The sequence below is a fragment of the Lactuca saligna genome, chromosome 3 (assembly GCF_052625555.1).
Source record: "Lactuca saligna cultivar CGN05327 chromosome 3, ASM5262555v1, whole genome shotgun sequence".
Classification (NCBI taxonomy): Eukaryota; Viridiplantae; Streptophyta; class Magnoliopsida; order Asterales; family Asteraceae; genus Lactuca; species Lactuca saligna.
The window spans coordinates 155,550,840-155,695,018 of record NC_136419.1 but is presented as its reverse complement, the minus strand read 5'-3'; positions in this window follow the sequence as shown (position 1 = coordinate 155,695,018).

The window sequence follows — 144,179 nt, the reverse complement described above, 5'->3', positions numbered from 1 at the left end:
ACAAAAATGCAACCTTTATACCTTAGAAGGCTTGAAAATGAAGAATAAGCTCTAGATCCAAGGTTCCTCACTCCTCCAAGATGAGCTTGGCTTCCTTCCTTCTTCTTCTAAGCACACACACACACATACTTTTGAGGCTTGAAATGGCTTCGCAAGGTGGTTCTAGGGTTACAACACGAATGAGAGGGTGGAGGCTGATAAGATGCATGAGAATGAGGCCATAAGGATGCTTAAATACCAGACAAACCCTAAAAAATTAGGGTTTCCTCATTTATCAAGTATGCCTAGCATAAACTGATGCACGCTCAATGTACTAGAGTGCGCCCTAGTACGCTCAACATACACTACGTATGCATGGCAAACTCCGAAGTTCCTCAAATTACAATAATGCCCTTAAGACCCTTCTTGCACACTTTTCTTGAACTTTAGGTCCAAATGCAATATAAATAAATTAAAGGATTTAAATTTAGAAGTACCTCATATTGGGATGTTAAAATTATCCTCTACTTCATCTAGACATCGTCCTTGAAGTCTACCTCGGAGAATAACTCAGGATAATGCTCATGTATCTCAGTCACCGGCTCCTAGGTCCACTCACAACATCTTCAATGCTGCCACCGTACCTTTACCAAAGTTATCTCCTTACTGTGCAGGACCTTCAGGTTTCTTTCCAAAAGTAGCCACTGACCTCTCAACATACTTTAGATGCTCATCAACCTGAATATCATCCAAGGAAACAACTGCAACATCATCCAATACACGCAGTCGCAACTGGGAAATATGGAAAGAGCTCTGAATCTGATTGAGCTCCTCAGGTAGATCCAGCTTGTATGTAACCTTGCCAACCCTGGAAATCACCCAAAAATGGCCCGATATACCAAGGACCCAACTTCTCCCTCTTCCTGAAGCGTATCACAGCTTTCCAAGGTGAGACCTTCAGTAAAACCATATCGCCGACATGGAACTCCAACTCGGATCGGTGTCGGTCGGCATTGCATTTCTATCGAATCTAAGCTATCTGCAATCTCTGCCTGATCTGCTGGATAAGCTCTATGGTCTGAAGGACTACTTCGGTCCTTCCCATAACCCTAACAAACCGAGACACGACATCTCTACCCATACAAGACCTCAAAAGGCGGAGCACCAATGCTGGAGTGATAAATATTGTTGTAGGAGAACTCCGCAAGAGGTAAGTAGAAATCCCACCTCCCACCAAAATATATAACACAGACCCACAACATATCCTCAAGGGTATGTATCGCCCACTCAGTCTGGTCGTCGGTATGGGGATGATAAGCAGTGCTGAAATGCAATCTCATGTCCAGTTCCTCGTAGAAATTCTACCATAAATGGGAAGTGAGCCAAACATCACGGTCTAAAACAATGGAGACCGAGACTCCATGGCAAGCTACAATCTCTCGGATATATACATCAGCCAGCTTCTCGCTAAAGAACTCTCCTGAATCGCCAAGAAGTGGGCACTCTTGGTCAATAGATCCACGATGACCCATATAGCATCAAAACCTCTGTCATCTCCGGTAACTTAGTGATAAAATCCATAGAAATATGCTCCCATTTCCACATGGGATCCTCCAGAGGCTGCAACTTATCATGCGGCCTCTAATGCCCAACCATGACCATCCTGCAGGTCAAGCATCTCTCAACATACCAGGCTATCCCCCTCTTCATAGACGGCCACTAATATCTAAGTCTCAGATCCTGCTACATCTTGGTGGCCCCTGGATAAATATAAAAACGAGAATTATGAGCCTCCTCCAACAAAATCTGTCTGACCACACCAGAAACTTGAACCTAGACCCGACCACACCGGATCAATAACTCTTGACTATCCATGACAAATATGTCAATCTTACCTCTGAACGCTTCTTTCTTCCGGTTCTCCTTCCAAACTACCTCAACCTGAGCCTCCCTGATCAAACCTAAAAGTAGAGAATCACCCGATATCCTCATACATGCATCCCCGTCTAAAGACCCATCTATCTTACGACTCAAATCATCCGCCACCACATTTGCTTTATCTAGAAGGTAAAGGATCTCGCAGTCATAATCCTTCACCACATCTAGCCACCTACGCTGCCTCATATTCAACTTCGGCTGGTCTATCAGATATCTCAAACTTTAGTGATCCGTGTAGACTGTATAACAGACCTACACACACACACACACATATATATATATATATATATATAGTGCCTCTATAGGGCGGACATCACTGCCCCCAACTCTTGATAGTGAATGGGATATCACAAATTATGCGACTTCAGCTGCCACGAAGCATAAACAATCACCTGTCCTCTCTGCATGATAACCGCACCTAAAATGATGATGAATGCATCACAGAATACGACAAAATCCTCAACTCCCTCCGGGAGGCTCAATACCAGGGACTCACATAACCTCTTTTGAAGATTCTCAAATGCCTAGTGTTGCTCAGGGCCCCATCGGAAATCCACCCCCTTCTTTGTCAAATGAGTGAGGGGTACCACAATCTTGGAGAAATCTTGAATGAATCTCTTATAGTACCTTGCCAATCCCAAGAAATTCCTAATCTCTAAGGGGGATTTTGGAACCTTCCACTGCATCACAACCTCGATCTTGGCTGGATCGACCAAAATCTCATCCCGGTTAACGAGGTACCCATGAAATGGACCTCTCATAACCAAAACTCGTACTTCAAGAACTTGGCAGATGCTCCTCATATTGCTCTCTGGTCTTCGAATACACAAAAATATCATCAATAAAGACAATGACGGATCGATCGAGCATTGGCCTGCATACCCGATTTATCAAATCCATAAACACAGAAGGCGTGTCGGTGAGCCCAAATGGCATCACCATGAACTCATAAAGCCCATAACGAGTCCGGAATACGGTCTTCTCCACGTCTTCCTCTTTCACTCTCACCTGATTATACCCAAACCTCAAATCTATCTTGGAGAACCAAGATGCATCTTGCAACTGATCAAAGTAGTCATCAATCCGCGAAAGGGGATAACATTTCTTCACCGTTAACTTTTTCAACTCCCGGTAATCAATGCACATCCGGTGTGACCCATACTTCTTCTTGACGAACATAATCGGTGCTCCCCACGGAGAACTGCTTGGACTGATAAACTTCTTGCCTAACAGCTCCTGCAGCTAAGATGACAACTCCTACATCTCAGGCGATATGGCACCTTGGTGATCAGGACTGCACCAAGCACAAGGCCAATCCTGAACTCGACCTGCCTCTCAGGAGGCACACCGGGTAACTCCTTCGGGAATACATCAGCAAACTCCCTGACTACTAGAACGTCTGGAACTGAAATCTGATCCCCAAATCGAGTGTCAACCACATAAGCCAAATAACTACACACCCATGTTGAATATACTGATGAGCCCTGGCTTCTGAACAAAACCCTAAACTGACCCATGTGCTCTGTCCAAAAATAAACAATTCTCTCCCACTTGGGTTTCAAACTACCATTCGATGGCCCTCACAATCAATCATGGCACCAAACCTTCTTGGCTAGTCCATACCCACTATCACACACACATTCCCCATGGGAATAGAGATTAGATCAATCGGATAAGGCACCACGAAGAAATCCAATACACAACCTTGATAAATTGAAGACGTAGAAGCCACGTGTTCATTAGAAACATGCAATGGACAGTCTAACTACCCAATAGTCATATCAAACTGCCTACTGAAAGATTGAGATACAAAAGACCGACTCGCATCCGAGTCAAACAACAGAAGATCAGGCAAAGAGTTCATTAGGAATGTACCTACCAGAGGCATACACACACACACACACACACACACATATATATATATATATATATATATATATATATATATATATATATAAAAGATAAAACAAAATCAGCAGAATACTGAGTAGATACATACCGGTCACAACATTTGGAGCTTTTATGGCCTCCTTGGCAGTGAGATGTAAATTGTGACATTGATCCCTATGGGGCTATACCATGCCCTGACTCCTATTTGGGATCCTCAGAGTAGCCGGCGTTGCAGCCTGTGTCGACCTGGATGAAATAAATGTATACTCGGCCTTTATATGGATCACCTAATCACAATGATAACAAAGTCTAATGCCAAAAGATAGATTCTGGTGCCGATAGTCCCTCATAATGTGACCATGGTTGCCACATTTGTGGCATCCTAAAACAGATCAATAAGATCCATTATGATCCTTTCCGCACTTCCGATAAGTGCGGCCCCTCTAACACCCCGACATAGAATCAACAGCCCTAAACCGCTTCGGCGTAGGCTGTGACTACGACTGCACCGGGTTCGGTGTCTGCTCTCTCATTTGGAGTTCTACCTCAATCTCACGCTGCCTAGCAGCCTCCTGCAACTCCAACAAAGAGGCATAGAACTGAGTGGATACAAACTACCTGATATCAGTCTTGAGAGTGCCTAAGTATCGGGTCATCTGATACTACTCAGAAGTAGCAAACTCAGGATAAAACGTGGCCCTCTCTATGAACATATTGGTGATCTCCATCACTGACTCTGACCCCTACCTTAGATCCAAATACTCTTGGGCTAACGAATCACACTCCACCAACGATACATATCTAGAATAGAACATATCCTATAACTACTCTCACGACACAGAATCTCTATGTATAGTAGAATACAAGCCAGTAACAAGCCTCCACCAATTCGTCACTCTGGAACTCAAAAGGTTTAGAGCACACTAGACCTTCTAGTTAGTTGGGCAAGAGCAAGCGAAGAAACACCCCTTAATGTCAGAAAACCACCTCATAGCTATGATCGGATCCTAAAATCCATCAAATGTTGGGGGCTTCATACTATAGAATTCCTAATACTGGAAGACTCTCCTAACAATAACCCTAGCAGCAACAACGGCTGTAGTGGCTGCAACAACAGCAACCTCCGACAAATCAACACAACGCTTATGAAAATACTCCACCATCGTGGTCTTAATAAACCCAAACATCTCTGGAAATTGTGCTCGAAAGTGAGCAACAACCTCCTCCTGAAGAATCTCTCTAATCTTGTCCTCGGACACAGCTGGCCCACCCTGAATTTCAACTCCCGATCTCGATTCGGATCCAACCTCAAATCATCTGTAACGCCCGCAGATCCGGGCTAGTCAATTTAGAGTCAATAGGGATCGAAAACGACTTTTCTACAAAAGATTATTTAGAATAAATAATCATAACCAAGTTGTGGAATATGTCACAAGGTTTTCGTACATATAAAGAACTCCGAAATCCGAGTTATAACGAACAAGTTATGACTCGTCGAAGTTTCGCGACAGAACCAGTATGGCACCAGAAAGCGTAAATAGTGATTTACGACGGAGGACTTTTTAGCCTAAGTGATCTAAAATAAAGTCATAGAATATGTTAAACCAAGAAAATCCATAAAAAGAACACCCAAATCCGACTTCGTATGAAGAAGTTATGATTTTTCTAAGATTCGGTTTAGTAGTGCACAGCCCGAAACTCGAATTTTAGTTCGAGCGGTTTTTGGCTTACACGACCTAAATGAGAGTTGAAGATCTCGTTAATAGGAACTTAACAGTAAAAATAAAGATGAAAACGGAGTCCGTATGAAGGAGTTACGAATTGTTCGCTGTCATTTAACAATCTAAATGCCTCCTACTGTTAAATTTGAGATCGTTCAAGAATTAGCCAATGGAGTCTAAATGAAAGTTGTAGATCCTGTTTTTACCTACGCGTAGATATAAAGAACATCGTAAACGGAGTTCGTACGCAAAAGTTATGAATTTTTGAAAATCGGCTGATTTCTACCCTGTGTGTGATGCCACGTGTCAGCACCAGGCTGCGCCTGGCTGTAGCTACCATGGCTCACAATGTGAATATTAAAAATTTATGACGTGAATCTTCCTATAGCCCCTATAAATAAGTGGTGAGGCCTCCATTCATTCCTCACACCTCCCATAACTTCCCCCTCTCTCTAGCCCCCGAAACCCTCCGAAAAGCCTAGGGAACCTCCCTAGCACGAGGCGGAAGCCCCGAAGCGCCCGACGGATCCGAGAAGAAGAGCCTTTCGTCTCGGGAACGCTGCTCCAGTGGAGCCCAGTTTTCTTTAAGACCCGCTGTAAGTGAGCTATGCCTACCCTATCTTTAGTATAGCTTGTGTTTTAATATAGTAACGTTATTAGGAACTTATAATGAGTATTTGGGCTATTATTATTTATATAAGAGTGTTTCTTAATGCTTATATAATAGTAATAATATATAGAGTATTAATTAGTCGCGGTTATTGTTAGACTAAACTCTGGTGGTAATGATACTAGGTTTTGTCCGAGGGAAATTGTTTTAACAATAACGAAGTGTTGTCCGAGTACCGAGTCATCACCTTATCAGGTGAGTGCATAGTTACTTTCAGCTTACACATATATATGAAGTATTTTATATAAATTATGTGCTATGTGTGCATATTACCTGAATACTTTCTATCTATGCTGGGTGAACGATTTTATACACGTTTTAAATGAATTAAACTGTATATGTATTTTATATCTACGAAAATGTTGGGGTAAGACATGGGTAGATATAATAGATGGAATATGAGTTGAGAGGTGTTATAGACCACAAGGTGAGGGTGAGAGGTGGACGATGTGAGAAGACTTTTTCCCAAATGATGGCCCGATCATTCAGCAGTGTATGGATGACAACCACGAACTATTCTAGACAGTCCAGTGGAACACTAGCAGGCTCGCAACCTGTAGGTGTTGTGAACGACGTGTTCATCCGGTGTACTCTAAACCTATGTGACCATGCAGACTTGGTGCCTAAACCTTGGCGATCATGCAAATTTGATGCCTAAACCCTGGTGACTATGCAGACTTAGTGCCCGTTGTGTAAACCCTGGCAACGATGGATTTCTTGCCCATTCCTTAGTATAATCCTTAGGAATGAATGAATGAGAAATAGCTGATTCTTAGGGTAGATCCTTAAGAATAAAGAAGATAATGGGGATGGGTAATTGGGTTAACTGTTTGATGATTCAACATAAAAATTGTGTCATTGTGGGTTGAAAACCCTATGTACTCACCAGGTTTCCCAACCTGACCCACTCATTTTATTTATATCACAGGTGTCGATATGAAGTGACATTACACATAGAGATTAAAGAGATGTAGATCACTAGTGTAGATAAATGTAAGTCCGTTTATGCTTACTTTCATATATTGACGATGACATCTCAAACGTTTTAAAATGAATAAAATACGTTTCTTCAAAAATGTTTTGATAACGTATTTATCTTATTTTTCTGGGAACAAATTCCGCATCAATTTTATTAAAAGAAGTACTTTGATTTTTATAAAGCATAAACAAAATCGGTCTTTTCTGGCCGTGAAAATGGGGATGTCACAGTTGATATCAAAGCATTAGTTTAAGCGAACTAGGAATTTGTAGCAAATTTCTAGACTTAAACTTAGAATGCTAAGCAATGATTGTGAGGTGTGAGCACTAGCTTATTTTAGGAACTGTGCCTAAAATGCTTTTATGTGCTAACTGCTTTGTGCCTGGCATGCTATTGTTTATTCGGATCTATGCTCTGTTGCCATCCGGATCTGGAAACCTTATGTGTTTAGGATTCAAAACGTACGAATACGATATTAGAACTAGCATATAAACGTTTCAGAGTGATAACGATGATTTGAACGTCGATCCTAAATAAAGATCTAGATTCACCTTATTCGGTGTATAGATCAAGATGGGAAGGACCTGTAGCGGAAACGTGAATGCAAATGGGAACCAAAACCAACCCCCAGTGATTGAGCAAATACCGGTTGTGGTAGCCGCTGCTGAGCCAATAACAATGGCCAGAGTGCAAGTGATGATCCAGGCGATGTTGGATCGTCAAATGGAGGAAACCAGACGTTTGCTCCAGCAAAATCGAGAGGAAGCGACCATACAAATCGAACACCCCTAGTTGAACGAAGGGTAGACTGAGGAGGGTAACGATAGTAGGACTTTTGGTCAAGCCAACCCACCGATAGTTAGGCAAAACCACCAGGACAGAGGAAATGACGGACGTGGATGCAAATACAAGGATTTCATGGCGTCCAAACCACCAAGTCTATCTAGAAGCCCGATGCCGGTGGAAGTCATGAACTTGATCTTCGAGATGGAGACGATGTTTGAGAGTTGCGAGTGTAGCAACAGGAAAAAGACCGCTCGAGCGGTTCCTCTGTTGAAATTTGGAGTACTAAGCTGGTGGAAGCTACTAGCTGATTCGATGCCCAAAGGAGAAGCGAGCAAGATGTCGTGGGGAGATTTTCTGGTGCAGTTAAAGATGCAGTACTGCTCTGAGCAGGATCTTCTGGATATCAACAATGAGTTCCAAAATCTAAAGAAGGGAAGGATGAGTGTCATCGAGTATGCTGCAAGTTTTATGGAGAAAATGAAGCTTGTTACTTACCTCGTCCCAACTGAACTATCCAAGGTTAACAAATTTTCCCTTGGATTACCAGCGGACTTCGGTCCAATGGTCAAGCAAACTAGCACTCTGAAAGCCGCCATCTGGGCTGCTAAGAATGTGGAGACCCAGATACGAGAGAAGGGTCTAGAGAGAGCTGAAGTTGGCGACAAAAGGAAGCATGAAGGATCTTCAAAATCCAACAAAGAAATGAAATTCTCAAAGACTGAAGAAGGAGGAGGAGGTGAAGCCAAGTGGTGCGAAAAGTGTAAAAAGAAGCACTTCGGGAAGTGTAGCGAAGAGGTGACTTGCTACAAATGTGGAAAGACAGGGCATTACGCCAGCAATTGTGCGTCCAACACGAAGGTGTGCTATGGATGTAACAAAGAAGGGAATATTTCTAAAGATTGCCCAAATAAAAACGAGGCAGCAATACCAAACACACCACCAAGGCCAAGAGCATTCCACATGATCCTCGATGAAGCAGAAAACCATGCGAGGAATCAAGGATAAGGACTTCATATCCGAAGATCAAGTTAAGTAGTAGCCATAGTATCATATGATGTAGCCTATTATAGGCATAGTCTAGGGTGAACTTGAACACCTATGTAATAGTTTCGAGAAATAATAAAGCCCTCGTTTTGTTATCTAATGTGTTAAACTATTATGTGATTTTTCCTGTATGGTGACTTGGAAAACTGCAAGACAGTACTTGGGACGAGTATGAGTAGGTGTGAAAGGTAGTAGATGCATATACTACTGGAAGCACAAGACTTACACTTGGATCAGGGAAAGTCACAAGGTTACCAAGAAGCTAGTAAATGATTTCGTTTTATTCTAGCATGTTGTTACCATCGTTTCGGTAATGACTAAGAAGATTGTTGTTCTTCCGACCCTAGTGGTCATATCAAATTGAGTCCGACTACGATGAGTATGATACGTGGTTCACAGAACCAAGTTCAATGTAGCATCTAACTTAAACCAAAAGATTGAAATGAAAGCTAACCCAGGGCGATCAGTAAAAGTATCGCGATGATTGTTAAAGAAGCTGGTAGATAGAAATGCTACATATTGAAATGTGATTGTATCATATTAGAACATGAAGGAGGGTATACTATGTTTTGGAATTTGACTCTAAGAGACCTAAGTCTAAATCGTTGCAACAAACGACGATAGGTCATTAGAATATGACATACAGATCCATAGTAGTAATAAAAGAACTTATCTCAAGTTCGTATCCAGTGAGGATCGAGATTGTGACTTGAAGGTCATAATTTGGAGTCTAGCATGAGGTAGAGAGCAGGTGCACGATCAAGTACTGCTTACAATCAATGAATCTAAGAGATAAACTTGAAAGAATATAGAAGTTATAATTATTACCTAGGATGAAGATATGACGTATGGAGTTATTATATGATCCATGTTTCGTTGATGATTCCTGGACGTAATCATCCTAAGGGGGAGATAATTGTATCGCCCGCATATCCAGGCTAGTCAATTTAGAGGTAATAGGGGTCGAAAACGACTTTTCGACAAAAGATTATTTAGAATAAATAATCTTAATCAAATTGTGGAATACGTCACAAGGTTTCCGTACATAAAAAGAACGCCGAAATCCGAGTTATAACGAAGAAGTTATGACCCGACGAAGTTTCGCGACGGAACCGGCTCGACACCGGGAAGCGTAAATAGTGATTTACAATGGAGGACTTTTTAGCCTCAATGATCTAAACAAAATTCGTATAATATGTTAAACTGAGAAAATCCATAAAAAGAACGCCCAAATCCGACTTCGTATGAAGAAGTTATGATTTTTTCTAAGATTCGGCTTAGTAGTGCACGACCCAAAACTCGAATTTTAGTTTGAGCGGTTTTTGGCTTACGCGACCTAAATGAGAGTTAAAGATCTCATTAATAGGAGCATAACAGTAAAAAGACAGACGAAAACGGAGTCCGTGTGAAGGAGTTACAAATTCGTCGCGGTCATTTAACAATCTAAACGTCTCCTACTATTAAATTTGAGATCGGCCAAGAATTAGCTGACGGAGTCTAAATGAAAGTTGTAGATCTTGTTTTTACCTATGCATGGATATAAATAATGTCTAAAATGGAGTTCGTGTGCAAAAGTTATGAATTTCTTAAAATTGGCTGAATTCCACTCTATGTGCGATGCCACGTGTCAGCACCAGGTTGCGCCTGGCTGTAGCCAGCCTGACTCACGACGTGAATATTAAAAATTCACGATGTGAGTCTTCCAACAGCCCCAATAAGTAAGTGGTGAGGCCTCCATTCATTCCTCACACCTCCCATAACTTCCCTCTCTCTCTCTAGAACTTCTGTCTAGCCCCCGAAAACCCCCGAAAAGCCTAGGGAACCTCCCTAGCACGAGGCGGAAGCCCCGGAGCACCCGAAGGCTCCAAGAAGTAGAGCCTTTTAGCTCAGGAATGCTGCTCCAGCAGAGCCCGGTTTTCTTTAACACCCGCTGTAAGTGAGCTATGCCTACCCTATCTTTACTATAGCTTATATTTTAATATAGTAACGTTATAAGGAACTTATAATGAGTATTTGGGCTATTATTATGAGTTATACAAGAGTGTTTCTTAACGCTTATATAATATTAATAATATATAGAGTATTAATTAGTCGCGGTTATTGTTAGACTAAACTCTAGTGGTAATGATAATAGGTTTTGTCCGAGGGAAATTGTTTTAACAATAACGAAGTGCTGTCCGAGTACCGAGTCATCACCTTATCAGGTGAGTGCATAGTTACTTTCAGCTTACACATAGATATGAATTATTTTATATAAATTATGTGCTATGTGTGCATATTACCTGAAAACTTGCTATCTATGCTGGGTGAACGATTTTATACACATTTTAAATGAATTAAAATGTATATGTATTTTATATCTACGAAAATGTTGGGGTAAGACATGGGTAGATATAATAGATGGAATATGAGTTGAATGATGAGTTGAGATGTGTTATAGACCACGAGGTGAGGGTGAGAGGTGGATGATGTGAGAAGCTTTTTTCCCAAATGGTGGCCCCGTCATTCAGCAGAGTATGGATGACAACCACAGACTATTCTAGACAGTCCAGTGGAACACTAGCAAGCTCGCAACCTGTAGGTGTTGTGAATGACTTGTTCACCCAGTGTACTCTAAACATTGGTGACCATGCAGACTTGGTGCCTAAACCTTGGTGATCATGCAGACTTGATGCCTAAACCTTGGTGACTATGCAGACTTAGTGCCCGTTGTGTAAACCCTGGCAACGATGGATTTCTTGCCCATTCCTTAGTATAATCCTTAGGAATGAATGAATGAGAAATAGCTGATTCTTAGGGTAGATCCTTAAGAATAAAGAAGATAATGGGGATGGGTAATTGGGTTAACTGTTTGATGATTAAACATAAAAATTGTATCATTAAGGGTTGAAAACCCTATGTACTCACCAGGTTTCACAACCTGACCCACTCAGTTTATTTATATCATAGGTGTTGATATGAAGTGACATTACATTGAGAGATTAAAGAGATGTAGATCACTAGTGTAAATAAATGTAAGTCCGTTTATGCTTATGTTCCTATATTGACGATGACATCCCAAACGTTTTAAAATGAATAAAATATGTTTCTTCGAAAATGTTTTGATAACGTGTTTATCTTTTTTTTTTTCTGGGAACAAATTCCGCATCAATTTTATGAAAAGAAGTACTCTGATTTTTATAAAGCATAAACAAAAGCGGTCTTTTCTGGCCGTGAAAATGGGGATGTCACATCATCCCATCATAACCATATTGAAATAAACTAGGCATATATCAGATAACATGCATATCATATCAGGGGAACTAACCCCCAATCAAAGCCTTAGGGGTTATGACTTCCCTATTACACGTACGGGTCCTGTGCTTTCGATTGTACGGGCCCATACTCCTTTCCACACCTACCCATATTTTTCTCATAGGATCATCATAACAACCCTAACAATAGATAGTAGCATAAGCGTACACTCAACTCACTCCCTAAGTAAGGCTAAACATCACTAAACTGGTCGGCTGACCCCACACAACTCATCCTTTAAGCTTCCACCAACCCTGAAGCACTCGTGTATACTAATCATACATAACACTAGACCTTAAATCAAATATATGATGCTCTTGTAGGCCCTTCATCAAAAAAGAACAAGAAACAAGGCCAAACCAAACATTCTCAGGCTATGGAATCTTAGTTATGTATAATCACGATGCATACACTAAGAAACTACGATAATGATATCAATTTAATATAATGAAGAACCCTAGGCTATTATGCATCATATAATCAAGCAATTCTATCATTCAATTCCTTAAGATCCGTCGCCTATCAACAACATGTTGTTTTAACATATCACAAAATCAAATAACAATGTGGTAATTTGGGGTCTACTTAGTGGCTCTGGGTAATCGTACACATTACATCCTCTTTGGTTAATTTGAAAATCATTTTTAAAAGATTTTCCTTAGTTTAAGACTGGATCCACACGAGTGTTCCTCCAATTCACTCAAACCAAGTCTCAGATACCAACTTTTAACACTCATGAAAATCATGATAAATTTTATCCTTTTCAAAACCAACTAAATTCATAAATTATATACAAAAGTATTTTCAAAAGTATTTCAATATCCGAGTTCCTAAAATCATAAATCGAAAACATGAGGATGTGTACGGTCAAGCCTTCACCTTCGTGTAGTCATCTGAAGTACTTGAAACATAACCCAAAATTATAAGCCCAAAGGTTAGTGAGTTTTCCCCCAAAATACCAACACATAACCAAATAACATACATACAAAACAGGATGTCGAGTCCAATCAACCATCGGTTGGAATGCCAATACACTATGGGTCCAGTCAACCATCAGTTTGGAATACCCCAGGCCCCTCAACCATCAGGTTGGAATGCCAATATATAATAGGTCCTGTCATCCTCGGGATGGTATACCCTTGGGCCTACTAAACCATCGGGTTGGAATGCCCCCGGTCTGTTGGCTAATACATAAAGCTGATAAGGTCCCAACTCCGAATCTCAACTCTCTAACAAACACCTATTTACACCAAATGACCAATTTCCATCAAAATTCCATAATACCGAAATAACCTCAAGGTAAAACTTGGTCAAACCATGTCAAAGTCAACTGGTCAAACCCATTAAGTTAACCGAGTCAACGCAACCGAGTCAAGTCAATTGAATCAACTCATCTAAGCTGACCTAGTGCGAGTATGCAGGGCGTACTCCAAAGGTACGCTGGGCGTACACTAGGCCTCGCATGTTGACCACCACTGGGGTGGTTGACCGAGTACGTGAGGCGTACTCCAAGTACGCGGGGTGTACCCTTGCATCCTTCAAAACTCAATTAGTACTTAATTGCTTAAGCACTTACGTCCATATATCAAATCCAAGGCTCAAATACACTCTAGACTCATAAAGTTTTCAAATTTATGACTTTACATGCCCATTAAGTGCTTAACTCAAGGTCTTAATCGATTAAGACCTTATACAAGATGCATGGAGTTAAACTAAACATTGGGACTTCATTTTTATGACTTAGGACCCTTCCTTGGGTCTGAAAGGACAACTCAAATTTTCAAGAACATGCCATGCTCAAGATAAGACATTTGGGACCAAAAAGTAACAATAAAAGACCTATTTCTAGATCTACATGATTGAAAGACAAAGATGCAAGCTTAATACCTTAGAAGGATTTCAAATAAAGAATAAGTTCCAGATCCAATGTGCTTCACTCCTCCAAGATGAGCTTGGCTTCCTTGCTTCCTTCTTCTAATCACCTAAACAAACACTTTAAGGATTGAAATGGCTTCATAAGGTGGTTCTAGGGTTAAAAAAACGAATGAAAGGGTGGTGGCTGATAAGATTAAGGAGAATAAGGCCATATGGATGCTTAAATACCAGCCAAACCTTAAAAATTAAGGTTTCCTCATTTAGCAAGTATGCCCGACATATACTGATGTACACCTAGCATACTACGACACGCTCTAGTATGCTTAGCATACACCTTGTCCGCATGGCATACTCCAAAGTTCCTCAAATTACAATAATGACCTTTAGGCCCTTCTTGCATACATTTCTTGAACTTTGGGACCAAACGCAATATAAATAAATTAAAGGCTTTAAATTTATAAGTACCACATATCGAGATGTTACATGTGAGCACTATTTCCAATAGTCTCCCACTTGAATAAGTCACTCAACATTGTTTGTTCCAATATTCATTAGTTGCAGATATAAGCTACTGCAGTTGCTGTAACTTGTCAACAAAACAACCCTTAGACTAGTGATAACATATTCCTTTTCTCTTTAACATATCTATATGAACCCAAGTCATGGATAACATTTCAATCTCACTGTTAAATATTATGTTTCCTGATTGAGATTTGAGATGAGCTTCTTAGATTAATGGTTGATTGGATTAACCCAGCCTTAGCCTGACCAACCATTTGATTTCCAATCACAAAATTATCAAGGCCCCTATATATTTTAAATTCCATGTTAAGGTAGACAAACCAAATAAACTTTGACCACATAGACTTACCCTATTTCTAATGCCATATCTGGGGAATCCTTGTTTCTTGCTAGTTATGAACAATGTCGGGGAAAGACCAAGGCATAAAAGATTGTAGGACAAGATCTCATGCATCTTTGTTTGAGGAATATGACATATTGTCATATTAGAACTATTCATGAAATGATACATATAGTAATATCTAAGTGTGGATCACTCCAACAAATATCCACTTTTTCATGTACTCATGAGTATTGGTTGCAATCTCTATGCTATGTTCATCTCCATGAATAATATAAAATTGCTCCATGACAATCTCAAATCATCACTTATTTACAGAAGTTGGACCGATTATGGATTTTAAATAAATTAATATTATGAAGTCCTTCAAAAGCATGAAAAAAGGAACACATAAACATATACATATAAATTTTATCAATCCAACTTACTATTAAGTCTCCATAAAATATGACCATCATGCTTGACCTGTGACAATGTTTGGTGAATGGATCAACAATGATTTATTTCGATGATACAAGACTAACTACGATGTCTCTTTTGCCCACAAGCATCCTGATGTAGTGGTAATTTATGAGTATGTCTTGTGCACTTGTGTTGTAGGCGTTCTTTCATCAGAGAGTCTGCACCCTTATTTTTGTAAGAGTTCTTAATAGGATAACCTATTTTGGGAAAAACACCTAGATTGCTAATGAACTTCTTCTACCACATAGCCTTCTTTGCAGCTTCATTAACTGTTATATTCTTACTCAGTCATCAAATCGGCTACTGTGTATTACTTGGAAATCCTCTAAGCTACTGCTCCTCCATTCATCAATAACGCAAATCCCGAATATGATCGAGAATCGTCTATATCTATTTGGAAACATGCAAATGTGTAACCCTTTACACTTTGCTCTTCCTTACCACCACAGACCAAGAACATGTATTTAGTCCTTCGAAAATACATAAGAATGTTCTTGATCGCAATCCAATGATTTTTACCTGGATTGGCCTGATAACGACTCATCATCCTTAAAGCACATGATACATCAAACCTAGTACATATCATGACATACATAATCATTCATATAGGAGTAGCATATATGACTCGACTTTTCCTATCTAATTGTTAGGTTTTCTGTGCACCTATATCTAGAACAAGGCAACATAAGCATTCAAAATTCATCCTAAGTGTACATGCACACTAGGCTCTAAGTTTTACTATTATAGTAACACACTTTTAAAACTAACCTAACAAGCTAAAAGAAGGAAGGACTGAAATACTAACCTTTGACAAATTGATTCTTCCTTGAAGCTTGATATCTTGTTGCTTATTTGCAACAGTAGTACCTTAAGTAAAGTACCTATAATGGTTCACACCAAAAAGTCAAGAGCCTTAGAAAATTATATAGAGAGATATGAGATAGAGGCGGAATTGGATTTTGAAGCCTTTTTTGAGGATTTTATATTCCAAAAATATGAGGAACCTTAGCATCCTATATATTGTTGTTGTGGTAACATGATAACCCTCATTTGGATTAATTAAATCTTAAGATTTAAGCTATATTCAAATCTTTTCTTTATCTGTTACTTGGATTGATTCTACAAGCCTCCATAATTTCATTATCATGAAATGTTGTTATGGTATCCTAATAGAAGAGATCATCACTATTGGTGGAAGTGTTTCCTCATAGTCAATTCCTTGAGTTTGAGTGTAACCCTTCAAAACCATTCAAGCTTTGAACATTCCCATTGATTCTAATCTTCTTCTTGAAGACCCATTTAAACCGAGTAGTTTAATGCCAGGTGTTGGATTAACCAAATTCCAAAATTGGTTGGTGTACATGGATTGAACCACGCTCTTTATTGTATCTTTCCATAAAGTAGCTTATGGGGCTGCCATGGCTTCGTGATAGCTTATTGGATCATCATCTCCAAGTAGCATGTCATCCTCATGTTGGATTAAGGTGTCTAAGGTCTTAACTAAATTGGTATAATCTTAGCGAATAAATAAATTCCTTTTTAGGTTGCCCTCATAACCAAAGATAGATGGAATTGATATTAGGATAGAGATAAAATGATTTTTTAATATATTATATGATTAATATATCAATTAGAAATATTTAATAATTAATTTGGAGTTAATTAGAACGTATTGAAATTGATTAGTTATTAATCAGAATTAATCTGGAATTAATTGGAATTTAGTAAAGGTGAAAGGTTTGAATTGTAATTATTCAATAGTTAAGCAAAATAAGCAATTCTAGAAACCTGTATGAGCATGGACGTGTTTGGAGGAGTTTCTAGGGTTTCTGGAAGCCTCCTAGTAGCTAACAAGGAATATATTTGAACTAGGGAATTGATCTAATACATAATTTTTCTAATCTGGATTTATTTAAGGAAGTTATGATTTTTCTAAGTTTCATTATAGCAGTAGACAACTAAAAACTCGAAATAAAGATCGAGTGATCTTTAGCCAACACAACCTAAACGCGAATCGAAAGTCTCGTTAATATTAGTACAATGGTAAAAAGACAGACATAAACGGATGTCGAATGAAGAAGTTATGAATTTTTAACGGACTTATCATGTCCCGGTCTGTTAAAAATATAATAATAAAAATAATGTCAAAATTAGCCGACAGAGTCTAAAAAAAAGTTATATAGTCTATTCTCACCTACGCATGCATATAAAGAACGTTAAAAACGAATTTCGTGTGCAAAATATATGAATTTTACAAGTTTTTGGCACAATCCTCGAAAATGGTCCGAAGGGATACGCCCCGTGTAAAAACGTACCCCTAGTGTTTGCATGTAAGGGCTCAGATCAGCCACATCTCCGATCTTCGGATGACTTCCACCTAACGGACACGTCCGAGCTACGTGCATTTCCTTCGGAGCAGCGGACACGTAGCCTCGTACGTCTCGCGTAGTGAGTTACTTCGGACCCCTATAAAAGGGATGTGAGGCTGTCGTATTTATGTTACAAATTTCTCATTTCCTTTCACTCTAAAACCCCTTTCTACCAACTTTTAACCCCCCGAAGCTCTGGTATCATTCCCGATACCCAAAGCAAGTCCCAACGCCCCAAAGTTCCCGAGAAAATTATATTTTCAAGTCGAAACTTTGCCCGCGTAAGGCCGGTTTTCAACTAAAATCCCCGATTTTGTCACTGAAAGTCATATTCAGAGCCGAAGTGTTGCCTAAATTAATATCTTAACTCCCGGTTATTTCAAGGTGAGTTCAATATATAGGAGCAATTGTATGTTATGTGTTATATGTGCTATGTGCTTTTATGTGTTATCATCTCGTGTTATTATTTCTGTTATTTTGATAGCAAAGTTGTACCTTTGCCCAAGAAGTGTATGACATAAGCATCACTTGGGTAAAGGTATGTAGCATCTAGCCGTGTAGAGCATGTCTCGCAAGAGAATGACTTCTACCCCTATGGCATTGGCAGAAGGTTAGATAGGGTTGAAAGCCTGAAATCTACCAAAATGTTTAAATCAGAAAGTGTATGTCTTCTGTTCCATTTGGGCCGAAATGTTATTGATATATATCAAGCATGAAAATTGTTATGTCTCATTGATTGTATATCAGTGAATCAAATAATTGATTGATATAGAAAGATTGTCGCATGATTCACATATGCCTTTGTTGTTCCTTGTTCCTCTTTGCTTCTGCCATACTGAAGTATATATATGGCATAACGTTATATTGTATCTATTGTTGAACTCACTAAGCATCACCGCTTACCCTCTTAATGTTTAACAATTGCAGGAAATAAGGAATCAATATAGTTATATACTGATAGGTGTAACAACCTGAAATTTCCGCTTCATTTTAATGTAACTTTTTTATAAATCAACTCGCGCAACCGATCGTCGTTCCGATTTCCGATTTCCGATTTCTCCGTTTAATTAAGTCATTAATTAGTACACATTTAAAATGACTTAATGGGTGTCTTAATACATTTAGAAATCATTTTAACACTCAACTTTAGTGATCGGAATAATTCTAAAATTTACCGTATCGGGTTACGGTAACTCAATCGGGTACGACCAAAAACCCCGTCTAACGCCGGTATCGGGTAGAATTCCACCGTGTCCAAAACCTAAACACTATATAAACGTGTTTAGGACTTCATTTGAAGCCTTTGGCCACATTATCACTAAACATTACCCACCTCTCTCCTAATCCAAGTTTAAGGGATCAAAACTCAAAATTAAGGCTTCTAATCTCTAAGGTACCTTCCTAGCCTTAATCTCTAACATATTTGGCATCCAAATTCGAGTTCAAATCATGAATTAGGCCAAAATTCATGAGTTTACGGCCATGGAACATTCATGGGCCGTAAACTCATATTTCAAGGGTTTTTAAGCCCTAAAACCCTTCCTTTGCATAGTTGGACACTAGATATGACTTAAGGGCTTAAAGGGAAGAACTTATAACATGTAGAACATGGATTTAGAGGGAAAAAAGTGAGTTTACGGCCAAGGAACATTCTTGGGCCGTAAACTCATATACAAGGGGTATTTAAGCCAATTAACCCTTCCAAAACCTAGTTGGGACTTAGACATGAACCATGGACTTGCTAATCTAGACTTGGAACACTTTAAACTTGATTTTTGAGTAATAAAGAAGAGTTTACGACCAAGACATACTCTTGGGCCGTAAACTCCTCTAAAAGGGTGATTTAAGGCCTTTAAACATGTTCAAATGCTTCCAAACTCAATCTATGGCTTTGTGGTAAAATCTAGATGCATCTAAAAATGTTTTAAAGGATTGAAACACAACAAAAGTATGATTTATGAGAGTTTACAGCCTAGGAACATACCCTTGGCCGTAAACTCATAAAACAATGTTTAAGATGCATCAAACACACCCAAATGGCTTGTACAAATTTCTAGAATCACATGTGATTGTTTTAAACAGCAAAAACTATCTTTTTCAATGATAAAAGAGAGTTTAAGGCCTTAGAACATACCTCTAGGCCGTAAACTCCAACAAATGTCTTAATTGATGTTCTAAATTCATAACAATGCTTAGAAAATTAGTTTGAATCACATGTGATTGCCCTAAGTAGCTTAAATCAATTATTCTTAGCCATTGTGAGTTTACGGCCGTAAACTCTATGAGTGTGGCCGTAAACTCATGTTTTAAATGTTTTAAATCCATTTCAAGTGTTCCAAGGTGTTTAGATAATCATTTCTAGCAATCCCTAAATCCATTTGAGCCCTTAAAACACCAAAACCTCACCCACATGAGTTTACGGCCGTAAACTCATGTATGTGGGTGTTCCAATGTTGTAAACTCTTTAAAATGTTTACTTATGGGGAGTAAACTCAAGTCCCAAGTCCCTTGTGTCATTACAAATCCAAAGATGTCACCCGGGTCACTCCAAACGCTCGTTTTGAGGTGTTTAACCTCATTGGAGTGTAATGTTCCATATGATTAGTGAATGTATCTCTAATTGTATATATATGGACATTATATCATTTTACATAGGGTCATCGCGAGTAATCAAACCCCGAACCGACATCTAGCATTCAAAACCGACACGTTTCCGAGTCCGGTGAGTTCATACCCCTACCCTTTTTCACTGTTTTCACTGTTTTCAGGGGGGAACACAAGCAAAGTACAAGGGAATTCTTGTACTCATAACATGTTTTCAAATGTGTGTTTCATATTCTTATGCTTTTATAACTGATAACTACAACTGATAACAGATCGAACATACAGATCACGTAACATATATTTGTGAAATAAGTCTTTAAACTAGTATGTTTTACATGTATTTCACAAATGGTTTTCCACATTTTATCAGTTAAAAGCATGACATTAAAATATTTGAATATAAAACCTGTACACTGTTTTGTCCTCGGTAAGACTCCCCACACTTATACGAGTGGAGGACTTTCATATTATTACTAGTAAATTTGTTATTCCGGTACGATTGGAGACACGTCCTCGGAGAACACTCCACCTGGATTACGCGAGTGGAGGACTACACCCATAACCAGAATCTCTGGTATTTAGAGAGCGTGACTTGAGTGTATAGATCTATACGGGGCTGACTACCCCACACCTGGCTGCTAGCTACAGCCGAACCGAAATGGTTCAAGGGTGACGAAAGTCATAAATATGTGGACGACTTATTGCCACATGTGGACTACTTATTGCCACAGGTTTCAGTCTATTGTATGGTTATGGAACTCGCAATTAGGATAACAGAGATTTACTTACAGTAATAATGGATTACTTTATACATCGTTTACATCTTTTACATCTTTTACATCTTTCACGTACTATAGTTAACATTCAGGAAAGGACGGGACTTTCCTGGGGAAAACATGGAACCTAACCACGATTACATCTTTTACATTTTTAATATTGTTTACATAGAAACTTACATACAGGAAAGCATGGGGCTTTCCTGCGTAATACATACATAACTAGAAAGAGTAACAAACTGGATAACATTACATCTTTTACAATGTGAAACATACAATAAGGAAAGTATGGGACTTTCCTGGTAACACATGATAAGTAACATGTTTTCAGTATACAAACTTACTATACTTTACATTTGTGAAACAATAATCAACTATTAAGAAAATACGGGATTTTCTTGGTGTACATAACATTTCAGAAACAGAAAGGAAACCGAAACATTTTCACAAATAAAAACCGCTTATGAACTCACCAGCTTTATGCTGATTTTCAAACCGCTTGTGTTCTCAGGTCAGCGTTAGAATAGGTACCCGAAGATCCTTTTGCTTGAAGACGGTGTACATGAAGACCCGTTACATTTTGTCTATATATACTATGTATCACTACTGAACAAACTTTACTTTTGAAACAACTGTAAAACTGTTACTATGTAATGTAATGCTTGTTTTACTTTACTTACTATGTACATTGGATTTGATACTCAACATGGTAGTCAACCCCGGAAATGTATTCCGCCTTTGGTTTTCGGGGTGTGACAATAGGAGATTTTGAATAGTTTGAAACTATTGTGTTTTGTACTCATGTATTTCTAAAAATATAGTATCCTGGGTAGTTATGTAATATTTTAAAACTTTGAGATAGTCGGTTTGTATCCAGTCGTTTGTAAACATGAAATTATCAGTGTGAAATATTATTTATGAATATGCATGTAGCATGTTTTGGAGTAACAATATTGTGAAGTATAAAAGTTTGGGTCTTTCCAAAATATGATGTATGTTTAGAAAGAATGGAGTATCTTTCAATCATGGTATCAGATCAATAGTTTAAGTGAACTAAATACCATGGATTGGTATTTAGACTTAAACCGTTGGAAGTTCAATATATTAACAGATTCATTGTAAGTTTATGGATACAAACCATTGGAATGATTTAAGTGGTGTATTAGGTAGTGATAAACCCAAGTATTCTAAAATATTATGTTACTTTAAATTTTTTATAGAATTAGCTTAAATGAACTATGAATTTTTAGAATTTCTAGACTTCAACATGGATTGCTAAGGGATGATGATACGACATGTATCTAGTATATTTTAGGTTGAATACCTAAATGGACACAAGCACTAGAATATAAGAGGAGATATGCCTTATATTCTTATATGTGCTAAATGATAAATAAATATAGCATGCCTTAGGTTGCTTATCTATATTCCTATTACTTGAGAAAATTTAAGGTCTGTTGCCTACCTTGGCATAAAAGAGAAAATTTTATGTTCAGAATTCTAAGAATTTCCATATTAGAATCGATACAAAACTTTCGAAGTGATCAAAATATTTACGATAGTTAACATTGATAATTTTATAGGTAAGCGATCGAGGGATATCATAAAATAATATTTACCAAGTGAAATCCTAAATAGTGTATTAATACCTATAGAGTGGTATTGTACATTTAAAGTATGTTTGATGAAATAACAACACCTTTAGAAGAATAATGTGCGTTTGAAACACATTTGGGCGAGATAAATGTGTTGATGTAATCCATGAAGTTGTTCCACAGCTGTCCAGATGGAGGCATTGATTGTTTATTGTCACACCCCAAAACTGAGAACGGCGGAAACGTTTTGGGGCGGAGGATGTCATGTAATGTATCACAACAATGTAAAGTAGTAAACAAGCAACAACATCATCCATTGCATTAATAGTATAATTTTAATTACAAGTATGTTCTTTCATAGTATAAAACAACATAATGAATATTCAAAATAAAAGACGAGTCTTGACTGCTCTGTCTTCACAAAATCTGGTTGTCGTACCTGACTATTTGTGACCTGAGAATACAAGTTATTTTGAAGGCGAGTATTAGCAATGAAGTTGGTGAATTCATAAGTATTTATGTGTCTTTGATTTGTAAAACTGTAAAATGTAAAGACTTATAAATGTTTGGAGAAAAGTTTGTATAAGTATGAGAATGTTTGTAAGAAATTGTAAACGTTTGAAAAACCCTAGAAAATCCCATATTTCCTACTAGTATAAAAAGTAGTCTTCTACCAAGACTCCACTGTTTTGAAAGTAGCCTTTCACTACGACCCAACAGTTCTACCAAGACCCAACAGTTTTAAAAGTAGCCTTCTACCAAGACCCGACTGTTTTGAAGGTAGCCTTCTACCAAGACCCGACTGTTTTGTATACTTGTTTCTTGTAAAAATGTGTAATTTTCCCAAGTGTAACTATCATTATCAAAATATAGATTGCACATTAATGTTTAAGTGAAGTAATCACCAAATAAATGTAAAGGGGTAAATTAATGTAGTACTGTAGTATTGTATTAAGTGACTACTATTGTACTAATTACCTTAATTGAGTATTAAGGTATAATGTGATGGCTAGATCCCATACTAAACGCTCTTGTGTCAAGAGATTCTGTGAACCAAACGCAACCCTTTCAATGATTGCAAGCCGTTAACATCCACATTACGATCATATGATCATGTATACCCAATATAACTACCACCTTTTGTTTAAAACAATGCGTTAGTGATTCACTGGTATAGTTAGATCTTGTACTTGTTCCATGCTATAGTACCTTATTATGTTTGTTCCGTTATCGTATATTGTATCTTCCTCCCTATTTCTCTTTATTGTGTGTTCTCTTATGTTATCGTGTATTGTAATTGTATAGACTCGTGAATGAACTGACTCTTGTGTGATTCTTTGTACTTGGAATAGTAAGCAGTATCTCCGAACTATACCTATTATAGTTACTAGTAATGTACGTGTATAACCAAAGTATGCCTTTGCTACCCAAAGGTACCGAACTAACTGATGGAACTTTTATGTCTATATATGTATACATGATATATAACTAATATTTAGACGACATTCGGACGAATAACCAATGCCCTAAGGCCACATCCCAACGAGGAAAAAAAATAAAGCAAGTTAGCCATCCTAAGTCCTTTAAACATTACTTATATAACTATACATATATAGGCATGCATTTGACAATATAAAAGTATAAAAGAAGTTTTGTAAAACCTTTGAAAGTTTAATAACTAAGAAATGATGACTTGATGTTAGTTTATAAAACGATTTGAAAGTAGTTTGTTTGATAAGTCAGTTTTAAGTAGAAGGAAAACCTTTTTTTGAAACACAATTGTAACAAAGTTTGAAAGGAAACATACAGTATGTAAGACAGTTTGATAAAGAGTTTTAACATGTAAAAATGTTTGAGAAAGTCATTTGAAGTAATATGTTTGGTAAAATAGCTAAAAGTGCAGTAAATCCATTTGTATGCCAGTTATTAATCACATGTGATTGATATAATAACTAACATGATTCAACTTGTACTCCCCCCCCAATAAAAGCATTTAAAAACATTTAAAAGGTAATTTAAGGGTTATGAACTCACCTGCAGTGAGTGGATCGTATGGAAGTGTCGGACAAGTGCTTGGTGTTAAGTGAAGACTTAGACGCACACAATGATCTTAATAACATATAAAGACATATGTATATATACAATAAGTGATTATAACACTAATTAGACAAGTATAAACACCCTAATATGTGGAAAACACTTTGGTCAAAGTGTCAGGAGGCCATTGGGTTGCAACAAAGAAGTATAAGGCTTTGTAATTGAGTTTATGGTCCATGAACCATACTTAATGGAGTTTATGGCCCATGGGAGTTTACTCCTAGCCGTAAACTCTCTAATGGGTCTCCATTTGTGGCTTAAAGGTAAGATGTCTTAAGTGGTTAACTATTCCAAGGCTTAAACTAGAGGCTAGGTGAGTTTAAGGTCCAAGAATGACCTTATCTTGAGTTTACGGCCTGGGGACCACTTCTCCATGCATTTATGGCCGTAAACTCATGGTGGGCAGTACCCTTTCGATGTTTGAAGTCCCTAGTTCAATGGTGGTTGGTTCTGGGCTAAGTTCTGGCATTTGGAAGGACAAGAAGGCATCAATGCACCCTTATAGGGAGTTTACGGCCTTGGGAGATCCTTGGCCGTAAACTCTCATTCAACCCTCTAATTTTGTTGATTCTAATCTCTAAACATGTTAAACCTAGTGTACAACGATTTAGAACAAGAGTACTTACGATCTAGGAGCTTGAATGGTCGGTTTTGGACAAGAACACTAGTGTGTGTTCTTGGTGAAACCTGAAGATCTACAAAAATGGAATGATTTCATGGATGAAATCATGTAAGATCACTAGCTCATGTATGATATCAACTAGTTAGGACAAGAAACTTACGAGATTTGAAGATCGGGATGATACTTGAGAGGATTTCAGCTAAGGGAAGAAAAGAAGTGAACTAATGGCCAACAACTCATCATATAAGATGGAGTTTACGGCCCACATGGAGTTTACGACCATAAACTCCATTGTGGTGGCCGTGAAATCCTTGTCAAGTTGTTTTAGGCTTGATCTTTGAGCTATAACTTCAGCAAATAAACACTAACACTTATCCCTTAAGTATACAAGGCTCAGTATGCTCAAATAAACTCCTAATTGTGCTAAAAGGTAGCCAGATTGAGTTTGACTTTCAATGAAGTATTTGACTGAACAGGATAGAAAATTTAAGGTTGTCACATTTATAGAGTCGGAAGAACCGAAGACGGTGATCAACACTTCGATAGTATCGACATATATGTTATGTAAGATTAAGAAGAATTCAATGAAGATCAAAGGAAAGGCTAATGAAGTTTTCAGACTCAATAGGCAAGACTTTGCCAAAACATTTTGATGTAGTATGTAGTTGAAGTAGTAACTTTATACATGATGTTCAGACTTAGTATTTAATAATACTAAGTGACGATTGACTTCTATCACATCCTTATGGAAGTTCCATTGTGTGTTAAGCTGACTTTAACATACATGATTAGGATGGTGAATTAAGTCATTTAGTGGTAAAAGGCTAAGTAACTTACTTGTCTAAGTAACGTAGAATTCTTATTTGAAGAAGGAATACACCCATAGTATTGTATGAGAAGAGATATTGTAGTTAGAAGTGACAGAGAACCAAGTTGAAGCTAGTAGAGCTTGCTGAGATGTAGCTATAATGTGAACTTCCTAGGATAGACTCCTATGAAGTAGACTTAAAAGATACAGGAATGATGATGTCATGGAAGAATAACGAAATGAACAAATATGCATGATGACTTGCATGAGTTAGAAGATGATACAAGTAGTTTGAAACCGTTTGTCTACACACTGCTGGAATAAATTTTGGTGTAGTATGTCTTGTAGAGTAGACACTACCCGAGAAAGAATTTATATGAAGAATTAGAAGTAAAATTTCTATTGATAGATGAAAAAGTATTAGAATATGCTAGATCGAGCATATGCGTGAGAAGAATCCTAAAAGGCGAGTATAGGAAATCCAAGATATGTTTGATAGAAATGTTAAATACCTAGTTGAGTGTAGGAGAAATTATCGTATCTACTTGTTTGAACACATTCATGTGTGATAAGTCGCTTAGTGATAAATTTTGAATAGTAACTTGGAAAACTGTGAGATAATACTTGGGACGAGTATGAGTATGTGTGAATAGTAGTAGAGGCCTATACTACTGGAAGCCTTGGAATCACACTTGGATCAGGGAAAGTCACAAGGTTACCAAGAAGCTAGAAATTGATTCCGTTTTTGTTCGAGTATGTCATTACCTTTGTTTCGGTGATTACTAAGAAAATGATTTTCGTTCAGACCTTAGTCGTTGTAAAGAATTGAGTCCAATTAATATAAATCTACGAAGTGAATTTATTGGTTCAGAGAACCATGTCTTGTGTAGCGATGAAACTTCAGTCAGAAGATTGAAGAAGAAGATGGTCGAGGAAGTCGATAAAAGTATAACAACCTTCATTAAAGGATTAAGTAACCATTTACTAGAAGTTTTACTAGTTATGAAGATATTATATCACATTAGAACATGAAGGAAGATTTCTCTATGATAGTGTTTGACTAAATGAACCAAGAGTATGGCTCATTGTCTGTCTTCTGCGTTACAAAATCAGAGGTCATTAGAATATGACCATTCGAGTTTTTGTTGTAGAAAAAGTTAAGACCTTATTTTGAGTTGAGTCTATAAATGAAACTTAAGAAGGAGAAAGAGTCTTCAATGAGAATTGAGTTTTTACCTCGGAGATTAGGACCGAAGGCCCATGGAGAATGCAGAGCGGGTGCAGGTATGAACACATCTATCAATTAAGAAGTCTGAATAGTTTGAGAATGGTTTGGCAAACCAAAAGCTAAAGGTCATACAAATCAGATTAACATATAGCAGGCATGCAAGGACACGAATGTTGTGACTAGTTCATTTCTCGTTAACTCTAGATTCTGATGTCTCAGATTCTTTTGTGTCTCATGAATTTGCCCATTCTTTTCAAATTGCTTGCTATGCACTCGCGCAACCATTTCATATAAATACCATGGAAAGTGTGTCATTACTTGTTGGTAAAGTCTATAGAGATTTTGTCATAGAAACTGAAGGTTATAGTTTTCTTGATAACCTAATTCCTATCTTCTTGCCTAGCGTTGATATTATTCTCGACATAAATTAGTTGTTAAAGAACCACGCAGAACTCCTGTGTTACGAAAAAATGGTACGCATCCCTATAGAAGGAAAGGATCCTATTTGTGTCTACAATGAACAAAGATCTAAAAATCTTAAAGAAAATCATTTTTTCCTAAAATTCATAAATTTAAATCGAAGGGGAAGAAAATTGTAAATGATGTTCCTGTTGATAGTAAATATCCTGATATTTCCCCGATGATTTGCCTGGACTACCCCTGATAGGCAAATAGAATTTTGAAATGACTTTATGTCTAGTGGTGCTCCAATTGCGAAAGACTGCTATACATAATGATAGCATTTGGGTAATAGTAGACTGATTGACCAAGAGTGCACATTTTGTCGCCATTCATGAAACAGATCCAATGAAGAAATACACACAAGTATACTGGGATGAAACTGTTGCGAGACATGGTGTGCGATTAAAGATTATTTCTAATTGTTATAATCACTTCACATCTCTCTTTTAGGCGAGTATGTAATGTGAATTGAGATCTCGTGTTGATCTCAACACAGCTTATTAGCCTCAGACAGTTGGTCAGACAGAGATAACAATCCAAACAGTAGAAAATATATACTGAAGGTATATGAAGCACTGTATGGGCATAAATGTCATACTCCATTATGTCGGCATTATGTAGAACAAAAACTCCTTGGTCATCCTGAAATGATTCAAGACACCATTAACAAGATTCAGATTATACGAGAAAGAATGAAAGCGACCCAGGATCGATAAAAGTCCTATGCTGTAAAGAGAAGACAAACTAGAGAATTCCAGGTGAGTAAATTCGAAATGCTAAAGATATCCCCATTGAAAGACCTTATGCAATTTAGGAAGAAAGGAAAGTTGAGTCCCAGATTTGTTCGGCCTTTCAAAATCATCCAGAGAATTGGTAAGCAAGCATATACTTGGAATTACCCAAAGATTTGGCGAATATTCATGATGTATTTCATGTGAGTTATCTATGTAAATGTTTAAGTATATATGATGAAACGGTTCCGTTATTCGAGGTGAAATTGGATAATAAGTTCACATATGTAGAAGAGCCTGAAGAGATCGTAAATGAAAAACGACTAATCTACGTAATAAAGAAATGGAGTTGGTGCTTGTCAAGTGGAAACACCATCGAGGCCCAAATTATAATTAGGAAAATAAGAATGAGATAAAAGCAAAATATACCCATTTGTTTTAATCGATGTAATTTCAGGGACAAAATCCTCAAAAGCAGGAGGTATTTGTAACTTACACATTCAGTTATCGTGTTATGTAATTTTAAAAAGTGAATACTATAATAAAATATTATATGGTTTTGAGTATTGAGTTCTAACAGATAGTTTTTATTAGAAATAAAGTAAAATTATGTTTATAATCACTCGAAAAATATTGGAAATCTTATGAGATTCCAATCTAATATTGAAATTTAATGAAAATATAAAATTTGAGATAAGTAAAATTTTATTATTGAAAGTTGTAAAGAATCTCGTTAGAAATATTTAGGAGAAAATCTCATTGAAATCCGAGTTATAACGAAGAAGTTATGACTATTTGAAGTTTTGCGATAGAACAGGCACGACGTTGAATGACGTAAAAAGTGAGTTTTTGATAAACTATTTTTTAGCCTATAAATCTATATGAAAGTTTTAGTTTACATTAAACCGAGAATTTTCATAAAAGGAACGTCCAAATCTGACTTCGTATGAGGAAGTTATGATTTTCTAAGTGTCGGTATAGCAGCAGACATCTAAGAACTCGAAATAAAGATCGAATGATTTTTATCCAACACAACCTAAACGAGAATCGAAGGTACCATTAATATTAGTACAATGGTAAACAGACAGACACAAATGGATGTCGGATGAAGAAGTTATGAATTTTTACCGGACTTATCATGTCCCGGCCTGTTAAAAATATAATAATAATAAGAAATTCAAAATTAGCCGACGGAGTCTAAATGAAAGTTATAGAGTATATTCTCACCTACGTGTGCATATAAATAAAGTTAAAAACAGAGTTTGTATGAAAAAGATATGAATTTTACAAGTTTTTGGCACAAACCTCGAAAATGGTTTGAAGGGGTACGCCACGCGTAGAAGCGTATGCCAAACGTTCGCATGAAGGGTTGGATCAGCCATGTCTCCAATCTTTGCATGACTTCCACCTAATGGACACGTTCGAGCTACGTTCCTTTCATTCAGAGAAGCGGACACATCGCCTCGTACGCCCCGCGTACAGCGAGACTACGCCCCGCGTAGTGAGCTGCTTCGAACCCCTATAAAAGGGATGCGAGGCTGTCATATTTATGTTACAGATTTCTCATTTCCTTTCACTCTAAATCCCCTTTTTACCCAATTTTAACACCACCGAAGCTCCGGTATCATTCCTGACACCCAACGCCCCGAAGTTCCCGAGAAAATTATATTTTCAAGTCGAAACTTTGCCCGCGTAAGGCCGGTTTTCAACTAAAACACCCGGTTTCATCACAGAAAATCATATTCAGAGTCGATGTGCTGCCTAAATTAATATCTTAACCCTCAGTTATTTCAACGTGAGTTTAATATATAGGAACAATTGTATGTTATGTGTTATATGTGTTATGTGCTTTTATGTGTTATCATCTCGCATTATTATTTCTGCTATTTTGATATCATATTTGTACCTTTAGCCATGAAGTTTATGACATAAGCATCGCTTGGGTAAAGGTATGTAGCCTCTAGCTGTGTAGATCATGTCTCGCAAGAGAATGACTTCTACCCCTATGGCATTGTCAGAAGCTTAGATATGGTTGAAATCCTGAAATCTACCAAAATGTTTAAATCAAAAAGTGCATGTCTTCTATGTCATTTGGGCCGAAATGTTATTGATGTATATCAAGCATGAAAATTGTTATGTCTCATTGATTGTATATCATTGAATCAAATCATTGGTTGATATGGAAAGCTTGTCTCATGATTCACATATGCCTTTGTTGTTCCTTGTTCTTCTTTGCTTCTGCCATTTTGAAGTATATATATGGCATAAAGTTATATTTTATCGATTGTTGAACTTACTAGGCGTCACCACTTACCCTCTCAATGTTTAACAATTCCAGGAAATAAGCAATCAGTATAGTTATATACTGATAGAAGATTTTGAATAGTTTGAAACTATTGTATTTTGTTCTCATGTATTTATAAAAATATAGTATCCTGGGTAGTTATGTAATATTTTAAAACATTGAGATAGTCGGTTTGTATCCAGTCGTTTGTATACATGAAATTATCAATGTAAAATAATATTTATGAATATGCAGGTAACATGTTTTGGAGTAATAATATTGTGAAGTATGAAAGTTTGGGTCTTTCAGAAATATGTTGTAGTGTTAGAAAGAATGGAGTATCTTTCACTTAGATCTGATGCGAACATTCTCATGTGTCCCTTTATCCCTTGCACACCCTCCACGACCACTCCGGTCTCTTACGTCAGCTATGGCAGCATCCAGCTACTCCACTAGTTGAGCCTGACAAGGAGTTTGCTTCCTTTTTCCTAACTACACATCTAACCCAATCTATTGCTCCCGAGTTACTCTCATCAACCGTTTGATTAGTAGCTATCTGTAACAACCCGAAGTTGTTCATCGCCAAAACCCGTTCTACCCGAAAAATTCGCCGTTATCAAATTCGTTCCGTGTTCACTTTGGGTTAAATTATTTAAACTTATATGTTTATTATAATTTAATGAGTGTCTAAACCACTTAGGAACTCATGTAATTAGCCCAAAATATTTATTTCATAAGTTTTAGAAACATCCCCGCCGGGTGATGGAAACTTAATCGGGTACCACCTAAAGCCTCGTTTAATGTCGGTATCGGGTAGAATTCCACCGTGTCCAAGTTTTAGGACCTATATAAACGTGTTTAGGCACCCATTTGAAGCTTTTTCTTCCTCTCTCTACTCTCTCTCTAACCTCTCTCCTAAATCCAAAGATTAAGGGTCCAAAACTTAATTTTAAGGCCTCAAATCCCTAAGGTACCTTCCTAACCTTAATGTATAGCATCTTTGACCTTCAAATTCAAGATTTAATCATGATTTAAGACCTTGTATATGAGTTTACGGCCCTGGAAGGAGCTTAGGCCGTAAACTCATAATAAGTGGGTTTTTATGCCTTTAAACCCCTCCTAAACAATTTTAGGACTTAGATATGGCTTAATGACTTCATGGAATGGACTTATAACATTTAAAACATGGATTTTGAGACATTTGAAGGAGTTTACGGCCAAGGCACATGCTTGGGCCATAAACTTATATATATGGGGTTTTTATGACCTTAAACCCTTCTAAAACACTAATAAGGCTTAGATATGAATTTTAGAATATTGGTTTTAGCCTTGGAAACACTTTAAACATGATTTTTGGGGGACTTATATGAGTTTACGGCCAAGGCTTGTGCTTGGGCTATAAACTCCATGAAACATGGTGCAAATTCATTTCTAAGGTGTTAGAAAGCCATCCAACACCACCAAAAGCCTTGGAACAAAATCATAGGACCAACCAAAAATAGTTTAAGGGCCTTAAACACATCAAAACCCTTCATTTGAAGAGTTTACGGCCATAGAAGGTGCCCCATGGCCGTAAACTCCAAAAACCTCTTCAAAACTTTAAGCAAATGCATGTAAGGCTTGGGAATAAATTTAGCAATCACATGTGATTAGTTTGGAATCCAAAAACACAACTTTTCATGGGTTTATAGGAGTTTACGGCCATGAGACCATGCTAGGCCGTAAACTCCCTAAAATGTGTCATTTTGGTGTTTAAAATTTATTCCAAACCCTTAAACCAAACCTAGAAATTGTCCCCTATGTGTTTGAAGTGAAAATTGCACCATAAACCACCCACCATGAGTTTACGGTCGTAAACTCATGGGGAATGGGTGTTTAGGCCGTAAACGCTATTTAGAAGTTTACTCTTGGGGAGTAAACTCATTTCCTAAGTCCCTCGCATCATTACATGTCCTTAAACGCCACCCGGGTCCCTCCAAACACTTGTATCGGAGTGTTTTCGCGACTAGAAGCAATTGTCCCTATCAAATAATCAATCTAAGTCCTAACTAGATACAAATGTGTATTTTTACATTATACTTAGGAACCTTGTGTATTTACAAGCCCCGGATCAACTCTTAGCATCCAAATCGTCACATTTCTCGTTCGGTGAGTTCATACCCCTACGCCCTTTTCCGTGTTTTTCAATGTTTTCAGGGGGAAATACAAGCAAATTATAACTATTTTCAAATCATAATATTGATATGTTTCAAATATATCTGACAAACGTATAAACTCTTTTACTCCTTATGTATTATGCTGAGCATAAGGAATGATTTATCAATTACAACTAAATGTATTTTAGTTAAGAAAATAACCAAACTAATCAAATTATTATGGGAATAATTTGGGGTTCTTTACTATTCGTTTATTCACGTATTGGTATCTATATAAAGTTATTAGATAAACTATGTCTGGTTTAGTTTATCTCCGTATCATTTGAATGTATTGTCAGATAGTTTCATTGTATGTATCTATATTCACTATATTACGTTTCATAATCTTTTGTATGTTGATATCGTATGAGAACCCTGTGAATAGTTTAGTACTAGTTTGTGAGATAGTCACTACCCTTTATGGATGATCAGTAAATCCTCCCCGGAAGTGTAACCAGAGTCTCCTGGAAGGAGAGCGTGAAATTTGTGAATAGATCTATTCGGGACTGACAATCCCACACCTTAACTGCTAGCTACAGTTAGGCGGGCACGCATGGGGTGACAAATTTCTAGATATCGTTTCGACGTCTGACAAATGTCAAGGAGGTCTCGTTGTCGTATTAGCATGGTTACCCGACTCACAACATGTATTAATATAAGTTTATTCACAGTATCGTTTTGACTTTGTTTCGATTCCGTATCTACTTTTTATATGGTATCTATAACTTGTACGAGATGTTTGCCCCATGATTTTTAACTATGTTTTATACGGGATAGTAATCCCATGGTTTTGAATCTATAACTATTACGGGATAGTAATCCCATGGTTTACACTTATATCTTGTCCGGGATAGTGATCCCATGGTTTTTAATCTATATCTATTACGGGATAGAAATCCCATGATTTCAATCTCTATTAAGTACGGGATGATAATCCGATTGTCTAAATCTATATTTTGTCCGGGATAGTAATCCCATGGATCCCAATCTATATTTTCATATATATTAAATTATCTAGTGTCTAGTCCGCGATGGTAGTCCCATGATCTTTAATCTGTATTTTCATATGTGTCAAACTATCTTATATCTCTTTCGGGATAGTGATCCCAAGATTTTAAATATATAGTTTTGTGTATTAAGCTATACTGTGTGATATACAACTGGTCTTACAATTAGGAAAATATGGGATTTTCCTGGGGTAAAATACAACACGTAATTGAATTGGCAACAAATGATAACTAAACTAACTTTACATAAGAAAATATGGGATTTTCTTGGATAACAAACCTTTTCGGAAAACTAAAGGAAACCGATACATTTTCATAAAACAAAACCGCTTATGAACTCACCAGCTTTATGCTGATTTTTAAACCGCTTGTATTCTCAGGTCCAAGTTAGACAGGTACCCGGTGATATCTTTTAGTGAAGACGGAGTGCTCAGAAGACTCGTCTCAACTTTTGTTAATATGATGTATATGTATATCTTGTATAACTTTACTTTTGAAACAAATGTAAACCTTCATATATATATATATATATATATATATATATATATATATATATATGTAATGTAATGGTTGTTTACTGTGATTACTATGTACATTGGATTTGATACACAACGTGGAGTCCACCCCGGAAATGTTTCTGCCTTTGATTTTCGGGGTGTGACAGATTGGTATCAGAGCCCTTGTTTTTAGTGAACGGAGTATACCAAACCTTACATGGTATAAAACTATAAGCACTAAAGAGCCTCAGTGCTCTGAATTAAAAGTATCTTCAAAACTATAAGTATTTTCAAAAGTATACAAGTATACCTAACCGTTGAAATCTGTAACTACAAGTAGAACAAAACATAAGTAAATGGGTGTTGTACACTGCGGTTAAACCTGGGCAGTTATGTAGTCGTGTCTAGGATCAATATAGCCTGGCCAACTATATTCATTCGACACACGGCCAACATGTGCTTGGGAGTGACTGTGGTACACAGCACGCCTAAAACTTACCCAATATCTCAAACAACGAATCGTCGTTGCAGCGAACCATGGAATACTATGGGAGTATTTCTCGAGCCAATCCTTCGTAGAAAATCCTCGTATACACGATGTTACTTGACCATTACTCTAGCGATAAAATGTTCTGTCTTGATAACTCTTTCCCGCTTTACCGCTTAGTATAATGCTATATCTGTCTTGATGAGATATCCCCTGTTCCATATCTCTTGATTCAATTCAGAGGACCTAAGATCCTCTCTTTCCTAATCTTTTTAGATCAAGATGCCTCCAAGAAAGAGACCCAGCTCGAAGAACAACAACAATCCTCCTCCGCCACCACCTCCTCCTCAATTTGATCTCGCATCACTTAAGACAGTTTTGACTGCCGCAATGGTGGCAGCCATGTCACAAATGAATCCCGGTGGCTCCGGAGGTGGTCCCCAACCCCAAAACCCAGAAGACAGTCAGGATCACTGAAGAGGGGGTTCCTATAAAGACTTCATGTACACGAAACCCACATCCTTTGATGGCACTGGGGGTGTCATTTCCCTAACTCGATGGTTCAAGAAAATCGAATCAATCTTCGAAATATGTGCCAGTTCGGAGTCTGAAAAAGTAAAGTTCGCCGCCTGCACCTTCCTTGATAAAGCCCTGACTTGGTGGAACGGCCGAGTCAAATCTTTAACTTTACCTGTAGCAAATTCCATGGGTTGGGAAGCTATGAAGGAGAGTCTGCTTGCAGAGTATTGCCCTCGGGGTGAAATACAGAAGCTAGATAACGAACTCTAGAACCTTAAGATGAAGGGTTCCAACATAGCCGCTTATACCTCAAGATTGGATGACCTGGCATTACTCTGTCCGGGAATGGTTACCCCGAAGAGTAAAGAGACCGAGAGATTCATCTGGGGATTGACCTAGCCAACAAAAGGGAATGTCTTGGCTGCGAAGCCAGACACCTACGACAGCGCTAAATGTATTGTGAAAATCTTGATTGATCACGAAGACAACTCTGATGAGGAAGCTACTACCTCCGAGCCAGTCACCAGTGGAGATGGAAGCAAAAAAGAAATCTTGGAACAAGCGGAAGGCCCCGAGTACGCAAGGGTCTTCTAATAAACAGCAAACGGTAGCAGTCCATGCTGCTACTGCCCCTGTTGCTGTTTCAGCTGTCGGTTCCACAGCCCAAACTCCCGCCAGTGGATACACTGGTACCCTCCCTTGGTGTAGTAAGTGCAACTACCATCACCGTATTCTTGGTCCATGTCGCGAAAGGATCTGTGACAATTGTGGCAAAAAGGACCATCTTGCTCGAACCTGCAGGAAACCAGTCAACTCAACAAACCAATCATCTGGAACGGGAATCAGTCCGGCCTGCTACAATTGTGGCGAAGCAGGGCACTTCAAAAGGGATTTCCCCAAAGCAGCTACAACCACTGATCCCTCTGTTGCCGCAGGTATACTTCTCTTTGATAATTCTTATGCTTGTAACTCTTTCGATTCCAGTACAAAGAAGGAAACCTGTTATCTATCTATTCGAACATTTTCTAAACTCAATCCTTCGTATGTGATCGAAATGTGTATCATCGTGATGGCTAACCAGTGAGATAGAGAATACTAACTTCGTACCTATAGATTAAATCCTCAGTCCAGAGGACTATTCCGTTCCATTCGATTAAATGGGAAACTTTTCACGAATTGCTTTGATGCTATGTTTAACATGGAATGACCGAGCCTCATTCATGTTGTTATCTTGGTTTCGAAAGGGTCGCCTGTCTAGATCTTTTCCTCGACCCGACTCTCATGATCGTCGGCATCAAACCTTCATATCATTCCATGCTTTAAAATTCAAAAGCTTTTCCTGATATGAGTTATCACACATCTCTCGTTTCTGTGATCATTGAGAAACGGGAAGTTAGCAGCTCTTTCTTCTAAATGTCTGTCCCGAAGGATTCCCAGGAATTTCATTCGAACGTCTAAAGTTTAGTCCCACATCAGACCTTTCGGGATCTTCGTAGAAATCAATTCTACAACCTTCAGATTTCGGATGCCCTTAGAGCTTGGTAACATCTATCCAGTACATCATGTCTCGAATCCTTAGAAGCATCTACCCAACGAAACCCAAGTGATTCCTTGAGGAAACCAAAGTCATCCAGAGTTGTAACCTCCATGAGAGAATCAATTAAGATCATATATTGAGAGAGAGTCAACGTACGAAACAAAGACACGTCCCGATAGTGAGAATTCACTAGAACGCCCAGTAGAGACCTGATTCCACCTGAGAAAGTGAAGATCCAAGGTAACAAATCCATTCGTGTTCCATTCCAAATTCATGATCTATACCTTATACTTTGAATTTCGGGACGAAATTCCCTCTAACGGGGGGATAATGTAACAACCCGAAGTTGCTCATCACCAAAACCCGTTCTACCCGAAAAATTCGCCGTTATCAAATTCGTTCCGTGTTCACTTTGGGTTAAATTATTTAAACTTATATGTTTATTATAATTTAATGAGTGTCTAAACCACTTAGGAACTCATGTAATTAGCCCAAAATATTTATTTCATAAGTTTTAGAAACATCCCCGCCGGGTGACGGAAACTTAATCGGGTACGACCTAAAGCCTCGTTTAATATCGGTATCGGGTAGAATTCCACCGTGTCCAAGTTTTAGGACCTATATAAACGTGTTTAGGCACCCATTTGAAGATTTTTCTTCCTCTCTCTCTAACCTCCTAAATCCAAAGATTAAGGGTCCAAAACTCAATTTTAAGGCCTCAAATCACTAAGGTACCTTCCTAACCTTAATGTATAGCATCTTTGACCTTCAAATTCAAGATTTAATCATGATTTAAGACCTTGTATATGATTTTACGGCCCTGGAAGGAGCTTAGGCTGTAAACTCATAATAAGTGGGGTTTTATGCCTTTAAACCCCTCCTAAACAATTTTGGGACATAGATATGGCTTAATGACTTCATGGAATGGACTTATAACATTTAAAACATGGATTTTGAGACATTTGAAGGAGTTTATGGCCAAGGCACATGCTTGGGCCGTAAACTCATATATATGGGGTTTTTATGACCTTAAACCCTTCCAAAACACTAATAAGGCTTAGATATGGATTTTAGAATATTGGTTTTAGCCTTGGAAACACTTTAAACATGATTTTTGGGGGACTTATATGAGTTTATGGCCAAGGCTTGTGCTTGGGCCGTAAACTCCATGAAACATGGTGCAAATTCATTTCTAAGGTGTTAGAAAGCCATCCAACACCACCAAAAGTCTTGGAATAAATCATAGGACCAACCAAAAATAGTGTAAGGGCCTTAAACACATCGAAACCCTTCATTTTAAGAGTTTACGGCCATAGAAGGTGCCCCATGGCCGTAAACTCCAAAAACCCCTTCAAAACTTTAAGCAAATGCATGTAACGCTTGGGAATAAATTTAGCAATCACATGTGATTAGTTTGGAATCCAAAAACACAACTTTTCATGGGTTTATAGGAGTTTACAGCCATGAGACCATGCTAGGCCGTAAACTCCCTAAAATGTGTCATTCTGGTGTATAAAATTTATTCCAAACCCTTAAACCAAACCTAGAAATTGTCCCCTAAGTGTTTGAAGTCCAAATTGCACCATAAACCACCCACCATGAGTTTACGGCCGTAAACTCATGGGGAATGGGTGTTTAGGCTATAAACACCATTTAGAAGTTTACTCTTGGGGAGTAAACTCATTTCCTAAGTCCCTCGCATCATTACATGTCCTTAAACGCCACACGGGTCCCTCCAAACACTTGTATCGGAGTGTTTTCGCGACTAGAAGCAATTGTCCCTATCAAATAATCAATCTAAGTCCTAACTAGATACAAATGTGTATCTTTACATTATACTTAGGAACCTTGTTCGGTGAGTTCGGTGAGTTCATACCCCTACGCCCTTTTCCGTGTTTTTCAATGTTTTCAGGGGGAAATTCAAGCAAATTATGACTGTTTTCAAATCATAATATTGATATGTTTCAAATATATCTGACAAACTTATAAACTCTTTTACTCCTTATGTATTATGCTGAGCATAAGGAATGATTTATCAATTACAACTAAATGTATTTTAGTTAAGAAAATAACCAAACTAATTAAATTATTATGGGAATAATTTGGGGTTCTTTACTGTTCGTTTATTCACGTACTGGTATCTATATAAAGCTATTAGATAAACTATGTCTAATTCAGTTTATCTCCGTATCATTTGAATGTATTGTCAGATAGTTTCATTGTATGTATCTATATTAGTTGTATTACGTTTCATAATCTTCTGTATGTTGATATCGTATGAGAACCCTGTGAATAGTTTAGTACTAGTTTGTGAGATAGTCACTACCCTTTATGGATGATCAGTAAATCCTCCCCAGAAGTGTAACCAGAGTCTCCTGGAGGGAGAGCGTGGAATTTGTGAATAGATCTATTCGGGACTAACAATCCCACACCTGAACTGCTAGCTACAGTTAGGCGGGCACGCCTGGGGTGACAAATTTCTGGATATCGTTTCGACGTCTGACAAACGTCAAGGAGGTATCGTTGTCGTATTAGCATGGTTACCCGACTCACAACATGTATTAATATAAGTTTATTCACAGTATCGTTTTGACTTTGTTTCGATTCCGTATCTATTTTTCATATGGTATCTATAACTTGTACGAGATGTTTGCCCCATGATTTTTAACTATGTTTTATACGGGATAGTAATCCCATGGTTTTGAACCTATAACTATTACGGGATAGTAATCCCATGGTTTACACTTATATCTTGTCCAGGATAGTGATCCCATGGTTTTTAATCTATATCTATTACGGGATAGAAATCCCATGATTTCAATCTATATCAAGTACGGGATGATAATCCCATGGTCTAAATATATATTTTGTCCGGGATAGTAATCCCATGTTCCCAATCTATATTTTCATATATATCAAATTATCTTGTGTCTAGTCCGGGATGGTAGTCCCATGATCTTTAATCTGTATTTTCATATGTGTCAAACTATCTTATATCTCTTTCGGGATAGTGATCCCAAGATTTTCAATATATAGTTTTGTGTATTAAGCTATGCTTTGTGATATACAACTCGTCCTACAATTAGGAAAATATGGGATTTTCCTGGGGTAAAATACAACACGTAATTGAATTGGCAACAAATGATAACTAAACTAACTTTACATAAGAAAATATGGGATATTCTTGGATAACAAACCTTTTCGGAAAACTAAAGGAAGCCGATACATTTTCAGAAAACAAAACCGCTTATGAACTCACCAGCTTTATGCTGATTTTCAAACCGCTTGTATTCTCAGGTCCAAGTTAGACAGATACCTGGCGATATCTTTTGGTGAAGACAGAGTGCTCAGAAGACTCGTCTCAACTTTTGTTAATATGATGCATATGTATATCTTGTATAACCTTACTTTTGAAACAAATGTAAACTTTCATATATATGTAATGTAATGGTTGTTTACTGTGATTACTATGTACATTGGATTTGATACACAACGTGGAGTCCACCCCGGAAATGTTTCCGCCTTTGATTTTCGGGGTGTGACACTGTCTGACCCTGAAACCTAGCAGTTACCCTATTAGTAACACTCTCAATAATGTCGGGTAACTCCTCACATACATCTCGCGAAACATCCAAAACGATCCAATCATGTAGTGAACCCTCCTGGAGACAAGGTGCGTAACCTACCTCCGATTCCTGGTGACAAGAGCTAATAATGGGACCCTCCCTACTGAGGGATCCCAGATATCTACAAACACTGGGCCCCAGAGGAGCCCCTAACTTCCCCGCAGCAATCTCAGCCCGGAAGGCCTCGAGGCGGCTATCCAAAATCTCCAAAATCCCCTCCTAGGCTGTACCGAAGATCAAAGGAGTCTGATCCAGTATACTTCATGTAATCTCTACAGAAATAAACTCTCTCATCTGGTCCCCGAGCTGCACGACTCCTGATCCCGAGGCTGATCCCTCACTGTCACCTGAACTGCCCACTGGCCTACCCCATAGCGTCACCATACTGTATGAGTCATAACATAACTATTATCAAAATACTCATCACTACTGAGGGATCACACACTCACTACAATTTCCCTGGTTTTATCTTATCCCTTCTCGACTCGAGTACAGATCCTCTGCTTTCAGTAGTACGAGCCCATACTACCTTCCACATCTATCTATATTTTCCTCGAGAATTGCCTCGACTTCACCAAGTCCCTTTCATTACTACTATTGCTCCCAGCACTGCTCACATCCCAGGCTTGCCCTAGGGTAACCTACAACCTGCACCCAGTCCTCAGCTACTGAAGGTATTTCCAATTAGCCACTACCTAAATACCGTCACATGTGATGAGGCTTGGATAATCCTTCGAGTAAATGACTCATCCCTACAATGGTTAGACTCAAACGAGAGTTGCGCAATAGGGACAAATCCAGCACTTTGAGATTATTCAACCCATATCATATAAGACTTGACGTATTCATCTAATGGCTAACTCTCATCAGTCAGAGTCCCACAAAGCACAAAGCAAGTAGCATTCAGACAAAAGGGAAAGTTTAACCACATATCCAATCATATTGCTCTATCCCTACTCATGAATCTGTACTAGCATACAACACATGAAGCTCATACACATATAACAGGTACATATGTCATCCTCCTAGATCATTAGTCCTTATCTAGCATGCAGTTTTCATAAGCATATCATATCTAAACAAACATGTATGGGTAATTTGGGAGAACTTACTTGAGCTCAACTGATTGCTTGCACCAAATCTTTTTTCTCTTTTCGAAATTCCTTTCTATTTTCCAAATTCTTTTTGTAAAAATAATTTTCTTTTGAAAACTTTATACCACTTCCTTAGTTTGAGTTCAGGCACATTCGAAAGTATGCCCGAATCCCTCAAACCAAGGCTCTGATACCAACTTGAAACATCCCCAAAATATGACCCAAAAATTTTGTTTTCAAATCATAATTAAAATCATAAACCATCCAAAATCATAAGTAAAATCATAAATCATGTATCATAAAACGTCATAGTATCTGTCTCAAATCAAAATCTCATAACAAAACATTAGAGTAAATTCCCATGTTGTGACTGTGGTGTGTGCCATGCAATCATCTCGAGCCCTTCCCTTTGCAATGGAAGTACTTGAAAGTAAAACTGAAAATTGTAAGCACAAAGCTTAGTGAGCTCCCCCAAACTACCACATACCATACAAAGCATATATAACAACTATTGGGCCCCGCCCACTGCATCGGGCCCCGCCTGACATCGAACTTAGTCCAGAATAACTTGGGCCCCACCCATTGCATCGGGCCCCACCCAGCATTGGATTGAAGTCCGGAATAAACTAAATCATGAGATAAACTCAAACAAATAACATACTCACATAAACTGCATCGGGCTTGCTCGGCATCGAACCAGAGTCTGGAACGCATAACACATAACATACACATGCATGAATCACAAAGACAATAATCATACTAACTACTTCTCGGGACCACCCCGGCATCAGACCAAAGTCCGGAATAAACTGAACACATAAATTGCACATATAAATTGCATCGGGCTAACCCTAGCATACTATGACTACATAAATGGGCCGGACTTGGTGACTTATACCCGTTCCTACTGAAGGAAAACTCACGTCACAAGCTGACTATAGAATCCAACAAATAACCCCTCGCCGCTAGCCGGTAGATCCTCGAACTGGTGATCACTCAACTCCCCGAGCTATCAATTACCAAAATGACACTTCGACCAAAATACCCTTCAAAAGTCAAACCAAAACAACCCTGGTCAAAGTCAAAGTCAACGTTCAAAGTCAACGCTCCAAGTTAACCCAACTTGCCGAGTACAATAAGTCAAAATCCTGAGATCACGATCCAATTCGACGAGTCAACCCCTGACTCGCCGAGTTCACTGGCTACTCAAGGTCACGATTTATCGAGTCAACTCATCAAGTCAGCCCTCAGACTCACCGACTCCCAGCATAACCAAAAATGGGACAATACACTTAGACTCGTCGAGTCCCTCCTTGGACTCGCTGAGTCCCCCAGTCTGATTGACCATCTTAACAGATTAAGGCCTCACACTTTAGATCCAAACCCCAAACTTCGACTTCATGCTGAAGATGACCTCATGAGGGTAAAGTTGTTGGGTTTTGAGCAATCTAACACTTCCTAAGTGTGCATGCAACTCTGATAAACCTTGGATCTATGTTTTCTTTTAAAATACATGCAAATAATAATTTCCAAGGTTTGTTCCTAACTAGCATAGCATAAGGATTATGAATCATAAAACTACTAGTAGAAATACATACCTTTTGATGATGGTTGATTGTTTGGAGTTTGAGAGCCAAGCACCAATAGTGTGAATGCCTAAAATGGAATCACAAATCACCATAAACGTTTGGAAAACTTTGAGAGAGTAGTATGCTTTCTTGTGGAATCGGCCACCACCAAGTCTCACACAACTAGAGTCTACCATTAGAGCCATATTTCTTGCATCATATGCTTCTTTATATAGTGTGCATGGTTAGGGTGAAACCCTAATAACCCATGTCTTTTCCTTTCCAAGGATCCATGGGTTAAAAGCTCCATGGATCATCCATGGACTTCCAAATTAGCTTAGCCCATTAACAAATGAGTATTAGCCCACACTATATAAAATATAATAGCCCATAATTTAATCAGTCTTCTTTTTAATCTCTAAATTAATTCATAATTAATTTAAGACTAAAACTAATTAAATAACATGACTTCATATTAATATATTATAACTTATAATATATTAATAAATCGTAAGTATACAATTCTCATAAAATTATCCATAAATCTTTTGGATGAAATGCAACCCAAATGGACCATGCCGGGTCGGGTCAAGTATGTACCAAATAAGTTATGGACTTAGACACCTTATCCAACAGACTCCCACTTGGATAAGTCTAATAACTATATTTGCGTATGTTACTTCAGGAACCAACCAGCAATCGTAGCTCTCGAAAACTCTGTTGAACTATGAAGCGCCATTTTAGATAAGTGATCATATAATCCTCTGTTCTCATGATATCAGTCGGACAAATACATGGAACAACGTTGTACTTATTGTCCAGCAGTTTGTTTCCCGATTTTCGATTTGTTTGACAAAGAACTTAATCGAACACATCAGTTTAGTTCTGACCGGCCGGTACATAGGTCACAACAAAATCATCGAGGGGCCCAGATATCGCTTCTATTTCTAGAAGGAACAAATAAACTTCGACTCATATGCTTGTTCTACTACTTGTTGAATTGTACACAAAGGCACGTTTTATAACATCAAGTTACTGATGCGTTTACGTGCAATCAATGCACAACCAACTCATAGGTAACAACTCATATCTCTAGGTTTGAAGATTTATATGATATTACCATCTCACGATCACTCGAGATAAATTCCATGAAGTGATACAAGTGAGCATGGGTTTATTCCAATACTCATAACTTATGAGCACTCATAAATGTTGTAGCAACCATTGGTATGACTAAACCCATTTAGCCATCTACAAACTCGATTCATGACAGTCTTGATTCATATCTTCTTCCAACATATGAACGACTGTGGAGTGTTTAAATAACTTAGTCATTCGGAAAGAATAACCTAGCTATTTTGGAAGTCAAAACATGCAAAGTGAAACACAATAATAATCGAATCCAATATGGTCTTAGAACCCTTTTGAATATAAATAGAACCACCTTTTATTTATCACCATATTGATTACACATTATTCATTGTATAATGTTTCAAACAATCAACTTAAGACTTGAATTAAAACAACAATCGTCCCATGCTCCTAGCATGTACACTTTGTTTTTCTAAACAATAGTTATGCCATACTCCAAGTATGCACACTATGTTTGTCTATAATCCTTACATTGTGATGTAGATCAATTGAACATGATTCCAATGATACTCATTTCACAATTCCAAATCCTTATTGTAAATGTGAGAATCCCCGATTCCTATCATTTACCAAAAAAAAAAAAAAACTATTACATTTTAAACTTTTATGCAATGTTCCTCTTGTAATGATTATTCACAAAGTCACCAAAACCTTGTAACCAGTCATTACAGAGTATTCCAAAGAAGGTCAACTTCTATGGAACGGAAGTCTCATATTCAAAGTACATTGCTTTGAACATCCTTCTTGCATTAAGGTTTTCTAATCTTACATAGATTGAATAACTTCCACCTATGGAGACATTTCCATAGTCCCATTTTGACTATCACTTCTGAACAAGAGTTACTTCTTTTCAGAACATGTCAATACGTTCTTTTCCGATAACTTACATCATACTTCCAACTTTCCCTGAGCAACCAATCTTTGGCGAACCTCAGATTGTCCTCGACAATTCCTTAATCACTTTAGTCATATCCAGCTCTAGACTTTTCCCTTCTCAATGCCTTAAGCATTTGGAAAATTTAGAAAAGATGAATATTATAGCACATGCAATCGATCCTATATCCGAAGCATATGGTACACGATTAATGATGTTTGACATAAGGACATGATACTAGACCAGTCTTTTGCTACAATATTTTTATTTGCCATGTTTTCAAAATTTAACTATGAAGAAGGATGCCGTAATTGAGTTTTGAGAACGCAATATATATAGAATTTGCTTAAGTCGAACCATTCAGACATAAAATTCTTATATATGTCCTTGACTAAAGATTATTAAAATCTCAATCTAAGCTTCTAGAATTGAAATGAAGTATAATTTCCTCTCCCTTAATTATAGCAAAACAATTTTTCAACCACTACAACTTCACGAATTGAAACTTTTGTTTTTCTATAATTAACATTGCTGACATGCAACACTAAATGTAATAATCATGCTCCCACTAACATGATGATTATCAGCATAACATTTATGCTCCCACTAGCTTTGACATGTATTCAAAAATCGGTTGGACTTCTAAAATTTAGATTCATACACCTTTCCGTAGATAGCTCACTTGTGTGTCTAAGCAATTTCAAGAACTATGAAAAGGGATGCCGTAATCATAGTGTCAATTTCTTAGACCTTTGCCATTTCTCACAAGTCCATGTTAGTGTGTCGGTTAACCGCACACGCTCCACTGATGACTTTTGAAAATGCAAATAACACAATTGATATCTATGTAAAATCTACTTAGTGAAAGCGTTTCCTCACCACCATTTTCATGAATCGGAGAGAAACCTTATGACACTTAGATTTTATGGTGTATGAGTTCCTATCCATGTTAATTTGTCAAAACCATAATCACAAGACAAGGTTAGTGACAAATTCAAACTCATATGGATTGAACTTGTTCAATCTTAATTTCTTGTCACCTTGGTAGCACAAGGCCCACCAATGCTTCCAAGTTGAACTCTGATAACTCACATGCAAATTCAACTTATTTGAAGTAGGTACATAAATAAGAATTATGTCAACACGATAGGTTGCAAACCTTAAGTCGTGTGCTAGTGATAAATTACAGGTTTTACTCTTGATTAAATCTTGAAAGTCTTTCAGGATCTTTAAGGCTCCCACTGTCCCCTTGACATATAAGTTTCCCCAGTCAAGAACCATTCCTTGATAAAACAAATATTCAAGGGATAGTGCAGATTCTTATCAAGACTAACACTTCAAACAATTGGTCTTAGTTGGTCTTTGTCTCATCCAAGACATCACAACTTACCAATCTCAAATGTACAAGGGTAGAAACATTTTACACTACATTTGATAAGTGTTTTAAACCTTACATTATGTCACTCAATGTTACAATCTTGGAGTATGACTCTAAGAATTGTTTTGGAACGAAGTATGACTCATCTTCTTGATTTTAACCAATGCAACAATTCATGACCTCTCTTCTTAGCCATAAAAATGCACTAAGACGTCCTTAGAGTATGAATTTGTGATATAGTTTCATAATCATTAAGATGATCACGAAATATGATACTAAAGTACTCTCCCATCCTTTCATAATTGAGAAACTTTTATCTTTCTGCCTAAGTTGATTCTTCTCATTTGTTTTTTCATACATTGTATCCTTTCCAATGTTACAGAATTATACTTAACCTTATAAGTATAATCATATTTACTAATCTTTAGTAAATCATGACAACTCAATCTTTGTGGTGGACCTTGACCAGCGCACACCCAGTGTACCTAATTCCTTAGTCCTTCAATTGACTCACATATACATGTGATCAAAGAATTAGTCTTAATTTTCAAAGATGAAAAATTCTCATTCATCATATAATACAACATGTATGATTCCAAGTTTCTGTCCAATTGAAACTTGGGTGATGAAAAACTTTTCTTCATTTGGTAAATTCAGACACTACCACAAATGAAAGAATCAAATCCACTTTCCAATATTGCTATTACTGGAAACATATAAGCAACAATTTTCCACAGATGCCATTGTAAGGATATTTTTAAAATAAATAAAATGAAAACCCTTTTTTCTTTTATTTTAAAACCTTACGGAAAAATTTATCCATACAATCCACATGAAAACCTTGTTGTTATCTATTCATAAGCAATATATTATAATTCTTAAGCAACAGCTCAAAATTCTGATTACCGAACCATGCGATTGAAACCCACCTTTGCAATCAGAATCAACATTTACTTACTTTAAGCTTCCTATCTTTTCTTTGATTCTTAAAGAACATCAACATGTGACCCATTCACATTATGTAATATGAATCTCCAAATAGAAACTTAATAGAGTTAGCCAGTGGACTTTAACTGAAGTAGAGTCAAACTTTTTGACTTGATCAACCTTATGACCTTTCAGGTGAATAGGGCAGCTTCGCAATCAGTGTCCCTTCCTTTGGCAATAAAACATATAGACCCTTTCGTAATGGCACATGAGACTATCTCAAACTTAGCCTTTCTCTTTACCATTTGGTCAACCGAGTTGACTATGGCCGATCCCTTTTCCATTGGGAAGAGAAATGCTTTTCTAGATATCCAATGCTACTATTTCCAATGTCCATTTAAGGTTTGGGAAGTTGATCTTCTAATAAAATTTTCTTTACTAGTGTTTTGAATCATTGCTAAATCTGCAGCACTGAGCAAATAGATAAGAGCATTAAGGCTCGTGTCATAGTCTGTCTCATAGTAGTCCAAAAGAGACTCACTATGTTACTAAGAAAGTGATTGAACATCCAACTTTCACAAGACTTTGACACCCAACTCTCTCGGCTTGTCAATATATGACTTTATCTCCAAGATGTGAGCACACATAGACTATGCTTGCCAATAGGGATTGAGTGACTTTAAACTTTTCAAGAACTTGTGGGTGAGGGAGAATAATTGGAGGAGGTGGAGCAAGTGAAGCATAATGTTGAGGGACCCCATCTTCAATACATTTGGGAAGATCATAGTTGTCTGAACCAGACATCTATAATGGGAGAAAATCAAGTTAGTTGATTCAAAATCCTTAATATAACACCCAATATGAAATATTAAGGCTAGGACTCAACACAATATTTTATAATTTGGAAGAGGGATGCCGTAATCCATGCTATAAAATATTTGAAGGTAGGCGAATGACGTTTCACCAATTTCCACCTTGAAAAACGAAATAATTTATTAGGTTTTAATTGGATTTGAAATTCCTAGATATTTTGAGATTCATTGAACTTTTCAATGGCATGTTTCAATCTCGAGTGTGCCCTCTCAAATTTTGTGACTGGGATGCCGAGGATCACAAAACAAGGTGTGAATAACCATACCAATTCACTTGGTACCCTTAATATTATCACCTAATCAATGTGCCGGTTCACCACACACGCTCCATTGATCTATGACAAACATTAAGTCACCCTTCGTGATCCTTACTAGTCCAAGTTAGTGTGTCGGTTAACCACACACGCTCCACCAACGACTTGGTAAGGTACAAAGTGTGAATTCCATGGGCTAGCACCAAATTCACATTTTTCCTAAAGTAACTAAGATTGGAAATTAAATAAAACATTTACTTACTTTATAATATTCATCATACTTTTAATGAGAATTTAAAGTCATTGTCCTACCCGTTCGGCTAACGACCCTCCACCGATCAAGCAAGCGGTGGGTGAGAGTGGACACCCATTAAGTTGCCATTTTATAGGCAACAACCTTATACCCACCTTATAGACCGGCTTCGTGAATGAGCCCTACTAACGGTAAAACGACTTGCTCTTATACATATATATAATAATTAACCATTAATCTTATAATAGCATAAGGGTAGAATTTTAACTTTTAAAACTTCTAGGGCATGGAATTAAATTTTGTGTGAGACTTTACAAATTCCAAAACTTGAGGGCAAGTTTTGAACAATTCATAAACTTTTGGATATTCATAACTTATGAGTTTTAATTAAGTGTTTAATACTTTTAGTGAAGAATCTCTTGGAAATCCATAACTTGAGGACAAGTTATGAAGTCCATGAAAGCATTTATTAGAAAAACTCTTCAAAAGTGTAACTTATGAATTCTTAAAAAACCATTTAAAAGAAAAAACTTTTGGAATTCCATAACTTGAGGACAAATTATGAATTCCATTAAAACACATTAAGATGAAGAATTAACTAACAAACAATTAGCAAATAATTCCTATGATCTAATATGAACATGAACATCCACATCAACAATTTCAAGAATCATATGAACACATATAAACTTGAAATTCTGATTATAATTTTGAAATTAGTCCACCATCATCATTACCACATCAAAAACAGGTTTTATAAGATCAAAATAGTTTAAGGTAATGATTCTAGACCAATTCCAACACCAAAATTCGAAAATCTGCAATCAGGCCTGCCAACTCGTCGAGTGCATGAACTGACTCGGCGAGTTGGTTGAATATACACATGGACTCGGCGAGTACCATGAATGGACTCGGCGAGTCTGCTGTGCAGGATGCAGTTTTTCGACATTTTTCAGCAATTTGCATCAAGTATTCAAGAAAACAAACCTGGCTCTGATACCACTGTTGGGTTTTGAGCAATCTAACACTTCCTAAGTGTGCATGCAACCCTAATAAACCTTGGATCTATGTTTTCTTCTAAAATACATGCAAATAATAATTTCCAAGGTTTGTTCCTAACTAGCATAGCATAAGGATTATGAATCATAAAACTACTAGTAGAAATACATACCTTTTGATGATGGTTGATTGTTTGGAGTTTGAGAGCCAAGCACCAATAGTGTGAATGCCTCAAATGGAATCACAAATCACCACAGACGTTTGGAAAACTTTGAGAGAGTAGTATACTTTCTTGTGGAATTGGCCACTACCAAGTCTCACACAACTAGAGTCTACCCTTAGAGCCATATTTCTTGCATCATATGATTCTTTATATAGTGTGCATGGTTAGGGTGAAACCCTAATAACCCATGTCTTTTCCTTTCCAAGGATCCATGGGTTAAAAGCTCCATGGATCATCCATGGACTTCCATATTAGCTTAGCCCATTAACAAATGAGTATTAGCCCACACTTTATAAAATATAATAGCCAATAATTTAATCAGTCTTCTTTTTAATCTCTAAATTAATTCATAATTAATTTAAGACTAAAACTAATTAATTAACATGACTTCATATTAATATATTATAACTTATAATATATTAATAAATCGTAAGTATACAATTCTCATAAAATTGTCCATAAATCGTTTGGATGAAATGCAACCCAAATGAACCATGCCGGGTCGGGTCAAGTATGTACCAAATAAGTTATGGACTTAGACACCTTATCCAACAAAAGTTTCCAACTTTACCCACTCCTAATCCTTCTTAATGGGTTTAGCCAAACCCTAGCTCCTTAAGACATAACTCTAGGTCCCAAAAACTCTTATTACTCCAATCCAAGGAATAACAACATAGATATAGGCCTTATACACCAGAAGGACACATAAAGTCTCTGCCTTTTCTTCCCAGCATGGCCTTTTAAGGCTTAAAAGGCCATAACAACTCCTTAAAGCTTGCATGAGGGTTCCAATAGTATAAAGCTTGCCCTTTATGCCTTAACCACTCCTAGGGACTCCAAATCTGAAAGGATCCTTGCTTGGGACATCCTTGTCCAATAGATCAGGCTCCATGGACTAAAACTCCCATAAAGTGGACTTAAAGAGATCTATAAAGCTATAAGTCAAGATGAAGACTTGATTACCATAAAATGATGGAAATGAGATGGTGTTGTTGGATCTACAAGTTCCTCCTTGAACCTTTAATCTCCATCTCCTTCTTCTAGCCTCTAAGAATACCAAAACACTCAAGAATGGCTCACACACTCACCAATTGATCTAGAGTTTCGAGGGTTAAGTTCTGGACAATATGGGATGGGAATGGAACCAAGAGGAGGAGCATAAGATGCTTAAATTGGGTGCCAAGTCCTGAATTTAGGGTTTCCCAAACCCTGACCAACTCTTCGAGTCGGTCCTCTGGCTCGTCGAGTAGGTCACTTAACCCGTGACCCGGAATGCGTTCCTACTCGTCGAGTCACCCCACCTACTCGACAAGTCACCTTCTGATTTTGAGATTTTCCTTTTCTTTTCTAGGTCTTCTAAATTTGGGGTATTACAAGATGGATAAAAGAAAAAATATATCTACAAGCAATATGCCATTCTTGACACATTCTATGAATTCTAGACATGATCTATGTATTCTAGATTATGCAAAATCAAATAAAACTTAAATGCACGTACTTAAATCAGTAGAGATAACCTGGTTTGATGAATCTATGATATCAAATGAGAAAAAACTTTGACCTTTTAGTTGTCAAATATTCGGGTTGAGCACAGTCTAGAATGATATATCTGGTATGTGGATGTGTGGGCCTGTATTTATATTATTGGGTTATATATCGGGTTTGACCCATTTGTACCTCCTCTGGAATTCCCATTCCAGAGGAAATGGTTAGTTTTCAAAAAAGACAAATTGACTATTATACATAAAACTCCTTCCACTTTTGGTTAGATTAGTTAATTTACAATCCTTTTAGTATGAATACAAATTGTACCAAAAAAACTCATTAAACAAACTTTCAATACTAATAACACTAACAACGTACTATGTTCAATTAATTTGAAATGTCTCATTTTCGTTTAATTAATTAGAAAAAAAGAGTTTAATAAATAATATTAATAATTATATAACTAGAGATAAACTTTTAAGTTTTCACAAATGATTTAGTTAACCAAAGGCATTATATAGATTTAAAAAGATGAATTAGTAATTAAAAATAAAGTATTTTAAGGAAATTAAATTAAATAGAAGGACTATATTAATAATAATAATAATAATAATAATAATAATAATAATAATAATATTATTATTATTATTATTATTATTATTATTATTATTATTATTATTATTATTACTTGATTTTATAAATTAAATAAAGAAGAACATTTTAAATAGACGTAGCGGGTAAACGAGCAACAAGTTGTGGCGCAACCCCTTTTTGGATGTCAAAACTAATTCTTTTAAAAACATCTATAGATCTTTGGGTCATAACATTACTATTTATGACCTGTTGGACTCTATTGAGTAGCTCCATAGCTTCTGGCGCAAGGAAACCGAAATTATCAAATGAAAAAGGTATAAACTTGTGTTGATTTTTCATTCACGCTTTCTCAAGTTTTGCCACTTTGCCTGATGCAGCTTTTAAAGCAGCTTGGCATTTAGTGAAAACCCCACTCCCCAAGCCAACAAAATGAGAAAACCCTGTTAGATCCACGCATGCATACTTCCCTCTAGTCCATTCAAATACTAAAACATCAACTAGTCTAAGTGTTGATCTTCTTTCCAATGGGTCAGTTAGAGAGTTCACAGGTGCCTCTTCCTTGTCAAAAACCCCATCGTGCCTAAATATGTAAAAAAAAAAAAAGCATCCCTAACCAGATCGTGTCGGTACTTGAAACTTGGGAGCTCTTTACAATGAACTACATGCTCCCCAAACGAGTCCAAGCATGCCTTGCGAAAAACAGGGCAAGTCTCATCAGTCGGAAATAAGTGGATCATAAGTGATACTTGAGGATAACACAATACACCACTGGCGACATATGCTAGCCAATCCCGTCAATAGGAATATCCATAAGAAAAGCATGAGCATGTGGGACCCTTAGACACTCAAAAAAATTTTTTTGTCTAATCGTCATGTCGAAGTGAACATCCATGTCTTGGACAATTTTACTAAAAATGCCACTCGCCAATGAATGTTGGGCTTTTGGAGGGGTGGTGTCCATATTAGTGAAATCTATGAAGTCAAAGCCCGGAATCGTATCACAAAAATAGGCCAAAGCATAAACAAAATCTGAATCCATACTGCATATGTCGCTATCTCATAAGATGTGGCCTTGTAACACCCACGATTGAGCTCATAAAGCCACAAAAGCATAGGAGGAAGCCTTTATTGCTGAGTACAACCCCAAACTACCAAACCTAATTGGTAGAAAAAATCAAGTTTAGGGTTACAAGACCATAAAGAATATTTGTGCCAACCTGTGAATTTTGTAGAAGGAAATCGATTTTAGGGTTAAATATGTCAAAGGACAAAACCTCAAAGACAATTTATGCCAACCTGCAAAATTTGGGCATCTTGTCTCCCATAACACAAAACAACGTGTTTGGGAGAGCATTCCTTATATTCTCTTGCTGCCAATCGATGTTGTCCTACTCTCCATAAATAAAACCCTTATAATAAAACCAAATGCCCTATGAACATTACTAACATTAGATATTACTTTTGCACAACTGTAGGTAATTGAAAGTTTTCATTGATTGCTTATTCTTTCTTTTTCCCTTTTTTTCTAGGAATAGTGGATCTTGGTGACCCTCGACGTATCCGAGGTGGACTCGGAAAACACTGTGCCACCACTCGGGAAGCAATGCTTGGTGACGATATTCAGCATATTTCTACCGATTTGAATGTTTCCTCTTCACCCAATCATCTAATGGGATGAATTTAAAAAAACTATTATCTATAAATACAACCCTACATTCATTTACATACCACTTCAAAACCTTCTTCTCCAATCTCTCTAAAAATGTCATCTTCATCTTCTTCATTATCGTTTTTTATACGCTATTAGAAACGACCATGAGGTTATTCAAGAGGCTGAATAGACGATAGAAGAATTACTTCAATAAAATGTTGAAAATGCTCGCCGGAGAAAAATAGGTACATACAAAGAAGTCATGAAGATGTTCACCAACTCCTCATGCAATATTATTTTGACGAACACATGAATTTTCAAGGATATTATTTTCATTGGTAGTTCCATATGCACAGGCATTTGTTTCAGCGTATCTAATCAACGGCGTTAGGGAAGCATGTCTATATTTCCAAAAACATACATATGATAGACGTACAGTTGGCTTTACTCCCTTACAAATATACACCGTCATACTTCATCAACCAGTATATGTCGCCCCCCCCCCCCCCTCCCCGATACACTAGATGAGAATCTTAGGATGTTCGGACGTACTGCATGACAAAGCGTTCATAAAATTTGTAAGTATGTAATGAAATTATATGGTCCGTGATATTTGCACAAACCTACTTGTAGTGACATCCAACAATTATATGTTGATCATTCAAATGGGCATGGCTTACCTGGAATGTTAGGAAGCCTAGATTGCCTCTACTTGGAATGAGGCAATTGCTTGAATGCATATCAAGGCCAATACACCCGAGGTGATCATGGTTATCGAACAATCATACATGAAGTGGTGGCCTCACATGATTTTTAGATATTTCATGAATTCTTTGGTTCTACTATTTTATTTAATGACATAATTGTTCTTAACATGTATCTGTTATTCAATGACATGTATAATGATACTACATCAGATTCTACGCTTATTATGCGTGGAATGCCATATATATACATTTATTATATTGCAGATTGGATATATCTAGAGCGTTTTTTTTAAAGTCAATTTCTTGTCAAAAAAATCGAATAAGTTTGATGTTTAAGAGAGCTCAAGAGAAGGAGGGAAAGGATGTTGAAAGAGCGTTTGGCAAACTCAAAACATTGGCATATATTTTGAAATACCCCATAGTTTTTGTTGAAGATAAGAAAATGAGTGAGGTGATGTATACATGTATCATATTGCATAATATGATTCGCGAATATGAATTAAATGTAACATGTGAGTATAATAAAAGCGAGATCGTTCCACTGACAAAACAATTAAGGCTGGAAGCGAAGGGTACTTAGCAAGAATAAGAATAATTCATGATGTTGAGATTCATCAAGATCTTCGTAGAGACTTGGCGGAACATATTTGGATCGTTGACCATATCAATCTTAACATTGAACCATTCAATGTTGTAACATCCGGATTCCCAGGTATATTATTCTAATATTTTTTTATTTTTGGAATTTGTGAAGGAACTCGGCGAGTTGATGCTTAGTCTCGCCAAGTAGGGTCGCGGATTATCATCTGGGTTCGCGACTGGACTCGGCGAGTCCATTAGTGGACTCGACGAGTCCACGCCGTTTAATGAAACCCTAATCCCCTGGGATTGGAGCCTATTTAAGGGCACTCATAGTCCCCCATTGCGGCTACCAGTCCCTTGAGAGAACCCTAAGTGAGCCAAATCGTTTGGGAGGAAGGAGAAGCTATATTTGATCTTTATATCTTTGGTTTAGCAAGAAGAAGGTGATCAAGAGCAAGAGGAGACTGAAGGAGGTGTGATTCTAGTGGTTTCAGAGTCCATAGACTTCAACTTGAGGTATTTATTCGGACCTTCTTCAGTTTTGGTATTGATTCTTAGAGTTAGGGTTTTCTAACCTCTTTTAAGGATGGTTATGTGGAGCAATTGGTCTCTTCTCGAGTTTATGCTTTGGATCTGGACTCAAAGAGGTCCAGAGATCTTAACCCTTGGAGCTTTATGAGTCATCTTGGGAGTCATGAGCTTAGAATGTCATTTTTGGGGCTAAATCACCAAAATGAGACCATCTAGAGGATATATGAGGGTCAAGGTCTGGACTTTACATGATTATTATGCTTGGGAAGGCCAGATCTAAGGATTAAAGGAACAGATCTGACCTCAGGAGGTCAATGGAGTTTGTGCATGGCATGTACTCGCCGAGTTGTTCTTGAGACTCGGCGAGTTGAGTCGGGGTGGCCTCGCAATTCATATCTGGGGACTCGTCGAGTAAAGGAAGGGACTTGCTGCGTTAAACGGGACTAAAGAGTTAGTGGACACATGTGGACTCGCCGAGTTGCCCAAGTTCACTCGACGAGTCGGGTCAAAGTTTGACCGTTGACTTTTAGGGTTTGGTCAACAATGAGGGCCTTTAAGCCAAAGGAGGGGTAAAATGGTCTTTTACCCTTTAGAGGGTGCCTAGAGAGGGTTGAGTCTAGTTCTGAGAGTTATATTTATGAGATTATTACTTTATGTGTTGAGGCGGAGGCTAGATCGTATTTCTACCGAGTCAGTGATTTACCGGCACATCTGAGGTGAGTCTTCTCACTATACTTTATCTTGACTGGTAATTAGAGTTATGTGACAGAGTTATCGTATACTATTATGTGATGTGTTGTACTGCATTATTTCAATGTGGTTTATGTAATATGTATATCAGAGTATATCAGAGTTAGAACCGGAAGGTTCACAGAGTTAGGACCAGAGGGTCCATAGAGTTAGGGCCCACGGGCCCACAGAGTTATGGCCTCGAGTGGCTAGTATGTGTTATGTATGTTATTTTGGGGAACTCACTAAGCTTTATGCTTATAGTGTTATGTGTTATGTGTTTCAGGTACCAGTGATGATCGCGGGAAGGCGCCGACATGATTCGTACACACGCATGGGTTTTTATGTATTTTGATCTTGGGAAATATTTGTGAAACAAAGTATGATACGATGGGGTTTTATCAATAAATGTGTTGTAAAAGTGTGTTTAAAATGTGAAAATTTTGTTTTAAATTTTACAGTGTTACAATTTGGTATCAGAGCCTTGGATTGAGGGATTCGGATGCATCTTCGGGCGTATCTGAACTCAAACTGAGGATTTGAGGAAAAATTTGATAATAAAGAAAATTCTTTTTTTAAAGGAGTAAAAAGAGTTTTGAAACAAACAGAGCAGAGCCGTGTGTACAATCAGCCAGCGCCCGAATGGTGATTTCCCAAAATACCCTTACAATAAGTTGTAAAAGAAATGTTATGCTATGCTATATAATGAATTATATTATGCATGCTAGAGTAAGACTAGGTATTCTTATTAGGACTAGAGTGGCCTTATATATGATGCTTTAGTCTAGGGATTTTGCTATTAGGACTCCTTGAGTGAGTTGAGATAGCAGCAAGGAACTTATGAGAGATTTGCTAGTGAGTGGCACATGATTAGAGAGAATAGCGTACTTGGGATTTGGGGCGTCGGGAGGAGGACTTGGTGTGAATGTTGAGTTGGAGTGGTCGGTAGTATTGGGCTCGTACTATCGAAGGCATCGGGTCAGTGTGCAACCCAAGTAAGAATCCTTAAGGTACCAGAGATCAAGTAGGGTTGGGATATCGAGTGTGTGTACGCTGAGCAAATTACTGATATCTTGTGTTGTATTTCAGAGAGGCATCATGGTAGGGACACATCACAGACTAGGGACCAGTGGAGGGGGTGTGAGCGACGAGGAGCTCCGCCAGATGATTCATGATGAGGTGGCTGCTGCCATTCGCGACGTGATTCCAAAGGTGTTTGGATCTATTAAGACCACCCTGATAGAGACATTCGATAATAGATATGCTGCTCTTTCTGAGGTTGTTGTTGCTGCGGCCACTGCAGCTGTAGCTGCGGATAGACCGCAGGGTGGCGATGCGTTGTTGTTCCGGGAGTTCAGCAACACAAAACGACCGAAGTTTGATGGGACCCAGGACCCGATTGCGGCGATGATGTGGATATCATACATAGAGGGATGTTGCTTTACTTGCTTGTCTCCTGAGCATTTGAGGGTCTGGTTCGCGCTGAACTAGCTTCGCTTGGGAGCGAAGGATTAGTGGAAGTTTGTGACGGCGCATTATTCGCCTGCTGAGCTTGCTGCAGTGACTTGGGAGAGGTTCACTGCTATGTTCTGAGATGAGTACGTTCCCCAGGTGGAAAGGGAGCGTTTGGCCCAGGAGTTTTTGACCCTCAAGCAGGGTACTGATTCTGTTCGGTGATTACGAGGAAGTTCTATGAGCAGGCGATGTTTTGCCCAAAGCACGTGTCCTCTGAGCAGGCACTTATGAGCCACTACTTGAGCATTTTGAGGAGGGATATACAGGAGTTCATAGCAAACTCGACGTATCGGAAATTTGCTGAGCTTCAGGAAACTTCCCGGAAGAAGGAGATAGAGTTGGAGACCCAGACTAGAGGGAGGAGGCCGAGTCTTAGGCGAGGGATCGGCAACCGGCACAGTCTCAGCCAGCAACCAAGCGGGTTAAGCCCTATGATTCACGATATGGGATTCAGAAGGGCCACACTTGTGGTAAGTGCGACAAGAGCCACGAGGGAGTGTGCAGAGCGGGGTCTTGCTACAAATGTGGCAAGGAGGGGCATATGGTCAAGGATTACCCCAAGGGGTTTGCAGTATCCTTTCACTGCAGCCAGACTAGACACCGCAAGGCAGAGTGTTCACAATTACGAGGGACTACCCAGGGAGCACCTGAGGGATCTGCCCCTGCTGCTATTAGAGCTACTGAGAGCTGGCCAGTGAAGGTCGAGGTACCGAAGGCGTGAGGGAGAGCCTTCCAGTTGACTGCGGATGAGGTCTGTGGAGCGCCCGATGTCGTGGCTAGTATGTATTCTTTCATATATTTACTTTTATGTTGATTTATTGTGCTTATATTATGATATGCGTAGGTACTTTTCTTGTGAATTCTGTACCTGCCTTGGTGTTATTTGACTCGGGTGCGAGTCGGTCTTTTTTTATCTTTGGCTTTTAGTCAGCACATCATTATTAGTTCAGAGGTGATGAATCGACCTCTGAGAGTTTCCATAGCTAACAAGAGAGCGATGTATGCCACCGAGGTGATCCGAGGATGTGTACTCTAGATTTTTGTCATCAAGTTCCCGATTGATATAGTTCCTATTGCGATGGGATATGTCTTTGTCATCGTGGGCATGGACTGGTTGAGAAAGTTTAGAGCGGTTATCGACTGCGAGAGATAGCTGGTGACCATACGAGACCTAGTTGGGGAGTTATTACCGTATACAGCGAGGGTACGCATTCTGGTCGGCATTTTGTTCAGCCGCCAGAGCGAGGCAGAGTCTACAGCAGGGTTGTAAGGGATTTGTAGCATATGTGATGGATACAAGGGTTGGTTCAGAGAGACCGAGGCTAGTTGATGAGGTTCCGATAGTGCATGAGTTCACGGACGTATTTCCAGAAGAGTTACCATGTGTGCCTCCTGAGAGGCAGGTTGAGTTAAGCATCGATTTCGTTCCGGGAGCTGCGCCTATCGCCTTGCGCCTCCAGATATGCAGGAGTTATCCTCGCAGCTTCAGGAGCTGCTGGGGAAGGGGTTTGTTCGGCCGAGCAGTTCGCCATGGGGAGCACCTATCCTTTTTGTTAAGAAGAAGGATGGCTCACACCGAATGTGCATTGATTACAGGGAATTGAACAAGCTGACGGTCAAGAACAAATACACGTTGCCGTGGATCGACGATTTGTTCGATCATTTACAGGGAGCATCTTGGTTCACCAAGATCGATTTGAGGTTGGGATATCATCAGGTGAGGGTGCGAGATGAGGACATCCAGAAGACAACGTTCAGGACTCGTTACAGGCATTACAAGTTCGTGGTGATGCCTTTCGGGCTCACCAATGCGCCGACGCTGTTCATGGACCTCATGAACAGAGTGTGTAGGCTGATGTTGGATCGCTCGGTGATCGTGTTCATTGACGACATATTGGTGTATTCGAGATCCAAAGAACAGCATGAGGAACATCTGAGAGAGATCCTCAGAGTTTTGAGATCAGAGAGGCTTTACACCAAATTCTCCAAGTGTGATTTTTGGTTACGAGAGGTCCAGTTCCTAGGGCATCTTGTTAACCAGAAAGGGATATTGGTCGATCCGGCCAAGATTGAGGCGGTGATGAGTTAGGAGGTGCCGAAGTCACCTACAGGATCAAGAGTTTCCTAGGATTGGCAGGCTATTATCGGAGATTTATCAAGGATTTCTCCAAGATCGTCGTGCCACTCACCAAGTTGACCCGGAAGGGCGTTGCTTTCTCATGATGCCCAGATAAGCAGTCCTCCTTTGAGACACTTCATCAGAGGTTATGCGAAGCCCCGGTGTTATCCCTTCCGGAGGGAATGGAGGACTTTGTGGTATATTATGATGTGTCGATATCAGGATTGGGAGTGGTGCTTATGCATAGGGGGCACATGATAGTATATGCATCGAGGTAGCTGAAGCCTCATAAGGCAAGGTATCCCACCCACGATTTAGAGTTGGGGGCAGTGGTGTTCGCCCTCAAGATCTGGCCTCACTATCTGTATGGGGTCCGGTGTGCCATATACACGGATCACAAGAGCCTGAAGTACTTGATGGATTAGCCCAGCCTGAACATGCGGCAGAGGAGATGGTTGGATGTGGTAAAGGATTTTAATTGTGAGAACCTGTACCACCCAGGTAAGGCTAACATGGTAGCCGATGCCCTGAGCCGTAGGATGGAAAGCGTCCCAATGTGAGATGTTTGTATGAGATTGACAGTGATGACTCCGGTGTTGAACACCATTCGAGGGGCCCAGGCTGAGGTTGTGAGACCAGAAAACCAAAAGAGGGAGCAAGTTATCAGGTAGGTATCGGAGTTCATTACCGATAGCCGGGGACTTATGACATTTCATGGTCGGATTTGGGTATCGTTTGTGGGTGGGACACGTACCATTTTGATGGAAGAGGCACATCGATCGAAGTTCTTGATCCACCCCGGGGCCACTAAGATGTATTTGTACCTAAAGAGGGAGTATTGGTGGCCCTGTATGAAGAGGGACGTTGCGTGGTTCATTGAGAGGTGCCTAACCTCTCGTCGGGTTAAGGCCGAACACTAGAGACCGCATGGTAAGTTGTAGCCGTTAGAGGTTCCTGAGTGGAAGTGAGAACAGATTACTATGGACTTTATTACCAAATTGCCAAGGACTGCGAGGGGCGTCGATGCAATTTGGGTGATTGTAGACTGGTTGACGAAGAGCGCTCATATCCTTGCTATCAGTGAGGGCTCTTCCGTAGAGAAATTGGCAGAGATGTACGTGAGGGAGGTTGTATCGCAGCATGGAGTGCCGATCTTGATTGTCTCAGATCGAGATGTGCGTTTCACTTCCAGATTCTGGAAGAAATTTCATGAAGAGTTGGGTACGAGGCTGCATTTTAGTACCACATGCCACCCACAGATTGACAGGAAGAGTGAGCGGACGATCCAGACGTTCGAGGACATGCTCTGAGCGTGTGTGTTGGATTTCAGCGGGAGTTGGGACACATATTTTCCTTTGGCAGAGTTTTCCTACAACAACAGTCATCATTCGAGCATTAGTATGCCACCCTTTGAGCTATTGTATGGGAGGAGGTGTCGGACCCCCATTTACTGGGGAGAGGTAGGGCAACGTGTGATGGGTAGTACGGAGATTGTGCTTCAGACGACTAAGCAGATACAGCAGGTCAGACAGAGGTTGTTGACTGCTTAGATTCGTCAAAAGAGTTATGCGGACAGGCGTCGGTCCGACCTTTAGTTTCAGGTCGGTGACTTCGTGCTCCTGAAGGTCTCTCCTTGGAAAGGAGTGATCCGATTCAGGAAGAGAGGCAAGTTAGGGCCTCGATATATTGGACCTTTCAGGGTGATCGCGAGGGTAGGCAGGGTAGCCTACCGTTTGGAGCTACTCGCGGAGTTGGATCAGATTCACGACACTTTTCACGTGTCGTAGTTGAGAAAGTGTATAGCCGACGAGTCATAAGTGGTACCATTAGAGGATATTCAGGTCGATGTGGGCCTGAACTATGTTGAGAGACCGGTGGCAATTAGAGATCGGAAGGTCAACGTTCTGAGGAACAAGGAAGTGCCTCTGGTGCAGGTGCAGTGGCAGCATAGGAAAGGGTCAGAGCTGACTTCGGAGCCGGAGCGCGAGATGCGTGAGCAACATCCAGAGTTGTTTGCAGAATGAGACTTCAGGGGCGAAGTCTGATTCTAGTGGGGGAGAATTGTAACATCCGGATTCCCAGGTATATTACTCTAATATTTTTTTATTTTTGGAATTCGTGAAGGAACTCGGCGATTTGATGCTTAGACTCACCGAGTAGCGTTACGGATTATCATCTGGGTTTGCGACTAGACTCGGAGAGTCCATGCTGTTTAATGAAACCGTAATCGCCCGGGGTTGGAGCCTATTTAAGGGCACTCATAGTCCCCCATTGCGGCTACCAGTCCCTTGAGAGAACCCTAAGTGAGCCAAATCATTTGGGAGGAAGGAGAAGCTATATTTGATCTTTCTATCTTTGGTTTAGCTAGAAGAAGGTGATCAAGAGCAAGAGGAGACTGAAGGAGCTGTGATTCTAGTGGTTTCAGAGTCCATAGACTTCAACTTGAGGTATTTATTCGGACCTTCATCAGTTTTGGTATTGATTCTTAGAGTTAGGGTTTTCTAACCTCTTTTGAGGATGGTTATGTGGAGCAATTGGTCCCTTCTCGAGTTTATGCCTTGGAACTGAACTCAAAGAGGTCCAAAGACCTTAACCCCTAGAGATTTATGAGTCGTCTTGGGAGTCACGAGCTTAGGATGTCATTTTCTGGGGCTAAATCACCAAATGAGACCATCTAGAGGATATATGAGTGTCAAGGTCTGGACTTTACGTGATTATTATGCTTGGGAAGGCCAGATCTAAGTATTCGAGGAACAGAAATTACCTTAGGAGGTCAATGGAGTTTATGAATCGCATGTACTCACTGAGTTATTCTTGAGACTCGACGAGTTGAGTCGGGGTGGCTTTGCGATTCATACCTGGGGACTCGTCGAGTAAAGGGAGGGACTCGACGCATTAAATGGGACTAAAGAGTTAGTTGTCACAACTAGAAACTTTTGGTGCCTTGTAACTACAACACTTATGTCAATTATGAGTCAAAAACATGAAAACATGTATGATGCTTACTCTATGACAACAAAATTTCAATCAAGCACTGCAAATAGTCAACAAACAATTAGAAACCTTAAAAATCCTTGTTTAAGTCGATTATGGATTAGGATTTCCTTATTGGGCCCAATGGACCAATAAGCTTCCAATTGCACTATCCTGGGCTTAGAACTCCTGAATGGGCTCTAATTGGACCCACTTCCATTTATTTCAATATTTTGTGCCATATTGGGCCTAGAATGAAATTAATTATTTAAACAAACCACATTGGGCCATAATTAACCTAATTTAGCCCTAATAGGTCATAAAAATCACATTTATATTTATTTGGACCAAACATCACTTAACATAACCATGAAATAGGCTTAAGCATACAAGGCCCAATCCTTTTCTTTTTCCCTCTCCAAATCTCAGCCCAAGCCCAATCCAGGAAGGAAGAGTTGACTTGTGAGATTGCCACCTCATTTATGCATCACATACCTCCATGCATGGACCAACATGCATCTAAGTTAGTCATATCAACTCTCTCTCTTTTCTTCTTGATTCTCGACCGAGAGCCTCTCAAACATACACACTTCATCCAATTTTTCTTAAACCAACTCTCTCAAAGAACATTCTCACTTTTCTTCATCAAATTTTCGAGAATCAAGAGCTTTTCAAAGAGACTTTCCACAAAAATCATCATCCAATGTAAGTTTATATTTAGATTTATGATCTAGATTCTTTGTTTTATCAAAGATCTCATCTTAACTCATGCAAGTTCATGATCTAACTCCCTAGAATCATCTAAGTTCTAAAACTTCCTCAAAAAGTTGTTAGGGCCAAAATCTTCTCTCAAATCTTCATCAAAGCCAAATCCAAACAACAAGGTGAGTTTCATACCCCCTTCTTTTCAGTTTTTATGAGTTTTATGGGGGTAGAATACAAGTAAATGTGTAGATCTATGTGTAAATGTATGCTATGTGTGATTTGATGCATGTATTTGTGTGATATTATGTGTTCGTGATGCATATGTTATTCAACAAGTGTGTAAAACCGAGATCTAAAACATGAGGAAGGAAATAAACATAAATTAAACTATTTTACACTAATCAAGTCAAGAAAAATAGTTTATATGGTTAGGATGAACATACTTGAACATAAAATCCATTTTTGGACATAAAAAGTAAAAATTACAAAATTTAGGGGCCAAACCGACAAATTACCATTTCTGTCTGGTCAAAAGGGTCCAAATAGTTTCTAAAATAAATTTTCTGAACATCAACATTTTTGAGCGGCTTAAAATGTAAATTTTGGATTTAATGGGCTAAAATTGGGCTTTACGGTCCAATAAGCTTCAAATTGTGAGATTTTCAAAATTGAGGTGCTAAGAATGCAATTTTCTGTAAATCAGGGGATTTGAAATGTAATAAAAGTATTCCAATGGTAAAAAATTCTTTTCAAATTCAAAAAGGATAAAAAATGTAAAAATTTTCTATTTTGGGCCAAAACTATCAAAGTTGCGAAATTGAGGGTTTTAACCGAGAAAACATCACTCTGGAAGGACTAAAATTGTTTACAAAATAAATTTTGGCTAAAAATGTCTTTTCAACAAGTTTATGATACAAAAGTGTCAAAATAATGTTATAAGGCTAAAAATGAAATTCTTTTTACATAAAGGACTAAAAGTGCTATTCTTATAAAAGGAAGGTTGTGAAAAGGTAATAATCTTACTTTTAAACAAATAAATTCATTAAAACAAAATATAAGATCCACGACTACCGACAAAACGTAAAAACAAATACACTCTCACAACCAATATCGTCACAAAACGAATAGATTCGGTCTCGAATCAATAACAAAACAAAAATCAATACACCATAGTATTTCAATAAACACGTGATAACTACGAGGAGTCAACATTCGATCTTTGGGCTTGAAAGTTTCAAATCGTGCTTGTTGGGCCTTGCTAGCCCAATAACATGATCTTTGGGCCCAAAGGGAACGCGCTTACATGTTAATGGGCCTTCTATGACCCAATTACATGTAAAAGGACTTTCAGTAGCTCTATTGTGCTGTTGGGCTTTAATGGTCCATTAGTACTGCTAGTGAGGTCGAGAAGTCAAGTGCGAGTCGGGCCAAGTGCCTTTCACATTCCTGATAGCCTTGAATAACTTACGGAAATAAAGGGGGCTTCGTACCCTCTTTTCTCCTCAGTTGTTGGGCTGATGAGAATTCGAGTAATCAGATTCGTGTCGTTAATCAAGAGAAGTCATGGTGGTTGGATTGTGTGAGTAGTACGGACGACACCATAGGGATCGTTCGTAACCTGTAGTTATAAAGTACTCATTTTCATTAATGCGTGATTGTAACCACTTACAAACCCTAGTTAATCTAATGTCACCTGGGTAATCAAAAACATTCGTCGTAACGGTATAACAATAAACAAGTCGTGTAATCTGCGTATTAGGAAAACATCGGGTTTTCCCGGAAAGTTCAATACTTTCACCTGTGTGATGTATACAAAATTCAAGAATTATACATGTTTTCAATATCGACAAGCATATTTACGGATCTTCACACTTTTTTTTTACAAACAAATACTCTTTTCAGAAAATATCAGATTTTTTGGGTGTTTCAAACTTCACAAAAAGCATTTTTCCATAACATTACTTATGAACTCACCAACATTTCATATGTTGACATTTTTCAAAATAACTTGTATACTCAGGTAACAGGTAAGTTGGAGAATAAGTACCAAGTCATGTCATGGTGTTTTGCTTAAACTATCTATTAGACAATCTATGTTATGGAATTGTAACGTTTAAACAATGTACTGAATGTAAACAATATCAGTTGTAATATTCCAATGCATGGTGATGATTTGTGTTATGATTCATGTATATTCATTGTGATGGTATTCAATTTGAGTCACAGGAGCCCTCGAACGTTTCCGCCGTTCGGTTCGGGGTGTGACAGGTTGGTATCAGAGCTCTGTTTATAGTGAACTAGCATATCTAACCACACATTGATATGCAACTATAAACCAAAAAGAGGGACTAACAAAACTCTAAACGAAACATGTAAAACACAACAATAAAAACATCCTTGCTTGTATTAGGAAAAAGAACGTAATACCGAACCAAATAAGATAATGCTAGTATCTCGGTTAAGCCAGAACTGTTCTTAGTCGTATCAAGGAGTGGATGTAGCCTGATCAACTACATTTCCTCCAAGGTATAACTATAACATATCCTGAGGAAATCAGGATAGCTAGGGAACCTAAAAACATACCCCTTTATCACCAAGAAGATAACATCCGTTTATTCTATACAATAGTTATAAAGTCATAGGATAATGATAGTTTATTCGTATACTTTCTCCCAATCTTCATGGAAGGATAGCAGCAAGGCATTCAGTTTCATCAAGTCCTACTGGCTCACGGGATGCTTGAAGATGAACCTGAAGGGAATCAAGGGGAAGCACACGACGTCGGACCTGACGACTACAGGGACACTGACTACGAGTTTGAGGAGACCGATGATGACATGGAGGAAGGACAAGAATCAGGAAAAGATAACACCACATCATTTGTCGGCGAGGCGCAACCGGACCACCCCGCCCCACCAGTGAACCCCGCAAGGGAGAATCTCTCTCCCGAAGCTGAGATTGTCGCCCTGCGGCAACAGCTATTCGCCATGGAAGCACGTGTAGTGCAAGCTAAGCATGAGAGGGATGAGGTCATTGGAGACATGACTGAGATGTCTCAGTTATTGGTTCAACACTTCGGCATATGATCTCGCCACTATCTTAGGACACACCATGGAGTGTTAGGAATAGACTTATCTTACTAGGTCATTAGGATCTATGCTATGTACCCCGACTCTATGTTTAAGTGACTACACAACTCATAGATCCGTTATGTTGTCGAACTAGTATCGCTTATGTATTCTCTTTTGAGCAAAATATTCATGTATCAAAGTGCGGGTAATAGTAATGAAAGATTTTACATGTTTTATTATGACATTATAATCTGCTGTGTGTTACGTATCCATGATTGTACGCTAAATTGTAGAAGTACTTAAGTTTGTGCCACGCACCTAGGCTATAGGATCACAACCTCACAAAAACCACATACACTCAACATCTTTCCATTCTATGACAGAAAGATGCCTCAACGACCCCCTCGTGGAAACCCTGGACCAACCCCACCCGAAGTCGACTCAGCTACATTCCAGGCAGTTGTATTTTCTGCGGTCACTGCAGCAATGGCACAAATTCACCAAGGGGACAATAGAGGAGTCAAAGGACAAGGGGCCAGAAGTTTGAACAACGGGATGAATCAAGGACCCACCAAAACATGTTCTTACAAAGACTTCACCAACGCCAAACCACGAACCTTTAACGGCACTGGAGGGATGATCACCCTGAAACGATGGATCGAGAAGGTGGAATCGGTATTCGAGATATGCGATTGTCCTGAGGAGATGAAGGTGAAGTTTGCAGCATGCACTTTCATTGACCAAGCACTCACTTGGTGGAACGGACACGTGGAAGCCATGACACTCCTCATAGCTAATTCCATGCCATGGGCAGAAATGAAAGAAATGCTGATGGCCGAATACTGCCCTCGTGGTGAAATTCAGAAAATGGAACAAGAGTTGTGGAATCTCACTATCCGGAACGCTGACATAGATGCCTACATATCAAGGTTTAGCGAACTGTCTCTGTGATGCCCTGGTATGATTACCTCAGAGGGTAAGAAGATCAAACGATTCATCTGGGGACTAACCTTCCCGATTCAAGGAAACGTGATAGCTGCAAATCCCGAAACTTTCGACAGTGCCAAGAGATTGGCCAAGAAGCTGTATGACCACAACAAGAAGAAGAGTGAGAAGCCAGTGGAGACTGAAGTTAAGAAGGAAAATGATAGCAAGAAGGGGAAGAACAACAAGAGAAAGGGGCGTTAAGGCTCCGAATCGTCCAAGAAGCAACTTACAGTGGCAGTTAATGCTGCAACTGCTCAAGTTCCGTCCACACCACATGCTCCAGCCCCAACGGATCCAAGTGTTCCTAGACCTTATTCCTGTAATCTTCCGAAGTGCAACAAGTGCGGTCTCCATCACAATAGAGAATGCGGAGAGATGCAGTGCACCAATTGCAATCGGAAGGGGCACACAGCAAGGTACTGAAGGACTTACCCTCCTCATAATCAACAACAGGGAAGCAACAACAACAATAACCACAACAACAACATCACCAACACTGGCAGCAACAATGCAGGACCTCGCCACACCTGCTATGGATGTGGAAGAACTGGGCATTCCCATTGAAATTTCCCCAACAACAACAATCCCGAAAATGGAGGAACAGGAAAGGTACTGACCATGGGTCAGGGAGAAGCGATTCAAGATCCCGTTGTTGTTACCGGTACATTTCCCCTAAACCACACTTATGCATGTATCCTATTTGACACCGGAGCGGAGCGAAGTTTTGTGAGAAATAAGTTTGAACATTTGTTAAAACAACAACCCCAGAAGCTCAATGAAACCTTTACGGTGTAAATGGCCAATAGGAAAACCGAATCCACTGGGGAAGTCTACATTGGATGTACCCTAACTCTAAATCAACACGTCTTCCGAATAGACTTAATGTCTGTTTTTCATTAGGAGTTTCGATGTGATTATTGGCATGGACTGGTTAAGCCCCCACCATGCTGAAATTATGTGTCACGAGAAGGCTGTTCGCCTTCACCTTCCCGATCACGAAACCCTAGTTATTTACGGAGACAAACCTAGCACGAACCTTCGCCTCATCTCGTGCGTCCAAGCATAGAATTATCTGCGAAAGAACAATTTGACATTCCTAGCACATATAGTGGATAAAACCAAGGAAGAGGTTAACGTTCGATACATTCCCGTAGCACGTGAATTCCCAGACGTATTTCCTGAAGCTCTTCCTGGGGTACCCCTAGAGAGACAGGTTTAATTCCAAATTGATCTTGTTCTAGGAGCAACTCCTCTCGTTAAATCGTCTTACCAACTAGCTCCTGCTGAGATGCAAGAATTGTCCAGCTAACTCAGCGAACTCCTGGGCAAAGGATTTATCCGACCTAGCTACTCGCCATGGGGAGCTCTGGTCCTCTTTGTCAAAAAGAAGGACGGATCTTTCAGGATGTGCATTGATTACAGGGAACTAAACAAGCTCACTATCAAAAATCGCTACCCACTCCCACGAATCGACGATCTATTTGACCAGCTCCAAGGAGCTAGTTACTTCTCTAAGATAGATCTACGATCTGGGTACCATCAACTCAAGGTTCGGGAAGAGGATATTCCCAAAAACGCTTTCTGAACTCGTTACGGACATTATGAATTTGTCGTAATGCCCTTCGGTCTAACGAATGCCCCTGCCGAATTCGTTGACCTAATGAATCGAATCTTTCGACCATTACTCGACAACTTCGTTATCGTTTTCATTGATGACATTCTAGTCTATTCCCGAATCGAAGAAGAGCATGGCCAACATCTCCGACAAATCCTGGAAACCCTGCGAACGGAGAAGCTATATGCAAAACTCTCCATGTGTGAGTTTTGGCTCCGTAGCTTGAACTTTTTGGGTCATGTTGTTAGTCAGGAAGGAATACATGTGGATCCTTCTAAGGTCAAAGGCATCGAAGGATGGGCAGTTCCAACAACACCCACAGAAATCCGCCAATTCTTCGGCCTAGCAGGTTACTACAGGAGATTCATTCAGAACTTCTCTAAGATCGCCAAGCCACTTACCTCGCTTACACAAAAGGGAGTACCATTCAAATGGATGAACAAACAAGAAGTTGCATTCCGAACTATTAAGCAAGCACTTTGCACTGCCCCAGTACTATCTCTACCAGAGGGAACGGAAGATTTCATGGTCTACTACAACGCGTCAAATCAGGGTTTAGGTTGCCTTATCATGCAGCGTGGAAAGGTGATAGCTTACACATCCCGCCAACTAAAGACACACGAAGTGAATTATACAACCCACGGTCTGGAATTGGGAGCAGTGGTCTTCGCTCTGAAGATTTGGAGGCATTACCTCTATGGTACGAAGTGCACCATCTTCATGGATCACAAGAGTCTCCAACACATCCTGAATCAAAAAGTGTTGAATATGAGACAAAGAAGATGGGTTAAACTATTAAACGATTATGAGTGTGAAATCAAGTACCACCTAGGCAAGGCTAATGTGGTAGCTGATGCCTTGAGCCGGAAAGAGTACTCAAATCGTCACATGAAAACTCTCTCAATAACCATCCAATGTCACCTAACTACTCAGATAAGGGCAGCCCAGTTAGATGCCATGAAGGCGGAAAACAGAGCAAGCGAAGCATTACGCGGAATGGAAAAGAATCTAGATGTAAAAGAGGATGGAGTATATTGTTTCATGAACCCTATTTGGGTCCCTAAACTTGGAGGATTTAGGGAGGTAGTCATGAATGAAGCTCACAAGACGCGATACTCCATCCATCCAGGTTCGGACAAAATGTAATTGGATATTAAAAAACATTATTGGTGGCCTAACATGAAGGCAGAAATTGCCACATATGTCAGCAAGTGCCTTACTTGCGCCAAAGTAAAGGTGGAATACCAGAAGCCCTCAGGGTTATTACAGCAACCAGTAATCCCCGAGTGGAAATGGGAAGGGATTTCTATGGACTTTGTGACCAAGCTACCCAAGACGTCAGATGGATTAGAAACTATATGGGTAATAGTTGGCCGATTGATGAAATCCGCCCATTTCCTGCCAATAAAAGAATCCTACAAGATGGAGAGACTGACAAGAATATACATCCGATAAATTGTGAGGCTTCACGGAGTGCCAGTGTCTATCATCTCAGATAGAGGCACCAGGTTCACTTCACGTTTTTGGCATTCCCTACAGAAAGCACTTGGAACCCATCTCGACATGAGCACCGCTTATCACCCACAAACGAACGGTCAAAGCGAACGAACCATCCAAACGCTTGAAGACATGCTTCGCGTATGTGTGATAGACTTTAGGAAGTTTTGGGATATCCACTTACCCTTAGTTGAGTTCTCATATAACAACAGTTACCATTTGAGCATCAAAGTCACTCCTTTCGAAGCACTATATGGACGTAAGTGTAGATCACCATTGTGTTGGGCTGAGGTGGGCGACACCCAGCTAGCAAAGGAACTAGCATCGGAAAAGATATTAACGGGATCGGAGATCATACGGGAAACCACGGAAAAGATAGTTCAAATCAAAGCTCGATTACAAGCATCACGCGACCGACAAAAGAGCTACGCTGATAAACGGCAAAAGCGCTTAGAGTTTCAGGTCGGGGATCGAGTGCTGTTAAAAGTTTCTCCCTGGAAAGGAGTCATTCGCTTTGGAAAACGGGGAAAACTGAACCCATGATACATTGGACCTTTTGAGATCCTTGCCCAAATAGGTCCAATGGCGTACAGACTGCAGCTACCCGCTGAGCTCAGCAGTGTACACCCCATGTTCCATGTTTCTAATATAATGAAGTTCCTATCCGATGAAACTCTCGTCACTCCCCTTGACGAAATTGAAATCAATGAGAATCTCCTCTTCGTTGAAGAACCAGTTGAAATCATGGACAGGGAGGTCAAGCGTACTAAGAAAAGTCGCATCCCGATCGTCAAAGTACCAAGGTTGTAGAACTCGTTACTCGGTACCTGTTCGTCCCACTACCGAGTAGCGAGTACTCGGGGAGTACTTAGATTTGGAAATTTGTACAAAATATTTTTAGGGAAATTATATATGTCAAAATCATAAGATAAAATCATAAGTTGGTTGAAATATATAACAAAATTGGATACATGTGAACACACAAGAAATGAAAAATACATAATGGTCTCACTTCGTGAATAATTATTGAAAATTTAGGATATATATGTAGTAATAATCACATGTGTGTGTTAAATAATAAATCATTAAGTATACTATACATATTAATCACCGAGTTGACCAAATTTCACAACACTACTCAGTTCGTAAGGGGCCGGCCGAGGAGTACTCGGGATTATGTAACTCTCATCGGCAAAGGGGGAGTAGCGAGTACTCGGAGGAGTAATCAGCCAACTCGGCGAGTTTTACAACAATGCAAATTACAGTGGAACACGAAGCATGGACCAGAATTCACGTGGGAACATGAAGACCAAATGAAGCAAAAGTACCCTCATCTATTCTAGCATTCTCAGATCTAGCCTTCAAAAGAATTTCGGGACGAAATTCCCTCTAATGGGGGGATGATGTCACAACTAGAAATTTTTGGTGCCTTGTAACTACAACACTTATGTCAATTATGAATGAAAAACATGAAAGCATGTATGATGCTTACTCTATGACAACAAAATTTCAATCTAGCACTTCATACAAGCACTGCAAATAGTCAACAAACAATTGGAAACCTTAGAAATCCTTGTTTAAGTCCCTTATGCATTAGGATTTCCTTATTGGGCCCAATGGACCAATAAGCTTCCAATTGGACTATCTTGGGTTTAGAACTCTTGAATGGGCTCTAATTGGACCCACTTCCATTTATTTCAATATTTTGGGCCATATTGGGCCTAGAATGAAATAAATTATTTAAATGAACCATATTGGGCCATAATTAACCTAATTTAGCCCTAATAGGTCATAAAAATCACATTTATATTTATTTGGACCAAACATCACTTAACATAACCATGAAATAGGCTTAAGCATACAAGGCCCAATCCTTTTATTTTTCCCTCTCCAAATCTCGACCCAAGCCCAATACAAGGAAGGAAGAGTTGACTTGTGAGATTGCCACCTCATTTATACATCACATACCTCCATGCATGGACCAAAATCCATCTAAGTTAGTCATCTCAACTCTCTCTCTCTTCTTCTTCTTGATTCTCGGCTGAGAGCCTCTCAAACATACATACTTCATCCAATTTTTCTTAAACAAACTCTCTCAAAGAACATCCTCACTTTCTTCATCAAATTTTCTAGAATAAAGAGCTTTTCAAAGAGACTTTCCACAAAAATCATCATCCAAGGTAAGTTTATATTTAGATTTATGATCTAGATTCTTTGTTTTATCAAACATCTCATCTTAACTCATGCAAGTTCATGATCTAACTTCCTAGAATCATCTAAGTTTGAAAACTTCCTCAAAAAGTTGCTAGGGCCGAAATCTTCTCTCAAATCTGTTGGAATAGTGTCTAAGGCTGCAACTATATTAGGCAAGTATTTGACCCGATTGTGCATGGTCGTTTTGGGTTGCCTTCACCATAGCAACTTGACAGGATGATTTATTATGAGAGAATAGATATTATTAATATATTATGAGAAAAATATAAGGAATAATAACATTGTTATTTGATTAATATAATTCATAGATTAATAAGTATTAATTTGGTGACTTAAAGAGAATAATTTTATATGAGGGTATAAACTGTCAATTGTTTGATAGTTACACTTTGGGTTGTAAATCCTTAAGGGATAGGGGTTGGACGAATTCTAGGGCTTGGGGTAGCCTCAAATTCGTCTAAGGCTTATCTTTGGTAAGGATTAGGATTGCTTAGGGTTTAAGTTATCCAATTAGGGTTCAAGGGTGAAACCCTAGGAGCCTTACAAGTATAAATAGACCCCTTGGGGAAGGGAAATCGGCATCTCTTCTAAAGTAAGGAAACCCTGGCCGATTTCTTCCCTCTCCTCTCTCCTAAATCATCCTCCTTGCTAGTTGGTGTTTGTAAGCCATTAGAGGAGTGCCAATTGTGACTCTAAAGCTCCAAGAACAAGAAGATCAAACAAGTGTTTCAATGTAACCTTCTAACTCTGGTTTTGTATTGTTCTTATACCTAATTAGTCATTAGAAGTCTTGGATTCAATGCATGTTTAATTAGAGAAACCTAGATCCAAGCATTAGGGTTTGTATGTGCACATAGGAATGTTCATATGGCCAAAACCCATTAGTGGTATCAGAGCCAGGTTGGTTTCTATTAAATTGTTGCTTGATTGTTTGAATCTTACCTGCAAAATTCCAATGTGATTCTAAGTCAGGGACTCGGCGAGTCCCATAGTGGGCTCGGCGAGTTGGCCTGACTCGGCGAGTCCGAGCGTCAGGAATAGCCAAAATCGGGATTTTTTCATATTTATCTTATGTAAACTTACCTTTATCATATTAGATCAACCCAAATCCGATTTTATGATATATATGACTATATTTTCTATCTAATATAAGTTATTTATCAATTAATAAAATATTTAATTTCCTTATATGATAATTATTAATTATTTTGATTAAATTGGTAAATTGTTTTTCAAGAAATCATAAATAAATCAAATATGGATAATTATGTGATTAATTGTTAATTTAAATTATTTTTTATTTGATCCTTTATGTTTTAAATGTTTAAAACTTGCCCTCAAGTTTTTGAAATTTATGTTTTGTGATTAAAAGTTTAATTTAGACAATTTAAATTTCAAACCCTAGAATTTTACAAGTTTAAAATCCAACCCTATACTAATATAATATTACAAGATTAATATCTATATATGTATAACTTAAATGCTAGTCTTACCGTTAGTAGGCCTCATTCACGAAGTCGGTCTATAAGGTGGGTATAAGGTTGCGGCCTATAAAATGGCGCTTAATGGGTGTACACTCACACCCACCGCTTGCTTGATCGGTGGAGGGTCGTTAGCCGAACGGGTAGGATAGGGCAACCTCATCCTCTCATTAAAAGTATAATATGAAATACAAAGTAACTACATGTTTTCTTAAAATTCCCAATCTTAGTTACTTTAGGAAAAGTGAATTGATGCAATCCCATGAAATTACACTTTGCACCTTGCTAAGAAGTTAGTGGAGCGTGTGTGGTTTACCGGCACACTAATTGGTTCTAAGCGAAGGTGGCAAAGGGGGATTCATTGTTTATCATAGTTCGATGGAGCGTGTGTGGTTTACCGGCACATCGAATAGGTGATCCTTACAATGAATGCACCACGTGAATTTGCATGGTAATTCACACCTGCTTTGTGATCCTCGGTATCCCAGTCACAAACAAAAGGGGCATATCGAGATTTAAACATGCCATTGAAAAGTCTCAATGAATCTCATCGAAACCTAGGAATTCTCAATACATTTAGGACTTAAAGTTATGTTTTTCATGGTGGAGAATTAGTGAATCGTCATTCACTTACCTTCAAATTGTTTGCATATTAGATTACGGCATCCCTTCTCTAATGTGTAAATATTGTTGTTCGATCCTAGCCCTAATTTTTCTTATTGGGTGATAATTATGGATTCATATTCTAATCTATCTTTTTCCTTTCTATTTGTAGATGTCGAACGCTAACAACGTTGCTGCTAGTTCATTCACTTTGATGAGACTTTGTCAAAAGGTCACCTTCGATGGAACGAACTTTAGCGAATGCATAAGATACATTCGCACGATTGCTCGCTATGAGGATAAGGAGTACGTCCTCGATGAGAAGCTCGAGAAAATCAACCCTAAAATCGCTACTCCGGCTGAGATGACCGCTTTTGAAACTCACGAGTGTGATGCAACGAAGGTGCATTGCATCATGATCGCCACTATGAACTCCGAATTCCGAAAGTCCTATGAGGACATGTACCCGTACGAGATGCATCAAGACTTGTTGGAGAGATACCACCAAAACGCGAGACAAGAGCATTATGAGATTTTCACTAACATGATTTCCACTAAGATGGGTCATGGAGAGTCTCTTATCGTGCACATGCAAAAGATGCAAAGGTATGTCGACCGTCTTCGCAAGTTGAATGTTGACTTTAGGGAAGACTTGGCGATCGACATGGTGATTCACTCTTTGCCTCCAAGTTACAATCAATTTAGGATGACCTATCACATGAACAAAGAAGAGGTCACCCTAAGAAAACTCCAAGGTCTCTTGAGGGTCGCTGAGAGCAACTTCAAGGACAAGTCTGTTGCACCAACTCCCAATCCGCCCGCCGCTCCTGTTTTGGCAATTAGACAAGGAAAGGGAAAGAAGAGGAAGGCTTCATCTAAGAACTATCGCAAGGTTAAAGCCCGAGATGGTGCCTCTTCTAGTGGGACCAAAGTTGATCCCGCTAAGCCCTGCCCTAACCCAAAGGAGGCAGAGTACCACCACTGCCACAAGATAGGACACTGGAAGAGAAGCTGCCCAGAGTACCTGCAAGCCATCAAGGAAGGAAAGATCAAGTCGTCTTTCGCAGCTATATACACAATTAAATCTAAAGATTCATCTCATGATATTTCTTGGGTTCTTGATACCGGTTGTCGTTACCACATTTGTTCTAATGTGCAGAGACTAAGAAGAAATAGAGACGTAGAGCATGGAAGAATAAATCTAATCATGGGGAACAGAAGATCGTCGCTTGTGACCAAGATTGGAGTGTATTCTTTAGTGCTTAGGAATGGTTTATCTTTAGATTTGAACAATTGTTGCTATTCCCCAGAAATGGCTAGAAACATCATTTCATTTCATGGTTTGTTTAGACAAGATATTAGATTTTCTTTTAATAATGAGAATGGTTCTATTTTGGCTTATCTAAATGGTGTCTTTTATTTTGAAGCTATACCATGTAATGGAATTTATGAAACTGTTATGATTGTTGATAACTTAGGAAATGATGTTTTATGCATGGATTCTTCCAATAGTATGGATAAGGCATCCTTGTGGCATTGTCGTCTTGGACATGTCAACAAGAAACGCATAGCCCAACTCCAAAAGGATGGAGTGTTTGAGTCATTCGACCTTAGGGAAGATGACACATGCGAGTCTTGTTTACTTGGAAAGATGACTAAGTCACCCTTCGCAGGTACGTGCAAAAGGGGTGAGGGTCTATTGGACCTCATACATACCGATGTGTGTGGACTGTTTAGATCTACCACGAAGGATGGAAACCGCTTTTACGTGACTTTTACCGATGACTATAATAGATATGGGTATATCTACTTAATCAAGAAAAAGTCAGAAACTTTTGAAAAGTTCAAAGAGTTCAAGAATGAAGTGGAGAATCAATTGGGCAGGAAAATCAAGATGCTTCAATCCGATCGAGGAGGAGAGTACCTAAGTCTTGAATTCCACGATTATCTCAAGGAGTGTGGAATAGTTTTACAATTGACGCCACCTAGGACACCGCAGTTGAATGGTGTGGCAGAAAGGCGTAATCAAACCTTGTTAGACATGGTTCGCTCTATGATGAGTCGTGCTTTCCTATCTATCTCTTTTTAGGGGGTATGCCTTAGAGGCTGCCGCCCATATCCTTAACCGAATCCCTACTAAGAAGGTTGCCAAAACACCTCACGAGTTGTGGTCAGGGAAAGCTCCCTCGTTGGCACATATCAAGGTTTGGGGTTGTGAGGCTTTCGTAAGACGAGAGAATCACAACAAGCTCGAACGTCGTAGTGAGCGATGTATTTTCATCGGCTACCCGCAGAAATCCTTTGGATATCTCTTCTGTAGACCGAAGGACAATGTTGTCTTTGTTGCGAGGAGAGGAGTTTTCCGAGAGCGAGAACTCATAGGCCAAGGAGACAGTGGGAGGCAAATCGAGCTTGAAGAGATTCAAGAATCAATAGATGAAGGAACCTCTACCGCTGGCACTCAACCCGAGGAGGAAACTCCGGTTGAACTGATTGACGTGTCGTTACCTCTTATAAATTCCAAAAGAGTTAGAGTTCAACCCCAGTTGTATGGTTTTCATATTACTACCGAAGGGGACACGTATATTAGTGATAGTACACTAATAAATCTTGATGAACCTAATAGCTATAAGGAAGCCATGGCAGGCCCGGAGTCTACGAAATGGAAAGAGGCAATGGATAGCGAGATCCAATCCATGTATGATAACCAAGTTTGGAATTTGGTTGATAATGTACCCGGATGTAAGACCGTTGGGTGCAAATGGATCTTCAAGAAGAAGACCGGCATGGATGGAAAAGTACACATGTATAAGGCACAATTGGTTGCGAAGGGCTTTACTCAAACTCCCAGAGTTGACTATGATGAGACCTTCTCACCAGTTGCGAAGATAAAGTCTATTAGAGTGATGCTAGCTATTGTCTCATTTCATGATTATGAGATTTGGAAAATGGATGTCAAGACCGCTTTCCTTAACGAGAAGTTGGCTGAGGATGTTTACATGGCTCAGCTAGAGGGGTTTGTGGATCCGAAGCATCCAAATAGAGTGTGTAACCTTGAGAAGTCCATTTATGGACTTAAGCAAGCGTCTCGCAGATGGAATCTTTGCTTCAATGAGATAGTCAAAGAGTTTGGATTTGTATGAAGCGAAGATGAATCGTGTGTATATGTCAAAGCTAGTGGGAGTATAGTAAGCTTCCTCGTTCTATATGTCAATGACATATTACTCATAGGAAACGACGTCCCGACTCTGCAGGAAGTTAAGTCCTGGCTCGAGAAGTGCTTCGCTATGAAGGACCTCGGAGAGGCTTCCTATATTTTGGGAATAAGGATAGTAAGAGAGAGAAGTAAGAGACTAACAGGACTTAGTCAGAACACTTACTTAGAAAAGGTACTAAAACATTTTAGTATGGAAACCTCAAAGAAGGGAGAATTGCTGATACAAAGTAATGCCAAGTTGAGTAAGACTCAAAGTCCGAGTACTGAAGCTGAGATAGCTGAAATGAGCTGAGTTCCATACGCTTCCACAATTGGCTCAATCATGTACGCTATGACTTGTACTCGCCCTGATGTAGCCTTTTCTTTGAGCATGGTTAGTAGATATCAAGGGAATCCTAGCAGAGCCTATTGGATTTCGGTGAAGAGTATCCTTAAGTACCTTCGGAGGATGAAGGAATGGTTTTTAGTCCTCGGAGGGAGTGATGACTTAAAGGTGAGAGGGTATAGTCACACCAGTTTTCAGACAGATAGGGACAACTACCGTTCGTAGTCGGGCTGGGTCTTTAGCCTGAATGGAGGAGCAGTGACTTGGAAAAGTTCCAAGCAGGAAACCGTAGCTGATTCAACGTGCGAATCAGAGTACATTGCAGCGAGCGAAGCATCGAAGGAGGCAATATGGTTGAAGAACTTCATTGGTGATCTTGGAGTTGTATCTGCCATAAAGGAGCCCATGGAGATTTTCTGTGATAATGAAGGAGCGGTTGCCTTAACCAAGGAACCAAGAGATCATGGTAGATCACGACATATCGACAGAAAATATCACTTTATTAGACATCGTGTAGAAGAAGGACAACTCGTAGTGAAGAGGATATTATCAGAAGATAACCCAGCAGATCCGCTTACGAAGGGACTGATTAGGGTTAAGCACTTGCAGCATGCTAGGAGTATTGGGCTGAAGGATGATATTAGCATAGATTAGATAGTATTAGAAACGTGTAATAGATAAATGTAATTAACATTTGATGATTAAATAAAGGAGTTTTATTTATAAGTAATGTTACTATCTTATGTTGATTGTTTAACTATTGTTTCACTTTGCATGTTTTGACTTCCAGAATAATTGAGTTTATTAAGAATAATCGAATTATTCAAATTGTCGACAATCGTTCATATGCGAGAAGTAGATATGAATGAAGATTGTCATGAATCGGTGTGTAGATTGTCTAAATGGTTTTAGACATAGCAAAGTGTTGCTGCAACGTTCATGAGTGCTTATGAACTAGTTTTGAGCATTGGAACAAACCCGTGCTTGCTGGAATCACCTTATGGAAGGTGATAAAAAGGGTGATCGCAAGACGATAATATCATATAGTCTTAAAACCTAGATATATGGTTTGTTATTTGTTAATTGATTGTACATTGATAATGCAAAACCGCATCAGTAACTCGGTATTATAAAACGCATTGTTGTGTATAGTTGATTAATGAATAAGTAAATGCATATAAGTCGAAGTTTATCTATAACTTTTATCCTAAGAGGATAAAAGCGATATCTCGGTCGCTCGATGATTTGATTTGACTTATGTGTCGGGCCCGGTCAGAAATGAATTGATGTGTTTGATTAAGTTCTATGTCAGATAAATCAGAGATCGAGAAACCTGAATGCTAGACTAATTATTCCATAGAATTGTCAGCATGATATCTAACAGAGGACTGTACGATCCCTTATCTAAAGGACAAGATTGATTAGATCAGAGTTTGACGGCGTCTTTGAGAGCTATGATTGCAAATTGGATTGTACTTGTGCATATAGTTACTAGACTTATCCAAGTGGGAGACTATTAGAATAGTGTCTAAGGCTGTAACTATATTAGTCAAGTATTTGACCCGATTGTGCATGGTCCTTTTGGGTTGCCTTCACCATAGCAACTTGACAAGATGATTTATTATGAGAGAATAGATATTATTAATATATTATGAGAATAATATAAGGGATAATAATATTGTTATTTGATTAATATAATTCATAGATTAATAAGTATTAATTTGGTGACTTAAAGAGATTAATTAAATAAGATGGTATAAACTGTCAATTGTTTGATAGTTACACTTTGGGCTGTAAATCCTTAAGGGATAGGGGTTGGACGAATTATAAGGCTTGGGATAGCCTCAAATTCGTCCAAGGCTTATCTTTGGTAAGGATTAGGATTGCTTAGGGTTTAAGTTATCCAATTAGGGTTTAATGGTGAAACCCTATGAGCCTTACAAGTATAAATAGACCCCTTGGGGAAGGGAAATCGGCATCTCTTCTAAAGTAAGGAAACCCTGGCCGATTTCTTCCCTCTCCTCTCTCCTAAATCATCCTCCTTGCTAGTTGGTGTTTGTAAGCCATTAGAGGAGTGACAATTGTGACTCTAAAGCTCCAAGAACAAGAAGATCAAACAAGTGTTTCAAGGTAAGCTTCTAACTCTGGTTTTGTATTGTTCTTATACCTAATTATTCATGATATGTCTTGGATTCAATGCATGTTTAATTAGAGAAACCTAGATCCAAGCTTTAGGGTTTGTATGTGCACATAGGAATGTTCATATGGCCGAAACCCATCAAAATCTTCATCAAAACCAAATCCAAACCACAAGGTGAGTTTCATAACCCCCTTCTTTTCGGTTTTTATGAGTTTTATGGGAGGGGATACAAGTAAATGTGTAGATCTATGTGTAAATGTATGCCATATGTGATTTGATGCATGTATTTGTGTGATATTATATGTTCATGATGAATATGTTATTCAACAAGTGTGTAAAACTGAGATCTAAAACATGAGGAAGGAAAAAAACATAACTTAAACTATTTTACACTAATCAAGTCAAGAAAAATAGTTTATATGGTTAGGATGAACATACTTGAACATAAAATCCATTTTTGGACATAAAAAGTCAAAATTACAAAATTTTACGGGCCAAACCGACAAATTACCATTTATGGAGGGTCAAAAGGGTCCAAAAAGTTTCTAAAATAAATTTTCTGAACATCAACATTTTTTAGGGGCTTAAAATGTAAATTTTGGATTTAATGGGCTAAAATTGGGCTTTTCGGCCCAATAAGCTTCAAATTGCCAGATTTTTAAATTTGAGGGGCTAAGAATGCAATTTTCTGTAAATCAGGGGATTGAAGTGTAATAAAACTATTCCAATGGTCAAAAATGCTTTTCAAATTCAAAAAGGATCAAAAATGTAAAAATTTTCTATTTTGGGCTAAAACTGTCAAAGTTGCGAAATTGAGGGTTTTAACCGAGAAAACATCAATCTGGAAGGACTAAAGTTGTTTACAAAATAAATTTGGGCTAAAAATGTCTTTTCAACAATTTATGATACGAAAGTGTCAAAATAATGTTATAAGGACTAAAAATGAAATTCTTTTTACATAAAGGACTAAAAGTGCTATTCTTATAAAAGAAAGGTTGTGAAAAGGTAAAAATCTTACTTTTAAACAAATTAATTCATTAAGACAAAATATAAGATCCACGACTACCGACAAAACGTAAAAACAAATACATTCTCACAACAAATATCGTTACAAAACGAATAGATTCGGTCTTGAATCAATAACAAAACAAAAATCAATACACCATAGTGTCACACCCCCACACCAAGGATGGCGGAAACGTCCGGGGGGTGAAGGACTTCATGTAGAGTATCACAACAACGAGTATAATAGTGCTCAAAGTAAATACAACCATCATAAATATAATTGGAAAAGTTACACGAAAGTATATCTTTACATGATTCAAATCAATTACATTATGATACTAAATGAACTGTTTGACGAATTATCGTCCCGTCCTCAAAACGTTGTTGATTTCCTATTTCACTGAATTCCTGAGGATACAAGTAGTTTTGAAAAAGTGTCAACACAAAGGTTGGTGAGTTCATAAGCTTTTGATAGTAGAGTTTAAAAATTGATCTTTGTAGAGAGATGTATGTCACCAAGAAAAATCCAATATTTTCCTTATAAAAGTTATGTGGTCCTAAATACCAAGACCGAAAACGAACAAGTATTTGTCATACTTAAAGATATAAAAGTGGTTTCAAATGATGTGTAGTCATAAATACCTAAACCGAGAGTGTGCAGTAATATCTGCACTTATTGATATAAAAGTGATTTTAAATCGACATAAAACCCCTTTTGTTTTATAAAAATCCCGTAAAATTTATGTATTGTTAGCTCCCTATGTGAGTTGCTATAACCATACTATGACTAGAGGTAACCTGTACAACGTCTTTTAGACGCCCTGATCCTATGACTCTTGTCACCCGCAGACTTGCCGGTCCAGCTGTAGCTAGCAGCGAGGTGTGGGATGTCAACCCCAATATAGATCTATACACAATTATCACGCTCTCCCTAAAAGAGATTTTGATTAAAACTTACAGGAATTGAGATCCCGTACTCGGACGTACAGGGAGAGAGTCTCACATTCTGAGTTAAGGAGTTTACGTGTAGTGTGCGAGAGTGTAAAACCTTTTTGTATGAATGTACCCTTTTTGTACAAGTGTGTTACGTGATGTATCATAAACTATACCTATTATAGTTTATCCAAAATGTTTGTAATATATAAGAACTCTTTTATGAAAATGTATTAGTGTTATGAATAGGGATCCCGTACTCGGACGTACGGGGACAGATAGTCTCACATTCTGAGTTAACAAGTTTACGTGTAGTGTGCGAGAGTGTAAAACCTTTTTGTATGAATGTATCCTTTTGTACGAGTGTGTTATGTGATGTATCATAAGCTATACCTATTATAGTTTATCCAACTTGTAATATATAAGAACTCTTTTATGAAAATGTATTAGTATTATGAATCCATAAACTATGCTTATTATAGCTTAATATACGTGTTCTAAATGAATGAATAATCTTATAATGAGTGACTAAGTTTCAGTTTATGATGATAAACTAACAAGGAAACACATTCAATATTTAGAACTTATTGTTATACACTTTGCTCAACATAATACAAAGTGTTATGAAATTTATATGATGTTAACTAACTTTAACCATTATGCGTTGTTTTAGAAAAGTCATAGAAAAATCATACGAAGTCAAAAACTAGATCCATAAATTCAGAGAGTTCCCAAAATGTGTCTAGTTTACTCAAAATTTTTATCATAATTTTTAATGACCTCCAACTTGGGTGAAAAAGTCCATAATCACAGACTGGTCCGGATTGGTTTTTGAAATGATAGGCAGTTTTGTAAAAATCACCATAAATTGTAGAAAAATCTTATGGAGATGTGCAAGTAGTCATTTTAAAGATAAGAACTTGAACTACTTGCACCTTGTACAGTTTTGAAAACAAAAATGTTTAAGTTTCCCAAAACAGTCCGTGAATGAAGTTGAACTTTTCTGATTAAGGCTGTTAGAAAATTTTAGTTATGTTCTTGGTGTTTTAACTTGTATTCCCCCCCCCCCCCCCCCCTTGAAAACTTGAGAAAACATGAAAATGTAGGGGTATGAACTCACCTTGAGTGATTTTAGTGGATGAATGTTGGATTAGGGAAGTGTTCAACTCAAGAACACTTGAAGATGCCTTGAAGATTTTCAAGAATCTAACACCAAAATGATGTAATTTGTGTAAGCAATCTATGATTGGAGTAGAAGGAAGTGAAATAATCATAGAGAGGATGAATTATACTTACCAAGAGTGTGAGAAAGCTTGATAATCAGCCTTGAATCTCGAATTTGATAGAGGAAGCTTGAGAGAAAAGTGGAGTTGGATCCTTGGTGAAATGAGAGCAAATGAGAGAAGTGAGGAGAGAGGATGGATGTTCCATCTGTTAGAACATGGGAAATGGCTGGAAATAATGAGAAAGGACTTATGAAGTGATTAGGGATGGGCTGATGGTGAATAGTGACATGGAGTGGGTATGGGAGTGGTTGCTTGTGTCATAAGGTAAAGCAAAGTCAACACTCCACCTTAATTATTCATCCACTAGATTTTATTATTTAAATAAGGATTTACATGAAAATATGATTTAATTATGAATATTTAGGGTTTATTATGTTAAAATACAAGTTCGGGTGAAAATTCCGCGTTAAAATCTCGAGAAACGAGCTTAAAATGCTAAAAATATCAAAAATGGGTGAAAATGTCGCATTTCCGAAGTCTGGCCGAGGTCTCGGCCTCTGATGCTTGGAACCGAGACTAGAAGTGAAGACCGAGAGGTGGAGAGAAGAGACCGAGAGTGCGAGAGGAGAGACCGAGAGTACGAGAGGAGAGACCGAGTGTGCGAAGAAGAAGGAACCGAGAAAAGAGACTCGGTCTCGCGAGTTTCGGCCCGAGAGGCTTCTCTTCCCAGGTTCGGTCCGAGAGGTTTCTCTTCTCAGATTCGGCTACTGAGTCTCGGCTGCTTAGGGTTTCGGTCCTAAGAGGGGTTTCGGTCCCTAAGAGGACTTTCGGCCCTAAGAGGGGTTTCGGGCCCTTAAGCTTATTTTACTCGATTTTACCCCGTTTCAAGCTGTTTTTGACCCGGTTAAGGGTCGGAATGACTCGAATGACTCCAAAAAGTTACAGAAACTTTTGAGAGAGATTTGGGAGATATGTCACATTCTTGGAGAGATTTCTCATACAAAGAGAGATTTGGGAGAGATGTCACATTCTTGGAGAGATTTCTCATACAAAGAGAGATTTGGGAGAGATTTCACATTCCTGGAGAGATTTCTCATACAAAGAGAGATTTGGGAGAGATTTCACATTCTTGGAGAGATTTCTCATACACAGAGAGATTTCATTTGTGACCTTTTTGAGTGTGCGGCTTCGTAATGCAAGGTCCGTAAACCCTGTTAAGCCTTGTTTAAGGATCTTACACACTCCATATGAGTATGCAACATTGTTTTATCGGTTTGGCTCGCCACGTCCCACAGTTTAGGTTAAGGAGATCTAGATGTACGCACTTTTCAATTTATGATCTCTTATTAGAATAGCAAGTTGTTTAGAATTTACATAACGTAAACTTTAGTACCCACGAGCAACTTAGGTCGAACGGTTTGACTTGTTGACTTCAGTTGACTTTGACTTGACCGGAAATTGACGGTTGTCACACATAGTATTTCAATAAACACGTGATAACTATGAGGAGTCAACATTCGATCTTTGGGCTTGAAAGTTTCAAATCGTGCTTGTTGGGCCTTGCTAGCCCAATAACATGATCTTTGGGCCCGAAGGGAACACGCTTACATGTTAATGGGCCTTCTATGATCCAATTACATGTAAAAGGACTTTCAATAGCTGTATTGTGCTATTGGGCTTTAATGGTCCATTAGTACTGCTAGTGAGGTTGAGAAGTCAAATGCGAGTCGGGCCAAGTGCCTTTAGCATTCCCGATAGCCTTGAATAACTTACGGAAATAAAGGGGGCTTCGTACCCTCTTTTCTCCTCAGTTGTTGGACTGATGAGAATTCGAGTAATCAGATTCGTGGCGTTAATCAAGAGAAGTCAGGGTGGTTGGATTGTGTGAGTAGTACGGACGACGCCTTAGGGATCGTTCGTAACCTGTAGTTATAAACTACTCATTTTCATTAATGTGTGATTGTAACCACTCACAAACCCTAGTTAATCCAATGTCACCTGGGTAATCAAAAACATTCGTCGTATCGGTATAACAATAAACAAGTCATGTAATTTGCGTATTGGGAAAACATCGGGTTTTCCCGGAAACTTCAACATTTTCACCTGTGTGATGTATACAAAATTCAACAATTATACATGTTTTCAATATTGACAAGCATATTTACGGATCTTCACACTTTTTTTTACAAACAAATACTCTTTTCAGAAAATATCGGATTTTCTGGGTGTTTCAAACTTCACAAAAAGCATTTTTCCATAACATTACTTATGAACTCACCAACATTTCATATGTTGACATTTTTCAAAATAACTTGTATTCTCAAGTAACAGGTTAACCGGAGAATAAGTACCAAGTCATGTTATGGTGTTTTGCTTAAACTATCTATTAGACAATCTATGTTATGGAATTGTAACGTTTAAATAATGTACTGAATGTAATCAATATCAATTGTAATATTCCAATGCATGGTGATGATTTGTGTTATGATTCATATATATTCATTGTGATGGTATTCAATCCTCGAACGTTTCCACCGTTCGGTTCGGGGGTGTGACATTAGTGGACACATGTGGACTCGCCGAGTTGCCCAAGTGCACTCGACGAGTTGGGTCAAAGTTTGACTGTTGACTTTGGTTGAATTTTAGGGTTTGGTCAACAATGAGGGACTTTGAGCCAAAGGAGGGGTAAAATGGTCTTTTACCCTTTTGAGGGTGCCTAGAGAGGGTTGAGTCTAGTTTTGAGAGTTATATTTATGAGAGTATTACTTTATGTGTTTAGGTGGAGGCTAGATCGTATTTTGTGACAACCCTATTTTTCCCAAAAGCATTGTAAACATTCGAAAGCTAAAAACAATGAAATTAACCTCGAAAATAAAGTGTTCAGGTATCTAAGTTGGGATGCATCGAATATTAGATATCATGCCCAGGTTTCCAAAAACATAAAGAACACTCAAAACCGAGTTATATTGAAGAAATTATAACCACTCGTATAATTACGACACGACGTTAAAACATAATTTGACGTAAAAAGTGGAATCTCAATAAAATACATTTTAGCCTTAAAGTATCTAAACAAAAGTCGTAGATCTCGTTGAAAGATGAGCGTGCATAAAAAGATCGCCCAAATTGGACCTCGTATGAAGAAGTTACGAATTTTCAAAGTTTCGTAACAGTAGTAGAGGGCTAAAAACTCGGATTAAAGATCGAGTGTTATTTAGCTATCGCCACCTAAACGGAAGTTGAAGATCTCCTCGGTGGTAATAAAACAATCAAGAGACAAACGAAAACCGACGTCGAATAAAGAACCTATGAAATTTTAATGAACTTTAGGAGGCCCGGCCTATTAAAATTATATCATTAAAAATAAAGTCAAAACTAGCCGACGGAGTCTAAATGAAAGTTGTAGAGCATAATCTCACCTACGCGTGGATATAAAGAACGCGAAAAACGGAGCTCGTACGCGAAAGTTACGGAATTTAGAAGTTGGAAGCAGGGATTACGCCCCGCGTACTAGACCCAGAGTCGAGTCCCATCGGCCCGCCCAAGCTACGCCTAGCTAGCCAGGAGCCGTAAGCCATGACGTATCTCTACGCCCAGCGTAACGACGTACGCGCTGCGTACGTGAGTACGCCCCGCGTACTCCAAAATTACGCCCCGCGTACGAGGCAATTCCAGCCTATAAATAGAAGGCTTAAGCTCGAGTTTTTGCACACAAATCACAATCCCCCAGCCATTCTCTCATACTTCTAAGCTCCAGAGACCCTCCCCTCACCTCGGTTTCCGCACTCGAGCCCCCGACGAAAGATTTACGTTGCAGAGATCCCCGAAGAGCCCGACGGCGCAACTATCCGCGATCGAAACTCTGCTCAACTCTAGCCCCTCTCTTCAAACTTAACGAATGAGTTCGTACCCCTACTTTTCAATCCTTTTTCATGTTTTAGGGGGGAAATACAAGTACATTACACGTTAAAAGTATCGTTTTCTAAACATAAATGCAAATTTCTAACTTCGAATATCGATACAAACATCTTACGTATACAAGGGCGATTATATCACTAAGTTATGTCTACGAAATGAAACATACTATCTGAAAAACTATAATGGGTATAGTTAGCAAGTCAATCCTACATTTTTATACAATTTGAAAAACGAAACACTTTCAAAAGAAGTAAGGTCATTTCATTGTAAATCTATTTATACTAGGTAATGTGAGATATTTAAACTTCAACGTACATTTTTGTATGCATTTCAAGTCCTGTATTATATACCATAATCTCTTGGAGGGAGAGCGTGATACTTGTGTATAGATCTATACGGGATTGACAATCCCGCACCTAAACTACTAGCTATAGTTAGACCGGCAGGTCTGGGGTGACAAATGTCATAACACTGCAACACTTGAAGAATGTTGTTACAGGCCGTCAGTGTCAATAGTATGGTTATAAAACTCACATAAAAAGTATAAAACAAGATTGATTTACGAGATTCATATGTGCATCGCAGTTTTCCTACATTATATTTTCATACAAAATTATTGTTATCATTTGATTATAAAGGTTACTAACACATTCCAACTTTGGAAACTTTTTCATTTTACAAGAAAATCTTGGATTTTCTAAAAACCTCGTTTACCAATTTACTACCAAAAGGGATATACTTTTCAACTCAAAACACTCATGAACTCACCAACTTAATTGTTGACACTTTTCAAAACCACTTGTATTTCTCATGGAATCAGTGATACAGGTAAACTACCAGCTTTTGGAAGAAGGAACACAAAGGATGTTTTTATCATTAAACATTTATCATCATATTGTAATATTCTTTTGATAACATGTATAACGCAACAATATACGTTTTCATTTTTATATATATGATGGTTGTGTTACTTTCTTTACAATATTCAATCGTTGTGATACTACGTGAAGTCATCCACCCCCGAATGTTTCCGCCATTCTGGTTTGGGGGTGTGACAGATTGGTATCAGAGCATTGTTTATAGTGAACTAAGTATATCAAACCACATAAGATATACAAACTATAAATACAACGGGAACCAAAAACCCTCTGATAACAACATTTTCATAGAAATATATTTTCTTTTAAATATATACATTTTTACCGCACGTATCAGTCTCGCGTCATGACAAGTTTTTCTAAAAAGTAGTATGGCAAGTTGCAATACCACGATCGAGCCTTGGGTTATGTAATCAAATCAAGAATAAATATAGCCTGATCAACTATATTTATCCTGGATTTGACAAATATACGTCGAGGAATGGTCGTAGTAGTCAACAAGACAAAAACTTATAAAATCTAAATTCGCTAAATTGAAATAATATAAGTCTATTATTAAACGATAAAACATTGCGCTCAGTAAAGATATAAATAGGCTTAGGAAGTCGTTAATTAGAAATTTCTTTTCTTATAAAAATCTCATACCTCTATCCCAATACAGACAAATGGCCAGATTTCCTTTACCGGGGGACCCCTACTACCTAAATCAAGGTAACGGCGGCTGGATAGAAGAAGACCCGGAGGAAGACCCAGAGGAAATCGAAGAAGAAGTCGAATAAGAATTCGAAATCGAAGTCGGAGAGGAATACGAAGTCGACGAGGAGATCGTGGAAATTTCTAGCGGAACAGATTCCGAACCAGAAGTAATCGACCCTCCCATCCCCCATCCTCCAGTGATCAGGCCACATCAACCGGGACCCATTCCCATCTGGGGAAGCCACATCTACTACTGGAGCCGTCAGCAAGGTGTACGCCCTCCATTTGGCATGTGTCGGGATTTTTACAATGTCAGTGGAGGAGGCTCAGCTGATCGAGCACTTCCCGTTGTCGTGAACGCTATAGCTAACCAGAATTCGAGAGATCAATGCTGCTACCCAAGGTAACGCCTCCGACATCATCCGTTTGGAAGGACTACATGAGAATATCCAAATCTACACGGGGACACTACAGAACCAAATGATAACAGCTCTAGATGATATAAGAGAGATGAAAGAACAACAAGCGGAATTCGAGAGGCGACTAATGGGAGTCAAACGGTCAGATGCCGAATCCAGCTCCAAACGCCACAAGTAGAGTTTGTTCAAGCTCCAACAAATTTTGATATAGACTAGGACCGCGGATAAAGTTTTTCTCTTATTTTCTTTTGTATCTGTAAACGGAGACCTCTTAGGTAGGTCAAATTTTCCTAGAAGCATAATGAAACACACCTTAGGTGTGACATATATATATATATATATATATATATATATATATATATATATATATATATATATATATATATGCAGTACCTCTTTATATACCTCTCGAAATTAATTAAGTTGTTATATCTAATTTGAAACCAAAAAAAAAAAAAACAAATTACAAGATACGACTAACCCTCAACTACACGATTGTCAAAACATTAGAAACTTATAGTATTCATTCTTATTTTCTCTACCAGAACATGCCTCCTCGTAGAACAACACGCAGAAACTCAACTCCAGCACCACCTCCACCACCTCCTCCAACTATGGATGCAACTATGTTCCAAACTGCTGTAACGGCCGCTGTAACCGCGGCGATGGCTCAAATGAGCAACAATGGGTCGGGAGGTGGAATAAATAGCTTTACCAACGGCCCAAGCCAAGGCCGTACTGGAGTCTGCACTTACAAAGACTTCACTAATGGAAAACCTATTCCCTTTTATGGAACTGGAGGAGTATTGGCTCTGTCCCAATGGATAGAGAAAATGGAAGCCGTATTTGAAATTTGCGCATGCCCGGAAGAAAGCAAAGTAAAATTTGCTGCCTGTACATTCTCTGAACGTGCCTTGACATGGTGGAACGGCCACGTCAAGACACTAACCCTGGTGGTGGCAAACTCCATGGGTTGGGAGAATTTGAAGCGAATGCTCCTACGGGAATACTGCCCAAGGGGCGAGATTCAGAAGCTGGAACAAGAATTGTGGAACCTTTCGATGAAAGGATCGGACATCGCAGGCTACACCAATAGGTTCAGCGATTTGGTAACACTTTGTCCTGGGATGTTGATTCTAGAAAGCCAAAAAGTGGAGAGGTACATCTGGGGATTATCACCCCAACTGCGAGGAAGTGTGCTAGCTTCCAAGCCCATGACCTTCGACAGTGCCAAAGAACTGGCGCAATCTCTTGTGGATCATGGCGTCTGCCAAGGAGTCACGACTATCGTAACTGAACCAACCAAAGGGAACAATGACAACAATAACAACAGCAAGAAGAAATACTGGAACAAGAGGAAGGGACTAACCTCGCAAGAACCTTCAAAGAGACAAATGGTGGCGGTTCATGCTGCTACTACTCCCGGCACAACTCCTACAACTTCGACGCCAACAAAACAATATGCAGGGAACTTGCCAAAGTGCAGCAAATGCAACTACCATCACCACGGTAATTGCCGCGAGATGTACTGTAAGAACTGCGACAGGAAAGGACACACAGCCCGTTTCTGTAAGGCACCGGCGCGGCCATTCACTCAAGTTCCTGGTTCTGGAGTAAGCCAAGCATGTTATGGATGTGGAGAAACCGGGCATTTCAAGAGGGACTGCCCCAAGACAAGGAATGTTGGTGGTATTGGGAGAGTGCTGGCGATAGGTCAAAATGAAGCAATAACTGATCCAACAGTAGTTACGGGTACGTTTCTCCTCGACAACATTTATGCATGCATACTATTTGATTGCGGTGCGGAGAGAAGTTTTGTGAGCCATAAATTCAAACATCTACTTAACCAGAGACCCCAACCACTTAATAAAATATTCACTGTAGAAATGGCTAATGGAAAAACAGAAAGCACAAGTGATATGTACGTCGGGTGCACATTAAATTTAAACGAACACTTATTTCAAATCGACCTTATGCCCATTTCGATAAGAAGTTTTGATATAATCATCGGTATGGACTGGCTGAGTCTTCACCATGCCGACATTCTTTGCCATGAAAAGGCCGTTCGTCTCAATCTTCCCAACGGTGAAAATCTCATCATATATGGAGACAAACCTAGTGCAAAATTACAAATCATCTCCTGTATTAAAGCACGAAAATATCTTCGCAAGGAATACCATGCCTTTCTAGCCCACGTAGTAGACCAGAAGAAAGAACCAAAGAACATTAAAGATATTCCAGAAGTCTGCAACTTCCCAGACATTTTCCCCAAAGATCTCCCAGGAATCCCACCGGAACGTCAAGTCGAATTCAGAATCGACTTGATTCCCGGAGCCACCCCAGTAGCAAAGTCACCTTACCGTTTAGCTCCAGCCGAGATGCAGGAACTATCCAGTCAATTGAACAAGCTGTTGAGCAAGGGATTCATTAGGCCAAGTTTCTCACCATGGGGTGCACCAGTCCTGTTCGTGAAAAAGAAGGACGGATCTTTTCGCATGTGCATCGATTATCGAGAACTGAACAAACTGACAATCAAGAACCGATATCCCCTTCCACGTATAGACGATCTTTTTGACCAACTACAAGGAGCGAGCTACTTCTCGAAAATCGACCTAAGATCCGGTTATCACCAGCTACGAGTACTAGAAGGAGACATCCCCAAAACGGCTTTCCGAACACGATATGGTCACTACGAGTTTGTAGTGATGCCCTTCGGATTGACAAACGCTCCAGTAGTGTTCATGGATTTGATGAACCGAGTATGTCGCCCCTTCCTGGACAAATTCGTGATCGTGTTCATAGATGATATACTCATCTATTCTAGAAACCAGGAAGAACACAGCCAACATCTCCGCCAAGTTCTGGAAACATTAAGGGCAGAGAAACTTTATGCAAAATTTTCCAAGTGCGAATTTTGGATTCGAGAGGTGGATTTTCTAGGACACGTAGTAAGCAAGAAAGGAATACACGTGGATCCCTCGAAGATCAAAGCAATAGAGAATTGGACGATTCCAAGAACCCCTACAGAGATCCGACAACTTTTAGGACTCGCCGGGTATTACCGAAGGTTCATATAGAATTTTTCCAAGATTGCCAAGCCACTCACCACACTAACTCAGAAAAATGTGACCTTCGACTGGGGAGAAAAACAAGATGCCGCATTTCAAACGCTAAAACGAGCATTATGTAGTGCGCCCATCCTAACCCTGCCAGAAGGGACGGAGGACTTCGTGGTCTATTGTGATGCATCAAACCAAGGACTCGGGTGTGTCCTGATGCAACGAGGGAAGGTCATCGCCTATGCCTCAAGACAACTAAAGACGCATGAAGTGAACTACACAACGCACGATCTTGAGCTAGGACCAGTCGTCTTCGCTCTAAAGATATGGAGACACTACCTCTACGGCACGAAATGCACGATCTTCACTGACCATAAAAGCCTTCAACATATTCTCAACCAGAAAGAACTCAACATGAGACAAAGACGGTGGGTAGAGCTACTAAGTGATTACGAATGCGAAATTCGATATCACCCCGGAAAGGCTAATGTAGTGGCGGATGCACTCAGTAGGAAGGAATACTCAGGTCGCCGAGTGAAGTCCCTAACTATGACGATCCATTCCCACCTGTCCACGCAAATTAAGGAAGCCCAAATAGAAGCCTTGAAATCTGAAAATGTGACAGGAGAAACCCTAAGGGGAATGGATAAGAATCTTGAAACCAAGAACGACGGAGTTCGTTATTTCATGGATCGAATATGGACACCAAAGTTTGGTGGATTCAGAGAAATCGTCATGGACGAAGCCCATAAAACACGATACTCCATACATCCCGGCTCCGACAAGATGTATCTCGACCTCAAGAAGTTGTACTGGTGGCCGAACATGAAAGCCGAAATTGCTACCTACGTGAGTAAATGTCTGACGTGCGCTAAGGTCAAAATAGAATACCAAAAGCCTTCAGGTTTATTACAACAACCAGAAATACCCGAATGGAAGTGGGAGTAGATAACTATGGATTTCATAACCAAGTTACCCAAAACGACAAACGGACTCGACACCATTTGGGTAATTGTCGACAGGTTAACTAAATCAGCGCATTTCCTACCGATCAAAGAGACGGATAAATTGGAGAAGTTAACAAGGACGTACCTCAGGGAAATTGTACGACTGCACGGTGTGCCTGTATCCATTATCTCGGACCGAGATAGTAGATTCACCTCAAGATTCTGGCAGTTGCTATAAAGAGCTTTGGGGACAAGACTAGACATGAGTACCGCCTATCACCCTCAAACCGACGGCCAGAGCGAGAGAACCATACAAACCCTAGAAGACATGCTGAGAGCCTGCGTAATCGATTTCGGCAAAGCATGGGACACACATCTACCCTTGGTCGAGTTCTCATACAACAATAGCTACCACACCAGTATCAAAGCTGCCCCGTTCGAAGCCCTCTATGGCCGCAAGTGCAGGTCACCTTTATGCTGGGCCGAAGTGGGAGACACCCAACTAGCAAAAGGACAAGCAACTGACAACACACTTACTGGGCCAGAAATCATACGGGAAACTACGGAGAAGATTGTTCAAATCCGAGAACGTGTAAAGGCATCAAGGGATAGACAAAAGAGTTATGCAGATAAGAGACGAAAACCCTTGGAATTCCAAGTTGGAGACCGTGTCCTACTAAAAGTCTCGCCTTGGAAAGGATTGATACGCTTCGGAAAACGTGGGAAACTGAACCCCAGATACATCGGACCATTCGAGATCATTGCGAGGATCGGTCCAGTGGCTTACAAACTTAGACTACCTCAGGAACTCCACAACGTACACCCTACCTTTCATGTATCAAACCTAAAGAAATGCTTATCCGTCGAGACCCTTGTCGTCCCTCTAGACGAAATTGCAATAAACGAAAACCTCCAATTTGTAGAGGAACCGGTAGAGATCATGGATCGGGAAGTCAAAAGGACTAAACAAAGCTGCATACCTATCCTAAAGGTCCGCTGGAACGCCAAGCGAGGACCTGAATACACCTGGGAAAGAGAGGATCAAATGAAACAAAAGTACCCGCATCTTTTTCTTAATTTGTAATATCTATCTTAGATTAAATTTCGGGACGAAATTCCCGTAACAGGGGGATGATGTGACAACCCTATTTTTCCCAAAACCATTGTAAACATTCGAAAGCTAAAAACAACGAAATTAACCTCGAAAATAAAGTGTTCAGGTATCTAAGTTGGGATGCATCGAATATTAGATATCATGCCCAAGTTTCCAAAAACATAAAGAACACTCAAAACCGAGTTATATTGAAGAAATTATAACCACTCGTATAATTACGACACGACGTTAAAACATAATTTGACGTAAAAAGTGGAATCTCAATAAAATACATTTTAGCCTTAAAGTATCTAAACAAAAGTCGTAGATCTCGTTGAAAGATGAGCGTGCATAAAAAGATCGCCCAAACTGGACCTCGTATGAAGAAGTTACGAATTTTCAAAGTTTCGTAACAGTAGTAGAGGGCTAAAAACTCGGATTAAAGATCGAGTGTTATTTAGCTATCGCCACCTAAACGGAAGTTGAAGATCTCCTCGGTGGTAATAAAACAATCAAGAGACAAACGAAAACCGACGTCGAATAAAGAACCTATGAAATTTTAACGAACTTTAGGAGGCCCGGCCTATTAAAATTATATCATTAAAAATAAAGTCAAAACTAGCCGACGGAGTCTAAATGAAAGTTGTAGAGCATAATCTCACCTACGCGTGGATATAAAGAACACGAAAAACGGAGCTCGTACGCGAAAGTTACGGAATTTAGAAGTTGGAAGCAGGGATTACGCCCCGCGTACTAGACCCAGAGTCGAGTCCCATCGGCCCGCCCAAGCTATGCCTAGCTAGCCAGGAGCCGTAAGCCATGACGTATCTCTACGCCCAGCGTAATGACGTACGCGCTGCGTACTCCAAAATTACGCCCCGAGTACGAGGCAATTCCAGCCTATAAATAGAAGGCTTAAGCTCGAGTTTTTGCACACAAATCACAATCCCCCAGCCATTCTCTCATACTTCTAAGCTCCAGAGACCCTCCCCTCACCTCGGTTTCCGCACTCGAGCCCCCGACGAAAGATTTACGTTGCAGAGATCCCCGAAGAGCCCGACGACGCAACTATCCGCGATCGAAACTCTGCTCAACTCTAGCCCCTCTCTTCAAACTTAACGAATGAGTTCATACCCCTACTTTTCAATCCTTTTTCATGTTTTAGGGGGGAAATACAAGTACATTACACGTTAAAAGTATCGTTTTCTAAACATAAATGCAAATTTCTAACTTCGAATATCGATACAAACATCTTACGTATACAAGGGCGATTATATCACTAAGTTATGTCTACGAAATGAAACATACTATCTGAAAAACTATAATGGGTATAGTTAGCAAGTCAATCCTACATTTTTATACAATTTGAAAAACGAAACACTTTCAAAAGAAGTAAGGTCATTTCATTGTAAATCTATTTATACTAGGTAATGTGAGATATTTAAACTTCAACGTACATTTTTGTATGCATTTCAAGTCCTGTATTATATACCATAATCTCTTGGAGGGAGAGCGTGATACTTGTGTATAGATCTATACGGGATTGACAATCCCGCACCTAAACTACTAGCTATAGTTAGACCGGCAGGTCTGGGGTGACAAATGTCATAACACTGCAACACTTGAAGAATGTTGTTACATGCCGTCAGTGTCAATAGTATGGTTATAAAACTCACATAAAAAGTATAAAACAAGATTGATTTACGAGATTCATATGTGCATCGCAGTTTTCCTACATTATATTTTCATACAAAATTATTGTTATCATTTGATTATAAAGGTTACTAACACATTCTAACTTTGGAAACTTTTTCATTTTACAAGAAAATCTTGGATTTTCTAAAAACCTCGTTTACCAATTTACTACCAAAAGGGATATACTTTTCAACTCAAAACACTCATGAACTCACCAACTTAATTGTTGACACTTTTCAAAACCACTTGTATTTCTCAGGGAATCAGTGATACAGGTAAACTACCAGCTTTTGGAAGAAGGAACACAAAGGATGTTTTTATCATTAAACATTTATCATCATATTGTAATATTCTTTTAATAACATGTATAACGCAACAATATACGTTTTCATTTTTATATATATGATGGTTGTGTTACTTTCTTTACAATATTCAATCGTTGTGATACTACGTGAAGTCATCCACCCCCGAATGTTTCCGCCATTCTGGTTTGGGGGTGTGACATATTTCTACCAAGTTAGTGATTTACCGGTACATTTGAGGTGAGTTTTCTCACTATACTTTACCTTGAGTGGTAATTAGAGTTATGTGACAAAGTTATCGTATGCTATTATGTGATGTGTTGTACTGCATTATTTCTATGTGGTTTATGTAATCTGTATATCAGAGTATATCAGAGTTAGAACCAGAAGGTTCACAGAGTTAGGACGAGAGGGTCCATAGAGTTAGGGCCCACAGGCCCACAGAGTTATGGCCTTGAGTGGCTAGTATGTGTTATGTATGTTATTTTGGGGAACTCACTAAGCTTTATGCTTACAGTGTTATGTGTTATGTGTTTCAGGTATCAGTGATGATCGCGGGAAGGCGCCAGCATGATTCGTACACACGCATGGGTTTTTATGTATTTTGATCTTGGGAAATATTTGTGACACAAAGTATGATACGATGGGGGTTTTATCAATAAATGTGTTGGAAAAGTGTGTTTAAAATGTGAAAATTTTGTTTTAAATTTTACGGTATTACAAATGATTTAAAAGATCATTTTTTCGATGAATATATCATATGGGTTTACGAATATTTCATATCTTAATTTCTAGATTTCATAATTTTAATTTCTATGTGTTGTATTTTTAAATTGTTTGTTGTTTGTTTAGGTTTGTTGTAATTTCATTTCAAGTTTAACAAAATTTTAGTTTTTATTAAAATAATTTGTTTAAACCGATTATTTTTAATATATATTAATTTTAGAAAAAATAAATAACATAACAAGCGTGACAACCTATGCCCTCAAAATGGCACACTTTTGAAGCAACATGACAAATTTTATGTAGCGCCTACGTAGGTTGTAAAAAATATCACACCACTCACTCTTGCTTTAATTCTTTTTCTTTTGACATCACTCTTATTTCTTAACCAAAAGGACCACCTCCTTTCACTTTATGAGCGGAACCCAATGGTGCTTTGTCATTAAGACTGGAGGGAGCGACGACACTTTTAGCACGTAAGATTTTTTTTAGTGTTTTGAAGCCATGTAAACTTAGAATGTTTATCACAAAAAAAGGTACAGCGTGGTAGTGTGCTAATTTAATATGTTTAATTTTGGGAAAAAAAAAATATTAAAAGGAATCAGCCAATCACAACCTAATATCCAACTTTCTCATTCTCCTCTTGGTGCAACCATGACGACCCTTCTCTAGTGCCCATCTTAATGCAAGCCAAGAGCGGTATATGACGCCCACTAACGAGCCTGACTAGCTCCTTAGCATCTCCTACTCCTACAACCTAAGTATAACCACCCACTCCGTACAACACTCGAATTGCATAATAGAGTGTAATTATATACTTAATATATAAGGTTATTTTATTATATAAGTTACAAACGAAATGATGTTAATAAAATGCATTTAACATTATCTATGAAAGAGCAACAGTGGTTTTCTTTTGATATTATTATTAAATAAATATCTTTTTTCAAAGGAAGAATAAAAAAAGAAAAAATAAAGTTGTATGCGAAACAAAGTAAAATCATGATGTCAATAGTCTAGAAGGTATTGCTTATATCTTTCCCTTGATGCATGTGTTTGATTGATATCCAATTCATCTTTGTTGTCGTTTGACCAAACAATATTTCTTTTAGATGCAATTTGGTAAAATATACATAATGACCTCGAAAAATTATATATCTTTCGTATCTATCTTTTTATTTATATAAAATAATAATATATATAATCATCTAATTTTTTTATTTTAATTTTTTTATTAACATAAGGAACAAAAATTAAGAGGATTTTTTTTAACATTTGTCTTGATCTAAATAACCTTAATCTTGAAATGTCTATGTAATTTGAAATGATTTTATTTCGAAAGACGTTTAGTGAAGAACAACTTCGAAAGCGTAAATAATAACAATTTCAAAAAAATAAAATAAAAAACAAAGTTGGTTCGTTTTCTAAGTTATATTAATATATGGCTTGTGTATTTTGTAAGTTATGCTACATTTTTGTCAAACAATATCGAAAATTGTCATAATATCTTGCTTGAAATTAAGAAAATTCGAATATGTTGATAATATCTTTTTCGAAACTAATAAATGTTTAGAAGTCTTCATAATATATTGTTAAAAAAATATAAATCACGTTAATAATGGTTAGAAGATACTTATTTTCCTTTTTTATTTTTGAAATTTTGGTTAAAAATCAACAAGCTTATAGTATTCAAAAAAACGTTATCAGTTGTGTGGCCTGATTTTTTTTTTTTTTTTATCAAACCATAAAGAATAAAAAGATAGAGAAAGTGTTGTGAAAGATTAAGAATGACTAAATGGTTCGAGTCGATTTACTTGAATATAATCAACAAGTATTTAATGCAAGAAGTGAGTGGCTAAAATAATAAATAAAGAACAAAGAAAATGATATAAAAAGAAGATATATGTAATTGGTTTTGTTGATAAAACGATAAGATACAACAAGTAGACTTTCCATTTAAATGGACAAATAAGTACAAGCTAAGAACCATTGGAACAACGGAGGAAAAACCAAGTACTGATCAACAAAAATCATACATCTAACAAAAGATATTTTGTTGAACTTGTTTTCTATTCTAAGAAACGTACAAAAACAACTTGCTATATTCAATTCACTTACATCGTAAAATTCACTTCACCATCGGTTTAACACTAGCCTCAGATAAACTAGGGTCCCTTTTTGAACTAACAATTTCCCCTTTAGTGATCTTAGCTATACCTTCACTACCCGTGGCCATTTATCCATACAATTTGTTTGGATTTATAGATAACACCATTTCACTTGCTCAAAAAGTTTATGCTTCACATCATCAGGAGTTACTGATCGAGCTACACTTTTAACAAACTTCTAGAGTATATTGGTTAAAACCAATTGCTTTCTTCCTAACTCAGAAAAGCTACTTCTCAAAACTTCCTTTAGGAAGGTATATAAAACTGAGTTTAGGATCAGCAGATGGTCCAACATCCGCCTTTTCAATTCCAACAAGTTTAGTGGTTGGAAATATAAGAATGCTAGATAGATTAAAGATCGAAAAGAGTTAAATGTAAGTTCATCCCATTTCAACAAAATACACTTTGAGAAAGTTAATTGCAGCTAAGTAGGCATTATTTACAAGATCAACATTGTTGTGTATCTTGTTCTTAATGTAATATGTGAAGGTGAGAACATCAGTTGGATTGATTATTGCGGAGTCAGCTTCGGATGCCATCTTTTGGGTTCCATTACCTCGGGCAATGTTCTAGGTATGGTAGAAAGTTGTAACATCCCTAAATTACACAAATGATCCATGTGGTTTGGGGTAATTTGTAAGTTTGGTCCCTAACTTTTTTTTCTAACTCGGAAGGTCCTTAAAATCTATTATTGTTGCATATTTGGTCTCTGTCAGACCTAAAAGACCATATTGCCCTTTATATTTCAATTTTTATTTTTTGTTATTTATTTATAATTAATCTAATAATAAAATAGTTTGATTACTCATATGGATCCACTACCCACCTTCATCACCCATGCTTTACTTTCTCCATTGACCATCTACACCAACACCTGCATATTTATCAACTCCGATGAAAACCAAAACTCCAACGAACTCCCCTGTAATCGTTCCCACTTTGTAAAATCACATATAATAGTTGGTTTAAATGTGAAATCACTTATAATAGTTAGATTTTTTTTTTCTGGTTTACAGTTTTATTTGTGTGTGAATTGGTTACTTTGGTTTGATGTTAGGTACATCAATAGTTTACATATTCATTCTATGCAATTCTCAGATTATGGAAGAAAACCACATTAATGTTGTTGATTGTGAAACATCTAAAAAAAATAAAGTTGTATGGGATAATAATACCTTCAAGGTGTTTGTTGATGCTTGTGTGATTGAAGTAAAAAAAAAAAAAAAAGGAATAGGCCTACAAGTCATTTCAATAAGGTTGGGTGGGAGAATTTAAGAAAACATATGAAGGAAAAAATAGGAAAAAACTATGAAATAAAACAACTTAAAAACAAATGGGAAATTTTGAAAAAAAAGAATGGAAACTTTATGACCATTTAATGAGAATTGAATTGAAATTGGAATTGGTGGACGAGAAGCTTAATAGACGCCTCGCCTGAGTAGTGGGAGGAGAAAATAAAGGTATGATTTACTATTTTTTAAAATTATTTTAAATTATGATTGCATAGTGAAATCGATGAATTAAAAATTATTTGTGTGTCTTGCAGGAGAATAAAGAATATGCCAAATTTTGGGACACAAATTTAAGCATATAAATATGCTATTTTTTTTCGAGATTCTGTTGTTGTTGGAGATAAGACTATGACTCCATTACCATTTCAAAACAACAAAGAAAATATGGAGGGCGAAAGAGATAGTGATGAAATCAATTTAGATAACGGTGAGACTCTTTTCGTAGTTTTTCCTGAAAGTAGTTCAAGTAAAATGAAGAAGTCGAAGAATGTTTCCAACAGCCGTTCAACCAAGAGTAAAACATTAGTCTATGAGGAAAAGTAGATGCTTTATTAGATGTCATATCAACAAAGATTACACAAACTTTTCCTCAAAATAATCCCTCCCCAACAGCAGCAGATTGCATGACTGTTGTCATCAAGTTTCCCGGTTTTGTTGAAGGTTCCCAAGAGTATTCACAAGCATTGCTTGTCTTCACCAAAAAACAAAACTATGAAGCTTTTATGTTTCCAACTAGTGAAGATGCAAAGATGGAGTTTCTTAAGTTACTAATGAAATAATGATTTCTGATTTGACATCATGTCTTATTGTTTTATGTTTGACGTTATGTGTTATGTTTCTATGTGTTATGTAATCGAGATGTTATATTATGTGTTATTATTTGTCGTTATGAATCAACATTTTATATTATGTGTTATTATTTGTCGTTATGTGATCGATACTTTTATATTATGTGTTATTGTTAGACCATATTTTTTGTATGTAGGATACATAGTGGTGATTCTAATTCATCTGACAATAATGAGGAATGTTGGGTGGAAGAGGATAGAGAATTCGAAATGTTAGTGGGTTAGCTCAGAAAGGGATAATACTAGCTTGTAACATACGTAGGCCATGTCACACTTTAGCCTGCACCTGTCACATATTTATTAATGAAGTATTAAATGGTCATCCTCGATGGTATTATGAGATGTTTAGACTGCATGTACCGGTTTTTAGACAAGTATTCATAGATCTTGCTACAAATTACGGACTGCAACAAACACGAATATATCAATTGAGGAGTCGGTAGGAATATTCTTGATGACTTTGGCCATTGGATGTAGCAATAGATTTGTGCAAGATTTTTTGAATCATTCCGGGGAAACAATTCATAGGCATTTCCATAAAGTTTTGGCAGCCGTGCTTAAGATGAGTGCCGACATCATCAGGCCATCCGCCAACTATAATGATGAAGTTCCCGAATATATATTAAAAAATCCTCGATATTATCCAGTGTTCAAGGTATTATACAATGTTCAATTACCTCACCATATGATTTATTTATAATATGTCACACCCCCGAACCGTTAGAAACAACGGCGGAAACGTCCGGGGCGGGTGACGTCATACATAGTATCACAACAATCGTATCATAGCAATCAAAGTAAACACAACCATTACATCACAATATGAATATTTACATCTATTTGAAAACATAGCTTGTATACATTGATATAAACAAAAGATAAAGACGAGACACCAAAATGCTCCGTCTTCTCCAAAAGTTGGCGAAGGTACTTGTCTATTATTGCCCTGAAAATACAAGCGATTTTGAAAATGTATCAGCATAAAGCCGGTGAGTTCATAAGAATGTTTTTATATTGCAAACTAGCCATTGAATTTGTAAAAATAGTTTATTTCCATTATAAGTAAAATGCCGTTTGAGTCGAAAACCATTGTTATCAAGTTATGAAATACGTATGCATGCTTTTCAAGAAAATCCCATATTTTCTAACATGTTTGTTGATTTCTGTATAAAAAGTATATTCCATTTGAAAACCATGGCTACCGCCAGTATGTAGTGTGTGTTCTGTTAGAAAACCTTGGCTACCACCAGTGTGTATAGTAGTTTTATTACTTAAAATAAAACCGAAGGTTGTGTCCCTGGAATGCCCTCTAGTAAGTAGATAAGTAGTTTTATTTATTGAAATATAACTATAGAAGAAAGAAATCCCATAAACAAAGGTTAGTTTATACTTATTGTAAGTCGTATAACCATGCTAATATGACCAGTGACCTCCTTGACGTTTCTTCAGGCGTCGTACGATTACAAAATTTGTCACCCCAAGCGTACCCGCCTAACTGTAGCTAACAGTTCATGTGTGGGATTTTCGGTCCAGGATAGATCTATTCACAAATTTCACATTCTCCCTCCAGGAGGAGACTGTGGTTATACTATCGGTGAGGATTTATTGGTACCCCGAGGGGCTTAATGAAGATAAGTCTCACAATCTTGTAATAACTAGTTTACATGTTGTTTGGTTGTTCTCGAGTTCAAAATCATTTGTAACGGTGTAGAGTATAAATAATTATACATAAATAATTATTTAGCAAGATACTCCAAGTTTGTATACGTAGTGATAGATAAACTAAATTTGACATAGTTTATACGTTTGACTTTGCATGAAATTTGAATTTGTAAGACTGGTAACGAAATCCCAAACTATACTTATTATAGTTTGAATGTTTAGTTACGTTCATGTACTGTTTTGAAAACTATGCGATTATAATTAGAAAATGTCCCTTATGCTCCGCATATTACAAAAGGGGTAAATATATCTAAATGTTTGATAGAAAACCGTTGTAATTGCATCAGTTTTTATGTTATGAAATCTTTGATCATTGGCTTATATTCCCCCCCCCCCTGGAAAACCTGAAGAAAAAAAACTTGAAAAAAGCGTCGGGGTATGAACTCACAGGTTGTTGGATGTTGAGAATCGAACTGGGCGATCCTTGAGTTGATGTATGTTGCACTTAACGGATTTCTTATATCAAATAATACATATGTGCATTTAAATTAGCGATTTCGTTAGATAAAGTGCTAGATAAACACTTGGTTTCGGTTATGGAATGTTATCGGGAATTGGTTGGATTGATGAAACAGGCTTTTTCCCACAAAAAAGTTGTTTACGGCCGTAAAAGGAGTTTACAGCCGTGAACTAGGTTTGCGGTCCATGGGTTTACGGCCCATGGGTTTACGGTCCATGGGTTTACGACCGCTAACACGTCGACGAGAAGTGTGATTTTCGGTTCTAGCCTCTTGGAATTATTCTAAGCCTTGTGCAAAGCTCAAAGTAGTGTTTAAAGGCCAATAATCGACCTAAAATAGAGTTTACGGTCATTAAAGGGTGTACAGCCGTACACATGGGTTTACGACCGTAAACCCATTTCAAGTTATTGTTTTGGGTCGATTTCCAGGTTAAAAATCAGTGATTTCTAGTGGATATCAGGCATAGATGGAAGTTACTTATTGTAAGAGGCTTGGAATGAGGTTTTTAGCCACCAAACACTAGTGTGTGTTCGTGGTGTTCTTGGTGAGAGATAATATCTAGCAAAGATGAAGTTATATGGAATAAAACATGGATTCAACACTAGAAAAGGGGTTAAAACACAAGAAAGGTGAAGAATCACTTACATTCTTGAGGGTTCTTGATCAAACTCGAAATTATAGAGAGAGAGTAGAGAGAGAAAGCTTCTTAGAGTGTGAAAAGGGTGAAATGAAGGACACTCAACCCTTATATAGGGTGAGTTTACGGCCAGGGTGGGGGTCCACGTGGCACTGAGCGCAAACAGAGTTTATGGTTGTACACGAGTTAACGGCCATAAACTCGCCTTGGCCATGAACTCGTCATTTTTCGAGCGAATCGTGAGTTTTTCGTGCGATTTTTCATTTTCCGACACGTATGTATTTATGACAATAATCCTAGTTGATTTACTTAACCCCAGAAGTTAAAAAAAAATTTAATAAAAAATAAATTTTATTAATAGAAGTGGGTTATAATAACGGAATAAATTTCAGGTTGTCACATCATCCCCTCGTTAGAGGGAATTTCGTCCCCAAAATCGAACATCGAATACAAATGATGGATTTGGAAAGAGATGTGTATACTTCTGTTTCATCTGATCTTCACGCTCCCAAGTGAATTTGGGTCCCGCTTGGCATTCCAGTGAACCTTCACTATCGGGATGCGACTTTGTTTCATTCGTTTGATTTCTCTATCCATGATTTCGACCGGTTCTTCCATGAAATTAAGGTTCTCATTGATCTCAATCTCATCGAGAGGGATTACAAGGGTTTTGCCGGATAAGCACTTCTTAAGATTTGAAATGTGGAAGACAGGATGAATGTTATTAAGCTCTTAAGGTAAATGGAGTTTGTAAGCTACGGGACCGATCCTAGAAAGGATCTCGAATGGTCCTATGTATCTGGGATTTAGCTTCCCACGCTTTCCAAAGCGTATCATGCCTTTCAAGGGCGAGACGTTCAACAGAACACGGTCTTCGACCTAGAATTCCAAGGGTTTTCTTCGTTTATCGGCATAGTTCTTTTGTCGATCTCTCGAAGCTTTCAGTCGCTCCCGAATTTGTATGATCTTTTTGGTGGTTTCGCGGATGATTTCTAGACCAGTGAGAGTGTTGTCGAGGACTTGTCCCTTGGCTAGCTGCATGTCGCCCATCTCAACCCAACACAGAGAGGATCTGCACTTGCAGCCATAGAGGGCATTGAAAGGCGCAACCTTGATACTGGTATGATAGTTGTTGTTGTTGTAGGAGAATTCAACCAAGGGCAGATGGGTGTCCAACGATTTATCGAAATCGATAACACAGGCTCTCAACATGTCTTCGAAGGTATGAATGGTTCTCTCACTCTGTTCGTCTGTTTGAGGATGGTAAGTTGTACTCATATCCAACATAGTTCCCAAAGTTTTCTGTAGTGACTGCCAAAACCTCGAAGTGAACATGCTATCCCGATCAGAGATAATGGACACAGACACCCCGTGCAGTCTTACTATTTCTTGAATGTAGATTTGTGAGAGTCTTTCCAATTTTAACTTTTCTTTGATTGGCAGGAAGTGAGCGGCTTTCGTTAATTGATCGACTATTACCCAGATGGTGTCGTACCCACTCGGAGATTTGGGTAATTTGGTAATAAAATTCATGGTAATCCTCTCCCACTTCCACTCAAGTATCTTCGGCTGTTGAAGCAAACCTGGGGGCTTCTGATATTCGACCTTCACCTAGGCACAAGTCAGACATTTTCCTACGAAGGTAGCGATTTCTTCTTTCATGTTTTGCCACCAATATAACTTCTTAAGATCAAGGTACATCTTGTCGAAACCTGGGTGAATGGAATATATAGTTCTGTGGGCTTCGTTCATGACGACCTTTCTGTAACCACCGAACTTTGGGGTCCAGATCTGATCCATGAAATAGTAGACTCCGTCTCCCTTGATCTCTAAGTCCTTTTACATTCCTCTCAAGGCTTCATCCGCCACGTTCTCTAGTTTCAGGGCTTCCAACTGAGCCTCTCTGATTTGTGCGGATAAGTGGGAGTGGATAGTCATAGTAAGTGTTTTCACATTGCGACCTGAGTATTCCTTCTGGCTAAGGGCATCTGCTACCACATTGGCCTTGTCGGGATGATAACGTATTTCGCACTCATAATCACTGAGTAGCTCTACCTATCACCATTGTCTCATGTTCAACTCCTTCGGATCAAAGATGTGCTGCATGCTTTTATAATCAGTGAAGATTGTGCACTTGGTTCCGTAGAGGTAATGTCTCCATATTTTCAATGCAACGACTACTGCTCCCAACTCCAGGTCGTGAGTGGTGTAATTGACTTCGTGTGCCTTCATTTGTTTCGAGGCATAAGCAATAACCTTTCCCCGTTGCATAAGCACACAACCTAAGCCCTGGTTGGATGCATCGCAGTAGACAACGAAGTCCTCCGTCCCTTCGGGTAGAGACATGATAGGTGCGCTGCATAGGGCTCGCTTTAATGTTTGGAATGTCATGTCTTTCTTTTCACTCCAACAAAAGGGTACACCTTTCTGAGTAAGAGTGGTTAAAGGTTTGGCAATTCTGGAGAAATTCTGGATAAATCTGCGATAATAGCTAGCAAGACCCAAGAATTGATGAATTTCTGTGGGCGTCTTCGGTGCTGACCAGTTCTCTATCGCTTTGATTTTGGATGGATCCACGTGTATGCCTTCCTGGCTTACAACATGACCCAAGAATGTTATTTTTCGAATCCATAATTCACACTTGGAGAATTTTGTGTATAGCTTTTCCATTCTTAGAGTTTCCAACACTAATCTCAACTCTTGTTTATGATCTTCCTCGCTTCTGGAATAGACAAGTATCGTCTATGAACACGATAACAAACTTGTCCAAGAAAGGACAGCACACCCAATTCATCAGGTCCATGAATACTGCCGGTGTGTTGGTCAGACCGAAGGGCATTACTACGAACTCATAGTGACCATAGCGAGTTCGGAATGTTGTTTTAGGAACATCTCCCTCGTGGACTCGCAGCTGATGGTACCATGATCTGAGGTCTATTTTGGAGAAATACTTGGCTCCTCAAAGTTGATCGAAGAGGTCATCTAGCCGGAGAAGAGGATAATGGTTTTTGACGGTGAGCTTGTTCAATTCGAGGTAATCAATGCACATCCGAAAAGATCCATCCTTCTTTTTCACAAAAAAAATTAGGGCTCCCCAGGGTGAGGAACCCGGTCTGATGAATCCTTTGTTGAGCAGCTCATTGAGCTGGCTGGATAACTCTTGCATTTCTATTGGCGCTAGGCGATATGGGGATTTAGCTACGAGGGTAGCTTCGGGGATTAAGTCGATACGAAACTCGACTTGGCGTTCAGGAGGGATTCTCGGAAGCTCTTTGGGAAAGACATCAGGAAAATTGCAGACTTCGGGGATGCTCTCGAATCTTTAACCTCCTGTTTCTCATTAACAACATGGGCTAGGAATGCACGACACTCCTTTTGCAGAAGTTTTTGGGCTTTGATTCATGAAATATGTAACAGCCCGGATCTCCATGTATCTTTACTTTCATATTTTTGGTATTCTGTGTGACAACCCAAAATTTCCATTTGTACGAACATTATCTATTCAATAGAAGCTAGTCCAGTTTCAATGATTTTCAGACTTGTTCGAACAAGTTTGTGTACATTAAGGTTTACATTTCTGGATATATCAGGAGAGTGGATGCTCCTGTAATTGTGAAACTTGAACATTGTAAGTTTCATAATGTTATAGTCCGACTTCCGGAATAAAAATATTTTATGTCAAAATATTTATGGACTATAAATAGATTTCTGAATTTAATTAATTCATTATTCACAATTCCAACTAGAGAAAAACCAATTCTCTATGACGGATCTTCGGGTTTTCATCCCGGATTGTGAGTCTACTTTCCTAAATGTGTTTCAATACTTGTTATATGCTTTATAACATGAATTACATGTCTAAACTACAAGATCCGAGAGTTTACCACCCAAGAACGTTCTTGGGGAGTAAACTCCAAAACGAAGCCTAAAGGCTACCTAGTCCCATTTTCTTGTTAAGAAACTAGTTAAGGACTTAGTGTATGATCATTAGAGGCTAGAAATCATTCAAGAAACACAAGTTATAGGAGTTTACAGCCAAGGAACTCTCTTGGGCCGTAAACCCCTTTTTAAGGGCTATAAGTGCCCTAAACCAGCCCTTAAGCCTAAGGACAATTACCCTTTAATGCTTGTAGCTATTTTGGACTTCAAAACACTTCAAAATCATAGGGTTTTAGGAGTTTACGGCCAAGGAAGGATCTTGGGCCGTAAACCCCTTTTTCAAGTGTTAAAGATGCCCTAAACACCCTAAAAGCCTTAAGACAGTTTACCTTGACTACTTGGGACTTGAATGGGGAACAAATGACATCAAAATCACTCCTTAAAGGGAGTTTACGGCCAAGGAACATATCTTGGGCCGTAAACTCCAAGTGAAGGCACAAATGTGTGCCTCTTGTCCCCTTTAGCCTTAGATAAAAACATGGAAGCTATCCTACATGTGCAAGTGCCTCAAATGAATTAAAACCAACACCCCATAGGAGTTTACGGCCGTAAACTCTAGGGGATATGGTTCTTTGGCCGTAAACTCCCCAAAGGAGCATTCTAAGGCCTTAAACTACTTCAAAGATTATTCCAACAAGGCTAGGCTTATTCTAGGATCAAGATAACACCTCAAAACACCCAAAACCACCATGTGAGGAGTTCACGGCTGTAAACTCATGTCTTCATAGCCGTAAACTCCAAAGGGTGGGGTTTGTTGGGTGGTGAACTCATATACAAGGTCATTGGTGCTTTAAACCCCTTTTGCCTTGTCCCGTATCAACTTAGATGCAACCATTAGGACCTATAACACTTATATAAAGTGTATACATGTTCCTAAGTGTCTTAACTTACTTTGTTAAGTTATTATTTGGCTAATTAGTTATATATATGCTCATTATATGATAACTAGGCTCGAACGTGTGAACAAGTCTCCGTTCGCCACATAGCACGATACCCGATACATCAAATTCAGTCTACTCACCACAAGTGAGTTCATACCCCTTTAATCAACCTTTGAAATGTTTTAAATGTTTTAAATACTTTATGGGGGGGGGGGGGATACAAGTTAAATACTATTAGTTATTGCATCAATCACATGTGATTGCATTAATCACATGTGATTAATAACTAGAAAACCAATGATTTTATCACTGTTCAAACTGTTTATCAAACTGTTTTATTTCAAAATGTTTTACAAACTCTTTTACTTATCAAATGCTTTTATTTAAACTTTGTTTTACTTCTTATAAATTGCATGCCCATATATGTATATATATATATATATATATATATATATATATATATATATATATATATATATAAGTAATGTTTAAAGGGCTTAGGAAGGCCATCCGCCCTATTTCCTTTTCGCGCACTGAGATGTGGTCTGGTGGGATTTCGGGTGACCATCCGAGGGTCGTTTCCATATTAGTTATATATCATATATACATGTATAGACATAAAAGTACTTCCATATTCATATTTACAAGTACATCAATAGCTAGTTACCATCGGGGTAATACAATACATATACAACTATACTAGAAACGACACATATATAACTATACTAGAAACAATACATATACAACTATACTAGAAACGATACATATACAACTATACTAGAAACAATACATATACAGTCATACTAGAAACAATACATATACAACTATACTAGAAACAATACATATACAACTATACTAGAACGAGAAACATTACATATACATGAACACGTTAATTATTGTGATTTAAATCGGAGCATGACCTAAATGTCATGGCTTGAGTTGTAGCCAGAATTCTCTTGGAGGGAGAGCGTGAGTTTGCGTATAGATCTATACTGGATTGACCATCCTACACCTTGCTGCTAGCTACAGCCGGACCTGCAGGTCTGCGGGTGCCAAACGTCATTCCATTATAACGACCATTCATTATGTCGTTGTTACTAGTCGATAGTATGGTGCAATTTATCACATAATGCCTTAATATAAATCCGGTTTAAGGTAATTAGTACAACAGTAGTTCTTATATCACAAGACTACAGTACTACAATGATTTACCCATTACATATTTTAGTGATAACCTCACTTAAACGTTAATGTACAAACTATATTTTGTTAAATGATAGTTACACTTGGGAAATTACACGCTTTTACATCAAACGAGCATACAAAACAGTTAAGCCTTGGTAGAAGGCTACTTTAATAGAAAATATAGGTTTTTCTGAGAGATTCAAACTTTTACAAAAAATTGCAAACCTTTACATACATTTTACAAACTTATACTTGATACATGTTCAAACATTTTTGGATAACAAATACCGACACTAAAATACTTATGAACTCACCAGCTTAATGCTGATAAACTCTTTCAAAATAACTTGTATTATCAGGTCATCAGTAGACAGGTACCGAGGCCAGCTTTTGAGAAGATGGAGCGCATTCAAGACTCCTCTTATTATTTTGATATACATTATTTTTGGTGTCTATACTGTACAGAACACGCTTGTATTAAAATTATATATTTAATGCAATGAATGATGTTGTTTTCTTATTTACATTTACTGTGTTGTGATACTTTACATGACATCCTCCGCCCCAGAACGTTTCCGCCGTTCTTGGTTTTGGGGTGTGCCAGATTGGTATCAGAGCATTGTTTATAGTGAATCAAGTATATCAACCCATAAAAGATATACTAAACTATAAACCCAGTTGGGATTAAAACACTCTGACCAAGAGTCTATACTTAAAATACTAAAATATTTAATTAAGTATACTAGTCTACATTCATACTAAAACCAGTGTCACAACGACAAGAACAAAAGTATTACGATTGTTAAATATCACAGGTAAGCTCGGGGATATATGGTCAGTCCTGGGAATGGCATAGCCTGATCAACTATGCTGGTCCAAGGAGTGATTAGCATATGCCCTAGAATGGTTCTGATGTTTTAACAAGTCTAAAAACTTACCAAGAATACCACAAGAAGATCAGTAAAACCTATACTTAAAATACTATAGGTGTATTTTGTACTACCAACTACATGTATACTATATCTTTATACCTCTCTTCTCGCGTAGATTTAAATGGCTGGATTCCATCATGGCGACCCATATTTTCCAAATGAAGGCAACGCAGGATGGCTCGAAGCAGAGTCTGACGATGAATTCCAAATCCCGTTGGATGATCATCAAGCTGAAGGCTTTTCGGATGGATCAGACTCTGAGCCCGAAGTCAACAACCTACCTCCAGTAGGTTAAGCCCCGAACAACAACCCTCGACCAGCTTTTCCAGGTCCTACTCCCTTGTGGGTAGATAACTTGAATCGCTGGAGTGACGAACAGGGTCAACCCTTACCATACTTTGGGGACCGAACCTTTTACAACGTCAGCGATGGTGGCTCTGCTGACCGAGCTCTACCTGTCATTATCCGTAGAATAGCTCGTAATGTCGAGCAAGGTCGAGCAGCCATCGACCGGGTCGTGGAGATTGATGCCAACTCTGGTGTCAACATAGTCCGCATTCGCCGTCTCGAAGAAGACATGGAACGGACCCGGAGAATCAATGAAACTCTACAGCAACGTCTGGTTGCCTCTCAAGCAGAAGTCATGGAACTTCGAGCTCGTCAAAGGGCTCATGAGCGACACCTTCAAGAGGTGGTACGTCAAATGAGAGACCTCAGGGTTCTCCTGAGGAATACTCATCGCCGTTAGATGATGTCTAGTACATCATTATCTTTTGGGTTAAGGATTAGCCTTTAACATCCGTACTCTGAATAGCACTTATCTGTAAAATATTCCTAACTTTCAGTACTATAATTAGGAATCTAAGAACTGTCAAACTTTCCGTATGGTATGATGTAAGACCTACTGTTAGGTCAATTTTCATTGAACTCATTACATCAGTAATACCAGTATTATTGACAACTACCTACTCTGTGGGAAGAATCTTTACATTTGGGTTTTCCTACACATCCTTCTGGTTACGATCTCAAACACTCATTCAATTGTTGGGCTATGGTTAGTTAGTGCATGTGTCATTCGCACATTACTTACAAATTGATTCTTACCACTTTTCTCATCTTTATAAACTTATAGCTGAAAGATGCCTCCTCGCAAATCTCCCCGGAATAACCCTACACCTCCACCACCTCCGGTCATCGATACAGCAGCCCTAAATGTTGCCGTAGCTGCAGTAGTGGCAACTGCCATGGCACAGTATCACTCTACTGATGCCAACAGAGGTGGAACCCCGGTTAACTTCATTCCGGTTGAAACTCCTGTGCGCTCGAGAGAGTGCTCTTACAACGATTTCACCAACTGCAAGCCGAAGTCCTTTCATGGGACCGGCGGAGTCATTGCTCTCTCGCAATGGTTCGAGAAGACTGAATCAGTCTTCGAAATTTGTTCTTGCCCTACTGCAAGCAAAGTCAAATATGCCGCATGCACCTTCGAAGGGAAGGCACTGACGTGGTGGAATGGCCACGTTAAATCTCTAACTCTCGTCGTGGCCAACGGCATAGGCTGGGATACGATGAAAGGCGTCATGACTGAGGAATACTGCCCGAGGGGCGAGATCCAGAAATTAGAGCAGGAGCTTTGGAGCCTAACCATGAAGGGCACCAACATTGTTGCTTACACTGCCCGATTTAGCGAACTGGTGGCCCTTTGCCTTAATATGGTTCCCACTGAAGGGAAGAAGATTGAAAGGTACATATGGGGGCTAGTGCCTCCGTATCAGGGGAATGTCATATCATCAAACCCCGCTACCTTCGATAGTGCCAAGCGATTGGTACAGCGACTCATTGACCATGGTGTCAAAACCCCTGCAACCACAACAACCCTAGCCATCTCATAACCCTCCAAACCCGCTGACACCAAGCAGAAACTCTGGGATGACAAGAAGAGGCAGCGAGCTGCCAAGAAGCAGCAAATTGTGGCAGTACATGCCGCGGTAACCCCTGCTGCTACTACTGCTCCGACGAAGCAGTATGCTGGAAGTTTTCCGAAGTGAAACAAATGCAACTTCCACCACAACGGCCCCTGCCGTGAAATGCAGTGCTCTAACTGCAACAGGAAAGGACACACCGTCCATTTCTGTAAATTCTCAACACAACCGATCACACAAGTCCCTGGCTCTGGCGCGAGCCCAACTTGCTATGGATGTGGCGAAACAGGCCACTATAAGAGGGACTGCCCCAAAGCGAGAAATGCTATAGGAGCAGGGAGGGTACTAGCTATAGGCCACGGGGAAACAGTCGCTGACCCGATAGTGGTGACTGGTACGTTCCTCCTCGATAACTCCTATGCATGCATTCTGTTCGATAGTGGAGCGGAGCGAAGCTTCGTGAACCACAAATTTGCTCGCATGCTTAAACAACAACCACACACACTTAAAGAACAATTCATAGTAGAAATGGCTAATGGAAAAACAGAAAACACCAGTAGCATATACTTAGGATGTATCCTAACCCTAGATAACCATTCATTCCCAATCGACCTCATGCCGGTCTCAATAAAAAGTTTCGACGTCATCATCGGCATGGATTGGTTGAGTCCTCATCGCACCGACATCATGTGCTTCGAGAAAGCAGTCCGACTAAACCTTCCGTCTAACGAAACTCTTATAGTCTACGACGACAAACCAGGTGCGAGTCTTCGCATTATATCAAGTATTCAAGCACAGAAATATCTGCGCAAAGAATACCACGAATTCCTTGCTCACGTCGTCGACACAAACCTCGAAACGAAAGAACTCAAGAACATTCCAGTAGTGAGTGACTTCCCCGACATTTTCCCATAAGAACTACCTGGATTACCTCCGCAACGATAGGTCGAGTTCAGAATCGACTTAGTCCCAGGAGCTACCCCAGTAGCCAAGTCGCCCTACCGCTTAGCACCAGCAGAGATGCAGGAATTCTCTAGTCAACTTAACGAACTACTCAGCAAGGGCTTCATAAGACCAGGCTTCTCACCTTGGGGAGCACCGGTCTTGTTCGTTAAGAAGAAAGACGGATCATTCCGTATGTGTATCGACTACAGAGAACTCAACAAACTGACCGTCAAAAATCGTTACCCTCTGCCTCGCATAGACGATCTATTTGACCAACAGCAAGGGGCGAACTATTTTTCCAAAATTGATCTAAGATCCGGATATCACCAGTTACGAGTACTAGAGGAGGATGTTCCAAAGACAGCCTTCTGAACTCGTTACGGACACTACGTGTCACACCACAAAACCAAGAATGGCGGAAACGTTCTAGGGCGGAGGACGTCATGTAAAGTATCACAACACAGTAAATGTAAATAAGCAAACAACATCATCCATTGCATTAAATATAAAATTTTAATACAAGCGTGTTCCGTACAGTTTTAGACACCAAAAATATAATGTAAATCAAAATAGTATGATGAGTCTTGAATGCGCTCCATCTTCTCAAAAGCTAGCATCGGTACCTGTCTACTGATGACCTGAGAATACAAGTTATTTTGAAAGAGTTTATCAGCAATAAGCTGGTGAAATCATAAGTATTTTAGTGTCGAGGTTTATTATCAAAACGTTTGAACATGTCGCAAGTATGAGTTGTAAATGTATGTAAGTGTTTGTAAAAGTCTGAATCTCTCAGAAAAACCTATATTTTCTGTTAAAGTAGCCCTCTACCAAGGCTTAACTGTTTTGTATGCTCGTTTGATGTAAAAGTGTGTAATTTCCTAAGTGTAACTATCATTTAACAAAATATAGTTTATACATTAAAGTTTAAGTGAGGTTAACACCAAAATGTAATGGGTAAATTATTGTAGTACGGTAGTTTTGTTTTATAGGAACTACTGCTGTACTAACTACCTTAAACCGGGTTTATATTAAGGTATCATGTGATAAATTGCACCATACTGTCGACTGGTAACATCGACAATGTATAGTCGAAAAATAAGGTATGACGTTTGGCACCCGCAGACCTGTCGGTCCCACTATAGCTAGCAGCGAGGTGTAGGATAGTCAATCAAGTATAGATCTATACGCAAACTCACGCTCTCCCTCCAAGAGACTCTGGCTACAACTCGGGTCATGACAATTAAGAGATGCTCCCATACAGTGGATCACAACTGTTAATGTATTCGTGTATATGCAATATAATGTTACTTGTTCTAGTATTGTTGTTATATGTTCTCTTAGTAATAAGTATTGACTCCTGAATGAACTGACTCGTTGATCTAGAAATTGTAGTAGTATGATCCTGTGTTACCCCGATGGTAACTTACTAATGATGTGTTGATAAGTATGAATATGGAAGTACTTTTATGTCTATACATGTATATATGATATATAACTAATATTGTAACGACCCTCGGATGGTCACCCGAAATCCCACCAGACCACATCTCAGTGCGCGAAAAGGAAATAGGGCGGATGGCCTTCCTAAGCCCTTTAGACATTACTTATATATCTATACATATATGGGCATGCAATTTATAAGTAGTAAAACAAAGTTTAAATAAAAGCATTTGATAAGTAAAAGAGTTTGTGAAACATTTTGAAGTAAAACAGTTTGAACAGTGATAAAATCATTGGTTTCCTAGTTATTAATCACATGTGACTAAAGCAATCACATGTGATCGAAGCAATAACTATAAGTGTTTAACTTGTATTCCCCCCCCCCCCCCCCATTAAGTATTTAAAACATTTAAAAGCATTTCGAAGGTTGAATAAAGGGGTATGAACTCACTTGGAAGTTTGAAGATAGTGAGATCGAAAACCGGGCAGAGTTTCATCTCGGGAAACGGATTTTTCTCGGGATTCTCGGGAATCTCGGGAGTAAAATCAACCCTCGGGACTTGAGCAAAAATGACCAGGGCTTCGGGGTAGTGCGAGCACGGAAAACGAGGTAAAACGCAAGAAAAAGGAGAGTGAATGAGCAATTTTCCGGAACCCCTCACACCCCTTTTATAGGGGGCTGGAAGGCCCTCGTACGCGGGGCGTACTCCCGTACGCAGCGCGTACGGGACGTCACTGCTTACGTATTTTGGATGGGGCGGGTCGGATGGGACGGCGGGTCGGGTAGCTTCGCATAGGGCGACGTGGACGATCCGAGGCCGTGGCCTCGAGTACGCGGGGCGTACGAGGGTACGCGGCGCGTACCTCGGCCCTAGGCTGACTCCTCTTCGGATAATACCAAATTTTTAATAAAAATTATATATAAATTATTTATCAAACTTCAAAAATTCATATCTCCTTCATACGAACTCCGTTTTCGACGTTCTTTATATCCCCACGAAGGTGAGACTACGATCTACAACTTTCGTTTAGATTCCGTTGGCAAATTCCGAAATTATTTTTATTATTTATTTATTAAAATGACGTTATTAAGGAATTTCTTTAAAAATTCATAAGTTCTTCATCTGACGTCGGTTCTTGCCAGACTTTTTACTGTTGAAATACCATTGTTGAGACCTTCGATTCTCGTTTAGGTCATTCCGGCCAAATGTCGCTCGATCTCCGTTTCGAGTGTTTAGCTGTCTGTTGCTAAACTGAACTTGGAAAAATCATAACTTTAATATACGAAGTTGGATTTGGGCGTTCTTTTTACGTACGATCATGGTTTAATGTTATTTAAACATAGAAGAATTTAAATAGAAACTTTTTGGACATTTTATTATCAAAGTTTATTTTATTAACTCAAACATGTTTACAATACTTGACCTATTAGGCCATTACAAAGAGTTGAAATATCGGGTTGTCACATCATCCCCCCATTAGAGGGAATTTCGTCCCGAAATTCAAAGTAAGAGAACACTCGTGGATTAGGGAAACATATGTGGGTACTTGCGTTGCATCTGATCTTCGCGTTCCCATGTGAATTCAGGTCCCCGCTTAGCGTTCCAGCGAACCTTCACGATGGGTATGCGACTTTGTTTTGTTTGCTTGACCTCTCGGTCCATGATTTCTACTGGTTCTTCCACAAAATTGAGGCTCTCGTTGATCTCAATCTCGTCGAGTGAGATTACGAGAGTCTCATCGGACAGACACTTTTTCAAGTTAGATACGTGGAATGTAGAATGTACGTTACGAAGTGCGCCTAGTAGATCGAGTTTGTAAGCTACGGGGCCGACTCTTGCAAGAATTTCGAAAGGCCCTATGTACCTCGGATTAAGCTTCCCACGCTTGCCAAAGCGTATCAAGCCCTTCCAGGGTGAGACTTTGAGAAGGACTCGGTCTCCCACCTGAAATTCCAAAGGTTTCCTTCGTTTATCTGCGTAGCTCTTCTGTAGGTCTCTAGAGGCTTTCAATCGTTCACGGATTTGAACGATTTTCTCTGTCGTTTCCCGAATGATCTTCGGACCGGTGAGAGTACTGTCGGAAGCTTGCCCCCTTGCTAGTTGGGTATCACCCACCTCAGCCCAGCACAGAGGGGATCTGCACTTTCAGCCGTAGAGGGCTTCAAATGGAGCCGCCTTGATGCTCGTGTGATAACTGTTATTATAGGAAAACTCGATAAGGGGTAAATGAGTATCCCATGCCTTCCCAAAGTCAATCACGCAGGCTCGCAACATATCTTCCAGTGTTTGGATGGTCCTCTCACTCTGTCCGTCGGTCTGCAGATGGTAGGCTGTGCTCATGTCCAGCCTTGTTCCTAGGGAATGTTGTAGTGATTGCTAGAATCTTGAGGTGAACCTACTATCTCTATCGAAGATAATAGATATAGGCACACCATGTAGCCGTACGATTTCCCTAATGTATGTCCTAGTCAGTTTCTCCATCTTGTCGGTTTCTTTGATAGGTAGGAAGTGTGCAGACTTGGTCAATCTATCGACGATGACCCATATGGTATCAAGTCCACCCGCTGTCTTGGGAAACTTGGTTATGAAATCCATAGTGATCCGCTCCCACTTCCATTATGGGATCTTTGGTTGTTGCAATAAACCAGAGGGATTTTGGTACTCGACCTTAACCTTTGCGCAAGTAAGGCATTTACTCACGAAGGTAGCAATCTCTGCTTTCATATTAGGCCACCAGTATAGCTTTTTAAGATCCAGATACATCTTATCTGAACCTGGGTGGACGGAATACCGAGTGTTGTGCGCCTCGGTCATGACCAAGTCTCGGAAACCACCGTGTTTCGGTGTCCAGATCCGATCCATGAAATATAAGGCTCCATCACCCTTGGCTTCTAAATTCTTGTCCATTCCTCTGAGGGATTCACTCGTCACATTTTCAGGTTTCATGGCTTCAAGTTGGGCCGTCTGAATTTGATTAGACAAGTGTGAATGGATGCTTATTGACAATGACTTGATTTTGCGACCAGAATATTCCTTCCAACTTAGGGCGTCTGCTATTACGTTGGCTTTACCCGGATGATAACGAATATTACATTCGTAATCACTGAGTAGTTCGACCCACCGCTATTGTCTCATGTTGAGCTCCTTTTGATCGAAAATGTGTTGTAAACTCTTGTGGTCGGTAAAGATAGTGCTCTTCGTTCCATACAAGTAATGTCTCCGGATCTTCAGAGCAAACACCACTGCTCCTAGTTCAAGATCGTGGGTCGTGTAGTTAACCTCGTGTGTCTTCAACTATCTCGAGGCGTAAGCGATGACCTTACCTCGCTGCATCAGAACACAGCCGAGCCCTTGGTTCGATGCATCGCAATAGACTACGAAGTCTTCTATTCCTTCGGGAAGGGATAGTATTGGTGTGGTACACAAGGCTCGTTTGAGCGTTTGGAACACTCTTTCTTGTTTCTCTTCCCAGTCAAAGGCCACGCCTTTCTGGGTTAGGGTCGTAAGAGGTTTCGCTATTCGAGAGAAGTTCTGAATGAATCTGCGGTAGTAGCCAGTGAGACCTAGAAATTGGCGAATTTCTGTAGGCGTCTTAGGTGCTGACCAGTTCTCAATGGCTTTAATTTTGGATGGGTCCACGTGGATTCCCTCTTCGCTTACCACATGTCCTAAGAATTCGACTCTCTTGATCCAAAATTCACATTTCGAGAACTTCGCATAAAGCTTCTCTTTTCGTAATGTCTCTAGAACTTGTCGCAGGTGATCGCCATGCTCTTTCGTACTTCGGGAGTAGATCAGGATGTCGTCAATGAAAACGATGACGAACTGATCCAAATAAGGTCAGCATACTCTATTCATCAGATCCATGAAGACTGCTGGCGCATTGGTCAATCCGAATGGCATCACCACGAACTCGTAGTGTCCGTAATGAGTTCGGAAGGCTGTCTTTGGAACATCCTCCGCTAGCACTCGTAACTGGTGATATCTGGATCTCAGATCAATCTTAGAAAAATAGTTCGCCCCTTGCAGTTGATCAAATAGATGGTCGATGCGAGGCAGAGGGTAACAATTCTTGACCGTCAGTTTGTTGAGTTCTCTGTAGTCAATACACATACAGAATGATCTGTCTTTCTTCTTAACGAACAAAGAGCGGTGCTCCCCAAGGTGAGAAACTCGGTCTTATAAAGCCCTTGCTGAGGAGTTCGTTAAGTTGACCAGATAGTTCCTGCATCTCAGCTGGTGCTAAACGGTAGGGCGACTTGGCTACTGGGGTAGCTCCTGGGACTAAGTTGATTCTGAACTCGACCTGTCATTGCGGAGGTAACCTGGGTAGTTCTTCTGGAAAAATGTCGGGGAAGTCGCTCACTACAGGGATGTTCTTTAGTTCTTTCGTTTTGAGGCTCGTGTCGACGACATGAGCAAGGAATGCATGGTATTCCTTACGCAGATACTTCTGTGCTTGAATACTTGATATGATGTGAAGACTTGCACCGGGTTTGTCGCCGTAGACTATAAGAGTTTCGTTAGACGGAAGGTTTAAACGGACTACTTTCTCGTAGCACATGATGTCGGCGCGATGAAGGCTTAACCAATCCATGTCAATGATAACATCGAAACTTTTTATTGAGACTGGCATGAGGTCGATTGGGAATGAATGGTTATCTAGAGTTAGCGTACAACCTAAGTATATGCTACTCGTACTTTCAGTTTTTCCATTATCCATTTCTACTGTGAATAGTTCTTTGAGTGCGTGCGGTGGTTGATTAAGCATGCAAGAAAATTTATGGTTAACGAAGCTTCGCTCCGCTCCACTATCGAATAGAATGCATGCATAGGAGTCATCGAGGAGGAACGTACCAGTCACCACTGTTGGGTCAGCAACTGCTTCCCCGTGGCCTATAGCTAGTACCCTCCCTGCTCCACCAGCATTTTTTGTCTTGGGGTAGTCCCTCTTATAGTGGCCTGCTTCGCCACATCCATAGCAGGTCGGGCTCGCGCCAGAGCCGGGGACTTGGGCGATCAGTCTCGCCGGAGATTTACAAAAACGGACTGTGTGTCCTCTCCTGTGGCAGTTAGAGCACTGCATTTCATGGCAGTGGCCATTGTGGTGGTAGTTGCATTTTTTGCACTTGGGCGAACTTCCAGCATACCCACCCACCGGAGTAGTAGTAGCAGCAACAGGGGTTATTACGGCATGTATTGCCACAATTTGCTGCTTTTTGGCAGCCTGTTGCTTCTTCTTTTCATCCCATAATTTCCGCTTAGTATCAGCGGGTTTGGAGGGTTCCGGGATGGCAAGGGTGGTTGTGGTTGCAGGGGTTTTGACTCCATGGTCAATGAGTCATTGTGCCAATCGTTTGGCACTGTCGAAGGTAGCGGGGTTTGATGCTAGAACATTCCCCTGATACGGAGGCACAAGCCCCCATATGTACCTTTCGATCTTTTTCCCTTCAGTGGGAACCATATTAGGGCAGAGGGCCACCAGTTCGCTGAACCTGGCGGTATAAGCAACAATATTGGTGCCCTTCATGGCCAGGCTCCAAATCTCCTGCTCTAGTTTCTGGATCTCGCCCCTCGGGCAGTATTCCTCAATCATGAGGTCTTTCATCGTTTCCCAGCCTATGTCGTTGGCTACGACGAGAGTTAGAGATTTAACGTGGCCGTTCCACCACATCAGGGCCTTTCCTTCAAAGGTGCATGCGGCATATTTCACTTTGCTCGCAGCAGGGCATGAACATATTTCGAAGACCGCTTCAGTCTTCTCGTACCATTGCAAGAGGGCAATGACTCCGCCGGTCCCATGAAAGGACTTCGGCTTGCAGTTGGTGAAATCCTTGTAAGAGCACTCTCTCGAGCGCACAGGGGTTTCAACCGGGATTGATTCCACAGGGGTTCCACCTCTGCTGGCATCAGAAGAGTGATACTGAGCCATGGCAGTTGCCACTGCTGCAGCTACGGCAACATTTAGGGCTGCAGTATCGATGATCGGAGGCGGAGGAGGTGGTGGTGCAGGATTATTCCTGGGAGATTTGCGAGGAGGCATCTTTCAGCTATAAGTTTATAAAGGTAAGAAAAATGGTAAGAATCAATTTGTAAGCAACGTGAGAGTGACACATGGACTAACTAACCATAGCCCAACAGTTGAATGAGTGTTTGAAATCACAACAAGAAATATTAGTAGGAAAACACAAGTGTATAGATTTTTCCCACAATTTAGATAGATTTCAATAATACTGGTATTACTGATGTAATAAGTTCAAGGAAAATCAACCTAACAGTAGGTCTTACATCATACCATATAGAAAAGTTTGACAGTTCTTAGATTCCTAATTAGAGTACTGAAAGTTAGGAATATTTTACAGACAAGTGCTACTTAGAGCACAGATGTTAAAGGCTAATCCTTAACCCTAAAGATAATGATGTACTAGACATCATCTAACGGTGATGAATATTCCTCGGGAGACCCTAAGGTCTCTCATTTGACGGACCACCTCTTGAAGGTGTCGCTCATGAGCCCTTTGACGAGCTCGAAGTTCCATGACTTCTGCTTGAGAGGCAACCAGACGTTGCTGTAGGGTTTCATCAGTTCTCCGGGTTCGTTCCATGTCTTCTTCAAGACAGTGGATGCGAACTGTGTTGACACTTGAGTTGGCATCAATCTCTACGATCCGGTCGATGGCTGCTCGACCTTGCTCGACATTACAAGCTATTCTGCGGATAATGACGAGCGGTAGGTTGTTGACTTCAGGTTCGGAGTCGGATCCATCCGTGAAGCCTTCAGCTTGATGATCATCCAACGAAATTTGGTGTTCATCGTCAGACTCTGCTTCGAGCCTTCCTATGTTGCCTTCATTTGGAAAGTACGGGTCATCGTGATGGAATCCAGCCATTTAAATCTACGCGAGAAGAGAGGTATAAAGATATAGTGTGTATGTAGTTAATAGCACAAAATACACCTATAGTATTTTAAGTTTAAGTTCCACTGATCTTTTTGTGGCATTGTTGGTATGTTTTTAGACTTGTTAACACATCACAACTATTCTAGGGCATATGCTAATCACTCCTCGGACCAGTATAGTTGATCAGGCTATGCCATTCCCAGGACTGACCATACATCCCCTAGCTTACCTGTGATATTTAACAATCGTAATACTCTTGTTCTTGTCGTTGTGACACTGGTTTTAGTATGAATGCAGACTAGTATACTTAATTAACTATTTTAGTATTTAAAGTATAGACTCTTGGTCAGAGTGTTTTAATCCCAAATGGGTTTATAGTTTAGTATATCTTTTACGGGTTGATATACTTGCTTCACTATAAACAATGCTCTGATACCAATCTGTCACACCCCAAAACCAAGAATGGCGGAAACGTTCTAGGGCGGAGGACGTCATGTAAAGTATCACAACACAGTAAATGTAAATAAGCAAACAACATCATCCATTGCATTAAATATAAAATTTTAATACAAGCGTGTTCCGTACAGTTTTAGACACCAAAAAATATAATGTAAATCAAAATAGTATGATGAGTCTTGAATGCGCTCCATCTTCTCAAAAGCTAGCATCAGTACCTGTCTACTGATGACCTGAGAATACAAGTTATTTTGAAAGAGTTTATCAGCATTAAGCTGGTGAAATCATAAGTATTTTAGTGTCGAGGTTTATTATCAAAACGTTTGAACCTGTCGCAAGTATGAGTTGTAAATGTATGTAAGTGTTTGTAAAAGTTTGAATCTCTCAGAAAAACCTATATTTTCTGTTAAAGTAGCCCTCTACCAAGGCTTAACTATTTTGTATGCTCGTTTGATGTAAAAGTGTGTAATTTCCCAAGTGTAACTATCATTTAACAAAATATAGTTTGTACATTAAAGTTTAAGTGAGGTTAACACCAAAATGTAATGGGTAAATTATTGTAGTACGGTAGTTTTGTTTTATAGGAACTACTGCTGTACTAACTACCTTAAACCGGGTTTATATTAAGGTATCATGTGATAAATTGCACCATACTATCGACTGGTAACATCGACAACGTATAGTCGAAAAATAAGGTATGACGTTTGGCAACCGCAGACCTGTCGGTCCCACTGTAGCTAGCAGCGAGGTGTAGGATAGTCAATCCAGTATAGATCTATACGCAAACTCACGCTCTCCATCCAAGAGACTCTGGCTACAACTCGGGTCATGACAATTAAGACATGCTCCCATACAGTGGATCACAATTGTTAACGTATTCGTGTATATGCAATATAATGTTGCTTGTTCTAGTATCGTTGTTATATGTTCTCTTAGTAATAAGTATTGACTCCTGAATGAACTGACTAGTTGATCTAGAAATTGTAGTAGTATGATCCTGTGTTTCCCCGATGGTAACTTACTAATGATGTGTTGATAAGTATGAATATGGAAGTACTTTTATGTCTATACATGTATATATGATATATAACTAATATTGTAACGACCCTCGGATGGTCACCCGAAATCCCACCAGACCACATCTCAGTGCGCGAAAAGGAAATAGGGCGGATGGCCTTCCTAAGCCCTTTAGACATTACTTATATATCTATACATATATGGGCATGCAATTTATAAGTAGTAAAACAAAGTTTAAATAAAAGCATTTGATAAGTAAAAGAGTTTGTGAAACATTTTGAAGTAAAACAGTTTGAACAGTGATAAAATCATTGGTTTCCTAGTTATTAATCACATGTGATTAAAGCAATCACATGTGATCGAAGCAATAACTATAAGTGTTTAACTTGTATTCCCCCCATTAAGTATTTAAATCATTTAAAAGCATTTCGAAGGTTGAATAAAGGGGTATGAACTCACTTGGAAGTTTGAAGATAGCGAGATCGAAAACCGGGCAGAGTTTCGTCTCGGGAAACGGATTTTTCTCGGGATTCTCAGGAATCTCGGGAGTAAAATCGACCCTCGGGACTTGAGAAAAATGACCAGGGCTTCGGGGTAGTGCGAGCACGGAAAACGAGGTAAAACGCAAGAAAAAGGAGAGTGAATGAGCAATTTTTCCGGAACCCCTCGCACCCCTTTTATAGGGGGCTGGAAGGCCCTCGTACGCGGGGCGTACTCCCGTACGCGGCGCATACGGGACGTTACTGCTTACGTATTTCAGATGGGGCGGGTCGGATGGGACGGCGGGTCGGGTAGCTTCGTATAGGGCGACGTGGACGATCCGAGGCCGTGGCCTCGAGTACGCGGGGCATACGAGGGTACGCGGCGCGTACCTCAGCCCTAGGCTGACTCCTCTTCGGATAATACCGAATTTTTAATAAAAGTTATATATAAATTATTTATCAAACTTCAAAAATTCATATCTCCTTCATATTAACTCCGTTTTCGACGTTCTTTATATCCCCGCGAAGGTGAGACTACGATCTACAACTTTCGTTTAGATTCCGTTGGCAAATTCCGAAATTATTTTTATTATTTATTTATTAAAATGACGTGATTAAGGAATTTCTTTAAAAGTTCATAACTTCTTTATCTGACATCGGTTTTTGCCAGACTTTTTACCATTGAAATACCATTGTCGAGACCTTCGATTCTCGTTTAGGTCATTCCAGCCAAATGTCGCTCGATCTCCGTTTCGAGTTTTTAGCTGTATGTTGCTAAGCTGAATTTGGAAAAATCATAACTTCAATATACGAAGTCGGATTTAGGCCATTACAAAGAGTTGAAATATCGGGTTGTCACACTACGAATTCGTGGTGATGCCATTCGGATTGACCAATGTGCCAGCAGTCTTCATGGACCTGATGAACAGACTATGCCGACCTTACTTGGATCAGTTCGTCATCGTTTTCATTGAAGACATCCTGATCTACTCCCGAAGTAAGGAAGAGCATGGCGATCACCTACGACTAGTTTTAGGAACTTTACGAACGGAGAAACTTTATGCGAAGTTCTCGAAATGTGAATTTTGGATCCGAAGAGTCGAATTCTTAGGACACGTGGTAAGCAAAGAGGGAATCCACATGGACCCATCCAAAATTAAAGCCATTGAGAACTGGTCAGCACCCAAGACGCCGACAGAAATTCGTCAATTTCTAGGTCTTGCTGGCTACTACCGCAGATTCATTCATAACTTCTCCCGAATAGCGAAACCTCTTACAACCCTGACCCAGAAAGGCGTGACCTTTGACTGGGAAGAGAAACAAGAGAGAGCGTTCCAAACGCTCAAGCGAGCCTTGTGCACCGCGCCAATACTATCTCTCCCCGAAGGGAGAGAAGACTTCGTAGTCTATTGCGATACATCGAACCAAGGGCTCGGGTGTGTTCTGATGCAGCGAGGTAAGGTCAACGCCTACGCCTCCAGACAGTTGAAGACACACGAAGTTAACTATACAACCCACGATCTTGAACTGGGAGCAGTGGTGTTTGCTCTGAAGATCTGGAGACATTACTTGTATGGAACGAAGAGCACTATCTTTACCGACCACAAGAGTTTACAACACATATTCGATCAGAAGGAACTCAACATGAGACAACAACAGTGGGTCGAGCTACTCAGTGATTACGAATGCGATATTCGTTATCATCCGGGTAAAGCCAACGTAGTAGCAGACGCTCTGAGTCGGAAAGAATATTCTGGTCGCAAAGTCAAGTCATTGTCGATAACCATCCATTCACACTTGTCTAACCAAATTTAGGCGGCCCAACTTGAAGCAATGAAATCTGAAAATGTGACGAGTGAATCCCTTAGAGGAATGGACAAGAATTTAGAAGCCAAGGGTGACGGAGCCTTACACTTCATGGACCGGATCTGGACACCGAAACACGGTGGTTTCCGAGACATAGTCATGACTGAGGCGCACAACACTCGGTATTCCGTCCACCCAGGTTCAGATAAGATGTATCTGGATCTTAAAAAGCTATACTGGTGACCTAATATGAAAGCAGAGATTGCTACCTTCGTAAGTAAATGCCTTAATTGCGCAAATGTTAAGGTCGAGTACCAGAAGCCCTCCGGTTTACTGCAACAACCAGAGATTCCAAAATGGAAGTGGGAGCGGATCACTATGGATTTCATAACCAAGTTGCCCAAGACAGCGGGTGGACTTGATACCATATGGGTCATCGTTGATAGATTGACCAAGTCTGCACACTTCCTGCCTATCAAAGAAACTGACAAGATGGAGAAACTTACGAGAACATACATTAGGGAAATCGTACGGCTACATGGTGTGCCTATATCTATTATCTCCGATAGAGATTGTAGGTTCACCTCAAGATTCTGGCAATCACTGCAACATTCCCTTGGAACAAGGCTGGACATGAGCACAACCTACCATCCATAGACTGACGGACAGATTGAGAGGACAATCCAGACTTTAGAAGATATGTTGCGTGCTTGTGTAATTGACTTTGGAAAAGCGTGGGATACTCATTTACCCCTCGTCAAATTTTCCTACAACAACAGTTATCACACGAGCATAAAGGCAGCACCATTTGAAGCTCTCTACGGCCGAAGGTGCATATCCCCTCTGTGTTGGGCTGAGGTGGGTGATACCCAATTAGCTAGGGGTCAAGCTTCCGACAGTACTCTCACTGGTCCGGAAATCATTCGGGAAACGACAGAGAAGATCGTTCAAATCAGTAAATGATTGAAGACCTCTAGAGACTGACAAAAGAGCTACGCTGATAAACGCAGAAAACCTTTGGAATTTCAGGTGGGAGACCGAGTCCTTCTCAAAGTCTCACCCTGGAAGGGCTTGATACGCTTCGGTAAGCGTGGGAAGCTTAATCCTAGGTACATAGGGCCTTTCAATATTCTCGCAAGAGTCGGCCCCGTAGCTTACAAACACAATCTACCCAACACACTTCGTAACGTACATTCTACATTCCACGTATCTAACTTGAAAAAGTGTCTGTTCGATGACACTCCCGTAATCCCACTCGACGAGATCGAGATCAACGAGAGCCTCAACTTCGTGGAAGAAACTGTAGAGATCATGGACCGTGAGGTCAAGCAGACGAAACAAAGCCGTATCCCTATCGTGAAGGTTCGCTGGAACGCCAAGCGAGGACCAGAATTCACTTGGGAACGCGAGGATCAGATGAAACTGAAATATCCTCATCTTTTTGCTTAGTTATTTGTAACTTCTTATTTGCTTAAATTATAATTTCGGGACAAAATTCCTTCTAATGGGGGGATGATGTGACAACCCGAAATTTCCATTTGTACGAACATTATCTATTCAATAGAAGCTAGTCCAGTTTCAGTGATTTTCAGACTTGTCCGAACAAGTTTATGTACATTAGGGTTTACATTTCTGGATATATCAGGAGAGTGGATGCTCCTGTAATTGTGAAACTTGAACATTGTAAGTTTCATAATGTTATAGTCCGACTTCCGGAATAAAAATATTTTCTGTCAAAATATTTCTGGACTATAAATAGATTTCTGAATTTAATTAATTCATTATTCACAATTCCAACTAGAGAAAAGCCAATTCTCTCTAACGGATCTTCGGGTTTTCATCCCGGATTGTGAGTCTACTTTCCTAAATGTGTTTCAATACTTGTTATATGCTTTATAACATTAATTACATGTCTAAACTGCAAGATCCGAGAGTTTACCGCCCAAGAACGTTCTTGGGGAGTAAACTCCAAAACGAAGCCTAAAGGCTACCTAGTCCCATTTTCTTGTTAAGCAATTAGTTAAGGACTTAGTGTATGATCATTAGAGGCTAGAAATCATTCAAGAAACACAAGTTATAGGAGTTTACGGACAAGGAACTCTCTTGGGCCGTAAACCCCTTTTTAAGGGCTATAAGTGCCCTAAACCACCCCTTAAGCCTAAGGACAATTACCCTCTAATGCTTGTAGCTATTTTGGACTTCACAACACTTCAAAATCATAGGGTTTTAGGAGTTTACGGCCAAGGAAGGATCTTGGGCCGTAAATCCCTTTTTCAAGTGTTAAAGATGCCCTAAACACCATAAAAGCCTTAAGACAATTTACCTTGACTACTTGGGACTTGAATGGGGAACAAATGACATCAAAATCACTCCTTAAAGGGAGTTTATGGCCAAGGAACATATCTTGGGCCGTAAACTCCAAGTGAAGGCACAAATGTATGCCTCTTGTCCCATTTAGCCTTAGATAAAAACATGGAAGCTATCCTACATGTGCAAGTGCCTCAAATGAATTAAAACCAACACCCCATAGGAGTTTACGACTGTAAAGTCTAGGGGATATGGTCCTTTGGCCGTAAACTCCCCAAAGGAGCATTCCAAGGCCTTAAACTACTTCAAAGATTATTCCAACAAGGCTAGGCTTATTCTAGGATCAAGATAATACCTCAAAACACCCAAAACCACCATGTCAGGAGTTCACGGCCGTAAACTCATGGGTTCATGGCCGTAAACTCCAAAGGGTGGGGTTTGTTGGGTGGTGAGCTCATATACAAGGTCATTGGTGCTTTAAACCCCTTTTGCCTTGTCCCGTATCAACCTAGATGCAACCATTAGGACCTATAACACTTATATAAAGTGTATACATGTTCCTAAGTGTCTTAACTTACTTTGTTAAGTTATTATTTGGCTAATTAGTTATATATATTCTCATTATATGATAACTAGGCTCGAACGTGTGAACAAGTCTCCGTTTGCCACATAGCACGGTACCCGATACATCAAATTCAGTCTACTCACCACAAGTGAGTTCATACCCCTTTAATCAACCTTTGAAATGTTTTAAATGTTTTAAATACTTTATGGGGGGGATACAAGTTAAATACTATTAGTTATTGCATCAATCACATGTGATTGCATTAATCACATGTGATTAATAACTAGAAAACCAATGATTTTATCACTGTTCAAACTGTTTATCAAACTGTTTTATTTCAAAATGTTTTACAAACTCTTTTACTTATCAAATGCTTTTATTTAAACTTTGTTTTACTTCTTATAAATTGCATGCCCATATATGTGTGTGTGTGTATATATATATATATATATATATATATATATATATATATATAAGTAATGTTTAAAGGGCTTAGGAAGGCCATCCGCCCTATTTCCTTTTCGCGCACTGAGATGTGGTCTGGTGGGATTTCGGGTTACCATCCGAGGGTCGTTTCCATATTAGTTATATATCATATATACAAGTATAGACATAAAAGTACTTCCATATTCATATTTACCAGTACATCAATAGCTAGTTACCATCGGGGTAATACAATACATATACAACTATACTAGAAACGATACATATATAACTATACTAGAAACAATACATATACAACTATAATAGAAACGATACATATACAACTATACTAGAAACAATACATATACAATCATACTAGAAACAATACATATACAACTATACTAGAAACAATACATATACAACTATACTAGAACGAGAAACATTACATATACATGAACACGTTAATTATTGTGATTTAAATCGGAGCATGACTTAAATGTCATGGCTCGAGTTGTAGCCAGAATTCTCTTGGAGGGAGAGCATGAGTTTGCGTATAGATCTATACTGGATTGACAATCCTACACCTTGCTGCTAGCTACAGCCGGACCTGCAGGTCTGCGGGTGCCAAACGTCATTCCGTTATTACGACCATTCATTATGTCGTTGTTACTAGTCGATAGTATGGTGCAATTTATCACATAATGCCTTAATATAAATCTGGTTTAAGGTAATCAGTACAACAGTAGTTCTTATATCACAAGGCTACAGTACTACAATGATTTACCCATTACATATTTTAGTGATAACCTCACTTAAACGTTAATGTACAAACTATATTTTGTTAAATGATAGTTACACTTGGGAAATTACACGCTTTTACATCAAACGTGCATACAAAATAGTTAAGCCTTGGTAGAAGGCTACTTTAATAGAAAATATAGGTTTTTCTGAGAGATTCAAACTTTTACAAACAATTGCAAACCTTTACATACATTTTACAAACTTATACTTGATACACGTTCAAACATTTTTAGATAACAAATACCGACACTAAAATACTTATGAACTCACCAGCTTAATGCTGATAAACTCTTTCAAAATAACTTGTATTATCAGGTCATCAGTAGACAGGTATCGAGGCCAGCTTTTGAGAAGATGGAGCGCATTCAAGACTCATCTTATTATTTTGATATACATTATTTTTGGTGTCTATACTGTACAGAACACGCTTGTATTAAAATTATATATTTAATAAAATGGATGATGTTATTTGCTTATTTACATTTACAGTGTTGTGACACTTTACATGACGTCCTTCGCCCCAGAACGTTTCCGCCGTTCTTGGTTTTGGGGTGTGACATTCTGTGAGGGGACTCGGTGAGTTGGAGGTCGAACTCGCCAAGTAGGGTCGCGGTTTTGGACGGAGGTTCGCGTCCGGACTCGGCGAGTCCAAGGGATGGACTCGGCGAGTCTGTGCTGTTTAATGAATCCCTAATTTCCCGGTCCTAAGCCCTATTTAAAGGACCTTATGGCCTTCATTTGCGGCCACCTTGAGCCCTAAGTGCACCAAAACGGCTGAGAGACCTTGTGAGTGTGATAAGAGGCTATTTGTTCATCATTTTGTGTGTTATTGCAAGAAAGGAAGGAGAAGATCAAGCTTGAAGAGTTTGGGAGCTTGGATCTGCTTCTATTTCATCAAGGGAACCTTCTTGAGGTAACTTTCAGAGCTAAACTTCGTATTTTGGTTGATGTGTCAAATCTAGGGTTTCTTCTTGCCTTATTTGGCTTGAATTGGAAGTATGAAAGGTACCATGGAGATATGGAACCTAGATCTGGACCTTAGCAGGTCCAGGAGGCCCCAAATGACAAGCTTTATGTCCATTCTTTTGAGTTGGAAGCTAGGGTTGCCCTATTAGAGGTTATTTCTCCAAAATGAGCCTTGTATGCGTTGCATGGCGACCAAGACTGAGACTTTACGTGATAAATGAGCTTGGGAAGGCCAGATCTATGTGTGTATGGAACAGATCTGACCGCAAAAGCGAGTTTTAGCTGAAGATTGTCCTTGAGACCACCCAGTGTGTAGTCCTGCCGAGTTGTGGGTGACTCAGTGAGTCACAAAGAGTTAGAAAGGTTTTGACAGGTGGACCGAGTCGAGTTGGGACTCGCCAAGTTGTCCTTGCGACTCGGCGAGTTGAGTCGCGGTGGCCCTGTGATTCATGCCCAGGTGGAACTCATCGAGTCAGGGGAGTACTTGACGAGTCAAAGGGAAAATCCTTGCAAGTTGGTGAAAACGCGTAGACTCGCCGAGTCACTCTTGTGCGCTCGCCGAGTCCGGTCAATATGACCAAAGACTAATGACCAGTGTTGACTTGATAAGGATGGTCAACCTTAGTGGTACAAGTAATAATTATAGATATATGATGTCATAGGAGGATTACAGCTCGGGGGTTCGAGAACGAGTGATTTCCAGGGTTCACGAGTTATCGAGACATACGAGGTGAGTCTTCTCACAATACTGTACTCGAAAGGGTTTGACTGTGTGACCGGAAGGTCGAATATGATATGAGATATATGCATTATGTGTGATAGGTTAATCGTTATATGTGCCATGTATGATATGCTTGATATGGGCCGGAAGGCATTATGTTATGGGCCAGAAGGCGAATATGTTATGGGCTGGAAGGCATTGTAATGTGGACCGTAAAGTTAACGTGGGTAGGACCGGAAGGTATACCCAGTCGGGAAGGAAGTCCCCTGAGACACATGGACCGGAAGGTCAGGGCCTGGAAAGGCATATGTACGTAGGTTGTATTTTGGGGAACTCACTAAGCATTTATGCTTACAGTTGTTGTGTGATGTGTTTTAGGTACTAGCGAGGACCGTGGGAAGGCACCGACGTGATCGTACACACACTCGGGGAAAACCATTTTTGTGATCCTTGTTATGTAATCGGTCGTGACAATATTGTTACATTTGAAACCTAAATTTATTACTCGATGTTTTTGATATTTGTAAAAATGAAAAATTGGTTTTGAAATTGACGTCGTTACAAGTTGGTATCAAAGCCTTGGTTTGAGGGATTCGGGTACACCTTCGGGCGTAACTGAACTCAAACCGGGGATTTGAGAAAATTTTAATTAATAAATCAATAAAATTTGATAAGTGATTTTGAGACAACCAAAGAAGAAAGAGTGTGTACGGTCAGCAAGCTCCCCAATGGTAAAATCCCCAAAATACTCTTACAATATGTGTTATGAGATATGATATGATATGATACGCATGCTAGAAGACTAGGTATACATATTAGGACTAGAGTGGCCTGATTTTGTGATGCCTTAGTCTAGGGAAACCTGCTTCTATGAAGTGCTTGAGAGCGAGTGGGTAACTAGTGTATGACAAGAATAGAGTACTCAGGATTCGGGGTTTAGGGAGGAGGACTTGGGGTGAATACTGACGCGGTGTAATTGGTAGTATTGGGCCCATACTACTAAGGACACCGGGTCAGTGGGCAGCCCAAGTAAGAATCCTTGGGTATCGGAGACTGAGTAGGACTGCGTTATCGAGTGCGATTATGCCCGATAGAGTCTCTGATATTTTTATGTTGTATTTCAGAGACATCATGGTTGGACCACAACACAGACCTGGTACGAGTAGTGTGACTGACGAGGAGCTTCCTCAGATGATTCATGAGGAGGTAGCTACGACGATCCGGGCTGAGATTCCGGAGATGTTTGGGTCTATTAAGACCACGCTGATGAGACATTTGATGAGCAGTACGCCGCGTTGACTGAGGCCGCCGCCGTTGCAGCTACCGCAGTTGTGGCCGCTGCCAGGCCACAGGGAGGTGACTCGTTGCTGTTCCGGGAGTTCAGCAACACAAAGCCACCGGAGTTTGACGGGACACAGGATCCGATCGCTGCGATGAGATGGATTGCTGATATCGAGAGATGCTTCTACACTTGTTCATGTCTGGAGCATCTGATGGTACGGTTCGCCTTGAACCAGCTCCGCCTGGGAGCAAAGGATTGGTGGAAGTTCGTGACGGCGAACTTCACTCTGGCAGAGGTCTCAGCTGTGACTTGGGAGAGGTTTACTGCTATGTTTAGAGACGAGTATGTTCCCCCGTGGAGAGGGAACGGTTGGTTCAGGAGTTCTTGACCCTCAAGCAGGGTAATGATTCTGTTACGGTGATCACGTAGATTTTTCATGAGAGGGCGATGTTCTGCCCCGAGTAGGTGTCCACGGAACAGGCTCGGAGGAGTCAGTATTTAGGAGTGTTGAGGAGGGATATTCGGGAGTTCGTATCGAACTCGTCATATCAGACTTTTGCTGAGCTTCAGGCGAATGCCAGGAAGCGTGAGATCGAGTTGGAGACCCAGGCCAGGGAGGAGGCCGAGTCTCAATGGGTGGATCGACGGCCGACTCAGTCTCAGCCGGCAGCCAAGCGGACCAAGTCAGCCGATTCGAGATCCGGAGGTCAGAAGGGCCGCACTTGCGGAAAGTGCGGCAAGGGTCACGAGGGGGCATGTTGATCGGGTGCTTGCTACAAGTGTGGCAAGGAGGGGCACATTGCTAGGGATTGCCCCAAGGGATTCATGGTTTGCTTTCATTGCTACCAGACCGGCCATCGGAAGGCCGAGTGCCCCCAGCTTTGCCAGGGATCTACACCTGCTGCCAGGATTCCCGAGGTTCGGCCAGTGAAGGCCGAGGCTTCGAAGGCTCGTGGGAGAGCTTTCCAGTTGACTGCGGAGGAGGTCCGCGCGGCGCCTGATGTCGTAGCCGGTATGTATTCTTTCATGTATTTACTTTTATACTGAGATATTGTGCTTATATTATGATATGCGTAGGTACTTTTCTTGTGAATTATGTGCCTGCTTTGGTATTATTTGACTCGGGTGCGAGTCAGTCTTTTGTTTCGTTGGCTTTTAGCCAGCACATCGATATTGATCGGGAGGTGATGAGTTGACCCCTGCGAGTTGCTATAGCAAATGAGAAAGCGGTATACGGCACTAAGGTGATTCGAGGATGCGTGCTAGAGATTTTTGGGGTTGAGTTCCCTATAGACTTGGTTCCTATAGCTATGGGAGATGTCTGCGTTATCTTGGGCATGGACTGGTTGAGTAAGTTTGGAGCAGTCATTGACTACAAGAGACAGCTGGTGATGATTCGAGACCCTAGCGGGGGAGTGCTCACAGTTTATGGCGAGGGGACCCGGTGTGGGTCGGCGTTTTGTTCAGCTTCCAGGGAAAGGCAGAGTTTGCAGCAGGGCTGTAATGGATTCATAGACTATGTGATGGATACTCGAGTGGCCGCGGGGAGGCCCAATTCGATTGATGACGTTCCGGTTGTATGTGAGTTTTCGGATGTGTTCCCCGAAGAGTTACCGGGTGTGCCTCCGGAGAGGCAAGTGAAGTTTCGTATCGATTTAGTTCCGAGAGCGGCGCCCATCGCCAAGGTGCCTTATCGTCTCGCTCCACCGGAAATGCAGGAGTTATGCTCGCAGCTTCAGGAGCTGTTGGGGAAGGGATTCATTCGATCGAGTAGCTTACCTTGGGGAGCACCGATTTTGTTCGTCAAGAAAAAGGATGGTTCACACCGGATGTGTATCGATTACTGGGAGTTGAACAAGTTGACGGTTAAGAACCGGTATCCGTTACCTAGGATCGACGATCTGTTCGATCAGTTGCAGGGGGCATCTTGGTTTTCCATGATTGACTTGAGGTCGGGGTATCATCAGATGAGGGTTCGAGAGGAAGATATCCAGAAGATTACTTTCAGGACTCGTTATGGACATTATGAGTTTGTGGTGATGCCTTTTGGGCTCACCAATGTCGCGGCCGTGTTCATGGATCTTATGTATCGGGTGTGCCGGCCGATGCTGAATCGGTCGGTGATCGTATTCATCGATGATATTCTGGTGTATTCGAGGACTAAGGATCAGCATGAGGAACATTTGAGGGAGATTCTTGGGGTTTTGAGATCGGAGAGACTGTACGCCGAGTTCTCCAAGTGTGATTTCTGGTTACGAGAGGTCCAGTTCCTCGGGCATCTTGTTAACCAGAAAGGGATATTGGTCGACCCGGCCAAGATTGAGGCGGTGTTGAGGTGGGAGGTGCCGAGATCGCCCACCGAGATCAGGAGTTTTCTGGGTTTGGCTGGATATTATCGCAGGTTTATCAAGGATTTCTCCAAGATCAATGTGCCAGTTACTAGGATGACCCAGAAGGGTGTTGCGTTTTCATGGGGACCGGAGCAGCAGTCCTCATTCGAGACGCTTCATCAGAAATTGTGCGAGGCTCCGGTGCTTGCACTCCCGGAAGGGATGGAGGATTTTGTGGTGTACTGTGATGCCTCTATATCGGGTTTGGGGGCGGTGCTTATGCAGAGGGGTCATGTGATAGCGTACGCTTCGAGACAGTTGAAGCCTCATGAGTCGAGATATCCCACCAACGACCTGGAATTGGGGGCTGTGGTGTTTGCCCTCAAGATCTGGCCACACTATTTGTATGGGGTTCGGTGTATGATATACACGGACCATAAGAGCTTGAAGTACTTGATGGATCAGCCAAATCTGAATATGCGATAGAGGAGGTGGATGGATGTGGTGAAGGATTACGATTGTGAGATCCTGTACCACCCGGGCAAGGCTAATGTGGTAGCCGATGCATTGAGCTGTAGGGCGGAAAGCGCCCCGATCCGAGATATTTGTATGAGATTGACGGTATTGACCCCGATTTTGGATATTATTCAAGGAGCTCAGGCAGAGGCTGCGAAGCCAGAACATCAGAAGAAGGAGCAGGTCGTAGGTTAGGTATCAGGATTCGTCACGGATGGTCAAGGGCTTATGACTTTTCAGGGTCGGATTTGGGTACCGTTTGTGGGCGGTGCGCGTGCTATTTTGATGGAGGAAGCACATCGATCGAAATTCTCAATTCATCCCGGTGCTACGAAAATGTATTTGGATCTCAGGAAGGAGTACTGGTGGCCTTGCATGAAAAGGGATGTCGCTTGGTTTGTCGAGAGGTGCTTGACTTGTCGGCAGGTCAAGGCTGAGCACTAGCGACCGCACGGTAAGCTGCAACCGCTAGAGATTCCCGAATGGAAGTGGGAACAAATCACTATGGATTTCATCACGAAGTTACCGCGGACTGCGAGGGGAGTCGATGCGATTTGGGTGATCATGGATAGGCTGACGAAGAGCGCTCATTTTCTAGCCATCAGCGAGAGCTCTTCTGCGGAGAAGTTGGCAGAGTTATATGTGAGGGAGGTAGTATCACGGCACGGAGTGCCGATCTCGATTATTTCGGACCGTGACGTGTGTTTCACTTCCAGGTTCTGGAAGAAGTTTCATGATGAGTTGGGTACTAGGTTACATTTCAGTACTGCATATCATCCCCAGACAGACGATCAGAGTGAGCGGACGATTCAGACGCTCGATGACATGCTTCGGGCATGTGTATTGGATTTCGGAGGAAGCCGGGACACCTATCTACCTTTAGCAGAGTTCTCGTATAACAACAGCCATCATTCGAGCATTGGTATGCCACCTTTTGTGCTGTTGTATGGGAGGAGGTGTCGCACCCCCATCTGTTGGGGTGAGGTAGGACAGCAGGTTATGGGTAGCACGGAGATCGTACTTCAGATGACCGAGCAGATTCAGCTGGTCAGGCAGAGGTTGTTGACCGCTCAAAGCCGACAGAAGAGTTATGCAGACAGACGCCGGTCCGAGCTTGAGTTTCAAGTTGGTGATCTTGTACTCCTAAAGGTCTCTCCTTGGAAAGGAGTGATTCGAATCAGGAAGAGGGGCAATTTGGGACCCGATATATTGGTCCTTTCCGTGTGATCGCGAGGGTGGGCTGGGTAGCCTACCATTTAGACTTGCCAGCAGAGTTGGGGCAGATTCACGACACTTTCCATGTGTCGCAGTTGAGAAAGTGTATAGCCGACGAATCGGTAGTGGTTCCATTAGGGGATATTCAGCTGGATTCGAGCCTAAATTATGTTGAGAGACCAGTAGCCATCAGAGATCGGAAGATCAAGGTTTTGAGGAACAAGGAGGTACCCCTGGTTTTGGTTCAGTGCCAGCATCGGAAGGGATCAGAGATGACCTGGGAGCCGGAACGTGAGATGCGTGAGCAGCATCCGGAGCTTTTTGCCTAGCGGGACTTCGAGGGCGAAGTCTTGTTCTAGTGGGGGAGAATTGTAACCGCCCGAATCTCCAGGTATCTTTACTTTCATATTTTTGGTATTCTGTGAGGGGACTCGGCGAGTTGGAGGTCAAACTCGCCGAGACGGGTCGCGGTTTTGGACGGAGGTTCGCGTCCGGACTCGGCGAGTCCAAGGGATGGACTCGGCGAGTCCGCGCTGTTTAATGAAACCCTAATTTCCCGGTCCTAAGCCCTATCTAAAGGACCTTATGGCCTTCATTTGTGGCCACCTTGAGCCCTAAGTGCACCCAAACGGCTGAGAGACCTTGTGAGTGTGATAAGAGGCTATTTGTTCATCATTTTGTGTGTTATTGCAAGAAAGGAAGGAGAAGATCAAGCTTGAAGAGTTTGGGAGCTTGGATCTGCTTCTATTTCATCAAGGGAACCTTCTTGAGGTAACTTTCAGAGCTAAACTTCGTATTTTGGTTGTTGTGTCAAATCTAGGGTTTCTTCTTGCCTTATTTGGCTTGAATTGGAAGTATGAAAGGTCCCATGGAGATATGGAACCTAGATCTGGACCTTAGCAGGTCCAGGAGGCCCCAAATGACAAGCTTTATGTCCATTCTTTTGAGTTGGAAGCTAGGGTTGCCATATTAGAGGTTATTTCTCCAAAATGAGCCTTGTATGCGTTGCATGGCGACCAAGACTGAGACTTTATGTGATAAATGAGCTTGGGAAGGCCAGATCTATGTGTGTATGGAACGGATCTGACCGCAAAAGCCAGTGTTAGCTGATGCATGGCATGGACTCGCCGAGTCTGAAGAACAGATTTGACGAGTCACTTGAAGATTGTCCTTGAGACCACCCAGTGTGTAGTCCTTCGGAGTTGTGGGTGACTTAGTGAGTCACAGAGAGTTAGAAAGGTTTTGACATGTGGACTGAGTCGAGTTGGGAATCGCCGAGTTGTCCTTGCGACTCGGCGAGTTGAGTCGCGGTGGCCCCGTGATTCAGGCCCAGGTGGAACTCGTCGAGTCAGGGGAGTACTCGACGAGTCAAAGGGAAAATCCTTGCAAGTTGGTGAAAACGCGTAGACTCGCCGAGTCACTCTTGTGCGCTCGCCGAGTCCGATCAATTTGACCAAAGACTGTTGACCAGTGTTGACTTGATAAGGATGGTCAATCTTAGTGGTACAAGTAATAATTATAGATATATGATGTAATAGGAGGATTACAGCTCGGGGGTTCGAGCACGAGTGATTTCCAGGGTTCACGAGTTATCGAGACATACGAGGTGAGTCTTCTCACTATACTGTACCCGGAAGAGTTTGACTGTGTGACCGGAAGGTCGAATATGATATGAGATATATGCATTATGTGTGATAGGTTAATCGTTATATGTGCCATGTATGATATGATTGATATGGGCCAGAAGGCATTATGTTATGGGTCGGAAGGCATTGTAATGTGGACCGTAAAGTTGACGTGGGTAGGACCGGAAGGTTTACCCAGTCGGGACGGAAGTCCCCTGAGACACATGGACCGGAAGGTCAGGGCCTGGAAAGGCGTATGTGCGTAGGTTGTATTTTGGGGAACTCACTAAGCATTTATGCTTACAGTTGTTGTGTGATGTGTTTCAGGTACTAGCGAGGACCGTGGGAAGGCGCCGGCGTGATCGTACACACACTCGGGGAAAACCATTTTTGTGATCCTTGTTATGTAATCGGTCGTGACAATATTGTTACATTTGAAACCTAAATTTATTACTCGATGTTTTTGATTTTTGTAAAAATGAAAAATTGGTTTTGAAATTTACATCGTTACAAAATAATGCGAAGGTTTGAACAGAGTTTATCACTATAGATCATAAGGGTTTCTCCAGAGGGGAGATTGAGACGGATGGCCTTTTTGTAACAAAGGATATCAGTGCGATTGGGGCTCAACCAATCCATGCCGATGATGACATCGAAGCTCTTTACGGAAACCGGCATAAGATCGATCGGAAAGGAATGATCATTTAGGGTAAGGGTACAGTCGCGGAATATATCGTTAGTGCTCTCCTTCTCACCGTTAGCCATTTCGATGGTAAATAATTTGGTTAAAGATTGTGGTTTATGTTTAAGAGGATGCTTGAATGCATGACTAACAAAACTTCTCTCCGCACCAGAATCGAAAAGAATGCATGCATAAGAGTTATCGAGGAGGAATGTACCCGTAACAATTGTAGGGTCGGTGACTGCCTCCTCTTTCCCCATCGTTAGAACTCTCCCGATGTTGCCGGTTGTTGATGCCTTGGGGCAGTTTCTCTTGTAGTGCCCAACCTCGCCACAACCATAACAAGCTTGACCGACACCTGCTCCGGTTTCCTGATTGGTTGATTGAACCGGTGTCCTGTTGTTTCTTGCCATGTGGCCCTTTTGCCACAATTGTTGCATAGCAATTCACGACATGGGTTGGGAATGCGATGATGATAAATGAACTTGCTTCCCCAAGGAAGAGTACTGATATATCTGCTGGTAGGCGCTTGAGTTGCAGGAGCAGCAGCAAGAGTAGTGGCAGCGTGGATTGCCACCGTATGTTGTTTCTTGGAATGCTCCTATGAAGATTGCCACCGTATGGTGTTTCTCTTCTTGCCACTCCCTTTTGCTGGTTCGGGATCGGTTGTCACTTTGTCAAGATCAACGTCGTGATCTATGAGAGTTTGCGCCAGGCACTTGGTGCTATCAAAAGTAATTGTCCTGGTAGCCAAGACATTCCCTTGAGCTGGGGGTGTTAATCCCCAAATGTATCTTTCTATCTTCTTGCTTTTTGGGGTGACCATTCCCGGGAAAAGAAGTGTTAGGTCTTCAAACCTAGAAGTGTAGGCACCAATGTCGGAACCCTTCATTTTTAGGTTCCAGAGTTCGTGTTCCAATTTCTGCATTTTGCCCCGAGGGCAGTACTCAGCAAGCATGAGCACCTTCAGACTCTCCCAACCCATAGCATTTGCTTCTGGTAGGGTTAGGGATTTGACTCGACTATTCCACCAGGTCAGTGCTCTATTGGTGAAAGTGTAAGCGGCGAATTTCACCTTGTTAGCTTCAGAACAGGAGAAAATCTCGAAGATAGACTCAATCTTCTCGAACCATCAAGTCAGGAAAATAACACCTCCAGTGCCATCAAAGGATGTGGGTTTTGCATTCATAGAGTCCTTATAGGAGCACTCCTTCTGATGCCCTTGACTTCCTTCATGGCTTTGGGAATGATTACCACTCCCGGAATCACCAGAACCACCAGAATTTATCTGTGACAGAGCAGCAGTCACAGCGGCAGTAATGGCTGCCTGGAACATTGCGGGGTCGAACTGAGGAGGTGGTGGTGGTGTTGGATCCGTCGAAGAATTTTTGTTCTTTTTGTTAGGTCTTTTCTTTGGAGCGATCTTATTCTATATCAGGAAGAAGAAGATGATAAGTCCTTTTGACTTTAGAACCAAGAGATATGAAACACGATAGATCTCTATGTGATAGATAAAGTGTTCTACTACGCGATAACAGGAAAGAGTTACTAAAGCAAGTAAACTACCGCTAGCGAAGAATAAATAGTAACACTTGGAATGAATTCTAGAATGTATTCGGCTTTGACTAAAATACTCCTACAGTATTTTATGATGGATGTTTTGTTCTATCAATATCTTGTGGTAGGAAATACTAGGTAAGTTTTAGGCCTGTTCCTACACCACAGTCACTCCCAAGCACATGTTGGTCATGTCTCGAATGAATATAGTTCATCAGGCTATATTGACCCTAGACATGGTTACATAACTCCCCAGGTTTAACCGCAGTATCCAACATCCAAATATTTTTGTTTTGTTCTACTTATGATTCTCTTTCTGGTATGTAGGTATACTTGTATACTTAGAGTAAAAATACTTAGATTTTTAAACTTCTAGAGTATATTGGTTAAAACCAATTGCTTCTTCCTAACTCAGAAAAACTACTTCTCAAAACTTCCTTTAGGAAGGTATATAAAACTGAGTTCAGCATTAGCAGAGGGTCCAACATCCGCCTTTTCAAGTCCAAAAAGTTTAGTGGTTGGAAATATAAGAATGCTAGATAGATTAAATATCGGAAAGAGTTAAATGTAAGTCCATCCGCTTTCAACAAGGTAGACATTGGGAAAGTTAATTGCAGCTAAGTAGGCATTATTGACAAGATCATTGTTGTGTATCTTGTTCTTAAAGTAATATGTGAGGGTGAGAACATCATTTGGATTGATTATTGCGGAGTCAGCTTCGGATGCCGTCTTTTGGGTTCCATCACCTCGGGCAATGTTCTAGGTATGGTAGAAAGTTGTAACATCCCTAAATTACACAAATGGTCCCTATGGTGTGGGGTAATTTATAAGTTTGGTCCCTAACTTTTTTTTCTAACTCGGAAGGTCCTTAAAACTTATTATTGTTGCATATTTTGTCTCTATCAGACCTAAAAGACCATATTGCCCTTTATATTTCAATTTTTATTTTTTGTTATTTATTTATAATTAATCTAATAATAAAATAGTTTGATTACTCATATGGATCCACTACCCACGTTCATCACCCATGCTTTACTTTCTCCATTGACCATCTACACCAACACCTGCATATTTATCAACTCCGGTGAAAACCAAAACTCCAACGAACTCCCCTGTAATCGTTCCCACTTTGTAAAATCACATATAATAGTTGGTTTAACTGTGAAATCACTTATAATAGTTAGATTTTTTTTCTAGTTTACAGTTTTATTTGTGTGTGAATTGGTTACTTTGGTTTGATGTTAGGTACTTCAATACTTTACTTATTCATTCTATGCAATTCTCAGATTATGGACGAAAACCACATTAATGTTGTTGATTGTGAAACATCTAAAAAAAATAAAGTTGTATGGGATAATAATACCTTCAAGGTGTTTGTTGATGCTTGTGTGACTGAAGTAAAAAAAAAAAAAGGAATAGGCCTACAAGTCATTTCAATAAGGTTGGGCGGGAGAATTTAAGAAAACACATGAAGGAAAAAACAGGAAAAAACTATGAAATAAAACAATTTAAAAACAAATGGGACATTTTGAAAAAAAGAATGGAAACTTTATGACTGTTTAATCAGGATTGAATTGAAATTGGAATTGATGGGACGAGAAGCTTAATAAACGCCTTGCCTGAGTGGTGGGAGGAGAAAATAAAGGTATGATTGCAAAGTGAAATCGATGAATTAAAAATTATTTGTGTGTCTTGAAGGAGAATAAAGAATATGAATATGCTATTTTGTTTCGGGATTCTATTGTTGTTGGAGATAAGACTATGACTCTGTTACAATTTCAACACAACGAGGAAAATATGGAGGGCGAAGGAGATAGTGATGAAATCAATTTAGATAACGATGAGACTCTTTTTTTAGTTTTTCCCGAAAGTAGTTCAAGTAAAACGAAGAAGTCTATGAATGTTTCCAACAGCCGTTCAACCAAGAGTAAAACTTCAGTCTACGAGGAAAAGTAGATGCTTTATTAGATGCCATATCAACA